Source organism: Lates calcarifer, linkage group LG5, assembly GCF_001640805.2.
Source record: "Lates calcarifer isolate ASB-BC8 linkage group LG5, TLL_Latcal_v3, whole genome shotgun sequence".
Taxonomy (NCBI): domain Eukaryota; kingdom Metazoa; phylum Chordata; class Actinopteri; family Centropomidae; genus Lates; species Lates calcarifer.
The window spans coordinates 10262595-10406773 of record NC_066837.1 but is presented as its reverse complement, the minus strand read 5'-3'; positions in this window follow the sequence as shown (position 1 = coordinate 10406773).

Here is a 144179-nt window from a genome sequence, read left to right as displayed (position 1 = left end):
ATGTCTACTTTGCAGTCAGATCCAACTCTTCCACTGATCCTCCACCTGCTGCAGTGATTTTCTTCTCATAGATCCTCTCCACAGTGACTCTGGCAGCCCTCTCACTAATGTCCACAGTTAGCCACTAGTATCCCTCTTTCAGATGAGGAAGCACATCTGCTCCTAGTCTGGAGTCTCTGAATATTACTCTTGATGATCTCAAGATGCAAGTTTGCTTCAGTAGACTATAACAGTAAACTCAGAGGACACATGACAGCTCAAGGCATCTCAGCTCCCTACATCAAGTGCACTTTCAGTAGTGAACACATCACTGTTCAAGGCACTGCAATTCCTTCCACTTGATCTACTTTATCTTCATTATCACCTCATCAACACTGCAGTCTTAACCAGGTCTCACTGAAAGACCCACAACTATATTGGATTAACTGTTAAATAATAGCAAAACATCTGTTAGGTATAAATTAGTATAAAACTACTACTAACACAATCCATGCTCTGATTTGCTTGTTTGCCTTTTTGGTGTAAACTACAACTATTTAACTATCAACAAATGGCACAGGCAAATTAAAGTTAAACTGGTTCATACTGGTAGCTGTGTTTTGTGTTCTATTGTTGATTGAAGAAATACTAACTTAGCTACAAGTTGTGTTGTTTGAAGATAATATTTGCTTTTGTTCTGTGTTTTTAATGTTTAGTGAGTGTTAGAGTACAAACAAAATGTGTTGTTTTGGCCAGAGAGCCTCTGTTTCAGCCTGTGTTTTGAAAATGTGATCTCAGAGTGGACAAATGTGTTTAATGTGTTATTAATTCTTAATAACAAAAGTTCAGATCAGTCAGGAATAGAAGTATCAATAATCATTCAAGAGTGTGTGGGCTACAGGAGGCCTAGGTAATTCTCCTTTACATTACTTCATTAAATGTCTACAGTCAGGTAGGCAAACCCTTTTAGAATGTGCCACTATTTTAGGACTTTTATGGCCAAATATGGGGGAACTTGTGACCAGACTTCCAGCTGGCTACTTTTTCCCCACTGGCTGGCTATTCCATATCCATGTGAAAAACCCTGGATGGAGTCTCATCATTGAAACTCTCTGTTGCTAACAGTCAGTAAATTTTCTTATTCACTTTCATTTGACCTCCCCTCATCAGTTCTACAAGATCTCTTCCCTCACACTCTGCCTCATTCCTCTGTGGGTTATTATGGGCTATATACTCCTGATCCATTTCTGTCCATCACTTCCACTTTCCCACGCTGTCAGATCCCTCCATTCACAATCCTGATATCACCATATCTGCCCAATCATTTTTCTCCCTGTATTCCTTGAGCCAGTCAGTTACTGGACGTCATTATATCATTGCAAGTCTCAAGCATCAAAGGTTTCCATCAACTCCAGCTGTACTCCAACACCGATGTCTAGACCTATCCTATATCCCATCTTCATATGGCCCTATGGTTCATGAGGATGATGGAGTCTAATCACCAACATATTCTTTTGCTTACGTCATTTAGTTCTTACACTTTCCTTGCATCTCTCCTTACTGAACGCAATTTGATCTCAGATCTCAAATGTGCCACTACAGTAGCTGTAACATTACTCTGAATATTCAGTGACAACCCTGTTAAACCTTGTCCAACATCTCAGCTATTCAAGATGATATTCACCTCTAAATATTTGGTCTTTCTCTTGTTATTGGCTGTCTCACACTGTGGCCTTTACTTAGCTCATCACAATGTGTGTCGACATATCTTTAGACAAACACACTCCTAATAACTCTCTCTCTCTTATTCTCTGTCTGGTTAAGTCTTGGCCTATCTCTCCTACTCTTTTCTCCTTTCTTTGCCGAGAGCTGGCCACAGTGGATTTCTACAGCCCACTGTTCAAACAAAGCACTGAAAGAATCTGAGCACTACAGGGAGGGCTTGATATTAAAACCAGTTTCAAAGGAATACTGATGTGCAAGTGTGCACACACACATAAATACATGCAGATGCTTGAAATCAACACCAAAATATTTCTATATCTCTATACATATCTGTATCAATATCTATCTAAGACAGTCCTCAGATCATTGTCTACTGTCAGATTGCCAGGCCAGTCCAGTCAGTCCCCCTCATCTTGCTTTTGCTAGATTGGTCTAAGGCAGAATACCATTAAGAAGGGCATTGCTCATTTACTAGTGCATGTATATTTTGCTGTGTCTGAAGTTAAACTGTAATGCTAAATGAATACTTCTGGATCTGGTGACTGGGGAGGCCACTGAAGTTCACTGAACCCAGTTTGAGATGACTTTTGCTTTGTGACATGGAGCATTGTCATGCTGCAAGTAGCCATTAGAAGATGGTAAACTGTGGTCATAAAGGGATAAACATGGTCAGCAACAATTCTCAGATAGGCTGTGGCATTCAGACCATGATTGATTGGTATTAAGTGTCCAACGTGTGCCAAGAAAACATTCCCCAGATCATTACACCACCACCAGCAGCCTGGCGGGTTGGGTTGTTGGATTCATGCTGCTGATTCCAAATTCTAACTCTACCATCTGCTGCCTCGGCATAAAGTTATAAAGAGTGGTTATCTGAGTTACTGTAGCCTTTCTGTCAGATCCAACCAGTCTAGCCAATCTTCTCTGACCTCTCTCTCATCAACAAGGTGTTTCCATCCACACAGATGCTGCTGCTCACCAGATGTTTTAGTTTAGTCTAGTAGTTTAGTAGTTAGTTTAGTCTAGAGACTGCTGTTAAAATTAAAATAAATGGAGATCAGCAGCAGAGCAGTGTATCAGAAATACTAAAACCAGCCTGTTTCAGAAAACATTTAAAAAACTCACTGCAGCAGCAGTTTTTCCCCAGGCTGTCTATTAATCACCCTTCTTCTAACTCGACTACAGATTACGTCATGCATTACCCTTAATTTTTATTGGCTAGACAAAGCAGTGTAAGGCTAGCTACAAAATGCTCACTTTTTAGTGAGGTTTAATTTTTCTTTTTAGAGGGAGGAGGATCACATTTCTTATAGCAATTAGATGCAGGTGTATGTGAATACATATGTATTTTAACATTTATATTCTTAGATATGTATAAAGTGATTCTACTTACAGTTTGGCGGTTGGAAAAACAAACACATCAAAAACTGTATGTCAGACTCAGTAATATAACAGTGAAAAGTGTTCGACACAGTTCTGCTTAACAGGCATTTGTGACCTGAGCCAAGGCAAAGGCAAATGCCCTTATTCCTTTGAATACTTCTGGTCTATGGGAATCGCCTGAAGTAAGTGGTGCTTTTGAAAATGAATGAGACAGTTAAAGTGTGGAAAGAATAGAGGGAGAACAAAAAGAACAACAGATTTACAGATTGGTTTCATCTTGCATCTTGTCTGCACTCTCCCGTTGTACATGTGGTTCTCTCTTCTAACTTTCTCTTATCTATCTTTCTCCTATTTCCCCCCATCATTCTCTCGTTTCCTCTTCTCCACATATCAAAACTGACAATTGGTATACCTAAATGTTTGACCCTTAACAATACCATCATGGTTGACATAACAGGCATAATAGTTATGGATGTAGTGGGCAATATGACAGCATTCTTCGATGTAGGTTATGTGAGGCAAAGGTCTTTTGATAATCAAACATGGGTTTTATCATTAATAAATGCTGTATTATCAGCTTTTGTTCACATTACATTTTGTTACATTATTATACGATGAAAAAGCCTCAAGCTTCTTGTGAAAATGAAACATTGTGACTGCATACAGCAATAAAGCAAGACTGAAAAGAATGTCAATAACTGCTAGAATGTTCTTTACAAAACTAACAATTTCCTCCAGAAACACACAAAATACAACAAAGTAGGGACCAAAAATGTTCCCAAACAATTTCATTCACCACAATTAAATGCCTTTAACATTGACTTTTTTCAACATCACAAGCACAATGTGTTTGCAGCTGCAAACTGTGATTGTAGTTATCCCAGCACAAAGAGCAAATTGTGGATATTAATTCCAAAAGGTTGGTGGACAAAATGAATACATTCAGTTTATGCATGAATTTTAGTCGACAAAATAAAACTGGGACTTGAACCACTGACCTTGAAATAAGACAGACATACTAGCAATGAGGCCATTGGACAGTTATAGTGGTTAGGATTTTGGATAGGATTTTCAAACCTATACATCAAATGAAGTTTAGAACTTGTAATATTTAGCTGTGAATGATTGTTTTAAGAATAATTAATAAGAAAAAAGTAATAAAAGTTAATGTAGTACTGTTATGTAAGATTATACATTATTACATTGTGTATAAGTTCATTCAGTCACACACCATACTTCTACTACTGTGGTAAATGTTTCGGCTGCAATCAGTTTATTTTAGAAATTCTGCATTTAATATTTTAGAAAACAGAACTGGGTCAATAGTTTGGAAACACAAAAATTTCTCCATACTCTCTTTTTCCATACTTATCCAGACCTGGAAATCAGATTCATTTACATACTTTTTCATACTGTTTAGGAAGCCTGTAGGCAGAAAAACGACTTTGTTATGTTAAGGCTAAAAGAATACTTATTAAAAAATAAGTATTTTCTAAAGACATTTGTTGTCATGATTACAATAATAAAAATGTGGTTAAGGTTGTGAAATGATCGTGGAAACAACATTGATAGTGATCAGTTTGAAACAGGAAACAAACAACAGTCTTCTCTGTGAAAGTCCTGTGTATTGTCGACCCATCCGTCCACCCAATTTGTCAACTCTCACCTAGCAACAAAACATAACTATGGGTCATAAGGAGCTGCTTTCAGTGATGACCTATGGGGTCAGTCTTCTTTCAGCAGATGAATGTAAAAACCTTCTAATGTCAAACTCTGCACATGTGTAACCCTGCACAGAGTAGCTCAAACGTCCAAGTGAAGTAACAAGAGACAAAACACATTTTTGACTGGAGGGAGAACTTGAATGTTATGATTTCTGACAATTTTACAGATAAATCGTTTGGGGATCTGAGAAAAGAAATCCCATGACAGCTTTTATTACAAATAGGTGTCTTCAGAATTGTTCATGCAATTTAGTATTTTTCAATAATTTTCTGTCTGTTTTCAAAATCAAATTTACCTTGCTTGAAAGGGGTATTTAAAGAGATACACTCTAAACAAGCTCTGAAATATTGGTGATACAATGATGTCATAGTCCGTGTTTGCTTTTTCTGACCATATTTTTGACTATCTGCCTGTTTTGTTTTTTCTTTTCTTTTTTTCAGTTTGTGAAGAAAAAGGTCAGAACAGGAAAGGTGAAAGCCATGGGATGCATGAATGCTTTCTCTTTCCTTTTATTGTCACATCTCACCTTGAAATTGCACTTCAACTGTCCTTGAATGTGGCCTAATTCCTTTTGAAACCTCATATGTCATCTCCAACTGAAGACAAAGCAGGTGTAGCAAAGGTTGGATGGAGTATTTTTCTAAATGGATTCCCGTAGAAATATTTTTTTGATAGGGACACTTTCTCCGAAAACCCAGGTTAATAATGCCACAACACTCTCAGCCTTGAAAAATAACACCTTCACACGAGGTTTCAGGCTTTGAATTGATATTTCCAGCAACATGGCTTGAATTTTAAGCAATCCGTGAAGCTTAATCAGAACATGTACATTTTGAATGGAATGTCTGAATGATGGCTCATTGAAAGGCGTCCAGGGGCTAATTTTTTCACATCAGCAGTGTCTTGCAGAAATCGCCAAGGGTTGACAGGTCAACTTGATCAAATTCCCCACTAATGTAGCTACTTGCATACCATGCATTATCAGCAGCATTTGCCCAAAGGGTCATAAAATATTTTCTACTGGTGAAGGATGGGCATTGAAAGAGGAACAACACACACCACACATCCAAATGAATGAATGAAGGAATGCATGAATGAACGAATAAAATGAAAATAAATAAATAAATAAACTAAAAAAATTAATAGCACTTGGTGACATACATTACATTCTTGGATCCATGTTTATGTTTTCTGGTGTATTCTTTCTCATTACCCTAAATAACCAGCCAGGCATAGACGATGTGACATCATTTCCAGATATTTCCACAATTACACAATCCATATTTAAAGAGCCATAGATGTCACTTTCTCTCCCCATAATTACCTCATTAGTCCATAATGCAATACAACCACAAAAGAGGATGCTAAAGCTAATACTGTCATTATTGTTGTCCTCCTATGAACCATGTAACCCACCTGCCTCCCTATGAGTGACATTATAACAATGATTTCTGTCCTCGCTTTTAAGAGATCACAGACATTAGTCACATGGCCATGAGAGGTTGCTTCTCAGAAAAAATGAGACATAACCTGCTTTAATTCCAGCTGTATCCTTTTTCTGATACTAACAGCCTCAGGTTTTCAGACCCAGCCTGCGGAATGTCTGTCGCCACAATGATTCAATGGAGGCTTGAGGATTGAAAATGACATTTCAAATTCACCTATAACAATAACAATAATTCATAGAAGAGCAGTTTTTCATAGAGACTGTCTCTTCAGTAAAAAAAAAAAGGACCTCCAGTTAATAATGTGGGTGAGTAGTGAAGTATAGATTATTAGATTAGAGTAACAAGGACATAGTTTTGAAAAGACACATTGCAATTGAGCTGAAGCTTTGAGATGCTCTGAGTAACACAAACATACTTCTAGTCTTCTTTGAGGTGTTTTACGAGGTGGAAAATGAAGACAATGTGTTTTGGTGAGAAATAACAAAAATGAACAAAGATTTTCTCATAGCCCAGCTCAGGCCAGAGTGCCATTGTCCCAAAACAATAAATAATTTGGAGGGAGTGCAGTAAACAAGTGAGGTAAAAGATGAAAAATTCAAAAACTGAATAATGTAGATTAAATACTTTAGACAGGAATAAAGCCTGTGAATGCCCAACCACATATTTTCTTTCAACCATGGCCACATAAAAAAATACATGGGATTTGAAACTTTGAAAATAATTTACACAAGTAAGTAAAATAAAGTGCCATAGTAAAGTGAAATAGTGCCGTGGAATATTTTTTTTATGAGCCATTATAGGAAGTCTTAAAAATTTCTACCACTCTACACCAGATGTTGTAGTTAAAAAAGTAGACATGATAACCAGCTAACCCTCAAATCAATCTTCATCTATGCTACATTTTCTCAGCAAATTTGGACATCTGACAGTGAGCACTGTGGCATTTGCATCATGTCAACACTGGTGATTCTGCTTGTATTTACTCATTGTATTTGACAACCACTCCTTTAAACAAGCATAAGTAATAATCAAGCATCATTTTATTTTTCTTTCATGTGATATTGTTTCTCAAACACAAACAACAGCAGGCCTATATCACACTTCGGCCAAAGGAAAAACACAAGATATTTCTTTTTTAATCATGGTGAGCTTTTTTGTTGAGGAAATCTGGTTTGGAAAACAGTGGTAGCTTTATGGGGGTGGACACAGTAACATGGACACCTGTGCAGTATAATACAATCTAATGCAGTAGCCCTGCAATAAATATCACCTCGATATACCAACAATATCTCAAGTTCAATTTTAATGTTGAAGCTAAACTGGGCAAACAGAAGACCAGAGGAAATAATGAATGAAACTGAAGAGAGATAGTGCAAGACTATTCAAGAGTAGGTGACGAGATGCATGACAAACAAAATAGTAAAATAGAGGAGAGGGAAGACTAAAATAGGCAAAAGAAAATATGACAAATAAGTGAGAAGTAAAAGGGGAAGGAGAGATGAAAAGGAGAATGAATAAAAGATGGGGGATGAAAAAATAAGGTGAGGAGGCACAGAAAGGTGGGGTAAGAGAGGAGAAAAGGAGAAAAGAGGTAAGAGTCCGAGCATATATTAAGAAAACAGAATAGGAAATAAGAGGAAAAAAGGTAATGTGAGAGGAGATGAAATAAGACAAAGAGAGGATGAGAAAAAAAAAGACAAGAAATATTAAGGAAAAGACTTTAGGGAGAAGATGGGAAGATAAAAAAAGACAATGTAAGATAATGAAATAAGACAAAAGCAAAGTGAAATGAAGAGTAAGCAAACACAAAGACAGAGAACTGGTTATGAGTGAAGACAAACAGAAGATAGGAAGGAGGGGAAGCAGTGGAGCATGGGTAATGTGTTGGCAGCAGAGAGAGAGAGAGTGAGCAGAAGGCTTGTAAATGTTGGATGAGAGAAGTATACATGGCACTGTGACTCACTGGAGCTGCCCCAGCACTTGTGAGGGCAAGTGCTTTACACACACACACACACACACACACACACACAAATTTCTTTTTACCCCTCTTCTGAGGACTGTACTTGTTTCATTCACTACTCTAACTAATCTAGTGCTCCAATTTTAAACTTTAATTCTACCCCCCACCCTCCTTAATAACATAGTGATTTTATTCTTTTCCCATTTACCATCACTTTTATGGAACTTTTATTTTAACTTTTATGGTACTCAAGCCTCCTCCCACAGTCCAAAGACATGCTGGTTAATGTCACAGCGTCACTTTTCATGACAGTGGTATTGTAATATGAATAGCTGTCCAGTCATTTGTTTACTGTCAAATGCAGTAAACCCATATTAGTCAAATTAGTGTAAACCTTGCAAAAAACCCAATTCACAGGTGACCCCTGCAAAAACAACTTGTTGAATATTAGTCTGAAACAGTCTTCTGGAATCAGACAACACTGTCTATCTATGTCTTTATAGTTTGTTAAAATCAGCTCCTCGTTCTTTAAAAATACAAGCCATTAACATCCATTCATCCATGTTATCCTTTGATCTAAATTAAATGGGTCACATAGTTGTTATTCTTCTAAGTGACAGATGTTTGAAGCTAATTTAGATTAATATCTCTTTAATGAAGCTCTGTGTGAGACAGGTGAGGCTTTTGAACCATTTACACAAAGCACTGTGCAACTGAATGTATAGGGCATCTGGTATTTTTCTATAAATTTCCAAAGCTCAAGAACCTACAGATCACACATTATTTAAAAAACTGCCCATTATTTGGCTCTTAGTGACCATCACCAGTAATATTAGATTGATGATTTTATTTGCCTTCCCTCCAGTTGGTCATTGATTTCAGTTCATATCAGTGCACAATGGAAAAAAAAAATTTCAAAGAGCTGAAATTTGATTTAGTGAAGTAATCGATTAAAGTGAATTATGCATTGCTTAGTTTTTGTATCATATCTTCTTTTTTCCTTATAGTATCTTTTTTTATGTAAATGAATTTCAAAGCATGGACTCATTTAAAACTCTGCTGCTGACTTACAATATAGTGGGTTCATGAGTTAAGAGCGGGACTTAAATCTATGTATTGACTACAATATTGAGAGTTAGCTGTGAACAGTGCTCCACTGATGAGCTCTGCTATGGGAAAATCAAACCCAGAAGACTACATAAATCAACAAAACCGGGGGTGGTGTATGCAGATTGGATTGCTTCATATATTAAACTGTTGTCATACTTTCACAATGCAGCCCCCACCTTACCCATAACAAAAATAATGTATTTTGGTCTGTTCATGTACATACATATACAGAGACAAAAATACAAAGCGCAACCAATAACTGCAATTACATATCATCTTCAGTAAAGGTACAGTATAAATCAAAATGATGCATTTTGGTCATCAAGGCAGCAGGCAGTTCTAACACAGGGTCGATGTAGTAATGTCACTGAAGAAAAAGACTCTTATCCTTGAAGTGATATTACACATTAAATAAACACTGATCAGCCACAACATCAATATCAGGTCATTGTTTTAACATTAAAATCCAGTACTGGTTTTAATACTGTGGCTGAGTACTGTATATATATGGTTTGTACATATGCCTATAAAAAAAGAAAGAAAATAAATTTCTGATAGCCAGCAATGAATAAACCATTGTGTCTACAAAATCCCCTACAATCTCAGTAATTTTTATCACAGTTGCTTAGTATGAGCTACAAATGTATTAATCGAATTACCTCAAAGTGGAGCTCCAAATTTTACACATCAAAGTCAGTTGATGAGACATTCGCCTTACTCTTCACTTTCAGCTCCTAATTTTTATATTTCTGCAGCAGTTCTTTAATCTGTCTATTCACACGTAAGGAGATATTTTCTGCGCATGTAAATATGCAGTGTGACATGCCTCCCTCTTTCTCCCCCACTGCTTCTTGTGAACACAGCACACCAGACAAGTATAGTGCTTTTCTTTCTTCCCCTGGTTGGGCAGGTGAAATATTTATGAGTGTTTTAACCTCTGGCTGACCCCAGTGCAGCATTACAAGGGGCCTCTTAGAAAGTTCCCAGGGAGGTGGAGAGACATTGACTAATATACTGTAGAGAGAGTGGGAGAGTTCATTTTTTACAATGTCTGACATGTCCTCAGGTTTTGAATGATAATGCATTTGAATATGTTGGAGGGGGGAAGTTTGATTCGAAGGTGCAGCACAGGCATGAAATATAAAAGTAAGGTGACTGTGCATGCATTGGGGAAGCCACAAATGCCTGCATCTATGTAGTCAGACGTGTGCGTACCGCCTCTTGCATGCATCCATCCATTTTTATCTGCGTGTGCTCTGCATATATCCCTGCCTTAATTTCAGCCAGCCAAGCATAGCTGTCAGTGCACTAAGTGCCTCTTAGTTTTTGCTGCTATTTTCTGTCTTTGTTTTCACTTTTTTTCTTTTCTCATTCCCTTGTCAGTATCTCTCATGTCTCGCCTGCCAATGTTACTGTTCTATTGACAGGTCATAATTTTACACCCCAGCAGTTGTTTATCTGCTGCTTACATGACTGAATAATAGCTGGGGAAGAGAAAGGTTCCCTAACAGCTTAATTATGTCCTCTGTCACATTGTTTAAGGAAAATAAACCAAACTGTGTCTTCTTCTTCACTTTTTTTTGTGTGTGTCTCTTTTTGTGTGCTCTCTGGTCGTTCTGCTATAAGTTGTTCTCACTGATTGTCTTTATTAACACTGAAATGCATGGAACACTGACATGTATCTGTTGTCTCTAAGAAACAAACTGAAGGTTTTGAGGTAATAAAGGTTTCTCACCAAAATCACCTTTTCAGGATTATCCCCAGCTACTACTGCAGGAACAAAGAAAGATTGTGGATAAGTGGGTATACACTCCTGATTCCCCTGCCATTATCTCTTTTCTTTCTTGTCATGAGGAAAGCATCAGAATGACAACTGAATAGGTTTTTGGACTCAGATCTATTCAAACACAGGACAGCAACTTGAAAACAAGACAGCCTTAGCCAAGGTGGACCTAGAAACAGTATTTTGGTTGGTTGTAACATCACAACTTAATGAGCAGATTTTTTTTTTTATTGTATTCTTAGAATTAAGAATAAGTGCCAGAGACTCGGGAGGGCGGGCATCCAGTTTTAGGTGACATAATAGACTAGTGAATTTTTTTAATTCAGCTTCCTTTGAATTTCAGCAAAGCCTACTATTCTCATCAGGGGTGCAGTGGTCAGCCAGCAAGTGGTGAGTTTAGTCTGGCCTAATGCATTATAAATTATAGTAATGTGTGATAGATGCAGGTTACTTTATAGTCAAGTAATGCAGATTATTGACAGCCAGGTCATGAGAGGTCCTGCACCCTCCGGAGAGTGTTTGAGAAAGAGTGTGACAGAGAGAGGGGAAGCGAAGGTGGAAGGTAGACTGCCATTGCTCACAATGTCATTTTTTTGACCCGACCCATCCGTGATATTTTCTAATAACCTTATAGGAACCCACCCGACCTGGGGGGCTCCTTCTGCTGCTGGAACATCAAGGGTTGTGATTTCTGTGGCTTTTGTGATGTGTGTATTGAGCACAGAGTTGTTAGACCTCAAAAGGCTCAGGAGCATTTCTAACTATGTCTGCAATCTAGCCATGTCCACATGCAAACCTGAAAGTGGGGGGGAAAAAAAGAGCTATATAATTACAGAGAGAGACCCAACAATTCCCACCATGAGCAAACACTAGGCGAGAGTGGCAAAGAAAAACTTCCTTTTAAGAGGCAGAAAACTCGAGCAGAACCAGACTCAGGGTGGGCGGCCATCTGCCTCGACTGGTTGGTCAAGGCTTTATTGCAACAAAACTATCACAACAATCAAAGACTTTATCACAACAAGAAAGTTGTCCATATGTCAGCAAACCACCTGAATGACACAGGAGATCATGTAATGTATGTAACTTGTGAGTGTATGATTGTAATCTTTTTTTTGAAATTTTACAAATGCCACTGTGGAAACTAAACATGCCTTTTGTGTCTGAACAACTGATTTCACCTGACAACTGCCATAAATATTCCAAAAAAGTAACCAGGCCGTATCAGCCACGTCTAATAATCAGCTCTTGCTTGTTAAGATTTCACAGCTCTGAACCTTCTGCTCAGCTGCAGTAAGAGCCTCCAGGCTTGCCTGTAATTGGTCAGAATAGAGTGACCTGTTTGTTCAGACTGAAGAAGCCACATGTCCTGCTCAGTGTCAATTGAGCAACACATATCAGGAAGAAGAGTTGGAGAATGACTGCTGTGGAGTTTTTAGCATTGAGTGGAACTGCAGGGCTTTTCCACAGTGGGCAGACATATGCAAATGCTTCCGCCCTTAGGGCCTACTGCTGAGTGTGTGTGTGTGTTTGTGTGTAGGTGTGTGCACGTGTTGAAAGTGTCAGAGGCGGAGAATGCAGCGTGCAGGCGGACCATTGACGCATGTCCAAACCTCGGCCACTGTCTCTCTCATCTCAGACACACACACACACACACACACACACACACACACGCCAGCACACTGGTCTCTGACACATCCCTGAGGCCGATCAGTCCATTGTACAGGCTCTCCAGTGAGCCATAGCTTTTACATATATTAAAATGAGCCTTGGGTACAGAGCTTCCCCTGAAGACCCGCTACTCTCAGTCACAGTGCACACACACAGAAATGCACTGAGGACACAGTATATACACACAGGCTGAAAAGCCACAGTGTTCTGTGTTTGTGAAGACAGGAATGTAGAGAAAGCAGCAGACCATATCTGAGGCACCACTGGTCTCCATTTTTCACTGAAACTCTCTCTTTTTTAACTTCAAGGGATTTTTTTTAAACTTTATTCATCTCTGGGAGCCCCAATGAAAGAACTTTGACTTTCACTGTGGCCCAGACTCATAGAAAACATAATTATTTTTATCATGTGGGTGAACTAAAACCAGTCCAATCAGTTCTTTACTGGATGTGAAGTGAAAGTCTGACTAACCTTTAAAAGTTAGTTATTGTATAGTTCTTGTAATTAGAGACATGGAAAACTGAACTTAAACAGAAATATACTTTGTCAACAATATATCAGAAGCCTTGGAACAGAATGTCCCTCTGAAAATCAACAACTATTTATAAATTCAACACAGCTAACTTAACTCAAAAAACTCTGAACATTGTCTATAATTTCTGTCTAATTAGTACCAAAATACATGGTTCTGGAAATGCGCAAGTCAATTATAAAGAAAGTATAGTCCAAGTTTAAAAAATTAAAGAGAGAAAAAACACTTTCAAGTTGATAAAACTGAGGTTTAGTATGTTGAGGAAATACAACAAAAGTTGTTTTATTAAGATTAAATACAGAAAAATACGTAAAATATATTTTAAATTGTTTTGTTGAGGACAATGTTTTCTTACTTGCTGTGGCCTCTGTAGTGATCTACACAGAGGCTCAATGATATGTCCACAGAAGAGGGACAGTCTTATCATTTTCTCAGTTGAGGGCTCCAATTGTATCACAAACATTTGTTTAAAAATGTAAAACCCTATGATTTCTGCAGGCCTAACAGCTGTTGACAAACAACAAATGTAACAAACAATTGTAAACATGAATGGGTGTATCATAAACACTGATCCAAGGTACAACTTTGTTGTCAGGGTAGTCACCACGTTGCTTCTCCTGCTACTCTGAAAGTTGTGAAGGTACCATATGCAGTGGTACTCCCAGGGCTGTGGCTGAGGGACTAGTGTAAATGACCCACGACCCATCTAAAACAAACATTTATGCAAGCGCATCCTCAAGTCCAACACACCACCATTTGGCACCACCACACCTGAATCACATTAACCAGGTGTCTTTCAGTCTGACTGGGACAAAATCTAGCAAGATCCTATACCCTGCTCGCTACCATTATTTCAGATAATACAACTGCTGAAGAAAATGTTTTGACAGTACTGTTTTGATAATGTCAGCTCAGTGCTTCAAAAACAGGGAGATGCAGGAAAAAGTATTTATAGATGTGTCAGAACAGTCACTTTACTGCAGCTACTACCACATTTTACTGGAGACTGTACAGCCTTATTATGCTATAGTGAAAACAAAACTGTGTTAAGTCTGTCATTCTTTTCTGTGGAAAACATATTTAGTTTTTCAAATAAAAATACCACAAATGAAAATCATCACACTGATATGAAAGAGGATGTTGGTTAGGAGGTTGAAAATGTCATCGCAACTGAATTGCATTGGCCTTAACTTATGTGAAATGGTCAGCAGTAATAATAATAAGAATAAAAATATAATAAATGATAATACAAAATAAAAGAGAAAGTGGGACAGAAAGAAATGGAAGAGAGCAGTATGTGTGTTTCTTCAGGAATCCAGAAATAACAACTAAAGAACATCAAATGTCAACTGGCCTACCCTTTAATCATTGTTCAGGTAGTTCATTGGTCCTTTTAGAACCGACAAACAAATGAAATTAAATATAAATAAAAATTCAATTCACATCTCAAGATGAAGAGTTTTCAAGCAGAAGGAGCACTTACCAGAAACCGTTTCCTCCAATGGTGGCTTGAACTCCGCTATTTCTTCTGAAGACCTGAAAGTGGAGTAGGAGACACATTATTGTCTATTGATTCAGTGAATGAATATTGAAGAAACGTGCCTCAATTGTACAAAAGTGTAATGAAGAAGGTGTTTGGAAACAAGGAGAAAATTTCAACAGTGCCTCTCACTGAGAGTGAGTCTGCTCAAGCATAAGAATGAAAAACTTACACAAGAGGAAGCACTTAGACAAAACGTATTTCACAATCATTTATCTATTTGCCAGATGCAGAGATTACTCTGTTTTTAACAAAAGGGACACAGGAAGTACAAGTGTGGTACAGAGGACAAGAAAAGTCTCTACTTAAGTACACATGGCACTTGAATATTAACTCTTGATCATGAAGAAAAGAAAATGAAAAAAAAACCCACAAAGATTCCTCAGAGATGCAAAAGAGGAGAGCAGCCGCTTTATATGCAACTACTGAGACAGTAATTACTACGTATCCTCCAAAGAACAATTGTCTTCACTGCTTTATTATCAAAAAAGATTTAATCACCACTGAGCCATGGCATAAACACATTTGGCTTGAAAGTAGATTTACTGTGTTCAAGTGCTTATTTATTTCAGAACCGAAGCAATTATTAAATGAAAGTGTGTTTCTATAGCTATGACAATCACTTGAATCCAGCTGATGAATGGATGAACATTAGTGGTCAAGGACAAACAGAAATGTTGTTTCTTTTTTCTGTTTTATGTGCCTGCGATGTGATTCCACGAACAAATAAGGCTTGACACCAAGAAAGGTGAACATACCTGTTCATTAATAGTCCGTATTATAAATTCAGCATATCAATTCAATCAATACAACAACACAATCCTGTCATAGCCACCCCTATGCTGCCCCCGGTTTCTTTTTTATCACAGAAATATTATTTTCATTCTATAATTCTTTCAAATTGGTTTTACCAAGTAGACAATATATACAATATTTTTAATGTGTTTTAGAGGGAACATAATGCTGAAAGGATAAAATGAATCACAAAAATATCAACATAATAAGTGAACAATTTTACCAAATGCATCTGTAAAAAGATCCTTGCAAACACATTTCATTTGTTTTCCTACAACAGCTGATATAGTGAATTTCCCTGCCAATGAAAACAAGATGGGGAATAAGAATTGCCTTGGCTTTTTTTAATATTTAACCAAAACAATGGTCCGTCATTAATGTTAAGCAGGAGTTTCAGATGCAGGATGTGAACTCCTGACTTCTGGAGTTCAGTACTTAAAAATTGGAGTTGGAGTAAATTACAGTTCCATTTAATTCCTTGCTGCCAAACAAGTCCACACAATGCTGATTAAGCCTATCGGGGCCAGATAAATCTCTCTGAATTGCACATTATGGCGAAATTCTAAGTCGAAATTCTTTATGTCAACCAGCAATGTTGATTTGCCAGAGCTAAGGAGGAGGGCAACCATAGTGACAGGGATGGAGTAGGCTACGGCAACTAGGAGCATGGTGGATGTTCAGAGGAAGGATTACAGTCAAAAAAAGAAAGTGACTGATCACCTGTAGGCGTACGTCATTAGCACACGTCAGCAATGTTTGTGTAATTACTGTCGCTGCCAGAAGGGGGAAACAGAAGTTTCGCACTGCAGCTTTAATAACTGAAATGAAGCCCACTGTGTTGAGGCAGAAAACACCAACAGGCTCTGTCACCGAGTAAACTCATGGATCTGCAGAGGATGACGCATCATTCTTTAGAGTACATGGCTATGGACTTTCACAGGTTACAGGTTTACATACACACCCATACACAACAGTGCAGCCCCACCACGCCCCACCCCCATACATACATGTCTGCACTTTTAAAGTGACTGAGCGAAGATAAAAATCTACCAAGCAGAGTGCTTATTCATAATTCACAATTTAAGGTCACACTATCTACCCTGACACCCCCCACACGCTCACCCCACCCCACCCCATCCAACTTGAACTTGTGAACTCTGCATTCCTTTTCCACAAAGTGAGGGCAATCAAAGTGCACCACAGTTGTTCCTAAGTGTCTCCAACTGGAAACCGTGAAGTATGGAGAGACAAAGACAGACAGAGAGATAGAGAGAGAGAAGTCTACCTGTGTTATGGTGTGATGGAGGTCAAGAGGTTGTCATTGCCAAAAGCTGCTAATGGAACATAGAGTATCTAAACATAGCACCTTGTGGCTCTTGTGAAATCAGGGCAAACTAAACAGAGTTGCAGTATGCATTGACTGTAGGCAGATTGAAAAGGTCAGCGTTAGGGTGGTTAAGAAATGTTCAAAATAAAAGTGAAATGAAAGGTTAGACTAAAAACTGAATACCCTCTGAAGATTGGATTATTGACAAAGTTTATATTTTATTGATTCTTTTGTTTTGTCAAGTGAAGGTGATCCTGCTTACAATTATATTTTCAGAAAGGTAACATATTATATCAATGCAAGACTCAGATCATTTGAAGATAACTATTTATTGTTGTAAATTAGTTTACTAATTTTGAAATGATGAGAAAAACACAAAAAAGTGTTCTCAGGGTCACATGGACACGTAGGAGCAAAATTGTTGTGTTTGCTGGATTAGGTTTAAAAAAGGCAGCTATATACAGTAGGTTGTGTGGGATGTATTCCCTTGTATTGTATAACTATTTGAAGAAAATATGCTGCCTCTGTTACCAAGGGTTTTGTAGCCATGCTAGCCTGACTGGCATAATGGTAAAAGTATTGCTTCCATAAGTGCATCAAAAGTTTCACTGTAGTTGGTCATAAACATCTCACTGACGCTGCATTAGACAAGCTAGGTAAACATGCAAAACACATTATTATATACTACTGTCTACCTCGAACAATCTTCATAGATTGGCACCAGTGACGCAAACAAGAGGTCAGGAAGCAGTAGGCCCCGAAAAGGATCTTCCTCACGTGCATCGAAGTGTGCTAGCCCTAATGTACAGGGAACGAGTCTGGCACATAATTGAGCTGTCTTCACATAGACTTCTTGTAAACACATTACCAAGACAGCTAGTGCATTCAACTTACTGGTTATTTCTATTATACAGTCTAATGGGGGGCAGGGGTCTACTATGGGCAAATCTGGTTTCAGTTTCACTGAATGTAATGTTGTTTAGATGACCAAAATATAAAAGATGATTGAAACAAAAACAGCCAAATTTATTACAGGGCTGTATTGTGTTGCATTGTGTTGCACAGATATTCATATTTTTTTCAGGTATTTCAGTATTTAATGGTTAGTAAAATGTTAAACTTTACTTAACTAAGATTTTAGTGAAGTTTCTTTATGAGTAAGGTTAAGGTTTTAGGCAATACTGAAACATAAACAAATTCCATTATGTTTTAACTTCACCTCAAGAAGGTTAAAGGTCAGCCTATAGAGCAGCCAACCCACAGCTGATAGGTATTCTGTGTCTCAAGGGCCTGTTTCGCCAGGGCGCTTTCACTGGAGCAGTGTAATTTCAGCTTCGGCTCTCACACAGATAAATATTGAAAGTTGAAGTCAGGAACAAAGAAACGACAGATAGCTTAGTTAACCGGCTGTTCCTGGCGCCGAAAGAGTATTAACTCCTAATTTGTCAGTTAGCACTCCTGCTTTCCTGTCAAGGCTCGTTGACTGCAGCCTTGCTATGCTAGTGTGTCTCTAAATGTACAGCTGTTCAGAGTTTATGTGGGAATGACAGCTCTGCCTTTTACACTCACTGTGATCCCAACAATCCCATAGCTGCCCATTTCAAACAGGGATGACATCCTGTTGGAGCAGTTACCTACTACAGCATACAGTCTTACTTTTTTTTTTTTAAGCATACGTGTATTCATTCCTGCACAGCTGTGAGAGGGTGCACACAAGCACAAATCAAGCACAAATTGCAGACTGCAACATTAATCAGAATTCTCCTAGCAACAAGGCAGTCTGCCACTGTGCTTGACTGAAATCCCATGATGGCAACCGCCTAGTCGTTTCTTTATTTAAAACACAGAGTAAGTGAAGACCAAGATTTGGCTTGAGGCTTATTTTGACTGCTTTGCACACTGCAGCAACTCTACAAATCTTTACTGTTAGACTTTCAGGAGTGAGCGGTTGCGTGTCCTCAGAGCAGAACTAGACTGGCCCTGGGCTAAGATCAATGTCAAATCCTTTCAGATGATGTGAAAACTCAATGTAAGCTAAGGCAAGAGTCCTGGACCACCATTAGCCCCAAGCTAAGAACAGGGCCAAAGAGGTTAAAACTGCATTACGCCAGTGTAAATATCAGCCATCAAATAGCCACACAAGGAGTAGAGTATGTTTTGATATATACTGTAAGAACAAATTAACCAATACTCATCTACTAACCAAGAATAAACAACATATACTTAACAGAGAGAAAGGGGTGAAGTAAAAGAAAGAGATATAACAAAAAAGTAGAAGCTTGAAAAGAAGAGACAGTCACCACTCAACCTCTGCTCCACTGTGAATACAGCAGGGAAGCAAAAAAAAGTGTCCCTGCCCTGACCTGGGAGAGACTGACAGCATGTGTGTATCAGAGAGGAAGAGAGAGAGAGAGAGACAGAGAGACAGACAGAAAGAGAGAGAGAGAGAGAGAGGAGAGAGAGAGAGAGAGTGTATGTAAGTGTGACAGAGAGAGTGACAGGGACAGGGAAGCAGCAGCATCCCCAGTGATTGTGGTTTCTTGTCTGATTACATATTCAGTCTTGACAGATGCTGAAGGCTGAATAAGGATTTACTGGACAGTTACAGACAGTAAGACACACATTAGACTTTTGAAATGAACTAAATCTCTTCCAGTGGCTGGCAAACCCGGTAAATTATAAAACAATGAAATACAATAATCCTAATAAAGTTATCAATAATAACAAATCAGGCTTTTTTTTCTTTACAGATTCTGTTAAAAGAGCGCTCAGCTGCAGTTGCTGCATAGCTACTAAAAAGCACTTAATTTATTTATCATTTAACATATTGTCATCATATACTTATTATTATTATCATCATCGTAATACATCAAGGTGATCACACTTGCTACATACATCAGATTTCATGATGGAAGGAAGATCAAGAATGCACTTCATACTTTTCTCCAGTGTTTTTATTCTCATAGTAAGAAAGTTCCCATAGGTATCTCTGTCTTTAACACACAGGTAACTGGAATGATGATGGAAATTTCTCTTTTGTCAGCCATGGTTTTATACAAGAATTGTTGAGAAAACTGTTCCTGAGCGGAGCATGGCATTGTAATTCACATGCAGCAGGTGCGAGAAATCGCTTTTGCAAGTCAGTACTGAGCGTTATGTAGTGTGAGCAACATCTAGAGCTGTGTGACACACATTTTTGTGACCACTTGCAGATGCACACGGTTGATCATAAGCAGCACTATTGGGTGTACAGCTATGACCCTAGCACCAAACAGCATTCACACCACGAAAGAGCCTGCGGTCTCAAAGACCGAAGAAGGCACGTCAGAGGTCAGCAGCACAACCAAAGCATGTTTGCCACTTCTTTGACAATGTGTGTTGTGCAATGTGAACTGTTCCCCAGGGTCAAACTGTCAACACCAAGTTCTACTGCACCGTCCTGAGGCTTCTTAGGGAGAACATTCAGTGTAAATGACCTGAGCTGTGGTGCGATGGCAGTTGGGCACTCCAACATAACAAAGCACAAGTTTTTTTGGCCCCAATTGTCGCTTCCCAACCACTCTGTGACTTCTTCCCCAAAATGAAACTCACTTTGACAACTTTGACACAGTGGAAGAGACCCGATGGGAGTTGCAGATGGTGTTTGATACATTTATAGAATAGGACTTCCAGGGAATGTAGATATATCACTGCACAAGGTGACTACTTCGAAGTGGACGGCAGCCAAATTTAAATCAAATACAGGTTTTGCTTGTAATAGACAAAGTCTCTAACTTTTTGATCACACCTGGTATAAGTGCCTTTTTTAATGGTTTGCACCTTGGTCCCAGAGAAACGATTTTCTTATTTTTCTGCCTTGTACAGACATATGCACCGATCAGATATAACATTATGACCACTGACAGGTGACGTGGATAAAGCAGGGTACACACTACAAGACAGTCGGGCCAATTTCTGGCCCGAATCCCCCATCCCAATCAAAGTCTGCAAAGACCAGGTTATCTGATAGTTCTAGAGATTATCTTGCTTTCCTTTGGTGTGAGGTGTGTTATGAGTGATTTCAGTCTCCGCGATCTGCAGGGAAGTCAATCATGGTCACCCCCATAAATGTGTTCAATATTCACGATCAAGAATCCTGTTGTGCGGGGGATACAGATAGAACAACAGTCAATCAGGAAGAAAGCTGCCTGAAGACAGAAGTCATCCACCATGTTTGTTTACTCTGAAGTCGAATTTGACCACACAAGATTTCATATCACATGCATATCACACACTACAAGAACAAAACTGTGAAATCCTGTCATCATTTGTCGTCTCTCATTTTCTAAATCGGCTCAGATTTTGAAAATCTATTAGTGTGTGCCAGGCTTGATCTTCTTGTTGTAATACGATGTTCTGCTGAAATCTTGGGTTTTGGTGTTCATCTCTACAATAAACTTGATTTAATTTATCAACATCCACAATTTTAATAAAGCACTGAGGCTGATATTACACAAGAACAAGATGTGTCATGCCCATCCTAAGTAAATATATTTCTATAAAAATGTTGTGGGAATTTCCAAATCCACAAATTTCATGGGTTATGCCAGAGTGTAGGGACAAATGATTTATATGGTTGTTCAGTTTGGGTCAACCTGAACAATCTATAGATTTATACATTTATATAAATAGTTAAGCTAGAGTGAAATGCATCATACATGTAATAGGAACACCATCTGGTTTCTGCCTCTCCTCCTCTATCCATCCCTCCATCACTCCAGCCATCCTAAAATCCATCCATACCTCTAAATAAAGAGGTTAACATGACCAGGCTTGACGTCTAAATGTGATTACAGAAGTGATTTTTTAGCCCATCCAACCACTAATGTGACAGGCAGCCATTTTCCGCTAGAGTTACACACACACACACACAGAGTGCCGTCACACAGACATACACACCATGTCCTGCCACACACACACACACACACACACACACACACAAACACATACACAGACAAACTCCCCAGACACTCATAAAATTAGATGGACAGAGATGAGAGGAGGGATGGGTAAAAGGTGGTGGTGGTGGTGGAGGGAGGGGAGGGAGGGTCAAGGACAACTAGGGAGGGAGGAATTTGATTGTTATTGCTTCCTCTAGGTCTGTGCCAGTGTGTGTTGGGGGTGGCAGTGGGGATGGTGAGAGACAGAGACAGAGACAAAGAGAGAGAGAGATAAAGGAGAAATAATACAAAGAGACAAACATAAAAAGAGGAAAGACAAAGACAAAGAGAGACATTCAACCTCTGCTCAACATGTAGTTTACAGCATGTCATGTGGTTACACACCTCTAATGTAACGGTCTCTACCTCTCTAGCCTTACACATGCTGAGTTTCTCCATCGGCTGACAGAAGGTTGATTGTTATTATTATTATTATTATTATGTTATTATGAAATTCAACTCCAATAAAGTTTGATGTGTCAGTGTTTTGAACCTTAATTCAACACCTTCCTTTGAAAGCTCTGTTAATTTATTGGTAGATTTAATTAATAGTTCATTAAGTTCATAAAATCATGGTATTAGGAGGTCAAAATGATGGAGATCATTTGAGGACAAATTATTCTCTTCCTTAAATTCTGATCTTTCTTATCAGCTCGTGGTTTGTGTCATTAAAGGACCAATGATCATTACAGATTTCATTTACCTCCACTGCTCTGGATGCATTTTAGATTTTGGAGCCCTAAATCTACTACATGCAAATCTGGTAGATTTGAATTGATTAAAGTCATTAAAAGTGAAAGTGTGAATTAACAAATATAAAAAATTTTGTACACAACATTGTACACAAACAAATGGCATCAACATTTGGTTGTGTGTACTGGAAAAAGTACTGGGAGTACTGTACTAGATGAGGGGTATAAAATCCTTCATATTGTGCCACTGTGTTGTTTTCTACTGGGCTCTTTGTTCATGTTAAAATCAGTGGTGACTCAATACAAGAGTATTCTACTCAATTATGTGTGTTTACTTGATTTGTTCCATTTTATCACATGTCCATACTTAATTTCAGGGAAATATTTCTTGTTACTGATGACAGTTATAGTATTTCACAAATTAACAATTTCCATTATTAGGAAATAATCCATTATACATTTTTATGGATTACACTACCCAATTGTGAAAAATAGATATTAAGTTAATGGAAAGGTTCACCTTAACAAAACCCAACATTAAAATACTGGCAATACATTCATTTCTAACTAATTTACTTTATTATAATTTACTTCACTGATCCAATATGAAAAAAACAATTGCAACACCCAGAAAAGGGCCATTCTACTTTTACTTTATATTTTAGTACATTTTGCAGATCTTTACCTTTACAGGAAGTTTACTTGAGGAAAGAACTGATGCTTTTTTGTAATAATTCTATAATGTAGCTAAATAGTTATAGGGAGTTCACAGAGGAAGTTTCTTGAAAGAAGTGCTAAAATTTCCATGACACATTACATGAATTTTTATTTTTTGTGTATGCTTTCCTGTAATTTAAAGACAAATATAATGTAAAATCAAAATGCTTCTTCTGTCACTGTTTATAGTATGGTTGTAATAAAACAAAGAATGAAAGAAAGAAAAAAGATGGGAAAATATTTTGGAAATATATTGCTGTAAACCACAGTCCACTGTGCACAGATTTTTGTGTTTTGAACACACTGTGGGTGGTTTTTGTATTTTGTATGGCTTTGGCATCATGATATAGACTTCATTGTGTTTTGTTTGTCTTAACAATAAATGGCAATGGAGCACACATCATGATGCCAAAAAACACAAAGCTGACACACAAAGCACTGAAATCTACTGTGAGGGGAAGGAAAGAAAGAAAGAAAGAGGGAGACTAAGGGAGCATAAGCAGAATCTTTATCTCTTTGTCTCTCTGTTGCTGTCTAGCTCTCTCTCCCTCTCTCTCTCCTCTTCTAGACAAATGTGACACTCGGGACTCCCCCTCTTTCCACTCTCCCTTGATGGATAGCACACACACTCTCTCACTGATGTATTGCCAGAGGGTGGGGGTGTGTGGGTTGGGGGCTAACGATTACGGGAATTGTCATTCGCCGATCATTCGTCTGCATTTGTAAACCATCAACGTCAAGAGCTCACACATACAAATATATACACACACGGATTCTATGAGGGGCGTTAGAGTCAAAAGTGTGTGTGTGTGTGTGTGTGTCTGCGCGTGTGTGTTTCTGGCATTTTCCGTCATCTAATCTCCAAAACTCACATTAAGAACATTAGAGACAGATCATGTATCACTGGTCTCCATGTGTGTGTATGTTTGTGCAGGGACACTTCCACTGCCTCTTGACGCTGATGGGTTGTAAATGCAGATAGATCATTATTAGAAAGAAAGAAAGAAAGGAAAAAAAAAAGAAAAAAATATCTGCTTTGCTTGGATAATACATTATGTATTTCACAACATAACATTTTAACAATTTTTTCAAATTATTTATGCCAACCTGGTCAGTATAAATATTCTTCAAACACGGGAGGATCATTTATGCAGCTTATAATCTGCCTGCGGCACCAACTACTTAACTGTTAGATTTTGAGATAGAAGGTAGAAGATGTGAGAAAGCACCTGCATAATGCTGAGCATCATTGTAGCTTGCTGATGCTGTGAAAAAAACAGACTCTGAAAAAAGAAAGACATGATGTGTCCAGTAGTTTTACGGTGTAAACCACAGACACTAGTGCAAGCATCTTCTGACTCATGATTTGATGCTAAATGAGAATGTCATTTAGCCACATTAAGCCAGTTGTAGATTATTTCTCCCACAACTGTTTGCATGAAATATCAAAATGACATCAAAAGCAATATATGTCAGAGATACTACCTCTTGTGCTTTGTTCAGTACCTTTTCATACAGACCAGTTTAATGTGTTCCTCTCAACCCAGACAACCACAAATAAAGTTTATATGCTGCTATTTTGCAAACAGCAAATATGTTTTATAAGAAAACCAGTGCAGCCAGGATTATATTTTTATTAATATAATGGGGAAACTCTGACGACTATATTCGCAAAGCCAGTGTATTTAATTTTATTTTCTACTCTACAATACAATGTCCTTTTGTCCTTATTATTATTTTACTTTAAACTGAAACTACAGTGTTTTCCTGACCTTAACCAAAGCACTTTTGTTCCCTAAATCTAATCACATGGGAGTCAGGACATGAGACCTGGTCTCTGGTGTTAAAGTCCTTCACATTGTACACACAGCATCCAGTACATAGTTACAGCACATCCTACACTACACCCACACTAACAAATAAACCAATTAGGTTTCCACATAAAATAGCAATTGACAAAACAAATTTGAGTTGAATTGAGAGTTGGTTCTTCTGGAAAAAAATTACTGACAGACTATTAAACCCTGCAATACACACTCCATAAGCAATATATGAACACAAATCAAAATAGTGATACTGATACAATAATAATACAATACTTGTGTTCGGTTTTTTTATTTGATGTAAGAGTCATTGTGTATCTACAATGCAACATTAATTTCACATCACTCCAAAACCATGTCAAAATATATGAACTATTGAATCATATTTTATGAATGTGAAACTTCTCATATATTGCACAATTACACTTTTTATCACAATTGCTTTTAAAACTGTATTTTTGTTTTGTTTTTTTCACTTTTGCTTAGTTTAGTCTTCTCTGCATTTCTTCACAAAGGTTCACTCTGGTTTTTAGTCTCTCAGTCTCTCTCAGACTCTACTATCATATAATTGATTTCTTTCTAAAAAGACTTACTCTAAGCAAAAGTGTTTCCTGTGAAACATTAATCTGGGATTTATACCTCCCCATTCACTAAAGATGAATTCTACCTGAATAATGAGAAGTTTAATAGAGTTTGTTTCCCACTAACAGACCACAAGGCTCTTGATCAGTTAATGATTGCTTCACTGTCACATGCTGAAAAGGAAGCAGCAGCAGAGAACTGTGGTCAAATTTCTGAAAACGAAACTCCGGAATAGACTCTTACTGAAAGACCGACAGATGAATGCCAACATATGTGAAGGCACGGAGGAGTGTGCATGCACACACACACATACAGGCAGACTGTGTAAGGGTAAATGACTCAGTGAGATCCATCTGTCCAACATGACTGGTAAACACCAGGCAATATGGGCTAGAGAACTCTGAATGTGTGTGTGTGTGTGTTTGAGAGAGAGAGAGAGAAAGAGAGGTCATGAGAGGAGTGTGTCTGTATTGCTCTGTGTTCTTTCCAACACCGATACTGTCAGAAGCTCATCCCATAATTCTATTTTATCGGTCTCATGTAGTCAGTAAAATCAGGTTCTATTAAAAGTTAGCTCCAAATTGATTCAATGTATGACAGCAGACAGACAATGAAGTAATATGAAAATGACTGAATAATGGGGAGTCTAGTGGCAGAATGGCTAAATCATGCGCCACATAACTACAGAGTCCACAGTCTGGGAGACCCTCATTGCATCCCCTTCTCTCTTTGCATTTGTTTCCTGTCTCTCTCTAGACTGTCAAGACTGAAACGATAGAAAGAAAATAAAGACATGCAGGTTAAGTGGTGACTCTAAACTGCCTGTAGTGAATGCAAGTGTTACATTTACCGGAATTTAGGGCGCCTGGAGCATGTGAAATCACCTGTCACGATAAAGCCGTATTTGAAAGTTGGACTCCGGGCATTTCCCACAAAATGCAGCTTTGTTTTTCTTTCTTCTCGTCTTATGCTTTTCTGCTGTCTCATTACTGGGCCTTTTTCCCTTTTCAAAGAGGCTCTCCACAGACATTTGTTTTTTTTACTTGTTTTAGCTAGTTAGGTAGCTAGCTTAACTTGTCAGGCATCACAGCCATGACTAAAAGAGGTGTGTGTCAATTGGTATCAGGAGGCACAGACGGATGTGACAGGCAGAGATTCTGCTCGTTTTCAAAATAAAACACCCCGCAGACTCCAATAGTCAATGAACTGAAATAATATAAATAAAGAAATAATAATATATATTATTTATTCCTTCTTGGTGGTTGGAGACCACTGGTCTAAACCATAGACAGACTTTGGATGAGCTCTTACAGCTGAGCATTGTAGTTTTGAGCAGACCTTACTCTAACTGGAGTAAATGGTGCTTTTGGTGGGGGCTCTCTTCAGCTGTGGATACTTGGCAGCAGGACAGCGTATTTCATCAAAATAAACTACAGTGTGAGTGTGCTCATGTTAACGAAGGAACGTGTCACCAAGTGCAACAGTGTGGCTCAGTGATATGTTTTTTTTTTTTATAGTATTTGGACAACAAGTGACCTCTGTGGCTTAGAAGAATAAAATATGTCAATCTTTGGACACATACACAGTACTTTGAAATTGAAATGAAAAATTAATAAATGTAAATCCACACTAATGAAAGTTGTATTGCGTGTGTTTTATGGTTTCAAAGTAAATACAGGTTGTGTGGTTATAAATATCTTTGTAAATCCTTCAATAGGTTTGGACTGAGAATAGAAATTTATAATTTTAAGATATGATTTTTCTCTTTTTTATAAGTCTTCCAAGATTTGCAATGTCAGAGGCCTGATATCCTCTCTGTTATGAATTTTTAAAATCCTGTTATGACAATAAACAGGATCAAAATTCACAACAAAACATTATCACTTCATTGAATTATAGTTTTACTTTGCCTCAATTCTTATGTGGTATTTCTGTTCAAAGTTTGCTTTTCTCTGGACAATTTTAGGACAATAGAACATGCTACAACAACATGAGGACTATAAATGATTTTTCCCCTTCCCCTTTTTCTTAAGAAGAGACAAGTCATCTTAAGAAACCACACCTGGCTTATGAGCAGTGATACATACCCATATTTTCTTTCTTTACCACCAGCATTCCTTGTGTCTCTCTCTGTCTGACTCACTGTTTATTATCCATGAAGCCATTTTGCTCAGATATGCATTTCTAAGTTTGATGTGTCATTCATCAAGGTCACAGTAATAGCACGCTTGATTTATTCCATAGACATCTGGTTGGAATGTATGCATTTATCACTGCAATTGCTTAACAATCACTCTTTCACCACTGAGCTCAACAGTGCAAATCGGGAAATACAGCATGTGTGCATACATGTACACAAACATACTCGAGTCATTTGTTTTTTGTACATGGAGAAATGTTTACACCTCCAGAAAAGTGCAGCTGTGTTGGGGAAACAGTTTTACATCGAGCTCAGTGTGGGAAATTCCAGTTTTGCTCAGCAATATGTAAATATACCTGTCAGTACAATGTTTACATTTATTTTTCAATAAGCACCGCATCTTCTTACAATATCTTGTTCATATTAAGTTAGCATTGTTTATTCTACATTGCCAGTCTTTGTACCTTTACCCTCCCCTTTGCCTCAAATAGACTTTTTATTCATCTTCTGAAACTTGTCATTTACTGTGGGTATATTGCAGGGGCCAAAAGGATGCAGATCTAGATTGTATAGATGTCACTTTTTCAGTTAATACCAAAACAAACCCGTTATAGCTGTCCTGAATGGGCAGAGGCATACAGTGGTCTGACACTGAAGTATGGCCAAAATTATGGTTACTTACAAACATGTACATGCATGTAGATGGACAATGGGCAATATTCATTGCATTAAATGACGCCTGAAGTCATAAGCCTTGTCCCATTCGAAAGACTGATGAAACTCATAATGAGTTCAGAGGTTACCTTAGCTGTCTGGACTGCTTTGAAAAGCTCTGAGAACTTTCAAGCTTTGGTAAAAGCTTTCAAGGTTTTTTTTTTTGTCTCATGTTCTGCCTCTATTCCTCTCTTGGTCAGTTTTTGCAGTTTCTTCCATTGTAATCTTTGTCACTTTCACTATCCTCCATTCGCACTTCTGGCCACACCATATCTGGAAAATGATCTTTCTGGCCACATTCCTCAATCCTCAATCAGTGCTTGGATTTTTTTCTTTAATCATCATTGCATATCTGTCATTCTATCTTTCAGATTTACTATTGCTCAGCCCATGCATAAGACAGCTAGGAGGCCTCCTTCAAAGGGGGCAGTCTACAAAGGAAAATAAAATCATACAAATCAATTGAGAGAAAGGCTTGGGAAGCGTGGTGGTGGGGTGAATATTACTGCAGAAATTTTAATTACTATGCTTTATGTATCTATTCATAATGCATTATCTTGTATATCCAAATTATATATTTGTATTCAGGTACACCCCTAGATTGCGAAGACATATGATCACTATTATGTAGGAGGAAGAATTGGAATTAGAGATTGTACAAGCTAATTCTTGGACGTGATGGTCAACTTTTCATTGTGCATTATGACAGGCAAAACATTTACTCACAAAATTGTCACTTTAGCACAGACTGACTAGCTAGCTAATAAGCTAGCTAAGCTATAGCAGGACTGTTGGAGAAGTTCTTTAGGTTGTTGGGCTGAGCAGAGATAAAGTTGCAAGTTGATGACTGGGTGACGTTAAGGCTTAATGCCCAAGATGTCATTCACCTTAGCTTATTTGCTTTGCTAATATTTGACATTCACACACACATGTGGGAAGCCATCAGAAGACTCTCCCAATACTGTTATGTCTCGTTAGTGGGCAGGTGAGATGATTTTTCCTAAATGAATATCAGATAATTTCCCTGGAACACAGGGTGGAATAAATTCCGTCAATATTACCCTCATAGAAATGGTATGACAGAAGGGGTATGCTGTTACATGTTTGTTTCTCCATGGGCAGATGAAGAAACACACTTGCTTCACTTAGAAGTGCCTGGTAATTCTGTATTGCAAATATAGCAAATGAGAGTGATGCTTTTTGGCATCTGGAAGGTTTAAAAAAGCTAAACAGATCAGGAAACTGGTCATATTGTTACTTACATCATTTTGACACTGTCAGTAAAGAGAAATATGTGACAATCTGTTCTGCAAAAACTAGGTTAAGGCATGATTTGAGAGGTGCTGAGAACAGATGGCCACTCAGGATGAATTTACTGCATTTTTGAAGCTGTAAATCTCTACGATACATAAAATACATTTTATGTAAAAGCTTAGCCCTTATGTTGTTTGTCATTTCCTCTAGCTTCACTTCTTTTGCTTCACTGTATATATGTAGATTTTGTCATTATATTACAGGAGGAATAAGGCTGATAAGATGCACTCCAAGCCAAATGCTTACTTCAATTAAAGAATTTTGTAAGTTGCAGGCAATAACTGAAATTTAAGAACTGGGGAGATGTAATACACCTCTCTGTTGCACCCCCACCCTTGTGTGTGTGCGTGTGTGTGTGTGTGTGCACGCGCATTCGCGTGGGACTGTACTTCCTTGCCAGTTTGTGGATGAATAAAAAAGAATTTATCTGAGTCCAAAAATGTCACTTCTGCTCTGTTCGCCTCCAGCACTTAACAGTCTATTTTACCATGACCTGAGTGTGCATGAGTGATGAGGTCAAGCCAAAAACATTTTATACAGATGTTAATATTTAAACACTCTTTTTTTTGTCTCACCCAAACCATGAATTAAATACTCTCCTTATGAGTCACACCTTGCTCTCTGTTGCTGTGTATCACACAGACTTGTCTTTCTCTTGTCTTACTCTATCCATTCGTCCCTCTGTCTTCTTATTTTCCTATATATATCTCTCACTGTCTCTTTCTACCTCTCTACATCTATCTCTCAATCCCTCTCTTTTTTTTCTGTGGTTCAATAATTGATGTGAGACGTTCTGTCTCCCTTTGGCTGGCTGGGGAGGTTTAAGAGACATGACTCGGCTATGGAGGGCACTTTGTACTACCCCTGATACACACTCACACACATACACACACACACACACAGACACACATTTAACTGCAGAGTTCAAGCAAGGGTCAATTCTGTTGCATTAATGTTTCAGGAGAGAAAGTGCTCAGTGTGCCTGTGTTTAGCAGTTATTCAGATACCTATAAGTTGACACCAAACAGCGTAACTGTGTGTGTGTGAGTCACTGTCAGGGTTAACACCACCACACTGTAAAACTTATAACTTAACACACTTAACACTGTTATAACTTAATGTAAATATGTTTTATTAACTTCAAGTTAATTTAGACTGTCTAGTTTTAATTTCAGGCCACAGGTCAAAAATATGTGTTGTTCTAAGCTGAGGTATTCTTTGTTGAAATGATGAGTTGAATGGATGACCTGCTGAAATGTCACCCAACTATATCCAACTACACTGTAAATCCGAACAGTACTACTAACTTATAAAGACTGGGAGTATTTTAAAATCTGTAGCATAGTTGATCCAACTTACAACTGTTGATAACTTGTTTGAGTTCTGAACAAGTAATATAGTTTTATTTTTTATTTTAGTGCAGCATTAACTTCCTGTGCACAAGAGGAGAGAGGAGGTTAGAATGGAAGATTGGAAAAGCTAAATCAAAGCTAGAGATAAGATTTATCAAAGATGGTAGACGATGATGTGTTCGTTTCTGGCCTTGGTGTTACATTTTTGGTCTTCTTGGTTTGGTCCAAATCAAGATCTGATCACATGGGGCCTTTTTATAGATTATAGAAAGTGCTACATTTTTGTACCACATACAAAATAGTATTTGTTTTGGTAAATACACCATGCCATACTTTAAGATACCATTGGCATTTTCTATATTAAACTAAGACCAAAGTCTTCTCCTAATCTTAAGTTCTGTGACTGCCTAAACATACCCATACACAGTTTGATATAATCAATATAAGTGGATATTGTACTGGAAGATTGGATATTCTGGTGCAAAACAAATGAAAATGTTGTGTGAACATTTTACCCATACATTTAGTATCAGTATATTTACAACTTGCCAAGTACATAAATTCTTTGTTAATAGAAAACATCCAGTCACGGTGACCGTATTTGCTGTTGCAGATCTCAGTCAATCTCTAGGAGACAAGGTTGTTCTGTGAATTGGAGTGTGAACTTTTCATGAACAGAATATACTGTGCAGCACTTTCAATTTATTCTATTCAGTATGAATCGCTATAATTGCAATAAAGTGTGGCTAAAGAATTATTGCTTATTTAAACCTGGTATTTTCCATGTCACCATTTACCTGTGGTCAGCCCCTTTGAATATCAGAGTGAAAAGGAAAGTTGGCAGAGGAAGGCTGTTAGAACTTAAATTGGTCATGTTCTAATTCAATAGAATGTATGGAAAAATGAGTCTGCCTTCACAGAATCATGCGGTAGAATATCTAATGTATCTGTGTGTCAGCATTTGACCCACCTTATTCTAAATCAAAAAGAAAACTCTGCACACATCTACATCAAATTGCTATAAGACAAACACAAAACACTCTTTTATGCTTTTCTCTGTCACAATAAAAACATTTCAGATGGAAAAAAGAAACTTTCTATATTATACTGAACTGCAAAGATAAACTGATGGACAGCTCACAACATAGAGCATGTTTGAATAGGTTAGGTTTTTTTCTGGTACTTAAAAGGATTCTGTCGAAAAGAAGATAAAATGAAAAGGAATATGTCATTTCTATAAGACTTAAAAGGCAGTTCAGTTATTGATTCAGATGTTTTGTTAGCCTGAGTGCATCACATTAAAAATTTGCACTTTTAATTAGAACTAATCTATCACAATCTACTCTGGAAGCTTTTCTATTGTTTCTTACAGTCATTTTCTTTGTTCCCTTTCAGAAACTTTGATTCCCCTCACAAGACTGGAAAATAACAAATATAACATAACAAATATTACAAATATTACTGATTGTCAAGCAACTTTGACTGGAAGAACAACTACCACTGTTAGTATACCAGTCTTTTGAAAGACAACAGTGTGACAAAGACAAGGATGAAATGTATTGTTTTGCTAGAATATTTGGTTCATATTAACTTGACTGTATTTATACCATCAGTGTCATATGACCATTTTTTGCTGCTGAGAGAGAATCCTGCTGAGACCGGTGGACCCAAACCCCAGCAGAGTTCTTACGCCTCAGTTATTCTCACTGAAGGACAAGAAAACCTCACCTTCATTTTCACTTGTGGAACTTTTTAAAGTACATTCTGCCCCGTTTTCACTCCTGCTAATATGCTAACAAGAAACCTCTGTCAGCCCTAACATGCAACACTGGAGAACTTTTTTTTAAACTATGCATGTAACTTCACTTATGGTGCCAAGTATCATCACAATAGCATCTGTAAACTGTCAGAAACACTGCAGAAACAATGCAAAGAACCATGATAGTACTGACATGTGCCAAGTAACAGCTATAATGATTTTAAACACAATTTAACTTATGTCTACAACCACATTGTCTCAAAACGTGATGGGAAGTTCAGTTTCTCCTAGTTAAAGGTGGAGTATTGGTGGGGTTCAAACAATTCACAAAACTTGCAGAAATATATTTCATAATTATTTACATATTTTTTGATGCTTTGAAGGCAGAACAACTGCATTGGCAATGAATTTTAGATTGGAAAATACAACATTCGTCTGATTTCACGCGACTGGTCCTCTATCAGAATACAGAGAACGAGACAATTCTGTTGGTTGGATAAATACAGATACAGATTTCAAATAATGACATCTCTGTACACCTCTCATAGCAACAGAAGCAGTCATTTTGAAGTTTATTTCCAGCTGCTTAGAGACTGACTAAAATAAAGCCTTTGACTTATCAGAGTCAGGACACCTTAAATCAGCTGTGATAATGTTGTTTACAGACTGATGAGTTTGCTGTAAAATGGAATAAAGTATTTGATCAACAAGTTTGACTCCACTACACTGCTCTGTATATAATATATATTCTCATAGAATCATTTCTCTTTCTTTGTCTTTAGTCTCTCCATCCCTCCTTTAATGACTCAGCATGGTCGCAGTGTTAAACTGCGTGCCATCTCCTCCCAGGTGTGTGTGCACTGTTCACAACATCGAATGTATTCATTAATTTGTGCGCACTCACATCTTTGTCTTTGTGGAAGTTGCCACTGCTCTCTGACACTATAGTGGTGACACTGGACAGCTGATACAAAGGATGGCTGTTCTAAACTACAGTCTTCAATCTTTAGAAAAGACTGCATGTTGCCATTGTACAATGTGCATGTTGTTATTTTCTTCTACATTTTTCTTCTCTCTTCTCGACTTAAAAAATACATTCACTGTCTGGTTACAGATAGGTTTTTGAAGGAAGTGATTGACTTGGGGATACTGCAGGGTCCGTGTACATTTTGATTTTGACCTTTTTTTTAAACTGAGACACAGAAATTAAATATAAGTAGAATTCTCCCCATCTTTTTTTAAAGGTACAAAATCAGACAGTGGCAGAAACAAGAAAAATGGAGAAACTGCACTGTATCAAGTGCTCCTGATTGGATACTGCACAGTGCCTTTAAAATAATTTCCCTACTCCCTTCTTTGCCAGCAGGTTGACAGCCTCATCTAATTATGAAAGATATAACCACCTACCTGTCTCCTAAAATTACATTCCCTTACAACTAAACTATTTTTCTGCAGCTCATTGAAAAGTGAGACAATGAAAATAGGAGTCACTTTCTCACTCTGGGTTTAATCCACTAAACAAACTACTAAAATGCACATAGACCACGCTGACCAAATCCAACCATCATCCAAAGAGCTGCTGGTGCAGCTGCAGACTGCGGTGTTTTAGATTTTGAGGATGAGAGTGCGAAGAAGCTGACCTTAAGTCAATAAAAAATGCAAGGTGTCCTAAGATAAAAGTTAAACCTGACTCAGCTTTTGCTGCAACACAATGTTACGTCATTCTACAGCACACTGTCTTGGACTATTAAATACGTGTAAATGTCAATGTCGTCATTTGTTGAGATTGAGGTTCATTGAGAAGTAAAGAAAGATGACGGTTGCTATGATAGCTTTCCTGTGCAGTTTTTAGTGTTTGATTGCCTTTGAAACTAAAAAAATGTATTGGTCACAGAAAGAGAATATTTTTTTAGACATGGAAGTAGTTTAAAAATATTGTCTTGATTAGGACAGAAACAGTAAAAAGCTATTGATTACACCTGGTGTACTTTATCATTTAAAAGTTTGGCACCTCCTTTTCCAGTTGTTGCTGGAATTTACAGTGAAATGTCTCAGTTTGCTTTCAAATTAAAGCATGGAAGAAATCGTGATCGTTTTTTTTTTTTTTTAATGATGCAATCTTAAACCCAAAACTTAATATTTGTTTTGTTTTTCTTTTTTTGTTTTTTCCCCCTTCAACAGCCAAACACACTTGTTGGTCAAGGGCAAAATCCCCACTCAGACTTTGGGGGCTGTGGAGTGAGTGAGTGAGTGAGTGAGAGAGAGAGAGAGAGTGACATGCTGCTGATGTTTAAGTAATGCAGTGTCTTGGTGCTCACCTCAAACCTCTTCTTGTATCTTCATTTGTCAAACTTGATAATTCAATATAAATGCCTAAAGTATTTCAAACAGCCAAACAGTGCTGGATGTAGGATAACCACCTCTTTAGCTCCAATTACAGTAGTAGTGAAATCAAAATACCTGGATGCAAACTTAGAATAAAATCAACAGAAGGAATAGAAAGAAAAAAGGAAACAGGTTGATCATTTTAGCTCTCATTTGCGTCTCATCTATATTTCAGTCCTCCCTTCTCTGTCTCTCTTTCCTGTCTTAATTGAAAGGCCATGGCAGGGGACCCAGGCAGCAAATAGCCTGATCAATACAATGCCTGATGTGTAAATTGATCGTGTTTGTGTGTATGACGGAAACTGTGCTTTCGTGCAAGTGTTTGAGTGACAGAAGGAGCACTTCTCCGTGTTTGTGTGTGTGTGCACAAATGTGTGTGTAGTCTTACTCCCACTTATTGAGGTGTTCAATCAGTTTAATTCATTCTCGCCCAGAGACTGCTGTGTGGTTGCAGGACAATTCATTTACTCTGCAGGCTCCAATCAAAATTATTCCCAGCATTCCCTTCTGTAATAATCACTGCATATGAAATTAGAAGATCCATAATGCCAAACTGCTTTACACTAAGGGGCAAACAGGAATGTGCAGAACTGTGAATGACTGAGTCCTTATGAATCTTTATGGTTTAGATCATAGTGGACATCATATTAGGGAAAATCAAACTTAATAATCTATAATCTGAAAAAACAAAAACAAAACAAAAAATACTAACATTATTTCTAATTGATTAAGATTAAAATCAAGATCAAGACAAAGCTTGAAGTCAAAGATAAAGATATCAAAATATCAATCACTGGAATTAAATCCACAAATTCAGAAGTTTTATCGATGGTATTTATGATACTCACAAGACACGCTATCTGTATGCTGACACACAGGGTTTTCAATTAATTCTAATATTAACCCACCCACCCGCAACAATATTAGACACCCAGAGCGACTGCTGCAGCTGTCTAGTGACACCAGTGTAAACCTGCTTTTTGCAATATCAGACATTTCGAGCACTGACATTCCCATTTGAGAGCTGAGGCCTGACACAGATTTTTTCCCAAATAGTTATTCAGTGGAAGATTTTCGAGTGATTGTCAATTTCAGTGAGGAAGTTAAGTAAATTGGTTAAACTATTATTTACTACAGCATTAATTTGTTTTTGTATAATTTTCCACAGAGTTGGCTGCTAAACCTATCTAACTATAGCACATTACTGCAATTGTGTTACTGTATGGGTAAGTTAGAGCCAGCTGACAAAATCAATTGATTTTAACTCAGCACAGTATGGAGACACAAAGTTTCTGAACAAGTATGAATGTATGAACAAATACATGTGTTGCAGAGTAATTAGTTTTATTCTGGTATGGCTGTTCTCAGATATCTATAATTACAGCAGTGTGTATAGATGCATTAACATCTATAATGGTTACAATAAATGTCATTTGTCTCTATTTATCTTTGATTATAGTTATTAGTTTACTTATTTAGGCCATCCTCTATACATATAGTCACTCTATAAGTCACTCTCTGCTATAAGCTGTGAACATTTGAAAACAGCAATACCCAGGTAAAGATAATTACATGTCAAAATATTTGTTTAAACTTTTTTGTCAGCTGGCTCTAATTGGGCCATACAGTAACATATTAGCTGTAATGTGCCAACAACAGTTAGCTAACATTAGGAGGCTAATTTAATTTGTTTGGCAAGAAAACTGGGGAATATTATGCAAACAACACGAAAACATTGTTCATCATGTTAATGCTATAGCAAACACATAAAAGTTAAACTTGCTTAAAAAGTATCTTCAGACACAGCAGACTGGTAGTGAAATCTCCTGCAGGAAAACAGACATTCACTGCCTCTTTCATTTTTACAGTATTTCACCAGGGCAGAGTGCAGCAGAGTTTGTTCACTCTATTAAATAATCTTTTGAGTAAAACTCATGCTCTGATTTGCTTGTTTGCCTCTTTGGAAGGTTGAACAGGTTCATACTGAGAGCTGTGTCTTGTCTATTTTCCATTGTGTAATGACTGATTGTTGTTGCACAAGTTGTGCTGTTAGAAGATAATAGGCTTTTGTTGTATGTGTTTAATGTTTTGTGAGTATTAGTTTTCTGGCCAAAATAACAAATTTTGTTTGCAAAATGCTCTGTTTCAGTTTGTGCGTTAATTGTTATGAAAATGTGATTTCAGATTGGACAACTGTACTGAAGGAAACATGAAAATCCGTAACATAACATGGAAATGTCGTTAATTTACGTATTTGGCATGTGGCTCAAATCCACAATGACACTATATACACACTGTATATATTGCAGCCAATTATTAGCCATGATAAGGCATCAGTGTAAGGTATAAAATCCAGCAAATATGTTTTAAAATGCATGGATTATATTTACTGGCAAAGGTGCTACATTTTTGTATCTCATACAAATAGTAGGGATGTGGTCAGATTGGATGGTAGGTATACAAAGTGTAGCATTTTTAGACTGCATGTTGTTAAGTTTAGAATTCTTAAACATTGTGGTTAGGTTTAGGGTTTAGTTTAGTTTAAACATTGAAAAAGTTTATAAAGGTTGAAGACAGTATTGTGTTACAAGCAGACATTGTAGGGAAAACAAATTTAAGGCATTCTACATTAAAATTTTGCAGATACCATCAGTTGATCATTTTGGTAGATTTAAAAATATACCCTCATTATATCAGTAAATTATGGAATTTATGTGGTATGTTTCCTTCTAAAATGATTTACTATTGCAAATTAGTCCAATATAAATGTAACACATAGGCAGCATATTCCTTAGTACACAAGACTTATCTCAATCTGTCTGATGTCAAAACTAGAGATAGACACAGTTATCTGCTCCCCAGGTGTGCATTCACTCTGACAGAGAGGTCACATTAAGAAAATCTTGGTATTTATATCCTCCTTCTAATCTCTGTTTTGTGACTGATGTTGGACTCACTATCTTGGTGGTCTTGTCTTTACTCATCTAGGGTGTGTTTTGGGGATGAACGTCTGCTTAGATGAACCTGATTTGGCCTGACTTTATCAGGTGGGAGTAGATTAGAGCATTAAGTCAAAATGGTGGACTGTTTCAAGAAGTCATTCTTTTGCTCCATCTGCAGTAATGATCCCTCCCTGCCTTTAATATCAGTGTGACATTTGCTCAGTCTCACTTTCTTAATAACCAAACCTAGACAGCTTCCTTGTTTATTAACAATAATTCATTTTCTCCACTGAGAAAGCTATTTCCAAAGGTAAACATAATCTCAGGACACTCTTCAAACTCCAGCCTACATCACAATTATTATCATCGGGCTGAGCAGTGCACTTCACTTCCACAGTGGTCTCTAGAGATACATGCTATATATATAGATACATACAGGTGTTTGAATTTGAGTACACAGACTAGGAGGTTGGGAACAACCAAAACAAACAGTGATCATATGCTCTCCAATATGTTTAGGAGTATCTGTAATCTCTCTAAAATGGATAGTAAAATGCATGATGCTCGGTCATGAAGTGACTGAGAGACAGGGTAGAGCACAATATAATTGTTAATGTTGTGTATTTGTTATTGTGAAATTGATACACACACAAGATTGAAATACATGCATACCTATTTTCTACATAGGCTGTCCTGCTGAAAATTATTTAATAATAATAATATACCAAAAATTTTCCTGGGAAAAAAGACGCAATTTGATTTTCATTGTAAATAAAACAGATAATTTTCACTTGGTACATTTCTGAAGCTGCCATAATCTTGCTGTCTTTGCAGGTAAGCTGAACATGTATAAATGAAAAAAACAATGTCTACAGGCAAGAATACAATTCAGGAATAAATCAATATCAAGAATAAAGGAGTAATGGAATGCACATTTGCTTGGGTTTAACTGAAGCTTTACTCTCAAGGAAAACTCTTGGTCTCTCCGTAATTAGTAAAAAAATAAAAATAAATAAAAATAAAGATAAAGATTTCTTTCCAGGAAACTTACCAGGAAAGGATTAGGATATTATGGTTTAGTAAAGTAAAGCATTACAATACAACAAGTGTTATGGCAGAGGAATCTGACAAAAGATTGTTGACGCTGGCTTCATTTCCTCATTGAAATAAATTCAGTGGTGAATGTGAAAAACTCATCATCATTTTTTGTACCTCTGCTTTTTTCTCCTAACTTAATATAAATATGGTTGGTGTCAGTTAGAAACCAGAGTAGTGGAACTCTGTATCAGACTTCTCATGAACTAACTGTTCAAAAGACTAATATTAAATTCTACAACTAAAACTCCTGAATAGATGTTTTCAGATTTGGGAGGGCAGTGCTGAGTAAAAGCCATAACAATGATTAAAGATAGAAAATATCACATATCCACTGTATCTGACATTTTTCTTTACAAAAAAAAAAATTTGATAATTGAATAAAGGTATCATGTTATTTTGTGTTGTGTACGTCTGACACATCATTAATTCAAAATCATGTTAATGTGCAATTATAGGAAAATAAAATTAGGTGTTAAGTTTTATCACAGTGACAAAGCAATGTTATTTATGATTTTTGGGCGATTAAAAAAGGCTAAGGGTCTCCAAGACCCTAAACACAACATTATGATTAAACATGAGAAATATGCTGACAAAAATGGGCTGAGGTTGGACAGTGCAACATTGTTAAGATACAAAATGAAATGGATAACAATTATAAAAGATACTGAAAGCACTGAATGGAAATAGGAGAGGATTTTGCTCTTATAATTGAGAGTCTTAAAACTTTTGTGTGGGTGTTCAGTTTCGCTGTGTTTGAATCAAATGATGTTCATTATGGGTTAGACCCCACTGAGAGTGTCAGGATTATTTAAAGGCGCCAGAAAAGTCCGCAAGTTAAGGACGGGTTGGTGCAGGGGTGAAAACAAAATCTTTTGAGCATGTTCAGTGGATCAGATGTTGGTGGAGAAGATAAAAATTCTCTTTTAGCAATTTTCTATTACACCTGCTTCTTTCTCATTCACTGCTGGTAATCTCCCTCTGTTTTTCTTTCCCGTGTAGGTTCTCAGTCATCCAGGTCATCCATGGAAGTCTTAAATGCTACAGTTTAAGGTAACTGGACTTCTTTTAGCCTAAAACCTAAAAGAACACACTGATTTACTCTTGACTTTCCTGTGTTGTTAATGTATATCCTGCTAAATAGGATTTAGGACAGGAAAATAAGAATTTTAAAAAGTAATTACGGAGTAATAAATAATAACTATAACTCTGGTACAAATTCCCAAGGATTTGTTCAGCACATGCTTCAGTTATGTAGCATTTGATGCAATATCAGAGCAAAATAATACCATATTTCCAGTTCTATGGGTCTGCTACAGAGAGAAATGCTGAAAATTTCATGTTAGTAAGTATTGAGTTAACCAGGTCAATGACACCAAGTATGACATTCTGTAATAATTAAATTATTTTCCAGAAAGAATCTGAAGTCCATAAAGAGAAAAATTAAGTGATTCTATACACCACCACCCATTTTGGGGGCATCCTGTTCTCTGAGCCCCGAAAACCTTGTGCCTTTCAGAACTGTAAATCTACTTAAAGTGTATGTGTGCATGTGCTGTGTGTGTGTGTGTGAGAGTGTGCACCATTGGTATGAGGGGAAGGGTGGGGGGAGGTAAAATGGCGCCTGTCTGGAAATAGGTCCATTATGGGTTTAAAGTACTTTTAGTCTTCTAAACATTCCTGACTCACTCTCTTTCATTTTCTCTCACTTTACAGCATCTTCTCTCTCTCTCTCTCTCTCTCTCTCTCTCTCTCTCTCTCTCTCTCTCTCCCTTTGCCTCTCTCGCTCTACTTCTTTATGCTGTCTCCAAACTTCTCTCTAGCCAATTAGTGCTCAGTCTGTTCCAGCAGAAGACAATATGTCTGCTCCAAATCCAGAGAGGAGGCCTTAAACACTCTCCAGAGAGAGTGAGAGAGAGAGGGAGAGGGAGAGAGGTAAGAAGAGAGAACACACACATGCATTAGGTAAGGAGGATCTTCTGGGTGCATTTGCCTCTTTTGCTCCAAGTACCCAAGGTGCCTTTCTGATTAGATTTACATATGCAACTGGCAAAACCTGACACGCTTTACTTAAAAGCTTTGTGAGGAGTCAAAAAAGTGTTGGTAGTATAAGATGATTAGCAATGTTTTAGATTTTCTTATGAAATGTATGAAATAATAATTACACTGACAAGGCCCGTCTATGTGTGTGTGTGTGTGTGTGTGTGTGTTTGTGTGTGCATGTGCTCTGTGTACGCACTTGTGTGTGCATGTGTGTGTCTAAATAAACATCATGTGAACGATGATGCAATGTCATCAGGGAAAGATATGGTCAACACTGACGCCAGACATCAGACATACCCATTACACACACACACACACTTGCACAGACACACACACATCAGGTTTATAGTTGATACAGTAGAGAAAAGCAAACTAGACATACTGGTGGAAAAGCCTGGATTACACAGAGGAATATACAATATTAGAAGAGGATACATAGGCTGATATAAATAGTTTTTGATTAAAGCTGCCAATAGTTAGTTGTTGCTGACAGTGATGTGTTTGTCAGGGTGGAAAGGCCTCCAACAGATCTCACAGAGCATTACATGACCCTAAAATTCCACTGATATTCCTAATCAAATCATTCCTTAAAATGATAAACACGACATCTGTGGATCTTTAGTATTTGACATAACAATTAATATACCGTTATCCCTAAAGAACTTTAAGAAGAAAATATATGACAAACTACTCAAGGTAACTTTACTTTGTGTCCCATTGGTTGACTCAGGTTTTGATCATCAATTTTTACTTCATCATAATTTTTAGACTGGGCTTATATCATCATTTAGTAATGATAACAATGCAATATATTATTCTTCTTTCTTTTTCAGCATTATATTTACCAAAAATCTCCATCAGAAATCAATTCAGAGAACTATAATCCCTCCCACTCAGTGGTGGAATAAGTATTTTAAGTATTTTGCTTAAGTAAAAAAAAAAAAAAAAAAAAAAAAAAAAACTTTTATTTTAAATAAGAAGTATCAAAAGTATTGATAATGAAGACAAACGACCATCTCATTGGTATATTAACATTAAGCAGCATTTCAATCTGAATGAAGTTCACCTAATTTTAACTACCTCACTGTATCTGGAGTTTAATCACTAATAATGCTACATTTCTTTATCCACATTGTCAAATACGGTACTCTCTTCCCTCAACAAAAAAGAGAATTTAGAAAATTAAATACAATTAAACTGCACACAAATGCATAAAACAAAAATCAGTTTAAATAAAACATGAAAAATATAAACAGTTTAAACTCATAACTAATCTCTTATATCCCAACATACCTGATCACAGCAGTAGTTCTTATTTTTAATAACATGCTGTACTAAATGCATTTGTTACACTTAATGGGACAAATCATTTAAAGCTATAATCTCTATATATTACTTTGCCTAACATATAGAATAGTCATTTGAAAAATAATCAAATTTTGCCACACTGTAACACTGGCAAGTGTAACCTTAATATAATCTCTCAGCAAATATTAAGATGATGCTCAGTTTGTTCTTATTTGACTTCTCTCCCTGTATTTTAGTCTTTGCTGTGAGCTTCTTTTCTGCCAAAGCTGCCAAAAGTTTGAAAAGGCTTAATCCTGACACTATGTACTGTTACCAAATTTGTCAGTCCTCAAAATTTTTATTTTGCTATAGTAGAGTCTTGTGTAGTAGAGTGTTTGACAACTACTTTATCACATTGTTTTTGCAATCACTTCCACTGACAGTGTATAAACACCACAGCCAAGTGGTGTCAATTCTCAGATTGTGGGTAAGAAATATTATAATCTAGGACGTCCAGTATGTGCTGTGTATTGAATACACTTAAGAAAGGTACACTGTAGTAGAAGACTTAAAGCAACCTGTCTCTGCCCAGAAATGATTTTCTGATGATTTCTCAGAGAGAAAATCTTACAGTGGATGACATCCACTCTACCTGTCCTCTGTCAATAATTTGCCAGTGCACCTGGTTATCCATTTTACTCACGCATTCGAGCTCCATGTGAATGTCTCTCTACAGTTAATCTACCTCGCTGCCACAGTGACTCTTTAACAACAGGAGGATGCGCACAGTACAATGGAGCTCAATTGTTCAAAATCAGTTAAAGTTGTGCTACTGTCTCAGGAGCAGAGACAATGAGCTGAAAACAACTGGCCATAGCACACTAGTATGCTGATTGCACAGTGTGGAGGTAGCCTGAGCTGCACTGTGAAACAAAGAAAAAAAGAAGTGAAGAGTAAATGAGAGGCCAAGTTAGCCACTGAGCCATTAAAATATGCTCAGAACAAATTGTTACACAAGACTGTAAAAGCAGAAGTATTTGCTCTTTGTTTTTTGTTGTTTTTTTTTTGTTTTTTTTTTTACATTTTCTGACATGGCAGTAAAATGAGCTGGATGGAGGTTCAACAAAAAAAATCTCTAAAATACTCCATCATTTCTCTCCTTTTTTTTTTCTAGACTGACTTACAGCTGCATTCTGCACTGCAACCAATCAGAGCGTAACATGCAGCTTCAAGACAGTGTATAATTAATCATAATTAATTAATTGTTGAAATGTATAAATGCACATATGAAATCTTTTCCATCTTTTTTAATATTGCATACACTACACTGCATGAAACATGCTGTAATTTATGATTATGTATTCTCCAAAATTGAGAGCAACTAAATATCAACAATGCAGGCTCATTCAGTTATTACTTTATTAGGGCAATGACCTCTAATTGTCGTTGTTTGAAAAACAAAAAAAAAAGGGACAAAAAAAGAAGTCAAAAAGCCTAGAAGAAAGAGTAAGCCGGAAGAAAAGCAAAAAGAGATACACAAGTCTTTATTTGAAAGTGATGTATGCCATTTCTCCACTTTTTCATATCGAAAAAGTGTTTGGTATCTGCCTCCAGTTTTTCACAGCACACTTACTGGGTTTTTTATATCGTGAAGATGTTGATGCATTTGCTTGTTTTCAGTGTCCTTTTTTCCCCATGTGTGTACACATTCTTTCACACAAGGTCTCTCTCCCTCTCTCTCTCTCTCTCACACACACACACACACACACACACACACACACACACACACACACACACAGAGAGAGAGAGAGAGAGAGAGAGAGAGAGAGAGATGACTGAAGTGCTTTTAACTTTCCCCTTCCTCTCATCATTCCTCTCTCCCCCTCTCTGTCTCTTTGTCCCTCTGGAGAGGAAAAGGATGAGAGGGAAAAAGACAAGTGTCTGCAGCAATTGCCCCTCACTCTAAGTGTATGTGCTTGTGCCTGTGTGTGTGTGCATGTGTGTGTGTGATCAAGTGCAGCATGAGTGATCGACAGCAAACCCGGTGAGACCTCTTTGTCTCTCCCTCTTCTTTACCTCACCCCTCTTCTTTGTCTTCCCTTCTTTCTCTTCTGTTTCTACCTCATGCTTTTTTCCTCCCTCCCTTCGCATGCACACACACACACCCCTATACGTCTGAACGACACATCACAACCAGTAGCCTCTGCTGCAGTCACTCTGCGAGGTCAGAGACTGTAAATGTTGTCAAATGCATGTCAGCCTCCTGGGACTCTGCTCCTCTCTCTCCTCCTCCTCCATCTCCTCTTTCTTTGCTGCTTTTAAGACATGAAAACCACAGTCACCACAACTCTAGGCACAATTACTACCTGCTCCCTCATGTATATGTGTGTCTTTATGAGAGCGAGAGAGCAACGATTTTGAGTTGACCACATACCAGAGATGGGCCCTGGCATTGTTTACGCACAGAGAGAATTCCCCTTCTTAACATGGTCGCTATAGTAACCTGGTTTTATGTCGGTGAATGTGACTGCATTAGAGTAACCCGGGTTAGTCATACTGCAATTACAAGCAATTCAATTAAAGCCAATTAACATTCAAATTACACTTAAGTATCTTTTAATTGGGGGGGGGGGGGGCATTGTGTGATATAATGCTAATCTACTTCTTCTATACTTAACGATTACACTTCACATTAGGATGAAGTAATTGTTACTTATATTGTATAAAATATACTCTGACTTGATGGGGCGACTACAGAATATATTGAATATCTCTCAGTAATGTGTAGTAAATGAAACAACTAGTGGGTAGTAGTTAACAGTAACATGTACTGCTGACATGTGGTGCTTTCATGCTTAAGTAAAGGATCTAAATGAGAGCTAACGTTGATGATTTTAACTTGAAGACAAAACAACAGGCAAATGTGGAGGTGATAGGCAACATTTATATGATTTATTACAACTGTTTCATGGACTATTTTTTGTTTTGTCAAATTATAGATAATATTTGGTAAACTTGACTGAGTGGCATGAACAGACCACAGTGGTTCTGTGTGGCCATCATCTCCCCCATGTCTGTCTCCTTCCCCAGCTAATTACATTTGATTCAGTCCTATGGTTTCACACATCTGTTTACCATTAATGCGTTTGAATTATCATTGTTTATCAACCAAGGCCTACTGACTTGCTTTAAAGGATATGTCTGTATCATTTACAGGGATCTATTGGCAGAAAATCATTGTGTTCACTTAGAATGAGCCATTTACAGTATATCTACAGTACATAAAGAGTAGGTCCTCTCTTCCACCATGTCTGTACAGTAGCCCATAATGGACAAACCAAACCAGATGAATGCCAGAACAGTGGCATTCTACATTTTACTCTGACATTGGAGCGTGCATATGTAGGACGAGGATGACGAAGAGAAAGAGAATAGAAAGTACATGTCAGCTGTTACCAACAGTTTTACAGACTAACAACTAAATACAACATCTAAATATAGCTATATAAATGAACTTCTAATTGCAATCTGCATTCTCACTGCTTCATACCACTAAATGCTACACATTGATCCTTTAAGTGAATAAAAAAGTTTTAAAAAAAAAAAACAAACAACAACAACAACAAAACAACTTAAAGGTGTGGCAGAGGATAATAGGAAGCTTGTCTGAGCTTATTTAACAGGACAGTGTTGTATAGTTTCCTGTTCTGGTTTCATCAGATCTTTGAATACATTAATAAGTTGACTAAGTTATATCGATCATTTGTAATAACTTTTTATGTAGTAGATACTACTGTTGTTGTAGCTGTGGTTTGAAATATGAAAAAAAGTTTTTCTCATACACTTTTTCTTCACAAACTAGTCATAAAATCATCATATAATACGTACTTGAAAAATTATTTAAATATAACTCATCATAGATCATTTAATGTACTACATAATTCTTGTAAGGTGTGTTTTGGTGAGCCAGTCCAATGTCAAAAGTCCTGGGTTGATTTAAAATGATAAATGATTGGGATTTACCTCTTGAACAAAGGACGTCTGAAATGGATCTTCCCACTTTGAATACGATGTTTCCATAATGTTATGGGTGTTAATAATACTGTAGTCACTATACATTAATGATGTACTGCGGATATTTTGAAAGAAAACAAATATGGCCTTGGTGAACATTTTACTGATGCATTCGGTATCAACATATCTGCGACTTCCCAGATTCGTAAATTAATAATATATCCTCCTTATGTTCCTCCAAGATGTGTTTGCTGTTGCAGTTTTTGCAGTTAATTTTTTAGAGACAGGGTTGAGTAATTGATAATGAATTGAAGAGAACAGAAGTCAGAAAGAAAACAAGATGAAAAGAAACGTTCAGTTTGAGTGAAAAAAAAATATGAGAAAGAATGTTTGAAGAAGACTGTAAAATGAGAGGAGAAAATATGAGCAAAAAAGAGGGAGGATAAAAGAGTTGGATTTGCCTGCTGCAGTAATCTAAGCTAGTGTACTTCAAGACCTCAGTGGGGGGCTGAGCTATGAAAGAGAGACAAAAAAGGACAAGACAGAGAAAAAAAAGGCAGGGGTAACAAAAGAGAGAGTTGTCAAATAACAACAGGTGGGAATAAAGAAAGGAAGGAAATGGTCGAGCAGCAATTTAAATGGGGGGTAGGGGGTGGCTGATTCACACCTGCTTATAAGTAAAGTATTTTGCTGGGAAAATATACACTCACTGAGCACTTTATCAGGAACATCTGTACACCTACTTGTTCATACAATTATTCAATCAGCCAAACAGGGGCCAGTGCAATGCCTACAGTCCTGAAGATACAGGTCAAGAGCTTGAGTCAATGTGCTCTCTGAGTGCTTTCTAGATTGCATATTGATATATGTAAGATAGGCTCTGTGAGCAGGAAGATGCTCATTTCAATATCAGTCTCTAAACATCAGCTTAAATGGGCCATACAGTCAACCAAGGACTGACCATCCATATATAACAATATTGAAATTTTCCTTTGAGTTATACTAAAGAACACTGAACACTTTTGAAGGACCTATGAAAATAGCATTTTTTGTAGTGTGAGCTTAAATTTGACTTGAAGGAGTGAGTGTTTTATGTAATCTAAAACTGCTGTTTGTTAAGAATACAGGCATAATTCACAACAAATTGGAGCTGTAAGGTTTACAATAACTAAATACAATAAGTTCTGCAAGCTGAAAGGGGAATAGAGTTTGATTGATGTAGTGAACAAGAAAGGAACTAAGGTTGAGAAAAAGGAAAGACATAAGGACAGGAAGAAAAAAAGAAGATAGTGAATGTCCCTGCAACTACAAATTAAAAAAAATGAGTGGGATAAAAGGTAACTGATAAAAAAGGTAGAAAAGGAAAGGCAAGACAGGAACTAAAGAAAAGTTTTACAACAGCAATAATATAAATCTATCCAATTTACTTTGTCTATGTGCATCTGTGTGTGTGTGTGTGTGTAGCGTGGGTCCACTAAAAAGGACCTATGTGGCACATAACCAGGCGTGGACCCACAATATTACCACAGGGATCTGTCTCTGTGTCACACTTGCTCACATACACATGGATACACACACACACACACACATAAAGGGGACAGGGACAGTATAGCAAACCTTTAATGAGAAGTCTGATGTTCTCTTAGAGGCCTATTCCTTGAGTCACAGCTTCATTTAGAGGTGTATGTGTATGTAACATGTATGTGTGTGTGTGTGTGTGTGTGTGCTACAGAGAGACTGCGTGTGAGTCTGTGTGTGTGTGTGTGTGTGTGTGTGTGTGTGTGTGTGTGTTTGAGAAAGAGAGATTTTTATGGTTTATTCCCACAAGGGAGACATGCATGTGGTGGCCAGAGCCAATTGGACATGCCTGAAAGATTTCTTTTGGAGAAGAAAATGTGGAGAAAAGGAAAGAGAGAGAAAGGCAGAAAAAAGAGTTATCTAAAGAGTGGGCAAGAGACAAAGAACAAGGAAGAGAGGGAAAAAGAGAAACCCTGTAATCCCATTCATTATGCATTCTCATGATGAAAAGAGAATGGGATGACCATGGTGGAGAATACATCTTTGTAATAGGGACGCATCATTATTTTAAGAAATAATTATCAAAGCTGTTCCTTCTCTGAAATAATAAAAACCCTTTTCTCTCTCTCTCTAGATGTGAGCAGAAATAGAAGTTAGAGGGCCCACATTTCATAGCTCCAGCAGTGTATTTTTTACCTAGCAAGAAGAAACACAAGCAAATCCCCTAAAGAAAAGAAACAATGAGCTTCCTTCTGCCACATTCCACATAAACCTGGATATAGTGGATAACAGAGGGGCATATCCTTTCCAAAAACCTTGTGTTTTACAGCCTTTGAGGTTTTCCACTTTCTAAAGAATAGAATTAAACTTATTTTATAGTCATTCAATAGTGCAATGATGTATACTTACTCCGTAACTCTACCTGTAATTTGTACTTCAATTCCCCTCTACATTCCAAACACATGATAATAAAGAAGATAGACCTACAACATTCAGTTGTACCAATATTCAGATCCTTTACTTGTAAAAATATTAGTGACATGGATGTGGCATCCAAAAATGAAAAGCCACTGTGATTGTAGAGAACTGATATGCAAGTGAGAATTTATAAGACTTAAGAGCTGTTTAATTTGGTAATCCAAAGTACATGATTAGATGTAAGCAGACAGTGTTCCAAAAGTACATTTCTTGTCAATGCACTGTTTTGAGATTCCATTTAAATCAAATTACCTTTGATTGTAACTACTTACAATTAATTCTGATGGCATATGGTTTTGTTTATCAAAAAATAAGACAATCCCCAGTGAAAACAAAGTATCTGTGTGTTTCCTATATCACTACCTCCTTCACCTACATAATACACACTCATTATCTTAATCTATGGGAAACTGAGATTTCAGGTAGAGTGAATTGCAAATGATTACATTGTGACGTTTTTGGCAACAGACTCTACTGCCATGCTAGTGACTCTGTGAAGATGTATTTTGGCACAGCCTTGCTAAACAGTAAGTGGTTGCAATAGTGTTCACAATGTCAGTTAACCATGCTAACATCAGCTTATTAGTACTAAACACAAATTATAACCATGGTTGTTGAGACACATAAATAATGGACAAAGGCAAAGGTTTTTATGAAGACCTGAAAACAAAAGTTTGCAAACACAGTGGGATTGATGTATAATTTGAAATGCAATGCAGGTGAAGTTATCTTCCTTGTTAGGTGAGCAACAAATCTACAGGCCTGTGTTCACTCACAGCAGTTTCTATAAACTCATCACGTTTTCTGTGTGAAATCTAGTAATTATAGCTGTCAAAGACATGTAATTAAATAAAAAGTAGAATATTACATTACATTAAAATGTAGAGCAGTAGAACTAAACTAATTAAGTATCATTCATGGAAAGAGTTACTACCCTCAACCATACAAAAAAATATATTTTCCACTGGTTTTTTGTTTTTGGTTTTTTTTTTGGTTTTTTTTTTTTTGGTTTGTTTTTTTGTGATTTCTCCCTTTAAATACAAACATGATATGTCAAGAGACGAGAAACATCCCAAGGAAAAGCAGATTGCAAACCTGTGGCCCCTCTGGTTGTTGGACAGTCTGTCTAACACCAGCACCACAGGCATTCACTCAGCTGAGGGACTGTTGCCAAATAAATGGGTTGTACCCCATTAGACTTGGGGAGTTGGCAGGTTTGGACCTGCAGCAGTGTTTTATTTCATGTTTTATTCCAGCTCGTTTTGGTTGGACTTTGTGAGGGGTTTTCTAACCTGCAGTATTTCTCTCTGTTTCACCATGTTCTAGTGATTACTCCCTTAGCAAACTCTTTGATTTTACAAATTTCTGGTATAAGCCTACACAGGTTTGACAAGGGAATAATTTCGCTGGCAGCTGGTGCTAAGTGCAACTTGTGTAAATTTAACAAGAAATACTTGGAATATGAAGAGACAAAACAGCTCATGAATAGCTGCTCCGGAGGAATGTCTATCTCTACCTGTCTTTCTCTCTTCTTGTCCCCTTTCCTCCTCGCGCTCTCCTCTGTTTCCAGTTTTCTTACTCTTCCCTCACTCCCTGCCTCCCTTCATCTCCACATAAATCACTCCCACCACGACCCCCTCCTTTATTTTGAACAAATCAGGAGATGATCTGAGATAGAGATTCCCAAGAAACTCAAATTCTCCCAGCATGCTGTGGTGAGGTAAGCTGAAGCCATGATGCAATGTTGAATGGCAGAGCAGAAATCAGATGGAAAGAGCTCATAATGAAAGATGTATCAAACAATTTCTCTTTCCTTGTACATGTACACACAACCACAGTTCTGCCCGCTTTTCTTAAAGAACCATGCTTTATAATTATAATAAAGTTTAGCTTGCAGGAAGTTAGACATGGGGTTTATTTATATTGTTCTGCCTATTTCATGGCTTTAGTTGAACTAATATGGAGATGTAGTCCAACCATTCGATGCATACAAGAAACAATTAGAAAAGAAATATATTTTAGATCTTTTACTAGAAAGTCATAAAAAAAGAAATTCTAACAACTTTCAAATTCATGCAATTGGTTATTTTTGCTACATTCATTAACAGAGGCAGAATTGCAAGGAGGCAGGTTGAAGTGGATGGCGGGTGTAAAAAGCACATGACTGTAACACAACAGGTTCACACCCAGCGTCGTAGTAGACTTAAGCAACAAAAGGACTTAGGTTAAGATTAGTGGAAGATGGTGGCTTTGGTTAAATTTGAATAAACAGATTGTGTCTGAAGTCACTGTGAACTTTTTTTCTGTATTAAACTAATCTTAAATGTGGTGAGAGTCTAAATATACTGGGCTACATTATTCACACCTCACAATAAGCACTCTCTCAGCCAGTCTCTTGTTGACATTGAAATCACTGTAAATAAAGCAGTCAGTTGTCATATTGGAAGGTTTCAACATGGCAGCATTTTAAGAAAGGGAGGAATATTATAAGTCATAGAAATGAATTTGACATATATAAGGAATGAATTGCAATTTAGTATCATCACTTGCCATCTAACTCTGCAACATCTAAACCATCTTAGCTGAAACATCATATGACAAACTCACATATTTGGGCTGAGTTTCAATAGAAAAAATAATAATTGGGGTGTTTTCCCATAGCTGTGTATGTGTGTGTGTGTGTGTGTGTGTGTTTTGTTTTTTTCCCCAATATGGCACAAGGGTTGATAAACAAACTTCACTTCAAGATTTGTTCCTTCTTTTAGGTTTCTGACATGAGTCTTCTTTATATACTTTATACACAACCCTGCAGAAAGGCCTCTAACAAAAAAAAGAAAAAGAAAAAAAAGAAAAACTATAATTTCAAATCTTGTTATTTGTAACACTTTCTGTAGCACCGCATGGTCCTGCACCCTCATACATTTCTGCTCTGCTTGAAACCAGATCGCCTCCAAAACTGGTCTTTTGTCTGTTCTTGCATTCTGTCATATGTCCACAGAACTCCATCTCCTCTTCTTTTCAGTCCATCAATAACATTGAGCATGATCAAAAACACACTTTTAACGGTCAGCTTTTAAGCATTCCTGCATGACCTCTTGTTTGATTTTTTTAAAAAGCTGGTGGAGTGTGACTGAAGGTGTCTATCATCTATCCTAAACAGCATCACCTGTGTTGTGTTTAAAGCACAACAAGAACGTCAGATAAATGTTGAATGTCTAAGTTTGGGGTAAATTAACAATGTATTTGTATATCACAGAGGAAAAAAAGCTCTTGATTTAGAAAAAAGCAGTATATATCCTCAGTACAACAGAATGAAGAACAACAATCAGTCTTTTCTACCTTTTCTTTTTCTCCACTGCCAAAGCAAAACCTCCCAGTAGACCATTAAAGAACCTGAACATGCGAACAAAATTAAGATCCTAATTTGGGATTAGACGACACAAACTGGCCCCACATTTATCTGGTACATAGTGGTATGTAAATGTGACTACTCTCTGAGAAGTTTTTAAACTTCTTTCAAAGTGTAACAAATAAATTCTCTGTGATCTGTCAACCCTGGCACTCGATAAGACGTTACATTCTTAATTAAAAGAGGAAATACCGGAACAATCTGTGAAATGTTTTCCATTTAAAGCCTGGCAAAATTTTGATTAAGTTCAGGCGATGGTTCCTGATTTTCTAACGGAGCAGTAAATGACATCATGAACAGAGGAATTGTGACCTCACTGAGGAGGAAAAACAGGGCTGAAGCTGTCATATGTCCGCATTTTTGAGACAGGAAGAATTTACACTTACTGAGTGTGACAGTAAATTCCAAATGTAAAATTATTTATGTTGGAAATGAGTTGACACGAGTATGTAACTTTAAGAACAGATTACAAGATTTGTGCAAAACAGATTTGTTCTTATTTGTTATGGTCCAGCACTGCAATGACAGACAGTTCCCCAAAAACAAAGACTGATACTTCTTTCTTTTTGCATTTTACATAACTGCCTAAACAATTTTTTTTAAAGAAAAAAAAAAAGCTGGATGCAAGATAATTTCCTCTAAATGAACACTGACAACTGCCCCAGCCAGCCCTGTCCCCAAAATATCAGCTTCAGAATCATTGTGATGGTTCATTGTCTTGTAACAGGGGAGAATGGTGCCTCTGTTATTCCCACTGAGCCCTAAGGACCTGTTCTTGGTCTATGTAACTATGATGAACCGGTACGATCTCCCTCTAACTGAGTGATAGTCAGTGGCTTAGACTGCTGGAATCAGGCTCAGCAAGTTCGAGAATAATGATGTACTGTAGATAAGTTAAAGACACTCATTAAATACAGGGAATCATGGGTAATAAACACCTTTTGGCCATGCTACAGTTCAGTGAGTGGGACTACACAGTTGGAACTCCAGGCAAGAGGTAGGTCAATAGGTCAGCTTTTTTCATAGCTGAAGCAAAACAACGTCATATAAAACTTCATGAAGGAAAAAAACAATAAAAAACTTCATAAAGGAAAAAACATGCACACAAACAGTATCTGCATTACGATGTAGAAGAAACTACCGCAAGTTAGTGGTTTATGTTGTTTTTACAGAACTACAGTGAGCAAAGACAGACCTGTAGATATGCTGCTCAGCTAAAAAAGAAATTTCACCTGGCATAGCATCAATCCCACTGTGCTAAAAAACTTTTTCAGCTTTTCGTGTCTATAAAAGTCTTACAACACCATATCTGATCTGTAGTGTTGCAACAGAATTTCCATCGTTCTCTCTCCCACTGCCCCTTTTACACCTTCCCACCTCCTGAGCATGAGCACGATCTCATGATTGACTGGAATTGATTGCTCCGATCTACTTCATTTATATCCTAATTCCCATCAAATTCAGAATATAATTAAAGGTTCGCAGTTATAGACCTCAGCATGGTCAGGCACCCACCTACATTAGAGATTTACTGTAACCCTCACTAACAAATCTCTGTCCTCTGATTAGTGTTAGTTCTTCCTCACTCCACACTCTTTTTTCCTCACACACTCTTTCTTTTTCTTCTTCTTTTTTTTTTTTTTAGAGGGGAGCAGGGAGGCATTTTATACCTACATGTCAAAGGTATCCTTAGCAATTTAGGAGATGCTGATTGCACCTACTCATCACTTTAAAATGAGTGATTTACATAAGGTTTGTGCAGGAAATTTGCTGACTTGAAAAATAAATAAGAGAGGTTTGGGATAAGGATATTGTTCTTACATAAGGCTTGCTGTAATATCAGAATTTTCTTTTATACCTGTTATACGTCGTATCACTGATAAAGAGAGTATAAGAATGAGACAGAGAAAGAGAGAGTACACACTAATAAGCATGCAGATGGGGCGAGCTAGTGATTGTTGTGAGACAGAGTGAAAGGAGGGTGAGTGAGTGAAAGTGTGTGTGTCCATTGCTAATGGATGTTTCTTGCTTTGCATGTGGTTGAATGTGTGTTTGCGTCTCTTTGTTTTCTCTCTCTAATTTAGAAGCGCACTAATCCTATTAGACTGCAACTGTTGTGTGTATCTGGGAGTGTGAGTGTGTATGTACTATAATGGGGCTGCTAAACTTTCTCATCCTCCTTATTTTCTTTAGCTGTGTCACTTCTCCTTCCCCTCACTTCTTTTACCTCATTTTATCTTCCTGTCTTTCATCTACCCTTTGAGTATTCGTTTTTCTTTGATTCTTATCTCTGTAACAAATCTTGTTTCCTAAAAATTACATTTCCATGCAACTAAACTGCAACATGTTTCTGTCCAGACTCTCACGACTCTTGGTCAGGTTAGAGAAAGATCCTGATCTGGTTTTAAAAAAGTTCAAGGGGATGAGGGAAAAGATGTTCCACCCCCTCTATTCTCTCTCTTCCCTCTCTCTATTACCTGCTGTCCTTGCTACATCCTGTATTTTCCTTGGAGTCTATCAATTTTTCATTCTTAGCTGTAAAGTAAGCTCTAGACAAAGCCAGAGCCTCTGACTCCCAGCCCAGACCATTTTCATTCCACACGGTGTTACCTGTGCAACTTTGTAGTGGTACCACACTTGAAAGTCTCCATTATTTATTACTGAATTAAGACAAGCATTAACAACATGTCTTTAAAATCATCCTTCTTATCTAAACCAGACTCAAGTATCTTGTGTTAGGAAATGCTGTCGGGTAAACCTGGATTTGTCTGAAGTTGTATGGGATCCTCTTAACAAGGAAAATAATAAACACCAGGCTGATACAAGAGAAACTGCACTGGGAAGCCAGTCGAATCACACTGGCAGAATCCTTGTCTTTGTAAAGAAAATGAGCTTTTAAGGCAAACTGTGAGAATGAGCAAGTTGTTGTTTTCTTAAGTAGTGAGGTTAAGTTGACTTGACTTTTAGAATAAGTTATTTTTGACCAAGCAGTGGCCTAACAGTGACAATGCTATCCTAAATGTAACAAAACATTTCAGCAAATACTGTCATCATTGCTTTGAAATATGCAGTGGATATTCTTGGTTTCCATAAGATGACCTATTACAGTTTTCAACTTACCACAAGTAACAATGGATGGGCAGCCATTCATTTAACTTCATACTCTCCAGAGGTCAAAGCCTTTCCATGTTAGACACTTCATGAGCTCTCCTTTTACACTACCCTCTGGCCAAAATGTTAACTTTGCCAGGAAATTTGCTGAACACATTTTTTTCTTCTTCAAGGAGATAAGCCCTTTTAATTTTTTTACGACCCTATGGCCCTCTATTAATTACGTTTGTACATTACAGTTTTAACCCCACAAGGCTCCAAGAATAGAAAAATTGTCAGTTGTCCAGTCTGTTCAAGACTCTTGTGGGTTGTAATGAGCATTAAACCCTTAAAGACCACTGGCAAGGCTTTTGGGGTTTAGTTTAGTTTTGTAGCAGCAGCGGGGGTGTTTAATTATCTTCACATATACTGTATTACTCAGTATATAACTTTGTGGACTTCTTTGGCATCTGAGGCCTATGGCAGCCCCTTTGCTTAATGGTAACGTGGCTCTGATCTGAATAAGACTACTTCATGAGACAAAAAAAAAAATCTTCTCCAGTCCTTCATCATCATCCTCTCTAACCCAACTCAGCCTCAGCTCCTTCATTACCCTTCACCTCTGTCTGGTAAATAATTGGCCGATTAAGCCGCTCACTGCATTGTTAGTGGGGCATTCAATAACACACAAGGGTCAATGGCACTTGAAAAACATTGCACACTAATAGTAATTATAGTTGTGGAAAAGTGAAAGGGTTTGCGGGTACAGCATGTTTAAATGCCAGCATGGGGTAACAGTTTTTAAATGGACCACTCTCTTTTCTCATCCCTTTCTTTCTCTTCTGTCACCCATTCTCTCCTCTGTGTTGTGGGGCTGCTGATTACATAGGGGTTGCTGGTAATGAGCCATGAGGACTAATTGGGATTGTCAAAAGACAGAGACAGCGGGAGATATGGTGTTTTGGCATTTGCAAGTACAAGAAGTCAAATATGAGAGAGAGGAGATGAAAAGAGGAAGTTAAAGAAATCTCTTAAGATTCAGATGAATTTTAAAAAACTCTTAACAGTCTTATTTTTCTTGAAACGAACAAATAGTATTTTTTCCCCTGTGAGTATTATTATCCCAATGTTTATAATAATAATAATAATGCGTGTCTAAGTGTGTGTGGGCATGTTTAATATTGTAGTGTTTACTTATAATGGACTATTTAAAAAAAAAAAAGCTTTATTTTTATTTGTATTATTTTGGTTTATTCTACCTGAAGGCAACATAAGTCAAAATGCCAGTACTTAATGTTGATTACACTGCAGCTGTTTTATTGTTTGGAGCTATACTTGGAGTCACTTTGGATCCTATATACAGTGGTTTAAGATGCAAAAGCGAGCCAATATCAAGATAAGGTGAACACACTCATAAATTCAAAAAAGAAAAAACAACAACAACAACAAAAAAAATAAAAATAAATAAAATAACACAGACTAAGTAAAGCCAGGATCCCTTGTTGTTTCTCTTTATCCCATTCTGTCCATTTTCTGATTTATTTTTTTAATCACTAATTAACCAGTTGGCACTGATCCAGACACGCTCAGTGAATTAGGGTGTAGGATGTATTTTGTTATTTATTTTTTAATAAATGAATGCAGATACACCCAGTCCTTATTTAACTGTGTTGTGTTTTTTTTTTTAAATCAACGCTGTTCCTTGTCAATGTGTGATCTTAAATTTTCACTTCACATTATTTAGTGCCTCAATTAAACAATCGATTAAAATGCGAGAGTAGCATTTCAAGCTATTCTTTTTAATGTCTTCTCTGTTATCATCTAAATTCAAAAGGAAAACCGACAACAACTATATAATAAATAAGAGAAATTCTGTGCCGTTTAACAAAATATGAGTGAAATGTCATGGCAGTTATCCGGCTGCAACTGGAAGAACTGTTTTGTAGGAATGAGATTTATTGTTTTAATCATTCTTTAGGTTCAGTTGTTGTGTGTGCGTGTGTGTGTATGTTAAACATTAATAGTGTAAGTCGAGGGGCTGAAAATACACCCTTCAGAAACAACCTGCTTTTTGAGGGACTGTGATGTTACTTTTGATTTGTGGTTCAATAACTTCAGATATACCATTGCTGGCAATTACACACATTAAACGCCACCTCCCATATTTGAAAGACCTTTAATTACAATTCATATATTAAAACATTTTTTTCCACCTGTTTTTTGCAAGAAAATGAAAGTATCATCTCATTTTAGTTGTAATTTTACTAGTAAATTTTATTTTAATACAGTTCTATCAAACAACCTTTCAGTGTAAAATATTTTTTCTATTTTATTTATTGTCACAGGTGGAGTGGTCATACCTGTGCACTTGCAGCAGAAAGACCCAGCTGTGATCAGTTAAAATTTTGTTTGTGTTAATACTGTAACTACATGATTTGATAGATATACCTTATGCATAAACCAGAATTCTTGGATTTTTATATTAATACTAAAATCACAACAGACTTCTCACATCCTCTTAGAAAGCTGATGACCTCTGTACGGGCTTCAATGAGTCCTCACTCAAAAATCGTTTGGCCTCTACACTGATTTATGTGTGTGTGCATGTGTGTGAGAGAGAGAGAGAGAGAGAGAGAGGAAATGCCTGTGTGTGGAAGAGTCTCTTTGTCATCCACTTTGCCTTTTAGATTGCATAGCTTCATTACAGACATAAGTGCATTAACAAACAAAATCCTCTCAGTGCGCACATTAAAAACATCTCATTCCCACCTCGATGCACAATCAAGGCCATAAAACAATACGTTACAGCCCTGACTAATTACCAATGTGAAAACTTTCATAATTGAATAGCGCCCCTTAACCAATCCCGCATGGCCAGGGTGTATTAAAAGAGGCTGTTCTCAATTTGAATTTGTCAAAGCAAACAAATGAGATAGTTTGCATGGAGCGATTTGTCTGAAGTCAGGTAATAAGGTGGGAATCACAACCAATTTGTTGTTTGGGTGTTTGCTAAATGAAGCTCATTAGCAGTGGGAAAACTCTGCAGAGAACATCACTAAATTATACTGAACCCCAGTTATGAGCAAATAAATGTACATGAAGACACAGAAACACATGCAAGTACATATAGATCAGGCTTTACAGTTCAATAATTAAGTTAGAGATTGAGGTTTTATTGTTGCTGGGTTGTCATATGTGCTGAGAATCGCTTTAAGTTTAACTATGACATGGCAGTTGGTTTGTTACTGAAATAAAGTGTTCCATACCAAATCATACAAAATATGTCTTGTATGCATATTTTACATGGTTAACAGTTTAAAAGGCTCTATTTTAGTTCAAACCTTGATCTTTTTCTAAAACCAACCAAGTAGTTTTGTTGCCTGAATCAGACTGACATGACATATTCTATTACCATCTTGATGTTTTAGTGTGTTGCCTACTTAAAGAACTAGCAGAACTATGGAAATAACATTTACTTATTTGGAGTAATGTGTCTGTCCATCTGACGGATCTCAGTCTAACGTTCATTCTTTTTTCAGCTCTGGTTTTGGTGTACTTTTTCAGAGGGAAATATGTGACTCTTAACCAACCTACAATACATCTACCATAAAATCAAAACAATATTGGGTGTAGGCTAGTTATCTGCTTCACTGTTAAATCTAAAAATATAGTGACAATATATACATCACACTCTCTATATTGAAATGGTAAAATGTTATTAAAAGATCGGTAAAATATTGTTTGTTGCATTTTATTCATGAATAAATCAACATATTTGCTGTTATTTTACTCAGTGAATGTAATTTGTAATACGGCATACCCCTTTGTTCTTTGAACTCTCTTTTTTAATATCTTTAAACAGTCAAGATATATGTCACTTAACTGAAGTACAGAGAGTGCCAGAAAAGGACATGAAAATACAATTAACGCAAAATAGAATGTGACATTCACTTGACATTTATTATGGATTTATACAATGAACTGCAATTTCATTAGAAAAGCAGCAACAGCTGTCAGTGATCTGAATCGATGTGGTGTTTGTCACTTGTGGGAAAGTGTCTTTTTACAAAAAGTGTTTTATTGATTATGAAACTACTCCTAATGACTACAAAATGCCACTTCTTGTTTTGTCAGCTAATCTTGAGTGTATTTCAGTGAGACAGAGACCAGCATTCAGACAGGCATTTGCCTGCAAATCTGTGGCTTGATTAGAGACTGAAGCAAAGTCAGGCGTCATCGTTATGAAACAGCCTTTAGATTTCACAGGCAACCGCCTTGCAGTCACTTCTACATAGCATGGCGACAACAAATACATATCAGTGCTAATGTCTGACACCCAAAACAAATGCGTAAATGAGTAAAAGTACAATGTCAATTCAGCTGCATAAAAACACAGTGCAGATGACCACAGAGAGAGACAGAATGTAGGTTTGATGACTGTGAACCAATGAGAAGCTTGGAGATAACATTTTGACATTTGAGTTTCGATTACATCACTAAGCTATTTCTCCTTTGTTCAGAAACACACTGGCTGCCACACAAATTTGGGCCAGTGACTCAATGTGAAAAAAAAAAACTAACAGAGGGAAAGGGCCAGAGAGGGAGGGAGCAAGAGAGAGCAGGAGGGCAAGAGATAGATAGCGCTGCGTCGTGGTGATCAGCCTGTTTGTGCAGGCAGTGCGGCCCACTGTGGTAGTATGTGGCAGTCATGTCTGTGTCCCTCACCAGCTAACTATGTTCAGTTCAATCCTGCAGCACTGCCCACCTGCTTACTGTTTGTATCTTGATCATGGTTTAAACACTGAGGTGGCCTGCTGATGACTTGCTTTATATAACAGAGATAAGTTAAAGGTAAAGAAAAAAAGTTACAATCTTAATATTTCAATGACAGGCTGTAGGAAAAATGTAAAAAGCCAAAATGTGTGTGGAGTGCTGCCCAGTCAGTGTCAATAATGTGTGTAAGGTAACTAATCTGGACATGTGCAGGGTGTTATATCTACCATAGTTCACGAGCTGCTTTCATGTGCTGTTTTATAAGCTTATGCATGATAATTGGACTGGTGATAGTACCTCTGGAACTGGCAATACAGGAGCATACCCCGTGGCAGAGCTTTTGGTTCAGAAGCCTTCTGAGTTATTTCTGTCATGTGTTAAAGATATGTATCCCCAAAATATGTCATGAAACTAGAGACAGGCTTAAAATATGCACTATGACAAAGTGGTGAGCTTTTTCATTTTAACTCTCTCTCTCTTTCCCCCTCACTCTCTCAGCCCCTGAAGCTGTCCAGGGTGCTGACAGGTTTTTAAAACAACGGTATGTTTGGCCTCCAAAACAGTGATCTGACAATAACCCTGCACCCCACAGAAGAAGATCCCTCCCAAAAGCCAATATGCAATTTGAGAAACAAAAACTAAAACAATCCAATACCAAAATGAATGCAAATACGTAGTCTTTATCAAGTCTTTCAGTATGTGGTCACATAGCTGTTGTCATTTATTTCTTTAGGATGACTTTGTCTGATGTCAGGATCACAACATAATTTACTGAGGAGATGATTCTGAGAGGCGTAATACATTCTGTCCAGGCAGAGGCCTTCATTTTGTTCTTCTTTTTTTTTTTTCCTTCCTCTAGTAATTCAGTAGGACTACTGCAGTGACTTGAAATGTTGTTCACAAAATTGAATTCACTTCTTATGATTATATAAAGAAATAAAACAGAAAGTAAAGTAGTTATTGGGTTTTTGTGTTCCAATGTCAGCAATTTCAGGAATACACATTCACAAGTTTTGTGTGGACTTGATGTCCCACTGCCTGTGAAGGTCACACTGACGATGACATTCTTTCAGTTTCATGGCTTGGTCACTACTGCTTTTTTTCTGTAAATCTACAAGAAAGGCTGCTCACTGTATGTGTCAAAATGATGCTACCAGGGTCTGTGTGTATGTTTCTTGTGGACTATGAACAGTAGTTACAATAAACTATAGTATTTGTCAAATTGCTTCATTTTAACCAGCCATTTTCTACATTTACAGTAAAAAAAAAAAAAAAAAGACAATAAATGCTCCATGGTATGCAAATACTGACTTTTGCTCTCATTTATATGCCTTTTTATTGTTTTAATCTATTTTTGAATGTTGTATGAATGGTCTTTGTCCATTAATGTGTAACATAACACTGCCTGGGTACATTTGCAGTGTTAAAAAATATAGATTTTGGTGGCATAGATTTTAATCAAAATAGCAATGATTATATCTGTTTATGTGATGTTGCAATAGAAATGTTTTGTTTTTTCCAATATAAAAAAGTATACTACAAGGTTGTAATATTGAAGTACTATTCTAGAAATTTAAAGTAACACTTTATTATTGTTAAAGTGAAATACAATGAGAATAGTGTAGATATGAGTTACAACAGCGGCAACAATGCTACCAGTAAGTTACTGTAAAAACCCTCTGGAATGTGTAGCAGTGTAGAAAAGAAAAAAAGAATGGGGAGAGAAGAGACCAAGAGAGAGGAAAAAGAAACAAAATACATGAAAAAAAGATATAAAAATAGTCACAAAGGAAGGAGCTGAAGGAAGGGTAAAAGAAATTGTTGCAGCGAGGAATGAGCAGGAAAGGTGTGAATGGAGAAAGGAGACATGAACAAAAGAGGAAGTTATTACGGCTCAGCATGAGCCAGATGAAAGAGCTGTGATGGTGGAGGCAGATGGAGCTTCTCTCTCAAATGAACAAGTCAACCTGATGACGAATGCAAAGTGAAATAGACTCTCCTCACAGACTGCTGCTGTACAAATCACACTGTAGCTAGACTTATTCATTCCCCTGAACTACCTTGTCGAGCAAATTTGCTTGGTAAGTCCTGACAAAATAGGTCATTTGTCAGTGTCTTCCAAACACATGACTATTCCCAAAATGATCCATATGGGTGCCACCTCTACGGTTAAAACTATCTGAGTAAGTTTAGGGAGGGGCAAGGAATGGGTTGAAGTTTTGGGTAAAGTGAGTCTAAATTTGGCCTTCATCCTTTAAAGAAATGTCTGGCACAGCACAGTTTCTGGGTTCAAAGTTACTAGCTTATCACATAGTACAAACATACAGTGGGTTATCTTAAGCTTTTGACCAAATGCTGTTGTTAGGTTATGCTTAGCTTTGTGGTGTGTGTGTCCAAATTTTAGCATCCTATGAATATTCAATGATCTCAAAAAGGCAGCATGGGTAGTTTAACCAGGAAGTAGGTTAGTCATTCCTTTTGTTCCTTTACAGACTACAGACCTATTCAAAAAGCTCCCAACATGCCCTAGAGGACATATTTTATTTTTTTACGAACCTTGAAACAGCAGAGAGAGAGAGTGAGAAAAAAAGACTGGTATGAAAAAATAAGAGAAAAGCTGTAGAGATGAAAACAAAGTCCCACATTTCGACAGTTTGGCTTCAAAGCCTCTCACTGTAAGCAACTTGTTTTTCACACAGCACGATTGGACTAATTTATTTTCTCTTTGAACAAAAATTATGGTTATTTATTATGTGATGAGGGTTTTTTCCTTCCTTTTCTTGCAAATGAGGCAGTTTTTGGCTGACTGATGCAGAGGGACAGCCCACTGCATGTGCACAAGTGAGACTAAACAAACTACAATCTTAGAGTTTCTGTGCGGAATGATAAAAGTAAACAGTGACGAGGAAGGGGTTTTAATTGTGTTGAGCAATATTTTTAGTAGAACACAGAACCCTAATGTTTGAGCAGCAGAAGAGCAAGAAGGCTCTCTTTTGCACCAGTGGTTTTATGTCAGTTTTTTTTTCTTTAGTTTATATTTAGAATTCTGTCTTTACCTCTGTCTTAGTGCGATTGTCACAAATACCAGGTTACAGAGTAACCTACTGTCATAATGGTTTGTAATTTGGTAAAGGAAAATACAGTAAATACAGACTGTATAGAGTGAGTGAATGCATCATGGACTACATTTCATGCAGCACAAAAGTTAGTTTTTCCACCACTAAGGAGCTGACTCATCACGTGATTTTCCTCACAACAGTAAAAATGGTTAAAAACTATGAAAATCATTTCATCATTTGACTTTTGTTTATGTTTTGTACAATGTTGTTATGAATTGCAAAATAATGCACTATTTTACACGCTTTTAGCTGAATGTTGAAAAACATGATAGGACTTTAATTTGATTGCCAATGTGTCACTGCTACTAATAATAATAATAATACTAATGACAATCATAATCATGGCCATATTTGATCAAATATAGATCCAAAAACAAATGTGTTCAACCTTGCATGCAATAATTTTTAAATGAGCTTTTACCTTTTTTTTCTCCATGATTTACTCAAAAAAAAAAAAAAAAAAAATGCATTTGTGATCTACTAGCATGTGTAAAGGCTTCTTCACATCTCCACCAGAATGCTACTGTCATATTCATGGGAAACTGAGCAGACCTGAAATACACTGTAGCTGTTTTGACAATTTAGGAAGCGCAAATCAAATTTGCACTCAATGTAACGATGAATTATTTTTCAAACATTTAATATGTAGTGTTTGTATTTATTAAATGTTGGGAAAGCAGAGTTATTAGATTTAAAAAAGGCTGAAAACAACTAGATTGTTTACTTTCTCTTGTTAAGGTCTCCCCCTCATGTTAAGCATTTCAGTAAAATGTTGAATCTTGTTCATTTATACTGTTAATGCGATTACAGACTATATTAGTGAACACTTAGGAGCATTAGCATATGCTGTATGAACAGAATACAATTTTCATACTATACTCAGCTTTTATCTGGTGCTTTTACTTGATTATGATTAGAATTGTAGATGTAAAAAAATGCTACCACTCTTTCAAATCTGCCCTGCTTTGTTGCACGATGGCTACACCTCACCTTATGCATAATAGTTTTTCATCTATTTTCATTTGCGAATAATATTAGTTTTTGTTTGGTTTTTTGTTGTTTATTGTTGCAGATGGGAGGAGATAACAGAGGTACACTGCTAATTTTGCACCACAACAGACAGTGTCCTGTGTACTAAACAACATCCTGCAATAATAGTGATGTGGCACAAACAGAAACATTTCTAATGGTATGGTTCTCGTAAAGACAATCAAGCATGGAAAACCATTTCAAAACAAAAAGGTTATATCAATAAATGCACACTATATGGAGAAATATCTGATTATCTTTAAATTACCTGACTTATCTCATGTATTTAGATGTTTGGTCAATAGAAACAGAGATACAAACATGCATAGATCCACACACAGAGTTATTACAACAGACTTGTATGTAGGATAAGCAGCAATGCTCTGTAGTGCAATGGCAAAAGGAACTACTGGCCCTGTACAAAACTCACGGGAATCTTTCACACAGAGCAAAGATACACAAGATACACAACATTAAATATTAACATTTAAGTCTGTTGTAGCTGATTCAATTTTGTCCATCAACTGAGAGTGAAACTGAAAACCTCAATAGCATATTTTAGTCCTCAGTGACAAGACTATTGCCTTGATTGGAGGTTACAGTCTAGGCCTTACTGTTGTAGTGATGTAGCCAGAAATTCTCAATTTCTATATTTGTAACAGTGACTACTTCAGCTTTTTAGCTTAGCCTCTGAGAGAACATCCTGTTTTTAACTAATAAAGTTAGCAGTCTTGAAAATTATTGATACCTGGAATTTAATAAAAGACATTAGAAGTTCAGCAGAAAAGTGTCCCAAAAAACTAAAAGGCCAGAAAGAAAACAGGAACACTCACCACCTCCAACCTTTCAGTCTTCAAATGCCCGCATGTCTTTTCTTGTTTTTCTGTCAGTTTGTTGGTGACAAACCAGCCTTAAATCTAATTTAATAACATTGTTCCCTCGGCTAAAGTAAATGACAAGATCAAAATTAAAATTACCTCAATGTTTCAGCCAATAAACAAGACAGTTTTCTCGACAGACACCAACAACAAATATTTGACCAAATGTCTGGGCAGTGGGCTTGAAACCCCACATAAGCCTTAACGCCATTACTTATTCAGGAAGTTTATTGGTGTGTTAATAATTGATCACCTAATTAAGGGGGGAAGTTGGGGAGATATGGGGCTGAATGCCTCTTTACCAGTGGGCTTTTGGTAAGTGCATGGTTTGGTGGAGCACGACAGAGAGGCGCCAATGAGAGTAACTTCTGACCAGCGCGTAAAACTCCTTTTCGTATAAATTGACCTGAGCATGGAATACACTAAAGAGGAAAAGATGCACAACAGTACCAACAACTGTTCAGAGTACTCTGAGCACTTTTAGAATCAGTGTAAATCTCAGGTTCATCAAAACTTCTACCTCTGTACTTTTGTCACATGGAGAGGCACCTCTTTTCATATTCACAGCTCACTAAAACTCATGAAAACGCATGATTTGTCAGTTGTCAGTTCCTCAGTTCCTGATCTCACTGGAAAATTTTACATATTTTTCTAATAATGATTTTCATGACTATATGTGTTTTTAACCAGCCTGTTTTCTTAGAAAATAAAACCCGGACAAATAATGTTTTATCTAACTTAGAATAATGAATAAATAATGATCAAAACACAACTTACTACAGTTGACTTTTTTTAATAATAGGTAAATATTATTAGTATCATTATTAGGTAATTAATAGGTAACAAAAGATCATGGGATTTTTTGCAACACAGCACTTATAATGTATAGCAATATTTGGGGGATATATTAATGTATAGAACCTGAGCTAATGGATGAAAAGCTACAATGCTAAAATGGCATCAACATTTATCCAGTTGTATGTCTGCTTTTAAAGGATAAGGCTGGCAATATTCTATATTTTTCTTAGCATGTAGTTTATTGTAACTCATACATACAGCACTCAACTCACTTGAGCACCAAATGTGTAAAAATCCACTGCTGAAAAATATTGTTCCCTCCTGTTTTAGTAACTAAAAACTATAGTGACCAGCTGCTTTAAAAAATCATTGAAACTATGTAATTATGAGCAATTTATACAGCCAGCCATCATCAGTAGAAAGAAGTGAGAAAGCCCCAGTGCTTGAGAGAAAGTACTGACCAAAACATGGTCATGGATAATTATACATTATCAATCATCAGATACAGTGACTGAGCAAGAGAAGTTTGGCCTCTTATCGGCACAAATCATGCTGTGGTTAACAAGTTGTGTTGATAATCTAGATGGTAGACAAATGATTACAGAACGAGGGGTCAATATACACAACTGGTTGGGTTAGTTATTAGTAATAATAGTTATTATTTGATCTTTAAAGTTTCTTTTCATCACATATTATTTCTGGAGATGCAGGGGTTGTCATAAATCACAAAGCTACAAAAATCTTTTATTTGCATACTGAATATAATGAGGAAAACCCTTAAAACTTTGTGTGATTCCAAACACTGATGGTTCTATAAAGCACCATTTCCCACACACTCTCTGCAGGACTCATTTTTTTAGAGTGATGATTTCACTATCAGAGCCGATGGATTCTCCAAGAGAGGCCTTTTAAGAAAGCTGTCTAATGCCAACCATTCATCATCTTGTTGGAAAACACATGCCAAGCCAGCAGATAAAAGTGGCATTCATCATTCCATTTATCGTACATGAACATAAATATCAGCCATCTGGGCCACACTTTTTACCCTGCGAGGCTTACAGTAGAAGCATTTTTAGAATGAGAGGCTCCAGCAAGACTGAGATCAGTGTTTTATATTGTGCTCTACCCAGGAATGTCTTAAAGATTTTTTATTTGTGTGTGTGTGTGTATATTTATTTACTGATTTTAGTAAATACACACCCTCACCCTTAAGCTCAAGATCATCTCTGGAATGGGGTAACTATAGCAGAACTGAATATTTTTATTTGGAAACTGTTGTAGGCCATGAAGCTGGAAGTTAGAAAATAGTAAAAGCTGGGACCACATCACACTCACACTCACACGTGTGTGTGTATGTGAGTCTACATAAATATTTGTTTGCTTATTTATCTATTGTATGTGTGTGTATTCTTTTCATGCTGTCCTCAAATATCCACTTGCACTGAGCTAAAAGAGAAGTAGGCCAACTCCCAGCCAGAGGCAGCTGAATGCAGTGTTTAAAAAAGCGTTACTGTAGAATACAGTACAGTAATGTGCCTGCTGGGACCACTGTGTTCAAGTGTCAAGATCCCAGTGAGAGCCTGAGTGATACATTTCTTTGTTAACAACACAATATGCCAATAAGAATACAAAATGCCTGTCTTGATAATGGCTCATTACACTTGTGTCTTTTAGACTGTCCCACTGTGCATCTATGAATAACACAGCAATAGAAGTGTTCATAAAGGGGGTATGACTTTCAGTGATTTTGATGAGGCCAACTGTCTGTCACCAAAAAAAGGTAAATTTCTGTGATCAGCAATCAATGGTTTTAAAAGATATCCCAACCTCAGATTGGGACAGTTTGAAATATCGACTGTGTAGAGAAAATCAACATACATTTTGACACCGAGAAGAAAAGGAACAGCCTGTTCATCATTCGAATGTGCTTGCACTTATTCAACATATTTTTATATTGTGACATTTCTAACCAAAAACAAAAAGAAACAACAAAAACTCCAATAAACTCCAATAAAACAAGCAGCATTACATACTTAATTATTATCCAAAACTACAAAAAATACAAAAGAATGGAGTTAAGGTAGAAATTTAAAACGTACTGGGCATTTCCATATCTACAAAAACATCTAGTGCATTTTGCATTACCTTATTTTATATATGTTATATATGTTATGCTTGAACATTCAAAGTGCTTGGGTGACTTCATGATAAAATTAATCAAATCTTAAATACAATACAGAAGTAAATAATAGAAATAATAAATTCTATTAGTTTTAACAATTGAAATACAGTACAATTAGTCATCACTTTTTAGTAGTATTAACTGTTTGATTTAACTAGGATTTCTTGTTTCTAATAGAGTTATTGAGTATAAGGTTATCCCAACAAGTCTCTAAAGACTCTGTAGTTGATCCAGAACAGAGATCACATTTCTCCTATGTTTGCTTCTCTACATTGGCTCCCTGTAAAATCCAGAATAGAATTTACAATCCTCGTCCTCACCTACAAAGCCCAAAGGGTCGGGCACTATCATAGTCCTGTACTCCTCTACAGTGGAACCTTCGAGTTTGGGTCCAGGAGGCAGACACCCTCTGCACTTTTAAGAGTAGACTTAAAACGTTCCTCTTTGATAAAGCTTGTAGTTAAGGCTTGGCTCAGGGTTGAACCATCTCCCAGTTACACTGCCATAGGCCTGGAATGTCAGGGGACTTCCTGTGAGGTACTGAGCTCCTCTCTCCTTCTCCATCTGTATTTATATTCATATCCCATAAATGCATGTTCCTACCTCAACGTTGTTTCTCTCATGTAGTTTTGTAGCTCGCTTTTTGACAAGGTATTTCTACCTCTGGAGCTGTAGAGTTTGAATTTGTGGTCACAAGCAACCTACTGCCAACATGATCCTGCTCAATGCACACTGCTGTTATCATTATTATTATTGTTATTCTCTCTCTCTCAACCCAAAAACTGTCAAGGCAGACAGCCGCCCACCATGCTTGAGGTTTCTGCCTCTTAAAAGGAGGTTTTTCCTTGTCATCAAGTGCTGCTCATGGTGGGAATTGTTGGCTTTATATTATAAAGAGTATAATCTAGGCCTGCTCTATATGGAAGGTGTCCTCAGATAACTTCTGTTGTGATTTGGTGCTATAAAATAAATGACTTGACTTATGATCAGTTGCAAACAAATCTCATATGCTGCAGTGACTGGTGAGTCCCATGAATTTTCATTTATACTACTTATTTCTGTCTATATTAAACTCTCCAAAAATTACAGTGATGATAAAATAATGCCTGATTTAAAAAAAAGATACTACATCCATATATCATTTCATAGTCAATGTGTATGTCCTGACATTACTGTTACATAACAAGCCGATGCTGGGCTGATTTATTGGAAAATTGGTGTCAGTGAAGCCCTAACCAATCAGGCATGATAATATACAATATGTATTAATGAAATGAATAAATAAGAACCTTAAACCACAGTGGAAAAAGAACAGCCTATAGTCATCAAAACATACCAAAAAGTGAGACATTCTTAAATGAATTAATCAGTACAAACTGAATAGGTTAATTATCCAATATGCTTGATTAATCATTTTCATTAGAACAGAATGAGCGACGCAGAGGCATGATGAGAAATGTGAGCTTTTCAGGGTGAGCAGCGAGAGATCAATCAATACTCATTGTATAGGTTAACAGTCACAGTAATTGCCCAGTAGTGGCTGATGGATGATGTTAAAAAGCATGACGGCCAAATGAGAACATGACAGGGAAATCTCAGAAATGGATGAAGCGAGACATAATAAATGCACATGTAACAAATCAGGATGTTTAGATATGCACTGTGATACCGATGCTTTAAAAAAATCCCTCAGTAATACTTGCTATGTAAATAGCACCATGTTCATGTTCTACATTCTATATGAACTGTATGATGCTAAAAAGATTGTGTCAGCATATCAAATTCTGAACCTCTTCCATTTATTTTGATAAAACTTATTTTTGCTCTCAAGGAAAATAATCAATAACTTAATGTTTTGGATTTAAATATGCCAGTGGCTTTTAAATTGAGTTTTCATATGACCTACCAAAAACAGATTTTCAGCAAATAACCGCACAATGCACCAATGCTTATCAACTTCTTAATATTGAGTAGGTCAGAATATTATTTTGGCATTAATATCAAAGTACAGCTTAGGCTGACTGGAATTGTGGTGCAAGGGATCATCTTGACTTCATCTAGCCAATCAGTAGGGATTCACTCTCCAGCAAACATGAATGCATGTACCAAATTTTATGACAAACCACCTGACAGCAGCAGGAGAATGACGACCACATTGTACAGGAAACCCAGATCAATATCTATCACTTTCAACTTTAATCACCACTTATAACGTAATCACTGGTGAGAACCCTCCAACACAAAGCAGAACAACGTGTGAGTGAGGAGGAGGATAGAGTAAAGGAGGCTCGGGATGTCTGAGGGACATTTCTGAGCCAAAGGGCAGAAAGAATGGAAAATTAGAATCCTGCACCAACTGAAGAGCAGGACAGGCACTGCTAACTCAGCTGGGACCCCCCATGACCGTCCCTTCTTCAAGTCAAAAGGAGCCATTCCTCATCACAAATCATTCAACATATTAAGACCTCTGCTCTGTTGATATACCCTAAACACGGGACCCTCAAACACACAAAATAGTACTATTATTCATTCCTAGAGTCTAAATGGTGGCTAAAAAGCTCAATCAGAGATTAAAAATCGGTACTTGGATGCTTTTGATTTGCAACATTTCAGGTGTTGACAAACTGAGATGTATAGGGTTGATATGAACAGCAGAACCACATGATACCAGAGAGAACTTCTCTTTCGATTTTTAGTAGCAACACATTCTCTGAAAAAAAAGAAAAGAATAAAAGGCAGGCAGATAAATTGTCCAATGGACTGATTGATAGATGACTGTGAACTTTTTGATACCAAATGAATGCCCTGCTTACTGAGTGAAAGGTCAGGGCAGAGATGAGAGATGATAATGATTTTTTAATGATGGTTCTGAAAGGCACCCCATTTGCTTCTCATGTGAAGTGCTTTGAGGGAGAGTTATGTAGAGATAGAAAGTAAGCCTGAGAAGACACGAGTCTGACAAGCACAATTGGCACACCCCTTGTATTCAGCAGATGAACAGCGTGACCTTACAAGGCATTAACCCTGTGTTCTGTTCACTTAACCATAATATTGTGTGATGTAACGACATGAAAAAAAGGTTATACAACTGTTTGATGGAACATCTTTTACTTAACGATTTAGTTATAAAGTTTGAGTTAAAAGCACAGCAGTGTGCTCAGATATAACAAACATTAAAAAAGGTCAGTTTTCAAAGGGCTGGCTCAGTTTGAGAGACTGTTTCTCAGCAGGTTTCCTGTTCAGCAGTGGCAAAAGGAGAGAAGAAATAAAATGAGGGTATTTACAGAGAGCAAGACAGGAAGGAATCTAAATTAGCAGGAGAGAATTACAGAAAAGAGTGGAGCCTGTAAATGACAGATTAGCAGAGATGGAAAATCAGGATTTCATAGTTAATTAGATGTGTTCACATCATATGTTATTAATAGCTCTAAACATATCCATGCGTTTTATGAAATTATTATTATTATTATTTTACTAATTTTTATTTTCCCAGAGTTTAATTAGTAAGCATAGTGTATACTGTAGGTTGATATTCAACGTACTATGCCTGGATGAAAGTAGAATTACTATTTTGATTGAAGTTTTGCAACCTCAAAGAATATATATCACACAGGATGAGACAAACCATGTTCTATGTTCTGTCCCACGTTTGAACTTATGACTGAACTGAACAGAGACTGTACATACAGTACACCTTGAATTCATAATGTCAGTCATAATGATGGGATGTGTATTGCCAAGATCTTATAATGTATTCTACAGTGAGAAGGCTATAAAGAATTGCGGTGACACAGAAATTATGACAACATTATGTTCCTATGGTAAAAAAGAAAACAAAAGAAAATAATGAATTAACAGTCCATTCATCTGTTGCAAATGCACTGGCATTATGACCTCCCAAAAAATGACATATGGAGGGAGATTGCAGAGCAGGTGAACAGTGTTACATTCTAGCAGACAACCGTGTAAAAAGTTTAAGAAAGTGTTTCAGTTTAAAACCTTTACCAAAAAAGTTTGTCACAGCCTTCCAAACCAACACCAAGGCAGCAGGAGGAGGCCACCAGTGCACTACCCTGAATCGATGAGTGCATCCATGCCAAGGCTAGACATTTGTCATTCTTTGGCATTGTTCCAGACAGGGGTAGTGACATCATAGCCAGCACTGACACTGTTCATTGGTAGACAGATTGTGTGTGGTAGGTAACGGTTTCTGCCATCTACCTGCTTCCCTCTGAATCCAGATTGTTTGGGGCTTTGCATTTTTTAAGCTCTTTAGACAGTCTTTAATTGCAGAACAGAAGATAAGCAGTAACATATCCTGTTAAAGCAGCCTAATTTATATATGGGGTCATCAACAGAATTGATAAGAGGTAAATTACAAACCACTGCAACTTTATCTGATTGAGGAAAGTGTTACAACCTGGTGCAACATCAAATTCATTTAATCAAATATTGTATAAAGTTTCTCTATTAACGTTCTGGATTCATGCAGCTGGTGTCACATGTTCCAATTTTTGGCCATCATTCATTTAAGTCATCATTTTGATTTTAATTAAATTTAAATTTAATCTAATTTTAATTTCTGATAATTCTTTCTGTCTGATATTTTGGTGCACCCACAGCTGATATTGCCTCAAAAAAAAAAAAAAAGTTTCAGATAATATGGCTAATCTAGTTTACAACCTGCCTGACAGCACACTTCTTGCCCCATTGTATTTCTTGTAGCAACGTTACGGCACCATGTTGCATCAATCATGCTATATTTCCACATCTCAGCAAGTGCTTCGGTGAGTATAAACTACAAACATAATACCCAATAATAATAATAATAATGATGTATGATGTATAATTGTGAATAACTGTGTAATTTCCTTTGCGACAGCAAAAGGTAATGTTCATGAAAGTTGATGTTCTGAGAACCATTACATGTGAACATGTGTATGTTTGTGTCTGCAGATGTATACCTTTGTTCTTGTGTCTTTCCGTTAATTCCAGTGGAGCTTCCCAATACCAGGAGTCCTGTGGCTCTGTTTCATCACAGTGGGGGGCAGCACTCCAACTTTGATCAGAGGAATCTGTAAACCAAAACAAAAACAGATCTCAGCTTGACATATTTCTATGAAACTTCACCAAATGATATCAAACTGGGTGCCAACTCAAAGATGGCCTTCATGAACTGAGTTATGGTGCATAGTTTGACTTGAACAAGAAAGGAGAAGACATAATCTTTGACAGGGACATCTACATCTCTGATATCTTTAGGACTTTCTACATTCTTTTGCCAGGTCAAAAAATGATATTGCCTGCAAGCATCCATTACTCATTGAGTAACTTGGAGTTAAACTGAAGAACAGGGCAGCAAGATGGCTGAAGAAAAATGAAGCCATCGTAGGTGAAAGCAGATTTATTCAGTGAGCCTTCTGAATGAGTTACACAGGACAGACTTACAGCATAAAAAGGGGCCTCAACCAAAATAGAAAGAGGGCCCTTTCACTCCACACTGAACAAATACACAAACAAGTCCAGGTTCTATACTGCTGTGCACTAGCCAAGCTACATCGACTGTTGCTGTAATTAAGGTTAAACATGAATATTAGGGTAACTATAGAATCCACCCATGTATGACTTCCAGACATGATGCTCATTACATCTATTAATATAATGTGTAGAGCAGAACAATATGACTATTCTGTCGTCCTTAAAGCCTTACTTGTAGTTAAAATGTAAAGGTTGTAGTTAGCACTAGAGCAAATGTCATAGTGTCATTCAAATGAAAAGGGTTCTGCTCATTACACTCTAATGTCTTGTGTGTTAATGTACACTTAGGTGTGATACTGGCACTAGAAGAATGTTGAGGTCATTAGGATTAATCCTCTAGGGACCATGAATATGCAAGTGAAGTCTTGCCAGAAGCAGACAGACCAAGTGGACAAATCAACAGAAACATTTGGATGACACCTAAAGGCCAAGTATAGAAAAAAGTAGAGTTACAACACGCACAGGGGAAGAAGTATATTTGAAGTCCAAAATACACATTGACATTAGGAAAACACAATGACATACAATCACGTGGGTAGTTCATCTCAGACACAAAGGCTAATAAAAGTTGTCATACCAAAATGCAAATGAAAAATCTGCATAATTATCCCAATATTTGGTATGAACATACACTGATCAGCTACAACATCAAACCACATTCCAGTTTTAATGTTGTGGCTGAACTGTGTATATGACGGCTTTCATTAGCTTGCCTGTGATGAATTGCCCTACATCACGATGTATCATTGTGTATGCTATTTTGAATGTGTAATTTGGACTTCAAAGATACTTCTTCCCTAAAATTTCTTACTATCATTTGTTGTACTATTTTAAAATGCCACATAATTGGCATTAAGTAAGATTAAATGGCATTACAAGGTACCTTAAGACTATTACCAGCATGATGATTATTATAATCACAGCTTACAAGAAATGAACCGTGTGTGCATTAATTGCTGATTATTTAGGATGAAAATGTTCATAATGTGGTATCAAAGTAACAATATTCTAATACTTGCTGGGTGATTGTATTGTAATTAGTTTATGTGAGCTTCTAATTGGCTTATTGTTCTGCTTGGAATGCAACACCTTACGTGTCACGAAAGTTTTACTCTTTCATTTGTTTTGTTTGAATTCCGAATTTGAGTCATTGTGGTTCACATCCTGTTCAAGAAAGTTGCTGCAGCCTGCAGGCATCATTATGCTGTGTTTACATGCAGCTACATGTCTGCAGGATCTAAAAGATCCCCATCTCTGTGATTGGTCAGAACTTATTCTGGTTGTTTTCATGCCACACATACACTCTTTTGAGTTTCCAGGTTGTAGAAAAAGTCTGATGCAGTAGTATAACGACTTCAATAGTCCAAATGAAATCAAAACAAATGTTGTTCCTTTTCATATAAGTTTTGGAGTTTGGATCTTTCCCATGTTTATCCCTGTTTTGCTTCTATGGCTACTACTTCATGTAAATAATCTGTGCTATCTAACGGCAACACAACATGTGACAAATTTTATCATTGCATTATTGACCTTTAACTGTACTCTTTATTTTGATAAGTAAGACATATGCAGTTTGGTTCCAGGTATCAGACATATGTCTAGTTTAGTTCCTTCTATCTTCTGTCTAAATTTAGTTCATTTTCCCCTTGGAAAGCAGGAAAACTGTTAAGGTCAGGGAGTAACTGCAGATGCACCCTCTCTGACAAACTCTATAGTAACTTCTGAACTTAGTGTAACCTTTCTTAGAAGTTATCTGTGTACAGTACAGTGTGGTTGTCTGGCTAGAGCTAGATGACGAATGTAGAAGCAGAAAATAGGAACTGTTCACATTCTGTATAACCTTGAAATTCAAATTGTCTGTGTGTGGGGGGGCAAGGATGCCCTGTATGAGTATTGGTAAAAGATAATAACATTTTACTATAAAAAATGTATCACTCTGTATGCTCAGGGTCAGACCTCTTGAATACACCTTGGGTGTAAGAGCTCTGTCCTTTCAGCTGATTCTCTCTGCAACACGTTTTACTGTTCTTGAATTTCATACACAAAGACAAGTTTCTTTCGTCAGATTATTCACTTCCATTAAGAAAAATACCAAATTTCCATCATACAACAGTCACTAAAAGAGGAGGATGTTACTTCTTCTATCGTCAGCATTATCCTTAAAATCAGAAACTTCTTACCAGTAAAATATTAACATGCCAATGTTGGTCAGTCAGCCTGTTGTTCAGCCTGACTAACAATTTGGTCCATAACAAGGTAGCTAAAAGTTATGCCAATTTGGTATGAATATTCCAATTCAGTCATCTGTCAGTGGCATTATTACAGGTTTATTCTGAAAAACTGCCAATTACATTTGATGACAACTCTTTTTTTCCCCTGTACCAATGCCTTAGAATTCGCACTTTCTACAATATTCAGCCATAGCAACTAACAATGTAGTTGTAGCTTTGTCTAATATGTCGGTTCAAAATCTCCCATAATTGATCAGTTGGGTTGAGATCTGGTGACTGCAGAGGCCATAGCATATGAATCAGATCATAACCATACTCATCAAACCATTAGGTGACTCCTCATACCCCCATGGATAGCAGCATTATCATACTGTTTTTCCACTCATTTTTCACTAAATTTGTTTACCCCCCCTTTCATTCATCCCAGCTTAGTTGCCTACCAGCTGTCACATCTATCATTTCTCTAATTTTTGTGGTCATGCGCATGACTGTGTCTCATTGACAAAGGCTGGGGCTTGTCAGGCAGAAAGGGGAGCAGCATTTTTTGGACATTTGTGTATTGTGAATCTTTGACTGGTGACTAGCTATGCGCTTGTCAAGTTATCCTTGACTCAGCTCCCACCATTTCTATCAGTTGTGATATTTTTTTCAACAGTCTTTTTTTTCTAAGTTTTAAGAGGTAGCAGTAGCAAGTAAATGAGCAAATTACTGCTCATTTATCATGTCAAATTGGTACGTGCTGTCTAAGAAATCACTTGGGTATGACATTTTTTCCTTTCTGTTTATCAAAGTGTAGGGTTCTTATGTGTAAGTTTAATAAATTGCTTGCCCATATGTAAAAGTCACTGCATACATATATTTACAGTGTATTATTAGAGTATTCAGACCCCTTCAGTTTTCCCACCTGAAAATAACAAAACCAAAATAAAATTTTAGAAATGTTTACAATTTTATTAAAAAAGAAAATTTGAAAACTGAAATATCACACTGACATCAGTGTTTGGACCCTTTGCTGTGACACTTGAACTGTGCTGTGACAGGATCGCCCTGCAGATATTTCTATGCTTTGGAGGTCTCACAGGTGACAATGCAAATTAGAGCAAAAACCAAGCCATGATGTAAAAGGAACTATCTACAGAGCTCAGGGACTGAATTGTGTCAAGGGATAGATCTTAGGGCTACTGGGGATACAAAAAACATCTGGTGCATTAAACGTTCCCAAGAGCACAGTGGCCTCTGTAATTGTTAAATGACTGGGATATGACTGTAAATACATCCTTTTTACTTGAGCATGAAGCTGCAACATAACAAAATGTGAAAAAAAAATTGAAGTTGCATGAATACTTTCCAAATGCACTGCACGGCCTAAAATGGGGGCGACATTTTAGTGGTTTAATGGGGAGTGCATTAAGACTGTATTTGTTATTTCTTGAGTACGTGCAGAAACAGGAACAGAAACACACACGGCTCAGTGGTCTAAGTATGTAATTGAAGGTGACACAAATACAGGTGACTGGCACATCAACAACTTTTTACAGCTCCTTAATCAGTAGCAGCTAATGGTAGACACATACATAAATTAAAGAGATCACTTTTCTAGGGCACTATAATACATTGGGAGACGCTTGAATGGCTTAACACATAGGGCTTTTATTTTTAAAAAGGAAAATGAAACGGAAAGTAAGAGAGAGAGCTGTCAGTCCAACCAGGAGAGCAACAATAGCAGTGGGGCAGAAACATTCCAGATGTCACCTCTTTGTGTGTGTGTGTGTGTGTGTGTGTGTGTGTGTGCACGTCCATAGCTTTGAAGTGCACATGTAAGATGTATGCTTGCTTATACAAATGCGGGTGCATGTCTAAAAAAAAAAGAAAAATGGTGTGTGTAGTGTGTGCATGTATGTGTATGTGCGTGTACGTGTGTTGGAGAGGACAGGGAGGAGGGTGGGATCTTGTTTGGCCTCTTCTGTCCTCAAATGCTCTTTTAGGACCTCTCCACCACCACACACCTAGACACACATAGTCTCACACACACCCACACACACACACACACATACACACTTACACGTTTACACACACGCACGCACGCACACAAGCACACACAAAGACGCACACAAGCACACTCTGACAGAGTGCTTCACTTCAATCTTCTGGGTCACTGGCAGGTCTGACACATCAAGCACTCATCAAACTGTAAGTGTGAGTTTGTGTATGTGTCTGTTTTTGTGTGTGCCAATACACCACTGTGAAAAAGCATGGAGGAGTATGTATAATAGCTTCTACACAAGTACTTTACATACATAGATACAGTAACCTACATCAGTGTTGAGGGAGAAATATCCACCCCTCACCTACAACATACACACCACACATTCACACAGACTGAGACTGATTTCCATGTTGGATGGGGACTAGCTCTCTGATCATCACCTGTGGGGACCACTCTTTCTAGAGGTTCTAGAAGGTATGAGAATAATCAGATAAGCTAACACAACTTCAGTGAATTGATGAACTAGTGACTTGACCATGCTAAATGGGCACTTATGAAAAATAAACGTGGCTGACTGGGACTTAATTGAATATTACTTGCATAATTCATACAAATTACCATGTGATTACAGGGCGCCTTGGAACAACAACCAGACCTGCTGCAATAAAAATAAAAATACAGATTGAAAATCTAGGGAAGCGACAGCAGACAGAAGTGAGGGGTATACATGGGTGACTAATTTTGTTGTTATTACTTTTGTTGACTTGAGTTGTGGTTTTGTGGCACTGAACTCAGAACTCTTGTAGACAGAACTTTGCACACATCTTTTAATTTTTAAGTTTTGTTAGCCACTGAGGTATATCTCCAATATCATTAAAATATCTCTGAATATGTGACAGTGTGATGTTCATATCCCAGAGGACCAAAACAGCATACAGCGTATTAAATCTAATAGCAGTAAGTGAGATAGTGAGAGTTTTTAGCAGCAATCAGCACAAAACTTTGGTATGGTTCCACTGTGGATATAGACAAATGCAATGGAATTTGGTAGTAGAAAATGCAGAAATTAATTTTCACTTGTGGCTGGATAAGGCTACAGGTGAACTAGTTAAAAAACAATGTTATTCAAAAAAAGATGTAGTGCTAATATTATCAAAATGCTTGTTTGAGAAGTTGTCTAATTAAAAAAAAAAAAAAATGTCAGGGTTCGGTGTGTGTTTTCATTTGTATGTTTTGTGTTTCCACATGTTGCCTTGACTACTACATAGTCGATGGTGAGACAGACTGTCTTTTTTCCAAGAAAACAATCAATTCATGTTGAAGGTAGTGGATTCTTTTTGGATCTACCAAGTTGTTGCTGAATGCACTGAATAAAAACAAGGTTAGAAATAATTACAGCGATTCGCCTTGTAAAGTCTTTTTGTTGCAATGCAAAGTTGCTTTCTACTACAACAGTATCAGTCTTTTGAAGTTGCCCGAGAATATGCAGAGCAAACATTGATATTATAGGCCCAAAGCTGTACTATACATTTATACATATGTGTACTATACATACATAAATTATTTGCTCTTCTCATGACATAAGTTCTGTTGTCTGTTGCACAGTGAAACAAAGGGTAAAACAGTTTCAGCCACCAACAACAATCACCCAATGACTTGACCAGCAGGAACTTTTAAGACATTAACTGAACTGAACATATTCACAATCTTTAGTCGTTGTCTTATAGGTCTACAGGAAATGTGTGTTCAAAGCTCCTGATTACAATAATCAAAGGTCATGTTCTACCTAAGTATTTTAACGTGTTGCAAAGTTATGCAACATTTTGTACACTGTTTGACATTTGGCATGACTAATTTTTTTATTTTTAGAGATTTTCAGCCTTTATTAGATAGCAGCAGTGGAGAGAGACAGGAAATGTGGGGAAAGAGCAGGGGAAGGACATGCAGCAAGGGAGTCGTGCCTACATATTGCACCTTAGTAAATACTTATTATTTGTACTTTACTGTTTTACCAAAGGGAAAACAAAACAAAAAATATCTGCTCATTAAAAAAAAACAGCAAATAAAAATAAATAAATTTAATGTATGTAATGTATCTATGATAAAGTATCACTGTCCACAGCTGCTGTGCTAGCTCAGAGGAACTGCCTTGTCTGCTCTGCATATAGCTTTGCTGCAGCTAATGTAACACACAATCTTAAGTGCTCTGTGGTTTTTCACTCTGTATTGTGTTATTTGTCCTTCGAATGTTTGCAAAGGCTATTATAGACATAAAGACCTGACAAGAAAAGTTTGTATGCACAGTGGGATTGATGCACAATTTGAAATGCTATGGGTGGAGTTACCTTTTTAGCTAAGCTGCCTGTCCTCTTTGGGAAGCGACCGCCACATTTGAGGAGGCAGGGGATCAACTACTGGGATCCTTTGACCAAGAGCAGCCTCTGACAGCCTGTGTGATGGGATGACTGTATTTGTGGTGCGAAAGCTCAGAAAATGAAAATAGTCAAAAAAAAACAGCTTGAAAAAAATAAACTGATGTGCAGTCCCTCAGTGTGAAAAGGCCTTTACACTGCCTTTAACTTTCAGTGAGCACTTTATTCTCTTATTTATTTCAGTCATATTCCTGTTACTATTTTAACACTGGTGGGTTGGGTAACTTTCAATCAATTAAACTCAATATTTAAAATCTCTGTTGTCCCTCTGACAAGATTACTGCAAACTGTCTTAAAATCACACTCCAACTCTATTTGTTTCTTCCCTCAAGCACACAAGCGTCTGAGCTGTGTGCCTCTTTCTCTGTCCGCTTCTTCATCTTTCTCTCCTGTAGTTTTGTGCTTTTACATCTCTCTCCTCTTCTCCTGTCGCTTTCTGAGTCATGAAGGGTTGTGAAGGATTGCTGAATAAGTTTATGTTGAGAAGAGGTCAAGTTCACAAATAAGAAGCCACTTGCTTGTATGATGATCATGACACTTAAATGGACAGGGGGACTGAAACGGCACCCAGTGTCCTTACAGTCCTCACTGTGTGTGTTTCTTTCTAGAAATGACTGTACTTTATTTTCAAAAGCATAAAAATTATGTTACCAAAGATTAATGATCAGCTGGAAAGTTGCAGAGAGGAACTCAAATAGCAAATTATATTTCACACAGAAACCGAGAGAAACGGTGAAAGACAAAGGGAGACAGAGCAAAACCTATAGACTGATGTCTCACAGAGTTACAGAGAAGACTAAAGGTTGAGATAATGAAAATAGCGTTCACTCATTCTTACACACACTGATGCTTCAGAGTGAGAGAGAAGGAGGTGGAAGATTAATAATCGTTCAGCCTCATTCACAAAACATTCTGATTTGATTTTAAAGTGTGCTCACAAATGTTTCCACAATTATTTCTGCATTCTTAAAAAAAAAGAGTTTACATTACAAACATATATTTTCAATGCATCCATATGTCCACTGGACAATGCTTTTAGAGTAAATTCAAACAACAAAACAACATATTTTGTTGATTATTCAAAGTGATTAATTATGAAATACTGTAAATTTTATGTTAGACTCTGTAAGCAACAACAGTGCTGTTATCTGAGTGGTCTTAAAGACACAGCGTATCCTCAGGGACTGTATCATTATGCTCCTTGGACAAGCAATTCTGCTGGATCTCTGCAACTGCCTGATGCTTGACTGAGCAGGGGAGCAAAGGGGCCCAAGCCCATCCCTCCACATGTCCCAGTGCTCTCTGCTCTGTTCTCCCTGGACACCAGAAAAGTCCAGAGGGAGGCAGGTGACCTGTGCGGCACTCTATATCACAGGCATCTGTCAGCCACATGCTCACAAATGTGCCAGTTGGTACCATTAAATTGGGATAAACTGCAGTTATACACATTTACATAAGAGAATGTGAAAGTCCCTTTAGAGGCTGCAACATTCTTTACTTCCCAGAATGATATGTTGTAATGATATATTGTAGAGTGATGTGACCATTCAACAACATACTGATGAGTTTGCCAATCAAACATTCTCTTTGATAGTGATACTAGAAATGTAAGGTTTCGAGCCCCCGAGGACTCAAGAATATTCATAAGAAATTGCATTGAAATCTATGAAGTGTTTTTTGAGATATTTTGTTATTTCTACTACTTATTCACTTCCAAAGGTAACACCAGTGGTTCATAATTCATCTCTTTCATACTGGACCTCTCTACCAGCTTTTCACTTTCACACAATCATCAATTCAGCATGATGATTATGTTAAGAGTTGTCAGCATTTTTTTCCAGGCTATTCAAGAACATGGGGAAAAAAAGAAGCATTTATCAACAAATATAGCTGCACTGCACAATACTCAGGTCCTTAATTCTACTTTACTCTTTGTCCCAACAGCAAAAGGAAGAACAATGGCCACTGAGAAAAGTGGGATATTGTGATAATAAAGTTAGGGTGTGATTCTTTGGCTGTCCTTGTTTTCTTTTCTCTTTGTACTGCAACTTTATTTTATACCTCTGCCAATTGAACACAGAAAGCTCCTTGATGACTATTTACTATATATTTAAGCATAAAAGATACATTTCATTCTATTCATTTCAGGTGTTTAAAAGGAATAAAATGTCAAGATTCTATATAACCTTAATAGTAAAGAGCATTCTTTGCTGTGAGGCTGAGGAAACACTAGCGTAGGGGAGATAAATGTTCGAAGAAAGGTCAAGGGAAGTAAAGAGAGAGAGAGTGAAAGAAAATTGAACAAGTGGAGGAAATAGTGGGGGATAAAAGGGGGAAATAATGACAAAAGCATGTGGAACAAAGAGAGAGAAAAAACAGAATGACAGAGAGCAGAGGAGGTTAAGTGATGGAGAAAGAGAAGAATAGAAAGCTACAGTAAAAGGTAATGAGGAGGAGTTGAAAGGGTATGGTGAAAGAGGATGGAGTATATGGAGCAAAGTGAAAAGAAAACAGAATAAATAGGTTTGGAGATGAGGGAAGTGAAAAGGCATTGTTTGCCCATTGAAAACTAAAGCAGGAGTGAAAGAAGATGAAAAAACAAATAAATAGGGAAAGGAAGCAGATGATTCAGAAATTGATTTCCAGGTCCACCTTTGGGAATTATCACCCACAAGGGAACAACAGAAGCTGACAGCAACTACAGTTCAACTACTTAAAGTATTCAAATGACCCATTTCCCTGCAAAGGAAAAATAATCACAGAAGCACTGCGTTCCCTAACTTGAAGAAAGTCAATAAACAAGCATGGACACACCATGTGCTTGAATGCAAAACAAACTATGTTTGCTGATAAGTTAGCCAGGTCCACCTACCAGCTGAATATCTAACTTTACTTTTCCTCCTTCCTTTACAAAGTGGCCTCTTTTGACACATTGTCAACCCAAAAATCCCAAACTGAAGACAGAATTTTCCATTTTGAGTCTGTAAAGAACGTATAAGCATGGAAAGATTTTACTCTCAAGTAACAGAGGATATCGTGAAAAATCCAGTCACAGTTTGCTGTGCCTAAAGGCTAGTCAAACAGACAGGATTAAACACTAGATTTAAATGTTGAAAGGATAGAGTGTGCAGCCTAGGGAGCCCTCTACGTTTCTGTCTTTCTTTCTCTCAGTATAATAATTTAATACATATAAAGACAGATGTACACACACACACACACACACAGAGAGAGAGACTAACTCTTATTGTGTGTGGAAGAACCTTTTCTGTATAATGCTTGTGTGTGTGTGCGACAGAGAGAGAGAGAGAGAGAAAGAGAGAGCTGATGTTAGTAATTGATTTGACAGAATCTGGGAGTTAGGTATCTAGGTGTTATAGGTGTTATATACAGACACAGAGACACATACACACACACACACACACACACTCACAATTACAGCCAACTATAATGTAGAAATACATACAGAAAAATGTATTACATTATAAGAAATATTACTATGCATGGAGAAATTTAAGAGATAAGGAGAATTTCTGCCAGCATGTTCTATGTTCTCAAGCTACCAAGGTCACCTTCAACTTCATTCTGTTTTCTTCTCACAATGTATGGAATGTAAGTGGATAAGGAAGAGCACCAAAAATACATAAAAAAAACAAACATCTAAATTATATTCAACAAATGTCTTTTTAGAAATCAACGTTTTCATTAAAACCATATTCATTTAAGTATTTTGTTGCTAAACACAATGCAGAGCCAGAAATAATGGTATAAAAAATGTCTCTGACAAAACAACTTACTGCATAAAACCAAACAACCAAACTACTTCTTAAATTAGTGTGATAATAGTTATTTTAATTTTGTTTTCAGTGGGTGTGTGGGTGTGAAATGTTACTCAGACAGGGGGAAATAGTGCATTTGTTGGAGACTGTTTTTCAGGTGCACATTTGATGCTGTAGTACTTAAAGCAGTACTTACTTACAGCAGCAGGACAGTGTATGCAAGATGCAGAAACATGTTGCCCAGTGCAACAGTGTGGCTCACAGCTTTTTGACAACAACAGCAGAATATGGAGAATAAGATATGTCAAGCTTCACATGCACAGGCACTTCTTGTTAGAACATCAGTTGTTATGGGTTGGGTTTTTATGAGATGTTGGCAATAAAAATAATGTAAAAATAATCACCAGATTTATCCTGTAAAATTTTGATTGCGGTTAAATTGAAAACCTTTTGGGGGAAAATGATGCAGTGTTTGCGTAAAACTGAAGCTGAGTTCTTTTTTACTTACACTTGTTGAAGCAGTAAGCTAAGGGATAATCTACACCAAGTAACCAAATAGTATACAACACAAAGGTCTAAATGTGAAGTAGATTTTTGCACCATAGCATGACCATGTGCCTTGGATCAAAGTATAATTATAAAAATTGCATCATTGTTACTTATTATCATTATTATTATTATTATTATCATTGGCAGAGTACATTCTTTACTGAAGCTGATGATTATTTTAGATGTAGAGAGATTTGTATTAATACAGAGAGGTCCTCACTGTAGAAAGGAAAAAAACAAAAACTGTTAAATAAATGTTAGACGTAGTTTCAATGGGACTGCAAGTGATGGGGCAGAGGCACAAAACAACTTGACTGACAGATCTTTTTGGGGGGTGGCTTTGGTTCAGGAGATAGAGCGGGTTGCCCACTAATCATAAGGTCAGCAGTTTGATCCCCAGCTCCTTCAGTCTATGTGCCAAAGTGTCCTTGACAAGTTACTGAACCCCAAATTGCCTCTGATGTAGCATCAGTGTGTGTGTGTGTTAGAGCAGGGTATATGTAGGACAAGCGCTGTGTGAAAGTGTGTGTGAATGGCTGAATGTGACCTGTAGTGTAGCTTTGGATAGTTAATATGACTAACAAAGTGCTATAAGTGTAGTCCATTTACGATTTAATTTTTTTTCTATATTAAGACATAATGGAATCCTTGATGGTTGGTGGACAAGATGCGTACCATGCAAGTATGAGATCTGATTTCATATCACAAAGAATCACAGTGTTGATTAGAGGTTTAGAGGAAAATGTCAAGAATGTCAAAGGAATTCTTACCTGAATGTCTTTGTTTTTTTTTCTATTACTGATTGCCCTCAAACTCATTTTCATTTTTATTGCAAAATTTTGTAAAGTTGTGACAGTTCCATAGTTATGACGGACTGGTTGTCTGAAAGAATTATAAGAATCGCAAGAAATCATTTTAGAATTTAAAGACCAGATACAATTCAAATACACAGAGGGCAATGTCAGCATTAAAACATGACAAATTTAGCAACACAATAGATATGTTATGGCCACTCATTACACTCTAAATGTTTAAATTTAGTAATTTTACATTGTTTGTTTGCTTTTGGAATGGCAAATAGTAAGAGGAACTGTGAGTCTCATCAGCTGCTATTGGAGAGCCCGTCTTGCCATAACTGAAATCTGATTTCTTGGAAACTGAAAAAACATCATCATCGCAACTAAGAACAAAACCTACAATTTTAATTAACTAGATTTTTTCTGATGCAGTTGCTGATCATTTGTGATAGTGTGAAAGCACTGGAAATTCCAGTGGTCTAAATTATGTTAGAAAATGTAAATTAAACTTAAACTAAATTCAAATTAAACTAAGAAAAATTAATCCATTGGAACTTAATAACACTGGTACCCCTGATCACCTCAACAACATCATCACCTCCTTTGTTACACTATGATATTATGTTCAAATCTTCTACATGCATAGAGGAAGCCTGAAAATAAATAGTCTTCAGCCATGAATTAAAGATGGTGCGATCAGTGGGCTGCAATATTATCAAGAATTACTTCCCCCTCTTTCAACAACTGTGCAAACACTGTCCCAGTCTGCCTCTGAGCCCAGAGGTCTGCTCAGTGACTTGTAGAGCCAGCAGAACGCTGGTTGTACTGGCTGGCTCAATGTGTGAATGCATGGAAGTGTGAGAATGTGAAGCAGGACAGTTCTACAACTGAGCATGGATCTCTGCTCACCTCCCCTTAAGAAATAGAAAATAGAAAAAAAATCCCCTATGTGCGCCACACACACATACACACACACACAGGCAGGCAGATAGAGGCTGCTGTGGCGCTGTCGCTGCCTTCTTCTTTCTCTCTCAGCTCCTCTCTTTCCTCCATGTCCTTTCGTTTGTTCCCTGTAGAGATTTCCATTGGTTATTCTTGTTCTCTCACTTTCTTATACTTCCTAACTTCCTATTCCATGTCTATGTCCCTCATTCCCCTTTTCAGTTTTTCACTCTCTGCGTGTTTGCCTCCATGTCTCTCTCTTGGTGACGGGGTTCAGTAGAGCGTATTCTCACTGGCCACTGTAACACTCCAGTAATCCAGGGAATTCACACACACACACACACACACACAATAAAAGAAGAAAAAAAGAAAGCCTGGATACACAACTGTCAGTTTCACCTCCTTGCCATTGGCCGTGTGCGCGCACACACATGCGAATGGTGTCATCAATTTTTGGGGGGCAGCTCATTTAAAATAGTGTTTTTATCATTATGTAAATGACATCAAGAGAGCAGTCTCATCTGTCCTGATTGGCTGCTCCCACATCTCTGTGTGGGTGTATGTGTGTTTACGTGTGTACGTGAGTGTGGGTTCAAAATGAGCCAATCAACAATAATTGTTTCCTGTGTGTCTGTTTCTCATCTTGTCCATTGAGAGGTGATGTCAAAAAGTCACTGTTAATTTGATGCATCCTCCCTCCCTCCTTCTCTCTCTCTCTCTCTCTCTCTCTCTCTCTCTCTCTCTGTATGTGTGTGTGCGTGCGTACGTTAGCACTATAGTCAGACCCTTATTCTTGAATATAAAACACCACTGACAGTGACAGTCTCTGTCACTTACATTTGGACAACTTGGAAACTTTCAGGGCTCAAATGATCATTGTCTCTTCAAATGTGCACATGTATGAAACCTATCATAAACTAAGTGATGTGTGTCAGTTTAAAGGGTCATTCTGGAAATTACTTTAATCCTGCCTTTATTAGTTCTGATTTTACACATTAATACCAGTGCACTCATCATGAAGGGTACATAATACAGATGCCCAAAGCCTTCTGAGGCTCTGAAAGGAACTTTCCATTATCAGGAAAAAAAACAGTTCAAGTGAAATTAAGCAGGTATCTTGGCTTGGGCTTAAATGCTAAATATATAATATTTCATAATTTAAAAAAAAAAACAATAATTTTAGAGAGTAAAAGACAAATGAAAATAATGCTAATTCCACTGATGAAGACGTTAACATATGGTTAAATGTAGGTAAGAATAAACTGTGCTACTTCATTAACTTTAAGGCCATTGCAGACAAAAGAAATCCTGAAACCTTAAGTGGGTGAAATCATGACAGCCTTTAAGTTTGCATGTCAAGAGAGTCATCTTCATCACAAAGCTCCTGATTCATCTAGTAAGTGGGGGGTTCTGACCCACTGGTTTGGGAACCACTGTGGGTACTATGGGAAATGATTTTCCATGGTTGGCCTCTGCTGCTTCAATTCTGATGCACAGGTCAGCTTGGTTGACCATATTGACAGAAAGGCATAATGACACAAGAGAGCAGATGAACAAGTGTCATTACAATGGTCACACAGTCAACCCCTTGTTGTGACTTTCCAAGTCCAATTGGAAGAGATACTTGCAAAAGTTAACAGAGCACTACCTCTAATACCACAATCAGGAAAACCAATGAAATCCTACACTCAATGGCCACTTTATTAGGTACACTTAATTTACAGGGTGCTGGAAACAAGAGATTTTGGTCCATATTGACATGATAACATCATGCAGTTGTTGTGGATTTGTTGGCTGCACATTCATGATGCGAATCTCCTGTCCCACAACTTGCTAAAGGTGGGCTCTTGGATTGAGATCTGGTGAATGTGGAGGCCATCTGAGTATAGTGAACTCATTGTCGTGTTCAAGAAAGCAGTTTGAGATGATCTGAGCTTTGTGACATGACACGTTATCCTGCTGAAAGCAGGCACCAAAGGATGAATTCATTGTGGTCATAAAGGGACGAACATGGTCAGTAGCAATACTCAGCTAGGCTGTTGTATTTGAATGATACTCAACTGGGCCCAAAATGTGCCAAGAGAATATAACACCAAACCGTTCCACCACCACCAACTGTTGATATAGAGCAGGATGGATCAATGGGTTAATGTATTTTAGGCCAACTTCTGACCTTATCATCTGAATGTTGAAGCAGAAATTGAGACTCAGAAGACCAGGCAATGTTTTTCCAGTCTTCTACTGTCCAACCTGTCTGGCACCAAAAACCATGCCACCTTCAAAGCCCCTTAAATCACCTTTTCTCCCCAGTCTGATGCTTGGTTCGAACTTCAGCAGGTTGTCTTGACCATGTCTACATGCCTAAATGCATTGAGTTGCTGCCATGTGACTGGCTGATTAAATATTTGTGCTAACAAGCAGTAACTAATAAAGTGGTCAATGAGTGTATATGCCACTGCAACAGTAATTCTGGAGTTACTTGGGTATAAGATCAAGAATGCAACAAGAAGAGGTACAGAAGGGTGCCATGGGGGACAGATCCTGGATGGAAAAGCAGTTGTCAAGATGTCCATACCCTCATTTATGGACATCTCTGCTTCTAGTGACTCCCAAACAAAATCTATATTCAGAAGTGGAGTGACCATCAGTCACCTCCTATACATGGATGACATCAAGTATGCCAGGACTAAACAAGACTTTTAATCATTGACTAACCTCATCGGGATCCCCAGCAATGACACTGAGATATTATTCAGACTGGATAAGTATGACTGCATGGTGACGGGGAAGTTGAAAATGAGTTGAGGATAAACCAGGTCACACTCATTACTTGTATTCTGACTGCTAATACCCAAACTTTTGTTAAATAACGGTCTTTGGACAAGTCCAAATAAGATATACACCCTTTAAATTAAATCAAATTTCTGAAAATCTGTTTCAGTTGAAATGCTTGAGAATTAGCCTACTAACACCATGACCACTTGCGGGTGTCTTTCTTCATATTTTGCTTGCGTTCATTAATATTTTTAGGCATTCACAATGAAAGCTTTTAGCAAGCAATATCTCTCTTTCCCTGCCAACACCTGGAAATGAAACACACTCACTCCAATGCATTAATTAACATGCAATGGAATTATTATCTCACCGCTCCAGCACAGACCAAACTGGCACTGGAAAAGAATTGCCCATTCCAAAACATTTATAAGCCACCACATCAAGGTTACACTAATAATGTTGTGCTGTGTTGCCATCCTGTGGAATTCAGAGGAGAAAAAAAACACACCATATTGCATTTGTTCATGCTGACTGAGTAGAAACTGCTCAAAAGTAATTCTTCCAAAAAACAGGTCCCTTATTTTGGTATAGCACATTTGATACCGGTATACTTTTCCGAAATTTTAAAGCTGCCTGTTCATGGCCACTTCATAATTAGGTACCATTGTGGACAAGAGTCAGACCACACTGTAAACGGAAGAGTATAACAGCAAGACTGTGTTTTACTTACAAAATACTAACATCAACATGGCAACACACTCACAATAAAAACATTATCATACTGATTTTATTTTGTTAGGGGATCACCAAATGTATTATCATGTTCCATCCAATAATCTGAATGCAAAAACTTCAAGTTGCTGGTGGAACAAGAGAAAAAGATCATTAGGAACCATGAATATCTATGTTATTTTTTCTGTTACGTAGATCTGGAGATATATTGACCTCTTGGAGGTGCTTCAAGAAAAATCAATGGATCACTAAAGCCAACAGGATTCATCCTGTGCGAACCATGAATATCTGTTCTAGGTGAGCTACACCATCAGCCACATTCTGATTGTATGCCACATGCATTTACACCTTACATTAAAATGTGTAATTTTTTTTATCCAAAGGAAACATCCAGACACAGATGGCACTTAAATGCCATGTATTCAATGGAGTCTTATTTATCCAAATGCATCTTTTTAACATGAACTTGACCTCCCTCTTCCTCTCAGTCATACACACAAGGTTAAAATTAGAAAACTTTGTATCAAGTGTTTTTAATTGCACTTAAGATTATGTATTACCATATTACCAATGTTTTTATTGAGCCTGGCAGTTGAGAGTAGCTGGTGTTCTACTTACAACCTTTAAAAGTCAAGAGACATCAACATCATTCATTTTACTCCCCTCTTGTCCTCTTCTAAAGTGTGTAATTGAGACAAATATTAAAGAAATTAGATTCATGTCTTTTCATAATGAACAAGTGCCATTAGCACACCATGGGAATAATAATTAGAGAGTTGACCGGTGACACCCAAGTGTGTGTTTTGATTAAAAGATGACTTATAAGAGCTGAATTTTCCTTATTTAATTTTCACATGGAATTGGCCATTTTTCACTTTGATAACAAAGACAACTGCAGTCATTTCACCACATTCCTGCTGTTTTCTGTCACTTTGAAGACCAGAGTTACAAACAATTTGACAGCATTTCCAGATAACATTAAGGGCAGATATAGCATCTTCTGTACCCACATGAGCCCAGACTTTCATTTCTGTCACTATTTCCACTCAGTCACCTGTTCTTCATTTGAAATCACCTGAGTTTCTCCTACCCAGTTTCCTCATCACCCTAGCTACTATTTATACTTGCCATTGCTACAAGCTCATTGTCAGTTGATCTACGTATGTAAGTATTCCTGAGTGCTTCCTGTGGCCTGTATTTATTTTCCTGCTTGCCTGCCAGCCTGAACCCATCTGCATATGAGCCAGTTTTTGTTCATATATTAAATTTACTCTACTGCATCAGTCTGCCTGTGTGTTTGTGTTTGCCTGTGCTGCTTCCGTGACTGCCATGACATATTCTCTTGTACTGACAGTGCCATGCCAGTGTGGTATCTCTATGTATGTTCCAAAAAACAGTTCATATCTCCTTGCTGATATTTGTGGAGATTTTTCTTGCATCTTGAGCGAAGACATCAAGGTTATCTGCCTATTTTTAAGAATGGCAGTGTTATTTAGCGAGTCAGTTGGTCAGTTAGTCCACCACTTTGGTTCAGACATTATTGGCTTTTTTGAATTTTGGTGATCACCTGGCATTTTATCTAGTGGTCAAAATTTCAATTTATCAAACATTTTGGTTTATCCATGTAATAGTTTGGTTTTCCTTAAATGAGCATAGGTGGCTATGGATTCCTGGCCATATTTTGCTTTGCTAATGGTGATCTGTCAATTTGCCTAATACTTGTGCCAAAAGCTAAAAATCTTGATATATTCTGGGCATGGAATTTGATGGGGATATTTATAGTCACCACAGGATGATTCTAAATGCTGTTGGTGACACACAAGACTAAAAACACAATCTAATGCACATATTCCCAAGAAAGTTGCTGAATTATATACATGCTTCCAGCTCAACAAAACCTTCCTTATAGTGGACACTATTGCTGTGTCCCAGTTCCTTGGCTGCCTTCTTTGAACTCTGCATTTCAAAAGGGAATATGTCAGAATGGTTTGACAGGGCTGCATCATTACAAAGGCTCCACCATACGTGGCCTTCGTCTTCCTGAATTTGGAGGACACAACTGGTGTATCCTCCATTGTATGCTGCTGTAATGCATTCAGGGAGTCCTCACCAACTCAGAAAGCTAGAGAATATCATGTCACTGGTCACTGGCCAATAATTACATGAACTGGCCCAAAAAAAGAACCAACTCAGGAGAGAATTAATGGAAGCCATGTATCAACTCTACTGTTCAGTTCATGTTAGCAGTTGGGATGGGCTATTTACATTGTTACACACACACCGTGAAAGAAAAACAGACTTTTTCTTCATAGTTGTTCCTTTTGCATTCTCACTTTTTCACTTCTCTCTCTTTCTCTTCCTTTGTGACTTCCCCTAGCTTTATATGAGAGAATATAGTCAAAACCCATTAATCTGAAACAAACTGAGTTTCCTGCTGGTTTCTGCAAACACATTAATGATGTTTTGAGGTAAAGGCCAATATATCTACCATATATCTATCCTTGGGTCACTTTGAGTTGTGTTTGGCTTAGACTTCCGTTACTGTTTTCAACTGTTATCAAAGTCAAATCTTGCCCAAATAATGCTTTGTCTAAGACTTAATTGCATTTTACATCTGTGTGGTTCAGGGCCACCCTTCAACTGCACTTATTATCCTGGCACCTTAGTGGCCTATTGTGTCTGTGAATCACACACTTCTCTTTGAATCAGCATCAAAGAACACATTCTCCTCTAAAAATCAAGCCGTTTCAAAGAGATCTGCCTCTCCATGTGCCATATGGAATGGTACTGGGCTTTTGTGGAGATGTTGGCAGGAAATATTGTCAAAGAAAGCAGGGCTTGTATTAACAATGGCTTACCATTTGAGCCACATCAAAACCATATCTGTGTTTTCAATCATCTCTGTGTTGCCAATCTGGCACTTCAGGACAGCATTGTATGTCCATATATCTGAAAAAGTCTGTTTTTTGTGACCTACATCAAAGCAGTCCCCTTCTTGTTCTCCAAAAACCGAGGAGTTTTAATGACAACTTTCTTAGCTGTGTGGCGCAGTGCCACGTTGAGACTCTCTGTAATTACTAATAGCAGATACAGAGTTCCAGGGGCATGATTCTCTGCCAATCTCAGAGGCACCTCTCTGGGCACTGTGCGCAATATCACACAGACTTCTCATTTCAGATTCACATCAAAGTCACCAATCCCTGCCTCTTTCACTGTGGTTAGTTTTGAATTAGCTATGGCTTGAATGAACACATTTATCAACACCAGTTTAACCACTGAGTAGACATTTGAACCAGATCAAAAAAGCTCAGTGTTTGGCATTGCCCATCAAAAGTGAACTGGTGCCTTGGTAGCCATTATGTGAGCTGTATCACACGGTTATACTCTCCCGACTGAAATCAAAGCTACTTGTCTTTACTCCAACATGCACCCAATATGAACAAGAAGCACACACTTCCAGAGTTTTTTTTTTTTTTTTTTTTTTGTGTGTGTGTGTGTGTGTGCGCACTTGTCTGCTTATACAGTGTGGCTAATTCTGACACTGGCACAACATTTTGGAGACATTCTTATAAAACCTGCAATCTGTAGAAGTTAGAGCTTTTCAAAAATGAACCAAAGCATATAAAGAGATGATTTTCTGACTGATCATTCTATTTAATAAAACTGTTAAACTGGTGTTGAATGTTGAAATGGGTAACTGAGGTTACTTTGCATTTAATAATCACTGGAAAACCCGTGGATTCTGGCAAGAATGGCAGCGGAAGAGGACAAAGGAATGGGAAGAGCGAATATAAATGACATGGCTAAGTTTTTCTTCCTCTCCCTCACTTTCTGTCTTCCTTTGGGTTATAATCTCTTTTCCTCTTTCACTCTCATCCAGCACTCACAAACAGTTTTCCTATTTTCTCGTGCCATGTTTTAACACTGTCATACCCTTGAAGCAAATAATATTCTAATAGATGCTCAATACTTGGAAAACAATTGCTGATTGTTGGAAACTAATCAGAGGAAAACGAGCCAATGAAAACTTTTTAAATCTGTGTGTGTGTGTGTGTGTGTGTGTTTGTTATGTCTTTGGGACTCTTTCCAGTTTAAACACTGACTTTATCAGGACCAGCAGTCCTAATGAGTTAAAACATTACTTTTGAGGTCCTGGGTAAGCTTAAGAATAGGTTTAAGGTCAAAACTGATATGCCTGAATCTAATGGAAAGTGGTACTAAAAAATGCTAAAAAAACATTCTTTGTTAATAAGAAAAATATACAACGCACCATTATATAATTATGAATAATAAAAAAGTGGATGTGCTCCTGAATGTTGATGATAAAGTTATCACATGAAGTACCATTACACTGGAATTTGAAATAGGTCTTAACCCCCTATCTATGATGAGTGGTTTTATAATGTGGGTCCCTCACTGATTTAATTTTTTACTTCCAAAGTTTAAAAGTGAAAAAAACATGCTCCAAAATATGTGAGTGCATGTTTGTGTTATTGTATGTGGTATATCCTGAACCAATGAAGATGCTGTTACACTGTTTGGAAAAGAAGAGTTAGAAGAGTTAAAAAAAAAAAAAAAAAAGACAGTCAGTGCAGTTGGTGCTTGATAGAGTTGTTTGATGAAGGGTGCTTCACCTTATTAAAACCCCTTCAAATCATACTTTCCTCTCTGCTAGAGACTACTTAGCCTGGAGAGAATCTCAGAAGCACGGTGGTGTTTTCTGAAGAGGGTTTTTCCGATTACACAGGAGAGAGAATTTAAAGATGGGGGTGTTGGAGGAAAAAAAAAAAAAAAAAAAAAAAACTAGGTCATCGTTTTTACTACAATCTCTCTTTTTTCCCTTCATTGTTGCTGAGCAGCTTTACACCCCCTGCTGTGACGTAGAAACGGGTGATTCCTATTGGCCGACAGCTGGAGGTGACCTGCAGGCGTAGGGGATGTTGGTATTGGATGAGTCAGGAAAACAGGATGTGATTGGAGGGGAAGCAGGAAGAGGATGGGGGTGTGGTTGCATAGAGGAGTAAGGCAGGGGTGACGCTCCCCTCCCACTGAGTTACTATGGCACCCTGGGGAGAGCGCTGGGGGTTTAGGAGCGGGTATGTGTATTTGTGTAACTGTGGAAGCAGGAATAGAATTGAGGGGGGGGGGGTCTTGAATTGTGCTGACAGGAGAGACAAAGAGAATGGATGAGAGAAAAACAGAAAGAGAGGGAGAATGATTGGAGAAAGAAAGAAAAATGGGGGTGAGTGGGCTAATCCTGTCTTTGCTAACAGTTGGAGCTGTGTGTGTGCGTGCATGAAATTGTGTGGAGAATGTATGATTCCTTCTGCAGGCCCTGATGGCAACTGCTCAGCATTCATATTTTGCCAAAAACATGCCCCCAAAGCCTTGCACTTTTGTCTCCAAACCCAGCTCAACACAGAGTCCACAGCTCAACAGTGTGATCCACAACAAAAAGGACAATTTTCGCACGACAGCAAAGTGCTGAATGAATCCCCAAGTACACACACTGCAATAGGCTTGTGTGATCCTAAAACATTGGATTTTGTTTGAATTATCCATCATTGACCAAGGAGCGACAGTTGTCCTCTGGAGTGCTGTTATTTTAGAGCTTTCAAAATCAGCCTAAGGAATCCAGCACTGTGTTTTTATTGTACAGATCTGAACCACACATCCAGCGCCAGTGTTCAGTCTCAGTGCAGCAGTGTGCTCTGTCTGTAGCATGGTAGAATGTGCAGGTCCAGGTGGTGGATGAGTGCGTGGTGTATCAAACATTTGTATAGGATATCAGAGTTAGAACCAATCACTGACCTGCAACTGATGTTTGCTTATTTTAAAAACCATACCCAAAACCTGACGCAAACCATATGCTGCCAAGATTTAGGAGTCAGTATGCCTGACATAATGAGGTGATGTGATGAGGTGCTCGCCAAATAGGCAAAGTGTCAGAAACCCCTTCCTCCACACTTTTCCTACACTGGAAACATCCCTGATGATGTTTTATTGTAACTTTATTGTAACTGAGTCTGGCCTTGCTGGATTGCTATGAACACCTTTACCTTGAGCTATATTTGGACAACATGCCATACATAACAAATTTATTTGCCATGACTATGTTTCCCCAACCTTTGGTATTTGTTAGGTTGTAACAAACCTATTATCAAAATTCTTCTAGTTTGTCCTACTTTATTCTGGAGGAGCTGTCTCACTACAAAGTGTGATCTTTTGTTGGAGTGCTCAGCAGCCCGAGTGGATGCATTTGATGATGAGTATTTAAATCATCAGTCACAACCACAGTTTTTTGTTGTTTTCTTTGAGGATTATTCCATCAAATCAGTGCCATCAAAAATCCATGTCTTTCTTTAAGTGACCCACGAGACCAGTGGAGTGGTGAGCCAACACTGGGCTTAATCCTTGCTTTTCTGGCATCACAATGGTGACTTTTCAACAAAGCAGATAACCATGTTAACTTAAACTGCATGCCTAACCTACTTTGATACAGGATATGTTCAGGTTTTTTCTGCTACAATTCTTTAAAATTCCTAATTAATTAAAAACTAAGGTGATAGAAGAAACAAAATATAGGACTGTTATTGAATAACGATACAACAACAGTGGCTGTTTACAAAATAAGTGTTTCAGAGACCAGAAGGAACACTTTATTTACCTTGATTTATTGTGTCAGAGATATAATAAATATCTGTAGCATTTCCAGGGCGTTTGCCCACTCTTTCTACAAACTGTACTTCTTTTAAATAGCACAAAGCTTACACGATTTGACAATGGTTATTAATAATGGATGAAATTTCCGTTGGATATTAAGTGTGATTCTTACATGATTCATAGAACTTATTTGTGCAATAGATTACTCCTGTATTCTATCACCGCAGACTCATTCTGCCAAGTAAATATCTTTTTACAGCCTCAGTGAGGTGACCAGTAAGAACTACGCACACTTAGTGAACTCCGTGATAAGCATCTTATTTACACATTCACCCTTTCTGCATGTGCAGTAATCCTTTCCCACAAACTGGGAAATTATTCAACCTGCCAGAAGTCATGCTTATTTTAGCCAACAAATATGAATACAACGGATACTTCTGTAATGATGTTCATCATGAATGATGTGAATTTTGCAGTCCTCTGCCTGCTTTAAATATCTTAAAATACAGTTTCCTCTTAAGGAAAAAAAGAAATTGTATTATTAATAATTCCTGACAATCATTTTACTAAAGTATGTCAGAAATTCAGACAAACCAGCAATTAAGCTAGATTAGCAACCATTTTATTTAAAGATACAGAAGAAACTCAGGTCACTTGAGGTGTCTCTAACTCCTAATTGAGTGCACACAACTACAGGAATTGCAGTAAAGGAAAATGAACCAGAATGTTAGTGTGTAAACTGTAGGGGATATTTACACCAATTTTGATAATATTTCTTCTGTTTACATTCATTTTCTCTCTCATATACCTTTGGCTAACCTGAGTTTTCTTTTTCATAACCTGTCTAGTCATCAGATGGTGCATGTTTCTTGCCAGGTCTGACTTCTTTGGTAATGACACTGTAATCCCATATCTTAGAAATTAACTTTGTAAGTACAGTGCTATTATTACTGATAAAACCAAAAAAAATTGTAATGAAGCATAGTTTCCCATAAAGTAGTTTTAATGTTGGGAAAAACATGTTATTATTTAACAGGGTTAGAAGTATGTTATATGCCAGTAAATTGTTTGTTTTTTTCCCCTCGAAAGAACATTTAAAATCAAGAAAATATTCCATTATTCATTTTTTTAGTAAAACTATCTGCTGCATGCTAAAGACTCTCAAGGTTACACTCACAATTCATCTGCATTAATTATCTGTATGTTTACCAATTTCACACATTATCAATTTTCCAGTTAATTAGTACTAACTGAAATAGGCCTCTCCAAGAAATTTACATGAAATTTGGAAATTACAGTGCAGTATGTTATCCTTCTTAAGAAAGCTATGATGTTTTCACTGAGTGAAATATTTAACCCCAAGATTCCAGGACTTTTATGGGTGCACATACATAAGGTATACAAAAAAAAGCTGTGTGGATCTGTAATGACTGGTGCATGGGAAAAGTTCGACATGTTTAACTTGCAAAACTGCAAACAAAAGTGTGCACATAATATCATATTGTGACAGAACACATCCACCACCTTCCTCTGCTCAGAGGAGGCTTGTGTCGATTGGAGATCAGATTGTCTATTGATGATTTAAGACACAAGCCTTTTTTGGTCGGCACAAGTGACTCTGCTCCCTAGTGTAAAGCAGCCCATTTGTGCTCCCTTTTCCATCTGCCAATCCTGACGGCGCCCTATATCTCCATTCTCCAGATATCTGCTGCCGCTGCTTGTTTTCAGCCGGTGTGTGCGTACATGCATCGTGCATGAAAAACTCATGACTTCTTTTCTCTGCTCCACTATCTTTACATGTGGGTCTATTTCTACCAGGCTTGTATCTCTAGCTTAAGGCTGACATTCACTTGTGGATGCATGTAATGTATTCCATTTGTCAGTGACTTCATCTTAACACAGACACGCCCACAGCAGAACTACTTCTTCATGAGAGTCATTAGAGAGAGGGACACACAAGTCAGAGAGAAGGAGAAATATCTCCTGAGGAGAACCAAGCTACTGCTGCAGACAAACTTATTTTGTGATCACTACATGAAAACCAAAATGCAGCTGTGCTTTGAGATCATCTATACTGACAAAAAATTAATGAAAATAATGAGCAAGGAGAGACAGCTTTCCTCATCCTGCCCACCCTCACTCAAATCATCTATCTGTAATCACTGGTAACGACAAGATGACAATATGAAAGCAACAACAATAACAAACAACAATTGCCCAACATTACTATAGATGTAAAGTTTATTTACTGAGAGTGATCTAAACCAGGGGATGAAGTCATGCTTAATGAAGCTTGACTTTCACTTCTGGAGCACCCCTCTGCATTATGACACAGACTCCAGATTCACACCTCTTTGCTTTCCACACACACACACACACACATCCATTTTTTTCTCCACGTTCGCTCAGCAAATCATGACAGCCTAATGTAGGTCAGTAGAATAAGTGCCTATCATTAATGCTGTTATTATGGGTAAAGTATCTAAATAGGATCTGCTTAACAACCCTGACAAAAGCAAAACTGTGAGAGATGTAGAAGTTGCGGCAGCATTAACCTCATTAACCAGTGTGACAAATACACTCCAGCCATAAGTCTGTGACAGTAGCGCCTCGCCGCTGTCTCACTCACCCAGTGTGCAGTGTGTCACTGTAGCAGTGTGCTGGTCGTGTGCTCTCTGACAGACATGCCACTACCATGCTAATCCTGTTAGCCCCATAGCCTGCTGCCTGCACACGCACACACACACTTGCAAACACACACACATATGCACGCACACACATGCATTCTAAAGCTGTTTGTGGAATGTGAGCTCACTAAGCCTCTGTACAGGCTGACAAACACAACGCAGGAAAGGCTCATTTTTTGCAGTCTTACACGCAGACTGACAGAAACTTGCTCCATTAAGCCCATTTTTACTCAAAAACTTTTCTCTGTAATTTTCACAGTGGTAATGATGACACCATGATGATGACATACAGTTTCAACAGCAGAGATTCATTTTTCAAGTTAGCTTTTACTTTTTTTCAAAAAAATGAACTACAACAAATCAATGAAAAGTGGGCACACATTTAACGGACAGAAGTTTAAAAAAAGCCATGTGTCAGATTTAGCCTTAGGGACTACTGCATATTTTACTATAGACGCGTAATACAAAAAGGAAAGCAAAGGAGGCATGTTGAGAGGAAAAGGAAAAAAAAAGTGTAGAGAGAAGGAAAGGAGAGAAGGTAAGGTCAGAGGACTAGAAGGAAACAGAGAGTAGGCACAAGAGAAGCTAAAAGGGGAGAGAATGGATGAAGAAGTGCATTGCTTTCTTTTGGTAAATACTCCCTGACTGCGCTGTGTCCTGATTCACCAATAAAACCTCATTTGGACAGAAAACACAACATGCAGCCAGTTAAAAGAGAAAAGAAAGCAAAAAAAATCTACATGAAAGCTTTTATTGTAAACATGTCAGTGTAACCCAGGAACACAACAAACCAGTTTTATTTAGCCTCAGATAAAAAAAAAATGTTTTCTTACTTTTCAAATGCTTTCCATTACTGTGCCTGCCAGAGGAACCACAGGAAATACTTCCTTTAAATACTACACAGTAATGAAGTCCTTTATAGCTCCAAACATTTTCTGTTTATGAGTCTAAAATGACTCCTGCATGTCAGGGGAGTTTACCACAACTATAGATCCATGTGTTTGTTTATCCTGTTTAATACCTTAACTATTCTCCCTGACTGTCCTGAACACAAGACAATTTCTTTTGCAGTTTAATTGCTGTTTATGCATTTACCTGACAATTATCTGGAAAGACAGAGTCACACTTGTAAAGAATGTATATTTCTTGTTAAGTGTTTGTAGCTTTGTAGCAACTCATGATCTTTCGAATTTTACATTTGCTTATGCAACGGCAATGATTGACTGATCACTGTAGGTTCATCAGTTTGGTTTTTGCTGTCAGCCATGTTTCCTTCAACTAAAACACTAAGAAAACCAGGAATATCAATTTTGACTTTTTGGCTGTTTCGATGCAAAGCTGAGTCCTGCCATCTCAAAATGCCACCTCTTCTTTTAGACTTCACCGAAAACCAGGCTAGAAACTTTAATACCATCTGCTGTGTTGAAAACAAGTGTATCTGTCAGGAATAATTTATAACAGGCATATTCAGGGAACATGATTAATTAAAAACTGGTCTTAATTAACAGCCTCAATCAATAGAGCTCATCACCAACTCTGCTGGAGGTGTCACTGGTAGGTCTTCAGCCCGCCCGCGCACGCATGCACACACACACTCGCAAACACAAATTCAAGTTCATATTTGCACATATACACACACAGATATACACACACAAGCAAGCAAAAGCAAACACACACACGCTCGCAAACACAAATGCAAGTTCATATTTGCACATAGACACACAGATATACACACACAAGCAAGGAAAAGTAAACACACACACACAAACGCACACACACAGCAGGATGTCCCAGAAGTGAGGACTTATTTTTGGTGGATTTCAAAAGAAGTATCTTGCCCAGGGAAATACAAATTCCCCCACACACACACACACATACACAAGCACAGTGGAGTGTCTCAAAAAAAAATCATGACAAATTTTAAAACATGAAAATTAAAATGAAATTATCTTATAATCAAAGTGAAATGAAGTGAATTTAATTAAATAAAATTAAATGCAGTATTTCTCTTAATTAATTTAGTGCAGCAGCAGTAGGTCACACTGCAAGACACTCCCCCAGAGCTAAACCAGAGAAGACACTCCATGTTTGATTACCAAAAAAAAAAAAAAACAAGTAAAGGGACAAATCTGAAGAGTTCCAGCAGCGTTAAGTCATTCAACAGAACCAGGACTGACAGATGAGATGACAGAAATACCCAGACCACAACAGACTGCAACTACTACTGTATTCACATTCACAGCTCATGAGGGTAAACCTTAGAAATATCAGGAGTATGTCCAGGAGTTTGCTCCAACCCATGGCACTCCTGCTCCGCCTGGTGAAATTAGCAGCACCACTGTCTGGGCAACCATCCAGTAGACTAATTCATAATTGATCACAACACATGAACATCTGCAGAAGTACGTTTTTACACCTCAAAATAAATATATCATCTTGATTGTCGTGAAAAGCTCTCCAGTGCCGCCGTGTTAAGCTTTATGGCAGACAAGGAAAAAAAATTCCCATTGTAACTCCTTAACTTATGAGTGAACATAATCATTAATTCCTGAAATGACTGACAAAAAAATCCAAATTTGTGTGACCACTTTACAAAGGTCTAAGAAAAAACATTGCCTGAAAGACCTGACTCAGGGCAAGCCATTCCACAGTTTCATTAAAAATTTGGCATGCACACAGTGAACATCAATTTTGTGAAAGCAGATCACATTCTCTAAGTATGGGATTTTAAAAATTGCGGTGCACGTCCCCCTCATTTCCAGAGGTAATGACATCACTGGGTGGGATGTAGACACCAATTCTAATCCAAATTCAACACAACTTGAAATTAAATTAAATTCATCTCTATAATTTTTCTGATGCAATTGTGTGATTTATGTTTGTTTTACAACAGCAGGTAGGACAAGTAGTTGGATAAGCATCCCTCTCTCTCTCTCTCTGTCTCTCTCTCTCTCTCTTTCTCTCTCTCTCTCTCTCTCACTCACACACACACACACACACACACACACACACCAGCAAAGACGGCTGTGTTTTACTCAGTTACAACTCAATTTGGTGACGTCACTGTAGCTGATAACCAATCACGTTATGGCGCTTGTTGTGTAAGCATGGAGGAGCTCATACATGGTGAACCGGGGAGAAAGGGGGAGAGTGGGGGAGCAAGCATGAGTGCGTATGCGTGCTCATCTCGGGGGAATTTTAGCCAGATGTCAAACTGAAGTTACGGCCACAACTCAGCTCAGCTGCTGGGTGCCACTTCAAACATTCTCTTTCTGTATGAGTGTGTGTGTACGTGTTTGTGTGTGTGTGTGTATGTGTGTATATGCACACTTACTAGCAGTGCTTTCATCTACACACCTACGGTGAAACGCTGTGGGGGGGCTTGGACTACTGAGCGCTCTCGCTCTCACTCTCTCTCTCTCTCTCTCACACACACACACACAAGACTGGGGCTGCATGTTGAGCAGCCCTGCCTTCACCCTGGTGCACTGCAAGGTGTTAGCAGAGCAGAATGCTCAGGAATGACTTTGAAAACACACTTGCCCATTACAATGTGTTTAAGTTTAAAGGTGTAATCCACCAAAAAAATAAAAAAAAAAAAGCTGCCCTCCAAAACTTTGTTTGAACACTTGAAATGTCCTTAAGCTGTGTAATCTTTCATGAAGTCTGAATTCATTTTTTTCAAAGTTACATTATTTTTGGATAACAGGGCAAACCTTTCAAATTGTTATGCATTTAAAAGTCTAATCCATCAGATTTCAGTTGTGGTTGTTTTGGCGACACCTGTGACTGAAGAGTCTCAAGATATCCAATTGAAACGACACATGTATCAAACATGCTTTGAGCTACACTGTCAACCTACTTAAAATTTTGGGAAACGGTCATACTGACAAAAATTCAACCAGTGTCCAAACTTCAATGCATTTAAGACCATGTTTAGTATCTGGATACCTTGAAATGTAAGTCAAATTGAAAGAATATTAAAAAAAAAAAAAAAAAAAAAAAAAAAAACAGGATGTGGCACTTGCACTTTGTCCATTTTATTTGCTTTTCTCATCATTCATTGCTCTGTCAAAACAAAGTCACATGTGTCTCTGTCTCTGAGAAAGCAATGCGAAAGCCACATGGCGCAATGTTTTTGTCTCTGAGACAACCGGAACTGCCCCAAAGCTTGAACCCTCGGCATGCTAGGAAGAGAAGAACGTCTAGCACATATTTCTTCTAATGAGGAAGCGCAAACTCAGACAGGAGAGCATACATCTAGTTACGTGTCTAGTTACTAAAAAGCCACGCCCACTTCCCATTGCCATCAGTATCCTGGATGTTTGGCATTACAAAACACAGGTTCAAAGCGTATACCAGTCGCTGCCAAACAATGACACTGCCACTTTGTGGATAAACTGCATAAGTAATTAAGGAAGGTCAAAAACAACATTTCCAAGTCTATACAAAATATCTATATAAAACATCTTTATAAGTTAGAATAGATATTTGTGATGTGTGTGAGAAGTAAGGAAGCAAAAAATATACATTTAGAGATGAGTAAAATCTTCTTTTGGATTTCAGTGCTAATGAGAAAACTACAAAAACATGGCAGTTTTAAACAGCAAAGGCTCTCTGAAGGATTACAGGACTGACTTATACACAGGTAACAAATGAAAACCATCTCTTTGCAAAGAAAACAGTGAAATTTACATCACATGGTTAGCACTGTGTCTACTAAGGCATTAGGCAAGTTAAGGTATGATTCTTTCTACAGCACCTTTCAACAGCATGGTTATTCCAATACATGCTGTGTCCACCAATTCCTCAACAACATTCATCATTCGCAAACATCAGTAAAAACATACCGAAGATCGAAATATTACAAAATAATTCTTGTGTATATTTAGCATCACAGTCTTCCACTTCCATTACTCTATTTATTAGCGTTCCATACACCAACATATCAAACAGATTTAGTCAGTGGGACCAAATGAAAACATATGATATATCCAGGTAATGATATGAGCGACAGGTGAAAAATTCTGTATTAATTAATATACTTCAACGGGCTCATATAAGAGGAAATGTAATGACAAGAGTAATAATGACGGTAATAGAATAATCAAACTAGAGAGACACAGAAGTAGTGAAAAACAGATAAAAATGGAGGCGTTTGAGAGAAGGAGTAAGCAAACTGTTAAAGAGTTTGACAGCTAATTAAGTCAAAACTATAGAAAGAGCCCAGGAAGAAGAAAGAGAATTATATAGGAAAATAATTTAATTAAAAATTGAGAAAATAGAGAGATTTGAAGGAAAGAAAGGCAGGCAGATGGAAAGGAAAGAAAAAAAGGAGAGAAACAACAGAGGGGAGAAAGATTTGGTTTATATTCGTCACAGTGGCAGATCCCTCACTGGTCTTGCCATCTTGTAATTCAGACTCTTCTGTTCCTCTCCTTCCCTGACTCTCCTTATGGGTGACAGTCGGGTGTCTCTATTTGGTGCCAATTACAGATTGTTCCGCGTTGGCGTGGTGCTGAGACTCAAGGCTGTGGAGTCTCCGGCCCCCACAGCTCCCAATTTACCCATCAAACACTCCCATCCACAATCCGACCACTTAGGAAAGTTACACTGCTCCTTAATAACTCCCTCACTGGTCGTTATTGCTGGAGGGGAGTGAAGTGAAAGAACAACCTTTTGTTTGGTGAGGCAAGCATGAATGAAAATGAACAATGGTACTACTCAAATTTGGGCTGTTATGAAGAGAAAGATTTTTTTTTTTTTTTATTATTCCAAGCACTCCAGACTAATTTTGAAAGGATTTTTCTTAAACTTCACAAGGGGTGGACAAAATTAACACCTGATGGAAAAAGGACTTTGAAGGAACCCAATCACAAGCTCTGCTACAATGGCATTTTATTTTAGGATGAATGATAATTAGCAGCCTTTGTCAGCAGTAAAAATCTGGCAATTGGCAGTTTGATACAAGCAGTTTCAAAGCCATGTGAAGTGACTAAGTATTCTACAGAGGCCAAATGATCTGTGCTGAAATTCATGCATTGGTCATTTTGATTTAAAACCTGAAGGAGAACATTTGGAAAATGAAGACAGCACAAAGTTAGCAAAGTGGGTAAAATTCATACATGTCAAGACTGTCATGGGAGCATATTAGCAAGTTAGCATTTAACTCAAAGCATCCAGACCAATGTATCAGCAACTCAGTGGTAACCCTTAATTAAAACTGGTGAGGAAGATGGAGTTTTCTACATATTTTAATGACCATGGACTTTTGACATGGACAATTTCATTCCCATTCTTAGTTTGGGACTAGATATGATGCACTACCAAGGATCATTAAAACAAATTATAACATTCAAGCACAGACTGAAAACTAGCTGTGATTAACCTTCATAACAGGGCCTCATCATTTTAGTTTCTGTTGTGCTAGTGATGCATATTACCAAATATATTTTAAACGTTTAAAAAAAACAAAAAACAAAGTTTTCAGAACACAGACCAACTGTGGCTGTTGAAGTTCCTGAGGGGTTGCAGCTGAGCAGGAACAAGTTTTGGGACCAAAGTCATCATTATCTGGAGACTATGAATGCCCATGTAAAATGACATGGCAATTCATCTGTTTCAACTGTCACAATGTTTCAATCTGGACCAAAGTAGTGGCCCGACCAACTGATTGACTGATCATCCCACTGCTTTTTTAAAAACAAAAAATCGAGGACACTGGTATAACAGCTCTACTGACTGACGACAAATTTTACACCTGTAAAGTTGGAGTGACAACTACATATCAGTTTATATTTATTTATGTTCTAGTGAAGTTACATTGTGGTTGTGGCTGTTTTAATTGATGTTTCGAGCTGCTGAGGGTAACTTGCTAACATAATTGGGGTAACATCTAATGGTGCTAGCACATTGTGAAATGTTGATCCATTCACCAGTCATTAACATACCACATATAGTGTACCATACCAACCTATGGAGAGATTATGAGACAACTAATTATTTCTACTTTTTACAGACCAACAGACTAACACTCACTATTAAATGATAAAAAAAAATGCCACTTAAGAGTTTATTCAGTGCTGGGTCTAAGAGTAAATGATAAACAACCTTAAAAAGAGGAGCATAAAGAGAAGAGGAGAAGGAGAGAAGTATTGAACTACCGTCACGAAGGACATGGGAGGGTGTGCCGGTGCGATACCCAGCATGATGTCTACTTCTGTGAAGAAATTGGTTCAAGGATGCAACAACATTAATAAATGATGCCACACACACACACACACTCACATGTACACATTAAAACCACAGTATTGCTTGGCAAAGAGGTTGAAAAACAGTGGGAACTCTTCCTTGGCAACACACACAGCAACTACAGTATGGAACTTTTATCTGGGTCAAGTAACCTTTGGTTTTAATGACCAAATCCTTGCATGCCTCATACCTAGTCTAATATTAAAACTATTAGCCTTTGGTTGTGTGGGGAAAGCAGTCAGATAAGGAAAAAAAAGAGAATCTAAAAGTGAGGATTATGGATGCTAATAGTTTCTCCTTCTCTGTGTTCCTTCCTGGCATTTCATGTTGTGTGGTTCACGCACACAAGCCCGCGCACACAAACACACACACACACCAGAACGACTCCCCTTGAGGGTCACACTACAGGGGGTTTGTCCCAATTAGCACAGAGTCAAGGTGTTGAAGGAGACATACTGAGCTAGCAGGTTATGGTAACTGGGAACACACTGAGCCAGTATGCTGACTAACTGCTAACTAGCCTACTTCACAGGCACAGCATGCCTTTTATCAAAAAAAAAACACTTTAATCCAGTGGCACTTTACAGCACAGGCTGCAGCATTAACATGACTTCTGAAACATCTCTATGCCAAGGACTCCAAATAGACAGGCATTTAGCCAAAGATGCCAAAATACACAAACAGGCATTGTGATGTGTTAATGATGGTTCTTAAGATCAGCATTTTGTTCTTGTTAGATGCCCTCCATCTTGCATAAATATTGCAGGTGTGCAACTATGGGAGATCCCTAGTGGGCCCATCACCTCTAGGAATCACAGATCACACTATCACACAAGACATAAGAGGTGGTTATAACATGTTCTATGTATTCTTTGAGCAAGGAGGAGACATTCATATATATTATATATAATATTCATTCATATTCTTGTGCCCTAGATAAGTGCAAATATGATTTTACATAGAAGAAATTTGGCATGGCCTTTTCTCCTCTGTATATGCACCAAATTCTTCTGACTTAACCTTATGTGATAATATAAAATCAATCATGTTAAATTTTACCAATACTGCCTTAACTGTGCCTAGAAATTGTAGTGCTGTGGTTGAGCCATCTATAAATTAAGGTAACCCTCTGGCCTCATCTACAGTAATCATAGTCTTTCATCTACATACAGCAAGACATTCTTACACGCATTTAACATTATTGACAGTTTGCACCTCATGAAACCCAACTATTAAAGACCACTTTCTTCTCCAAAAGCCACCTATTATATTTCATATTGATTTCCTTATTTCCCATGTAACAGTTAAAGGTCTATCTCCAGTTCTCCTCTCCCTGTGTGATAACCCTGGTCCTCTATGTCATGAACACTGCTTTCTCATTACTTTTCTTCTACAAGACAAAGATCTTAGATTTTTAAAAATTCATTTTAATTTACATTGAAGATGTTAATCTGCAAAATTGTGGGGGAAAGCGAAGTGCTATATACACTATGTGACATTTCCAGCGTTTCTCACTCCTTATATCTGAAGAGAAAACGTAACCAAAGACTGCAGCTGCTTGCAGAAAAAGCAGGTAAACATGAAGCTTGTCAAACGATGCAGTTCATCTATAACAAAAAGAGAAATCTAAATAAGAAATGATCAGGATATAAAGATTTCACTGATGTTCACGCTGATTTTTGTCAGTGGACTAGGCAAAAAAAAACAAAAAAAAAAAACCTGCAAGCAACTACACACTGCTGAGTCTCATGGTACTGTATAGTTAATACAGTTTCATAGTCCTTTACTATTTCTCCCATATGAGCAGGGAGAACAATTAGACACCCCTTTATTTCTCCTACAGAGATAAAGGATGCTCTTGATCTCATGCCCAAGAGCATGTTCCCCAGGCTTAATGTTATCCCTCCTGAACTGCTGCCGGCATTCTGATTTAACAGTCCCTATAGTTCCCAACTAAATCTATTTATTCTCAGTGACTTGTTCTTTCTACAGAGAGAAAAAATATAGCTAATTAATTCCCTTCTAATAAAAATGAAAGCTCTAATGCTGCTCCATCTTAACCTTTATCAATCCTCATTGATGAGGGTCTAACCTAAGTGCTACCAATTAGATCAGACTAGTGCTTATATTCCTTAGTTCACCCAGATCATGCAGGTTTTATTGAAGATCATCAAGCTATTAGTAACATTAAGTGTTTACAGCATATAATTGATTCTACTTCAGGTGCAATCATGTGCTTTTTTTTTTTTGAAGCACAAAAAATCTTTGAGGTTGAGGTTGATAAACATGGTCAAAATGCTTTTTTCCTCTCATTCTGCATATGTCCATTCTGGTCCTGTTCTCTCATTATGTTTTATCTTGTACTATCTTGTACAATTAATCTTGATATAGTTTATTATTAAGCATTTACATCTATTTGATTCTATTAAAATCATCATATTTTCATAATGTGTTTATTCAAAATTCCTTAAACCTTAGATTGAAAAAAATCTGACAACTGACAATTGAATTTAACCAATTAAAACACATCAAGTCAAATTTTATCTATATAGCACCAATTCACAACATTAGTTATCTCTAGGCATTGTATATAGGTCTAGACAATATTTTTTATCTTATAAAAATGTACAGAGAGAAACCCAACAGATCCCACCATGAGCAGGCACTAGGTGACTGTGGCAAGGAAAAACCTCCTTTTAAGAGGCAGAGCAGAACCAGACTCAGCCATCTGCCTCGACCGGTTGGGTTTAGACATATGAACATTGCTTAAATAAGACTGGTTGTGGAACAACTAAAATTCAATTAGTTAAAATGTATGAGATTGTTTTACATATAAATTTCAGGAAAACAAGTTTAGACATGGAAGTGATGCCAAAGTTCCCTCTCCTATCTTGCCTAGTTAGGGATTACCTCTAGTGTGCTTTAATATTTTCCAGGCTTCATACACACTCCAAAAGTTCAGGTCAGAAAGACCTCCACAGTGTTACAGCGGCCTACTTTTTATCTCAAACTATGATTATGATGATGATGATGATGATGATGTTTGCATTCTTTGCAAACAGATGCCATGAGCTGGGGCCAGTGGTTTCCAGGACCAAATATTATCTGAGGGGATGTCTTGGACACTGTGCTTTAAAGGAGGTTGGGTGGTCTTCCTCTTGTTTGTGTTTGGTTGGAACAGCGCATTTATTAGTCCACAAGCTACAGATGCCTTCTTTTCAAATCCAGACATTCTGCAGAGGTGTAAAGCTTTGATGTCCAAAAAGTAAAAGAACAACCACTGTTGTTTTTGTGTCCAAGGGGATACTTTGAGACACACTGATCCATGAGATCTACTCCTCCCATATGCTGATTGTACAGCTTCACAAAAAATGGTCTGTGGATGTTGAGCATCTTTTTTTCTTTCCTGCTCCATCTCTGGGCTAAATCTGGTGGGGACTGGCCAATGCAGGAAGAGGCCATGTGGATTACTGAACTATCTAACCAACGTGGGACAGTGATGTTTTCAGCATTGCTGACAACAGAGCTAGCTCCTCTTCCTTCTTCTTTGAGTTGATTTTCACTCTTCAGCTAAAGTTGTGCTTCCTAGAGTCTGTTAATTCTGTGCTAGTGGCACAGATACCCTGTTGTTGCAATGCCTGAATGAGAGGAATGGTGCAAAATAAATTGTCAAAAACACTGAGTGATTCTTCTGCTGTATGTCATCATGGGCACATAACTACATCTGCAGAATTTCCCAATTGACTGACCTGACCACAGCCAGCTGTGATAGACTTAATAATCAACTGAAATTCTTCAGGATCAACTGCTGAATGGCTGAATTTCTCAAGTGCCTCTGACATTGTTCTGACTTTGAACAGCTTAATAGCATTTCCTGGCTCCTGTGAGTAATAATCAACAAAAGTGAATGTACCTCAGAATCTGCTCAAATCTGTTCACTAGCATGGCATTTCAGCGGTACATAAGGATGTTTAACTTTGCCATAACAAATGGTGCGCCTGGTGAGAAAGGATTCAAACTGAGAAAGCGTTTTGCCGTAGATGCACATATCTCAGGAAACACAGCAGGATGCACTGGTTCACCATATCAGAAGCTGCTAATAGGTCTAGCAATATAAGAACCAAGAACTGAGTTGCAGCTCTAGCTACCCTTATGGCTTCTTTCAGAGACTACAGAGACATTTCAGTCAAGTGGCTGCTTGTAAAGCCACACTAATTTGGATCAAGGTGGGCGTTCTGTGAGAGAAATTCTGAGACTTGTTTGGCCTCAGAATGGAGGTAAAAAAAAAACAAAAAAAAAAACAGTTGATTATCCAGTTATCCAGTCAGTTAACCAGTTATCAACTTGAGCAGGGTCTAGTAAAGGTTTTTTGAGTAGTGGTGTTCCCTGAGCCTGTCTGAATTTTTGTTGGGGATATTAGAGAAGCCAGTGAAATATTTATCATGTGATTGCCGGTACAATGGTGTGAGGTATGGCCTGGTGGAAGTTGGCAGGAATGGAGGGTCCAGCACACATGAAGTAAGACAACTACCAGCTGGACTTAACCACTGTCAAAGATTTCAGAGAGAATGACACTGGGCAAACTGCTGTCAATCATGGACAATGACAGTCACCCTATGAGTATGTTCCATGGCAAGTTATTGGCACAGAGCTGTTTATTGGGCAGACTCAGGAGAACTTTTATCCCCAGAGCCACTAGGCTCTTCCACTCTTCCCAACAGCAGCAGGGGGAAGTTGAGTGCTAGAGCGGATGCTCTGCTCTATGTTTTTGCTGTATTTCACTGGCTATATTAGCCCTGCTTATTATGCACATCTATCTATCTATCTAGTCTGTTGTCTGTTTATGCTTGACATTTTGGTCCTATGCTGTCAATTTAACCAAGGCTTTAATGTCATTCTGTTTGGAGCTCTGTTCCATGCAACACTGACGTTATAACACATAACGTCAGTGTTGCATGGAAGGTTATAACATGGAAGGTTATAACACATAATTCTAATTAATTAATTAATTAATTACGTGTGCAGCCCCGATACCACCCTCATCTTTCACTATAGATGTGCTTCACCATTATACTATAATTTTATTTATTTATTTTATTTCAATTCCAATCTTTCTATCATTGTTCATATGGAAAGAAAAACAAAAAATTCTAGATAAACTTATCAAGGAAATACAAAAAAAACAAGTGTATGAGTATACTCAAGTATACTCTATATTTCTCTAAAAAGGGTACCTAAGGTGATTAGAGGAATAAAGGTTATTCTATTTGATCTTCCTGCAACCCATTTTGGCACCCTGACCCCCCAGTCTGCTCTACAGAAGGACTGTGTCTGTGGGAGTGACAAAACCATTCTGACAATGACTTTCAAATACAGCCCATGTACAAAAACAAATGTATTTCAGGTTGTATTTGTCTTTATCCTTAAAATCACTCTGTTGGGCTCGAGTCACTGAGGAGCTACCTTTGTGTTTAGACCTGCAGGAAAACACAGAGAAGCCTGTTCAATCATGTTTTTCATGTGGCAACACACTGGTTAGTCTGTTTATAGCCTTCTAATGTACCTTAAAAGTATTGGTCAGAGAGCCATTATGAGTACAGTCTCAGACCATAATGATGGTTTTCAGTCTGGAACTCACAGTATGTGTGTGTGTGTGTGCATGTGTGTGTGTGATTGTTCAGGGGTGGTTGGCATTGTGCAGCCTGAAGAGGTTCCATTACCTGAGTCTGAAAAGCAGATGGAGTGGGGGACTATTAACAGCAAGAGCCTGATCCCCAGGGAAGACTTTAGCAGGTGTACCACACTGCTACAGAAACAGAATGTATGGAGAGCACCAAGATGCTAGGACTATGTTTGTGTGTGTGTTCACTACATTGACGACACACCAAAGCAAGCTGCCAAAAGAATTGAAAACCAAAGAGGGGATGGCATTGCATTCTCTTAAGTAGACCATTGACATGGCTGATTTTTCAGTGGAAGAAAAAAATTATAAAACCTTCACTGTGAATTCATTTAATGCCAAGGATACAAAACCGCTCAACTGAAAGCATGAACTTCACTGAGACAGACCTTGTGGCATTTAAATTCCAACAAAATCTGTTTTTTTGTGTGTGTGTTCAATGAGCCCTTTTTTCCATTAAAAGAAAAAGTCTGTTAGGCTTTTCATAGAAATTAAAATTAGCATAAGAGATTATTATTACATTGTAGTTATGCCTGCCATTGTATATAATAACATTACAAGCAACAATTTTCAGAAATGATCATTTAAAAGATAGATCAAATGCTTCGAATAGTGAAAGTGTTTGTCTGGAAATGTACAAACCTTAAATCTGTACGTGCCAAGTAGCGGAATCAGCAGGGAGTCTAGCACTTATTTTCCTGCCTATTAGACACTTTGCCATCAGACCTATCCGATACCACCTGACAGACTGACTGAGATCTATATCTCACAACTGCTCAGTGGAGGACATTATCTTGGTACTGACACCTTAGATCACTGAATCCCATGACCATGTCAATAAATGTGAAGTGACCTCACTTGTTGCTCTGCGATGATGACACAAAAGCACTGACAAAAAAGCTGAGGAACCAAGGAAACCAAAAAGAGATGGGAGCTCAAAGGAAGTACTGAGACCAGCATATACATTCAAGCTGCTGTCCTAGACCCGACTGGACAGTGTTGGGTCTGAATGAGAGTTTATCTAAAGCAGAAGATGCTCAGAGAGAGGATAAATTAATAAAAGGACAGTCTCCTTGCTGGTTTTTTCATCATATTCAGAAACCTTCCCGCTTTTGCTGGTGTTAATAACAGGCATCCCACTTTGTGCATGCCCTTGTAAAATCTAAATGTATATTTTAAAGGCTCCTTGTTATGGTTTTGTATCTCTGTCATGTAGCAGCACAATGTTAACAATGTTACTTCTAGCAGTCTTTGTCAGCTTTGTCAAACCATTTTCTGATGTCCCCCCATAATACATATTTAAATAGTTAAAATAATATCATAAACACATAATGACGAGTTGATAAATGGCTTAAAACTGATGATGAGTAGTTGATTAGGAAAATCTTATGTTAGGGCCCGCCCTACTTATGTCCATAACAGAGGAGGGCAGGTGATGGTCTACGTAGCTATGTATGGAGGAGAGGACGAGGGCTAACCCCTTAACATGGCTGTCTGTCACATAGGGACAATGACACAATTTGATTAACCACCGGGTCAGATTCAGGAGTTGTGAAAATAATCGCAGTCTTTGTGGTTTGCTAATCACATTAGTTCACATTGCGATATCAGTTAAAATTCAATAAATCGTTCAGCCCTACATTATAGCACACACCTAGATCTAATTAGATGAAGTGCCTGTGGCGTAAGTATGAGGTTTCCACTATGTGTCATCTTGAGTTATTGTATTCTTATGAATGTGTCACCAGAGTCACAGATAGCAGCATAGTAATGACAACATAATACCCCATTTCCTATGTATGACGGCATCAGGCCAGAAAACATTCCATTTGAAAAACAATTGGCAACAAGAGAAGTAAAATGTACTGAAATTTTTATAAAGCCCGTTTGTGCTCCCCGGTGCTTATGAGTTTTTTCTTTCACCAAAAGTTATCTCAGGTCTGAGCTACCGTCTTTGTTGTGGATATGACTCGTCCCTAGAGGACAGAGCCCAGTAATTTGGTGATGTTGACTTCTCCAATTGTTCCACCTTTACCCAGGAATTACCACTTCCACAGTTAATTGTACCACGTGATGGGCAACGCTGTAGCTGCTCATTTGTGGGCAGTTTTTATGGATAAAAGCAATTTTGTAAATAATATTTTAACTGTCACTGTGGATATCGAGTTATAGGATCAACAGTAATAAGCAAATCAAGTGACGCACAATAGTATGAATATCTGAGTCTCCTGTTTAAATATGCATCTCCAGGGATGCCATCAACATCACAGGAAGCTATAGGAGGTAACATCAGTATATGTGAGTAACAGAAGACATTAGTTTATTTCATTGACACTGTAATTACAGGAATAAGAAGAAGAACAGGAATATGCAGCATGACAGAGAAGGTTTGACTTGCATTAATTCGCCTGATTATCATCAGCAATGCAATGAATCATGCACAAAATGCATGGGGAATCAAACCTGACTCATATCTGTTGCTGTGTGGACTGTCAGCTAATGCCGTTTCACAGATAAAAATAGCATTCAACTTATATTCTTTGGCATAAATAACAATTAGGAGTTGTTAAGCCTCTGAAACTGCCAACAAATGTTCACATGAAACATAAGTGACTTTTACCGTGGCTTGATTGTTGGTGCAGATGGGACTGGCACCAACAAGTAATGGTTTGAGTAATTCTGACTGTTGATCTTTGCAATTTTCACACACAACAGTCTCTAGAGTTTTTAATAGAGGTTAGAAGAAAATGGTCAAATAACTCAGATAACCACTGTTGACAACTGTGGTGAGCAGAAAAGCATCAGAATGACCAGAGAGTTGAGAATTGAGAATTGTTTGCTGACCATGTTCATCCCTTTGTGGCCACAGTTTACCATCTTCTAATGGCTACTTCCAGCATGATAATGTTCCATGTCATGAAACAAAAGTTGTCTCAGACAGGTTTCTGGCAATCATGTCAACAAGAGCTAGAATATCAATGCAGTGTTTCCAACATGAAAAGCGAGTAGAGTTTGGTGACAGTTCCACAGAAATTCTGGGTCTCCAACATTCCCTGTATTCTACCCTGACCGGTGCTGTGTCTGTGTTTATACACAACAATTTGGATGTGCTAGCCTTGCTGAGGATATAAATATTGTTTTTACAATAGCTCTTTTTAAATTATACTAAATAATAATAGTAGTAGTAATAGAAATACTTTCATTAGGCTTAAAAATTATGAAGACAGACAAAAAAAAATGTTAATCCAGGTTCAAATAAATATACTGTACTAAACATTTCAGACAAACAACAAAACACTTCGATCTCAGCTCTGGATGCCTCTCCAAAACCAAAAACTCCTCTCTTTATCTCTCTCTCTCTCTCTCTCTCTCTCTCTCTCTGGGTGTGTGTGTGTGTGTGTGGAGTGTCACCTCTTATTATCGGTATAAAAATTACCATGACAGGAATCTGCACAAACAAGCAAACTAGGAGGGTTACAGGTTGCCTGGTTTTAACAAGCACTCTTCTTGCTGTTCTTCTTAGAGTGTCTGTGTGTGTGTGTGTGTGTGTGTGTGTGTGTGTACTGATTGTGTGTTCATTATACCATTTGCTGGGATTGTCATTATTTATTGATAGCGCCTCTGTTTAAAATGCAGCATCACAGCAGTAGGTGGCACAACGCTGTCATAAACACACACACAGAAGCACATATTACATACATTTGTTCTTTCCAGAGTTGGGCTAAAGGAAATCAGCAAGTGACCATGCTTTCAGCCTCTCTTTTTACTTATTCTCGCTCTCTCTCTCTCTCTCTCTTTCTCTATCTTTCTCTCGCCAAACCCCCTACCACTTCTTCTACAGTTTCCAAGAATTTGCATGATTCAATGAAAAAGACCAAGCTCTGGCATGCCCAATACACTGCATACAGCAGGAGCAAAGTGCTTTTATATTTGTGTTTCCACTGCTTCTCAAGATCTATAGTATCTATAAGATTAAAGTTGGCCTGACATTTACATAAATGAACGTCTGTTACATTGCAGCCTTTGTTGCTAAACAAGTCCACACAATATTGAATAAGCATCTGTGACATCTGTGGCAACATGGCAGAGGCTATGGCAGGAAAAAATAGGAAGAGTCCAAGAAAAGTTCCTAATGCTAAAAAAGAAACTTGGCGTTCAGAGGACAGATTGCAGTCCAAAAAGAAAGCAATGGATGGTGTGTACAAACACAAATTGCAATTAACCTCACTGCCAGAAGGGGGAGACAAAAGTTTCACATCGCAGATTTAAACAATCTACACCAATGATACATTAGAAACTGACAGTATTGTTAAGATATAATTTTCACAGAACATCATAAAAATTGTTTGTTATGTAATGTAGCACCATAAATATATTACTGTAATTGACAGACTAGGACTTTTTTCTTTTTTGTTTTTTTCAAACAAAGGCATATCAATTAAAAAGCATTTCATTTAAATACCCTGCGGGATCCCTCTTTAGTTTGTATTGCACAGTTTAAGGGCATAAAGAGACTGCAAACAACCCTTTAAAAGATACTTACACATACCAGTATATGCCCCTTAATATAAGACCAGCTTAAAATTCATTTGGACCTGTTGTGTAGCAACAAGTCCTTTAAAGACCAATGGAACCAGAACATATGACATTTAATTTGCAAAACAAAAGAAAATGTCATTTGATTTGCTTGATAACATTTTATATACAAAACCTATTAAGTAATTAACAAAGCAGGCTTTTAATTATTACTGAAAAGTCTCTTGTCTGTTGTCATAAAATTACCACGAGGGAGAACCAAAGGCACCCAACATCACTTTTAGTCTTACCACAATCACTGGTAATATCTAATAAATGTAGAGGGGGAAAAAAACCCAAGAAAAAGAAACCTTCACAGCTTCTACACATGACTAACTATGGAACATAGTCAACTAGACTTCACATAAAGATGTTAAGTAACCTTGATAAATGTACTGAAAGTTGCCAGTGATTGTCAGCTGCCACTGTTTGCAAAATGACAAATCTCTGAAAAGATACTCACACTCCACATCAGTGTCTCATTTATAAATGCAGTCCATTAACCTTGAACTTCAAAAACCTCCAAGCTCCGCAATATACCTCACATACTGGCACACAAAGTATGAACACATGCTGGAGAATACAATAAAACCAATTCAAAACCATGCCAATGAGAAGGCAGCATGCAGCAACATACAGTTTTTTAAGGTCCTCGGGCTTTATACTCTCCCTTCAAGACACACAAACCGGAAGTTTTGATTTTTAAATTCTGTCATGGGGTTTCGTGAACTCAATTTAGATAAATATGAAACACAATTTCACCTAAAGGAAATAATAAATTGTTGAAGTCTTGACATTTTTTAAAATTGGGAGTGACTCAAAAGCAAATACAAGTGCAATTAATTTCTTCTGACAAATCTACAACAGACAGAGACAGACACGGACAGACCTCAACCTCTGCTAGTTTTACTTATGCTAGTTCGGGCAACTTTTCCTCTATTTTGAGCGCTCTGACGAATCGATAATTAAACAACAACCACAGAGTTTAATCCGAATGGCAGAGTTACACAAATGAATGATAAATAAAATGTGCCGTTTTTAATTACACAATACGACCAACTAATACAACATTGCTTACTATTATGTTACTTACTTTTCGTCTTCCCACGTACCAACGCGTAGCCTGGTCGTACTCCTCATCCGTGTACCTGCTGTCAGGGTCTGAGTCACCGCTGTTTCCATTTTCTTGGTCTTCATCGTCGTCAAATAAAATGTCCAAAAACTGCTGCTTCACCTTCTCTGTTACTCCCGTAACCGCCGCGCGCTCCTGTCAAACCGGGGACTGACTACTCGAAAATTCCCACTCCAGTCAGCCCGCAGGCTTTGGTTAACATCCCACGTAATTGCAATCACCGTAAATTGGCCTTGGCGGTCGTAAATGCGTCATTCAGGTTGCATCGGAAAGCGGAGAATCTTACGCTTCAGACACAATTTAAAGCTCGTCTCTACCACAAACAGTTCAAACGTTGTTTAAAGTTTTGTAAAACGTGTGTGCGTATCATCGACGCTACGCTTCTGTAGATTCTATGAACTGTGCTAATGAAGAGCTTCTTACAGTGTAGATGGAGGTTCTAATATATTGGCCACCCATAAAATATGGAGAACCAAAAATAAGATTACTGGAGTATGAGATCCTGAATTCTACTATGAACTTTGACCTGCTCAGCTCACTTTACTCTCAGAGGTTCTTAATAATTTTGTACAAGCACAACCTTAGTGTTATTGTATGACAGCAATCCACCTGCAAGATCAATGCAGTCACCTTCCAATAAACCCTTTATAGTCCTTTCAATGCACTACCAGGCAATGGATATAGGGTGCTGAAAGCCTGGTGGATGTAACGACATTTCGACTGGAATGAGGTGGTGGAATTCTTATCAAATCAATAAATATTGGCTATGGGAAAAAAAGAAGATATGAACTGAGCAAGTAATGTGCAGTTCTGAACTTGTGCATCATTATTTCCACATAAATAATACCAAAAGCACACCACATTATGCTGCCTACGTGTGCTCTGCATACTGCATAACTTAATGATGTTAAATCACTTCTGTACTTTTACATCCTTTGGATATGTTTCTACTGCACTGTGGTTTTGTGGCAGTTGTAGTTTTCTGTAATATAAATGAAATGGGTCCTTGTCTGTGGTACAGCTTTGATTTCTGTTTGCTCTTTGTATGTATAAATGTTATTGCACTCTTGTGCAAAGGCTGAAGTGATTATTTCTTTCTGTCCTAGAACTGCTGCTGTTATTGTTGTTTGCACACAGCATATTTTGTATTAAGGGATGAGTGGCTGAGTGGAATCAGCCCTATAATCTTAACATAGTACTGTTATTTCTTGTCAGTACAGAAGCCTCAGTATCTGCGCTGAATTTGAAATGTTGATCTACAAAGTGAACTTATATTTCTGTGTTAAGATGGGTTAAATGACAAAGTATCAGTTATTGGTTGTTGTTTACAACCAGTTTGCATTTTCAAAATGGAAATTGTCAAAACATAGGATTTTTTTCTAAGTCATACGTCCAGAGCGCACTAGACCATGTTTTCATCAAGGATATATCTGTACTTTGGTCCTTCTGAGATGATTTCCCACTGGTTTAGGGCAAGGAAAACTTCAGAGAAGGGTCCAGAATGAGTTGAACTACAAGAACATAAGCCAGGTGGACTGGAGCGTCTGTGACCATGTGTCACCACTTTGGCCCAGGTCGATTGCTGGTAAGGTGTCGAGCAGCAGGAGAGCCCACAAAACAGTTATCCATCTGGACTGCCCCGAGGCTACATCCATGTGGCAAGCCAGAAGAGGCTCCTTAAGCCGTTGTCCTCCTTTAAGTCAGTGATTTTATTTATTTATTTGCTTTCTGGAGTAGCTCACAGTCTACACAGGCCAAAATCCTTAAGTAAGATACCTTATAAACTTTAGTAAAAGTGACCAGCTGGCCTAACCACCTTCCAGGTCCAACATCAAATGACTAAAACGTTTTACCCAGGTTAATACATGTAGTTAAAACAACAAGGACCTAAATAAAAACTAGACAGAATGAAAAATTTAAACAGAGCCTCTGGAGGGCAGAACACTATGCATGATTACACTTGTAGTTAATAAATACTGTTCATAAATGAATAAAGATTCTAGTGATAAAAAGGACTAAATGGCTTATCTAGAAAACACATCTTTGCAGCTGCTGTGTTCATGTTACACAGATGATGAAATGTTGACCATCCCTCCTAGTGGGAATCCAGATGGCCATCATGATGTATTGTCTGTTTTTACATTACACTCTCTCCAGGTAAGCTTCTGATTTGCACTGTAATCCTCTACTTGGCATGGCAGGCAGGCAGGCTACCTGTCTTCATGCTTTGTGTGTGTGTGTGTGTGTGTGTCTGCTGAAGACGTTTTGTTTCTATGGTTGTATGTATGAGAGTGTGTCAGTGTGCATTATGCATGTGTGCATACAAGGAGGACCCTCTGCGTGATGATCTGTGTATGCGTGTATATAGACATGCTAGGCTGCATTTCATCTCAGGGCTTAGGACTCATCTTGGAATGGCAGGGACCCAGGTGCTGTTTAGAATTAAGGCAGATTCTCTCTCTCTCTCTCTCTCTCTCTCTCTCTCTCTCTCTCTCTTTCACACACACACACACACACACAAACACACATTAGTGAACAATGATTATACATCATTCTGTCTGTACATAGACAAACACTCACATGAACACACATATACACACACTTGTGGTACAGTAGTTTCTGGTGTCTTTTGTTAATAGAATATCAAGTAAAGCCAGAAGCATGCCAGGGGACAGCCAGTCTTCTGCATCTCTCTCTTTCTCTGTCTCTCTTTCTCTCAGCAGCAGGTCCAATGCATATAGCAAAAAAACTGCTTCACCAATTCCTCTTTTTTTTCCTCTTTCTTTATCCACTATCGTGAATATCTTTAGTCTGACAAAGTTATAGCATTGTTAGTAAATTTATCTGACTGTAGGTCCAACATTTTGAGGCTGTTGTTGAGCCTGATTCATTGATAGCTATTGGTCAGATAACCATGAATGTTTTAATTAATTTAACTGAACACATGGTAGGAGATTATTTGTATTTGTCTTAGATTTCCATGAAATTTCCATTTCCATTCAAGGTCCCCAGAAGATAAACACAAATTCTTTTCATCACCACCTGGCTTTTTCTTTTATACAACCATAGGAATGAACTGTCAACTTGTGCACAAATACTAATAACATTTACTGAGCACACTGATACTCCCCAGATGATGAAACATTTGAATTTCGAATACTCAGGTGCTCCTTCTCCAGCACTACTGTCTGGTTTAACCTCAAGCTAATCTCAGCTGACTTATAAATGGGCTTGGTGTGCTGACCTACAGCATTTAACTCTCATCCTTGTGATTATGATGCTGATGACAACACAGTGGAAATTGCAGAGTATAGCACTTCTATTGTTATTCAAAGGCATTACTTGTTATTAAAAGGGTGATCATTAATTTACTACTTTTCATGAGGAAGGCTCAGTTATATCAGAGCAGTAGGAATGATTCCAAAAGTCTTGAGGAATTCAGTGTCACCTTGATGATTGGAGGAGACCATATGCAATGTACAAATTTAGTATTGGGAGTGTCAGTTGCTTTGTTATCATGTGTGCTGGTGATCAAAGGTTCCCTATGGAGTTTATGAATGACATTTATATCTATGGTACATGATGGAACGAAGAATAAGATAGTAACCAAAAAGGGGATATAGAAAAACAGACAAAAAACAAAAGAGAGAGGGAAAATACTGGGATGGATGTGTAAAAACAGAGTTTAAAAAGAGGGAGAGGAAGGAAGAGACAGAAAGAGATGGGAACTCAGAAAGATACTTGAGACAACAAGTGGTGAGAGAAAACAAAACAAGAGGACAGGGTTAAAGAAAAAGAATGATGAACCAAGAAGAGGAAAATATGAAGTTGAAAGAAAAAAGAAAATGAGGGGAAAAGGCAAGAGGATTAGAATCAGGAAAGAGGGAATGGTGTCTAGGAGGGGCTGGACTCTGTAACCAAGGATACTTTGCTTTCCTACAGATGGCTGCTCAGTGCCAAATGACAAAAGCACTCATAGATGGACCAACATCCCATCCATGCAGTTGACTGAAACAAATCATCTGGGATGAGACTGTTCGTTTTTTACAGCATCCTTGACAAGAGGCTCTTTAATGAGATCTGCACACACAAACACACACAGCCACATAGACACACATACAAAATCTTGTTTCAGAGCCTACATTGGAGTGCGATGTGGTTGTCAAGTCTGGCCCTTTGAGGTTTGTTTTTATTTTTCATTTTTGGAGTTGCCATGTTTTGCACAAAGAAATCAAACATGTATCACAATCAATCACAGAAAATCACAGACTAGCAGTTTCTCAGGCCTTTTAACCTCCTAGATTTAAACAGTTGACGATGATATGAGAAACTACTCTATGTCTGACTTAACTGATACACCCACAGAAACTTCAACAACATCTTACAAAAAGAAGTCACAGTACATTTGTTGTGGTTGAGAATCATTGAGATTTGATTCAGTTTTGATTCTTACTGACATGATGCACTACATCGCTTAAATTATTTATTTATTTATTTTCATTTAAAAAACATCCATTATTGGCTGCTTCTCTGAATCACAGTGGCAGCAAGGTAAGAAAATTGTCCAGATACCATGAGCTGCTCCTGGGGGATTCCAAGACATTCTCAGGTCAGGTGGGATATCCAGTATAATCCTGAGACCTCCAGACCCAGACCTAAGTCTTTATCAGATGTCCGATCCACCTCAACAGATTTCTTTCAATGCATGGGGACGGCAAATAACTCAGGGATCCTCATGGATGCCCGAGCTTCTCACCCATCTCTAAGAGTCTGCATCCTTATCTATAAGACCTTGGCTACCCTAGCAACCACCAGGAAAAGTGTCTCCAGACATCCTATTGGAGTGTGTATGAGGCCTAGAAAATATTAATGCACACAAGAAGTTCAAAAAAACAACAAAAAAAGTGAGAGATTTTAAAATTGAAACATGCTCAATGCTTGACTGTATTCTATGCCTACTATACACCAACCAGAAATCATAACATTATTAATGTGGTACCAAAAAAAAAAAAAACAAAACAAAACACACACACACAAATTGTCTATTGTTATCATTCTGTTTGAGCTGTTTGATTTGCTTGTCAATTGATGTTGGATAGATTATGTTTATGAGTACATGGGGTTACTGGTTAAAATTATTAATTTCATTTTTTTCTTATATATAGTACAGATCAAACATGTTATGCTGCACCTGACACCTCAGCTGACACCTCTGGCTGCACACCCAAAGCCTAGCCCAAACTCCAGGTCTCTTTTTCCAGCCTTATCCCTGCAGATGGGGATCTGAGTGCACTCATACAGTCAGTTATGCTTTTCACTAAGTTGATTCAACTGTGTATGTTATTGAACTGTAACTGGGTGAAAACAAGCAAACAAAAAAGTCTGATGCAGTAGTTGTCACGTCTATAAATTGCCAACACTGCTTACATTTTGATTTGTACTACCTGCATGAGTCTGTGGTTGTCGGAAGTGTGATTCATTTTTATAGAGTTAATTGGGTAATTACAATTATTACATCTCCTGTTCCTCAACTTTCATCTTGAAAGGAGAGACCTGTGTTATTAATTTGTTTTTCAGCAGCATCAAAGGTGATTTCATATTACTGCTGCTTTCTGAGGAGAAATCATCTTTACAAATGTTTTGAGTGCAAGTTACACAGTCTGACTGAAAGTGAATCACACGTTTCCTTCTCTTCTAAACCTGCTGAGGGACATGTGTTGGCTTGGCTTATGCTTTGTGATTTGGAAAATCCATCTCTCCCAGCATTGCCTGCTTACCTGCTTCCATGCACCTCGTTAGGGGTTGAAGTTGTGCTAAATTAACTTTTTAAGCAGTAAATGAGATGATGCTCAGTTCCTTCGATGGTGCAGTGTTTTATTTTGTTGCCCTTTCTGATGCCATGTTGAACTTTCAAGCACTGTTTAGCATTGGTAAGAACTGATTTACATTCAGGAACAGTTGACCAAACCACCCATCATCTCACCTTCACCTATAGTTTGGCCTTGGTTGAAAACTACCAGCAGTCAAGTCACAGAATATGGCAGATATTTTATTGCCCTTGTCACTGTGTACTTTCACGTCTGATTGCCAGCGATCAAAACCCTCCTCAGTCTGACAATGTTAGTTACAATAGATTGTTTTGAAATGAACTATGTACCACCATCAAGCAGAATTTTCCACCTGACCAACACGTCTTGAAGGTGCTGTGAGGATGACCCATTGACTTTTCTAGAGGTGCCATTTTCAGGCTAAAAGTTCAATTTAAATAAAAAATCTAACAAGGGAGTGTGACATGAAATTGTTCCACTGAATTACATCAAATTAGAATACAGTATTAAATCTGCTTATCAAATTCAAAGCTTTCAATATTTGCAAGAAGCTGTGTCTCAAAATTCAATTAAAATCCACTGAGGTCAAGACTCGCAAGTGTGTTGATATTTTTATTTCATGCCTAATAGCTTTAATTATCAAGTTGAGTAACTAAGTGGATACCCTTAAGTCTCTACTCTTTTGGTCTTGCTGAACTGCAAAAACATGCAGGAATCTACACTTGGAATTGTGGAGTGTTTTTACAAAGTGATGATTCTTTTGCTAATTAATGATCTTTGCCTGATGAGCGTGAAGTTAGTACAGACATTAGCCAGAGAACAGCCTGAGGTTATATTCTTTGGTCAAGTTACTCAATGTTAAATGGCTGAAACTGAGATAATCTGCAGCCAGTGAAATCTGTCATTGCAACCGGTCAATATAACACTCAGCAGAAAAAACTGAGAGTCTGTTAACGCTACATGAATGTTGTTCTTTGCTGATAAAAAAAAGCAAGGTTTAATTAGAGATCTGGATAGCACTGAGGCAGTCTGAGTATTTTGCCAACTTGGAAATGCACCCAAAATGAAACTGGCTATTTCAACCCAACTCTACTCTCAATCAGGTTCCCTCTAGATCCTGTCTAAGGGCCAAATATGAATTTTGGACACTCAATTCCTCATGTTTGAATTGATGACATTTACCAAAGAATAACTGACAGCAAGCAACTTAAGATGAATGATCAGTATGACCACTATCACTATAACCACTTTGTGTGTCTTCCTCCCACCTCCATTTAACTTCAGTCTGCCAAATTGGAATGAATGATAAAGCGGCAGAAATTAAAACAACAAATCTTGTAAATTTGTGTGTGTGTGTGAGAGAGAGAGAGAGAGTGAGAGAGCATGTGTGTGTGTGTGTGTGTGCACGCACATATGTGCGTATATCTGAGAGTCCATATTGCTGATGCAACAGTTGGTTGAGCTGATATATGACTGATCCTCCTAAAGGCTCTAATTGCTGATTAGTGTAGCACATATAGGGGGGCTGTGTGTGTAATATCGTGTGTATTTCTGCACTTGCCATACTATTCATGTCTCCTTTGTCCTTTATGTTCACACTGTTCCTCACAAAATGTGCCTGTGCAAGAGAGCTCACATTGTACTCAGTGTGTGTGCAGCAGTGTGAGTAGTGAGAGTTATTGCTGGTATAAATCAAGCCCTCTAATTGGTCAGGAGCTATAACCCCAGCAGGAGGTCCCGCCTCAGGCTGCTGTTAATTGGCCACCTGCTGCGTAGAGCGACGCGCCGTTGGTCCAAACTAGGAGTCACTCAACACCTGCGTGTCAACAGGTGTGCATGTGTGTTTATGTTTGCATGTTAAAAAAGTGTGTATTACTCGCTTTGTCTCTTTATGTGGGATGTGTTTGCATGTGGTGCATGTGTTTGTGAGTTTTTAACACAGAATAATTAAAAGTTATTTACAACATACTGTGTGTGTGTGTGTGTGTGTGTGTGTGTGTGTGTGTGTATTCTCAGATAAAGCAAAATAATGATAACCCTCTCTAAATGTCAGATTTCAAAGGGCTTTTAAAATGGTCTTCCTTTGGAGAAACATAAGGAATAATTATGAGGTGAGACAGAAGTTACCAATTGTCAGCTTTAACTACATATTACAGGAGCAGATTAAACTACTTAACATTCATTTGTGGACAGCATTTAGAGTTTTAATTTAATGTCCTAGAAAGTAAGTTTAGAGTAGTCATGTAAAGACCACAAAACAGCACTGGGACAGGCTCTGGATACACAGTTTGCCTAAGGAGGACCTGTAGTCAGTAGACATGGTAGTGAAATTAAATGGAGCTGTGATTTCAGTGTGCAGATGCTCATAGGATTGCATAGATAATTACCTGCTCATTCTCATCCAATGACAATGTATGAGCCCCTGCTCATTGGTAGTTAGTGGCTAGTCATTGTTATGCTGTTCCTGTGAGGAAATTGAATAATTTTAAGTTTGATTCTTACTATGGGCATTGATCAATCTGTTGATTATTCTTTTTGGTTAATCATGCAATCATTTAGTCAACAAAATGTCACAAATAGTGATAAGTGTGCATGACAGTTACCCTGAGCCAAACATGAAGTCTTCAGATAGACTGTTTTGTCTGACCAACAGTCAAAAAGATCTTTATATTAACTGATATAGATCAGGGAAAAACAGCATATCTTCACATTTGAGAGGATGGATCCAGAGACACTTTTGCTTCATAAATTACTTAAACGATGACTTGAGTAACAAAACAAAACTTGGTTAAAATATGCAACTTGTGAAAAAGGAAAAGGCAATTATCACTGACCTTTCATATGGCTTCTTTAAACTAATGTCATCAGGACTGCTTTTTAGATTGCATATTTATAAAGGAAACTGAAGTTTTTTTGTTTTTTTTCTCCAGATGCTGTATAGTACTTGCGAACAGTCAACTGTGGACTGGCTTTTATCTTTCCCTTTTTTGATCTTTGCTTTTACTTTACTTTACTGACCAGTATGTTTGGTTTATTTTTTAGCTAATTGTTTCAGTTCAAATCAATCTGTCATGGTGCCATGTAAATATTGGGGTGCAGACCTCCACAAAAGTCACGTTTGATATTGTAAATAAAATTATAGTAGTAAGAACTACATTAGCAAGTGTACAACAAAGTTGGGTATGAATATTCTGCCAGTGAACTGCTGTCTGATTTGTACACTGAATAATACCCTGTCTAAATGCATGGAGCAGTGTGGACAAAGTTTAAGGAAGACAAAGTGAAAACTGTGATGACGCAGCCATGACAAGAGCAACAGAATTTCTGAGGCTGGATCCCTTTAAGAGAAATTCTATTTAATCAGTTTCAAATCCTGGGCTGAGGAAGTTGTCTATACCCCCTGATCCAATTACTTATTTATTGCAATCTAATCAGTTAACAAAAGGCCATTCTCACCTTCCCACAGAGCAGCTAATAAAATCTAATCAATCATTTTCATCATTTTCACTGCTTTCATTAAGCATTAATGAATGTTTAAACTGTGGCTCCAGTGTGTGCTTTTCACATCCATATGATTGACCTGTGTGTGTGTGTGTGTGTGTGTGTGTGTGTGTGTGTGTGACCAAAAAAAAAAAAGGAAAAAAGGGTAAAAGAAAGGAAGGAAGACATGAATGATGGACAGAAACACATTTTTTTTTTTACAAAGCAGGAAAAATAGCTTCTATCCTGTCTGTGCTGTGTTTAAAGGTGTGTTGAGCTCAGATCAATGTTTTCAGTCAATTAGTGGTGTAATGATTTAATCAATATGCTCTCCGTTAGGACCATCATTACTCCTTGGGAAATTTATGATATCACCATTTGTGTGTGTGTGTGTGTGTGTGTGTGTGTGTGTCCATGTGTGTTTGGGTTTGTCAACAGTCACTCATATAGATGGTGTGAGTATAAGGTGTGTACTAAGTGTGCACACAGAGTGTATGATGAAGTGAAGCAGATCAATGACATTGATCTGACATTAACCAGCAAAGGAATAAAGACCCTGTGTGTGTGTGTGTGTGTGTGTGTGTGTGTGTGTGTGTGTGATTTTCATGATTGGCTTCTGGAGGTTAGTCCAAATATTCCTCTAAAAGGAGATAAAATTTTGATAAATCTTTAAGGACAAACCTTCTTTTTCTCTTTTCTTTTTTATTGTATGGGATAAAGGGGATAAAAAAAACTCTTGTATCCAAGCTTGTAACTTTGAAGTCTTACTGAACTCATAATATAGCATTACCATAGTTTTGAGAAAAAAGCTCATCCCTTTAGATGAGAAGATTGTTACTATTCTCCTATCCATCTGCAAAATACAGTGGCTTCAAAAAAGTGAAACGCCTTCACATTTTCATACTCATTGTAGATTTAACTGGGATGGATAAAACATCCACTTTTGCAATCACACTCAAATTTATTTCAAATCAAAAACCAAACTCTCTCATTTATAAAAATATTCATACCCATATGGCACTCCAAATTGTGGTCAGGTGCTTGCTTTAATTATCCCTGAGATGTGTGTAGGACTTGACTGGAGTTGACCTGTGGCAAACTGATTGGATGGGTGTTGAACAGGTGTTGGACAGGTGTGTGCTTTTCTAAAGGGATATAAAGTCCCACAATTCAAGTTGAATGTCAGGACTAAAACCAAGCCATGAAGTCCATGGAACTCTCTGTAGACTCAGGAGCACAGTGGTCTCAGTAATTGTGAAACTGAAGAAGTATGGAACCAGGACTCTTCTGTCTGGCCAAACTGAGCAACAGGGCAAGAAGAGACTTTGCCAGGGAGGTGACCAAGACCCAATGGTCACTCTAGTAGAGCTTCAGAGGTCCTCTGCAGATATGAGAGAACCATCTCACTCTGTTAATTGTGCCTTGATAGTAGACTGGCTAACTGGCTGACTCTTTAATACAAGAAAATATATTCACATATAGGTGAACATGGGGGGTGTTGGACTAGTTCAAGTACACTTTTTTCCTTCAGACAGGGCTGACTTGCAACTTTCAATTACCTGAAACACAAAATACTACAACAGCAATTATCTTCAAAATGTATGCATAATTATTCAAAATGCTGACATGCACATGCATGTAACAAGAGCTCTTTAACTAATCTCCTTCCACCTGTTGTCCTGTTTACAATTCTGTATTTGTCCCTTATTGCTGTTGGTGTGTTTCTCTTTGTGATTTAAAAAACAAAACATTTTACTTTATATTTTAATGTCCTTTTGCCTTTTTGTACTTTGGTCAGCTTAAGTTGCATTTAAATGTTCTTTAAAAATAAACTTTACTTACTATTTATTATTAATTAATTATTAATTGTATATCTATGTTTGCACTGTCTTCAAAGCTGAGAAAGTTTTGCACCTACCTCTGGGGAACTTGGAGGTAGAACACCACTGTGATCCCAAGGGGTCTCAGCAAATCAACAGCCTCCTGGAGGGACAGCTAGCCAATGACAAAGCACCTATGGACACAGCAAGCCAATGAGAAGCCACCTAGTGAGCCACACAAGAACAATGTTCTCACGCAGCGTTTGTTTTCACTGCTGGTGGGACATTTGAGCACCAAGAGACCAAATACAGACAGAGGGGCTGCACAAATAATGCACTGCAGTATCTACCCTTGCAGACAAACCCTAATATTATTTTGTATCACACACTTAGGTTTGCTAAAAGATACCTCTAGGAATACTGTGGTGACCTATTCTTAGGGTATGCATGTATAAACAAATGGCCTTGCCTTGATTTGAATTGACCATTAACATTCAAAACATCAGATGAGACTGAATACCACTTCACTAGCCATGTCACAGTTCCTAACTTTCACACATCTGTGCACTCATACAGTACACACACTTTCAAGAGGCATTATAGCCTTGAACATATGCTTGAGCAGAGAGCAATGGCCTTCTTTAAGCCAAAGGAACACGCCTCCTGCTCGGTCTCTCCTCTCCTTGACATTCTTCAACTCCATTGAACACGGGCCTGATTTTCTACTTTAATTTGGTCCAGAAACATTACAAATCTACAGTTAATAATCTAAGTACTGTTTTGAGGGTTTCTCCATCATCACAGGGGTACAATTCAAGGAATAGCACTGAATAGTTATCTCTGGCATGAAAATTGTTAAAAGTGTTCAAATTTATATGAAGAGTTTAAAAGCTCATATTTATGGAATTTATAAAGTTCTTTGTTAGTTTCCTCTTAGCACTTTTCGCTGACCTCTGTGATCTTAGCAAGTCTTTGATGATAACATCTCTACACTTCATGTTCACCCAGACTTGATTACATCCATTAGCTTCCTGACCTCCAGCTATTGTATCTCTTGTTTCTCAGTACTGATCTTTCCTCCATTATCCACGAAGACAGGCTTGCCCAAAGTGATGTTTGAACATGCTTCAGCTCCATTAATTTTCCTTGTTTGTTTGTGAACAGTGACCAAACACCATTATGCATGATAGAAATTTTGGTTTAATGGTATAAATTGTACAGCATCAAATTAACCTTTTGAGGATGCTCAACCTATACATGTAAGGTTACTTTTGCCTGGCCCCTGCCTCGCTTGAAAGTCTAAAAAGGTTTAGATGCTTAAGGACATTTACGTGCTTTTCACTATTAACATCTAAGTGTTGCCATGAAATGAAAGTTCTAGAGTTAAAGCCTCTGAGTGAAACCCGCCTATCACTGAGCAACACAACTTTCCATAAACTATAATTCTGCAGTTTCAAGCTCATAAATCTCTCTCCTGGAGGGGATGGGACTGATTGCCAATGCCCTACAACAGGTGTTCTTTGCTGTTTACAGTGTGCTGTCACAGATAGTGATGATTAAACATTCCAACAGCTTGTGGGAAAGATCATTCATTTACATCCCCAAATTTAGCAAATGCAATATTTTGTTCATATTTGCTAGTTTGCTATAGCAGTAGTATTGCTGGGAGGGGACATATGGAACCCTATGCAAACAATGTTGAAGTGAATGAAAGGTAAGAAAACGTAATTGCCATGTTAATAATCATTATTAAATAAACCACTATCTCCAAGACAAATGTTCAGAAAACCATAGTATTAACTATGTCTATTTTATGTAACTGTGACAATAAATGAAAACTATAGAGTGTTGGCAAACAGTTGGCAAACAGGGGCCTGCAGACCCAGAGAATCAACAAAAGAGCAAAAGAAACAAATTAATCATGGCTATTTGTTTGCTTTGGTTTTCATAAGCCTGGAAACAAGCACCTGAACTTACAGACGACAATATCGGGATTTAGTTAAATCTGTTAAACCTGTCTCTCTTTTCTCTTTCTTTTTCTCCTCTTCCTCTCTCTCTCTCTCACTCTCACCTCAACCAGGTCTCACCACTGTCTCCACTTCATATAACCATCATTTCAAATTAAATGCCCCTGCTGAGTCGTGTAATTACGACACCAGAGCTGAGAGTATTGGAGTGGCAAACAGAAACTAGTCTCCACTGCCCTGCCTCACATTGCCTCTCTGCACTTTCCAGCATGTCTCTACCTCCATCACAATTACTTTTGGGGTTCGATCATTTCAAGACCATACTTGGTTGTTAAGTTTTCAGCCTGACACACTTTTTTTTTGCTCTGTGAAAGAGAAAAAACAAAAACAAAAACATGAAACCAGTTGTTGTCTGACATTTTGTGAGTCAAATCAGGGTGAGATGCATTGAATTACAGATTTTTGTTTTGTTAGTCCATTTTAAAAGTTTTTTAAATATAGATTTTTTTATATTTTAAAATTATTTAAATTCAGTTTTGTATACTCTAACACACCATAAGGTGAATATTACATAGCAGGATATCTGGACTTAAGTTATAACCACACTTGGATGGGTTATTTCAGGTGTGGTAGATGGAGGGAAAATCACGACCCTAGTCATTCCCCATGGGGTCAGATTGTTTGCTTGAATAATAATTACCATTAGTAGACCCGCTAGTGACGTTAGTGAGAGGTATGTCCTTTGGAGGAACAATCATGCTATGGTTTCATTTTAGCTCTAAAAAAAACATTTGAACACAGCAGAGCATAATCATACATAATGGATGTTTGACAACTTCTACCATGTGTCTGAGGAGCTACTTCTGTATTCAGGCGCTTTTGGAAATATTAAAGAGATGTTTTTTGAGTGGCCCTCCTTACTCTGTATTAGGGTTCCAACACCTGGAGGTTGCTAAAGAGAAGAAAGAAATATTTTGTAATTGATTTCAGACACCCAATCTATTTTTAAATGTCTGTCACTGACAGACCTACAAGATGCAATATCTTGAACACTATATCCCAACCTTCAGCTACATCCAGATTAAGGGGAGAACTTCTCTGCACAGCTGCCAGGCTGTTCAATGAGTCTGGCTCACAGAAGCCTATACCAGCTCCTCTCCACATTAAGATATATTTTAGAGCATAATTCATCTACAAACATTTTTAACAAGTTATATACTGTTGCTTTACTGATCCTCAGTGGATATATATCCCTGATGTAGAGGCATTAGAGACACTCCTGCACTGATGAACAGTAACCTGGGTTAGAGCCATGCGGCAATATGAATAATCACGTTGTGTTGAGTATGATCAAAACCAGGATAAAATGATAAGATGATGCTGATCCCATGATGCAGAACAGAAGTTGGGTGAGGTTGAATTATGTTGAATTTGACCTCAGGGTCGCCAATGGAATGTCTTTCCTACCAAAATTAGAAAATAAAATAAAACATTAAAAGTAGCTATTGTCAGTCTGAACACAGCCTGATAATTACGGAGTCAATAAACTCTGTCATCATTATAAGGAAATTCTCACCATTATCATCAGTGCTAATGTAAAAAGCAGCTTCACGCATGCTAACAGCAAGCAGAATCAACTGTGACCCTGAAGGTCTTTGAGTGGTCCATTAGTGATTTGAAAGAAACTCACATGGTTCATCTGAGACTGCACTGTGTGTAATATGGGTCCTCTTTCAGCTACATTATTTTTTTCTTCTTCAGATACCAAAGTTTACCAAAAGGAATACTTTCTGTTATTTTGAAAAGTTGCACTCAAGAGATGCAGAAACAGAGGCATGCTATCAGGACAAGCTAGGCAAGCAATGCTTTACCAGTTAAAGTAAAAAATTGACATCAATTAGAATGATACCAAAATGGAAGCATGATCTCTCCTTACATCTCAGAAAACAGTTCTGTGCCATAGAAGATCTGATATCACCTGTTTGCATTCATCTTGTAATTTAATGCCCTCTTATGGCTGCAGTAGGCTATTGTCTCTGGGAGCTACGTTGCCTACTCGCATCTATTTTCTTCCTTTCATTTGGTCCCCGTTTGTGAGGACAATATGAAGAAAGAGAAAGACCTCAGGATAAGCAAAGCAAGCAGTGCTTGAGTTAAAGACATCAATTAGAATGATAGTGATTAATCTTGTAATTTACTGCCCACTTGTGGCTACAGCTAGGTTGCTTAACAGCCATTGCATGTATCATTTATTTAATTTTCATGGACATGACCATGTGCTGTTGACAAAGGCTGAGGCTTGTCAAGCAGAGGGAGGAGCAACATTTTTTGGACACCTGCACAGGCAAGTGTAAACTTTTCTTCCCAAGTATTAATAGGTTGAAGTAGCAAGCAAACAAGCAAATTACATTGGGATTTATAATCTCAAATCCTATAAATTGTTTTACCTGGATTGGGGATGGAAAACGACTGGCAAGACCGATAAAAACATTATTGATTTTTTGACAGTTCACTTACCAAGCCATGTGGCAGACAGATGGCCAGTCTGAATTTGTGTCTTATTAATCACCTTGTTAAACACGTGTGAAGACAAGGAGTTATGGTGTATTGTGGAGCAGCTTTTGTTAAAGGTAGGGTTAGCTATTAGAATCTAACGCACTTTTATTCAAATTCAGGGAATATCTCCTTATAGTCAACTAACTGTCCCTCCTATGTGTGTGCTGAAAAAAATCTGGTGTTTCTACACAGCCAAGAAAGAAAGAAAATGAATGAAATGTTTAAAGAGTAAAGTAAATGGAACGACAAAACATCATGAACTGAAAATTAAAAATAATAGAATGGAATAGCTTACATAAAAAAAAAAAAAATAAAAAAAATCACTCCCTTTCCATTTGCTTTTTGCCTTGAGGTGGGTGGGACTTTAATAGATTGTGGTGCAGACAGCACTGCTAATATTTTGGAACAGTAATTCTGTCAAGACAACAGCACATTTAAAAAGAAAATTTTTAAATGAGTTTTCATGAAATAGATTTTTTGCTCTGAATCAAAATGAATGAAATTGATAACTTAATTTCCTGTTTTCCTTCTTAAAAGCAGCATTGCCTGAAGATGAAAAAAAAAAATGAAGGAGTCTTTGAAGGAGAACTGGATTTCTTGTGACTTGGTGCAATGCCACGGTGGAGACATGGTGAGCATCAAATGGTTGTAATGCCAGTCTGACTGTGAGTCAGATGAATTAAAAAAAAAAAAAAAGCCCTTGCACAGCATCAGAAATCTCCAAAGTCAGACTGTAAATGTCAAGTGGACTTTCAATACGCTGTTCCATTTCTAATTTATTTCCATGTCATTAACTTAAATGCCAGACTGTAACATGTATGTGTGTATATTTGTGTGTGCTTGTGTGCATGTCATCAGTTCAAAGACTTGACTGACGGTCTGTTTCCATCATTCACTCCCATCATGTCAGGTACTTCTTCTCTACTGATCTGAACTTTTACAAGAAGGATCAAAGGATGTCCTTATTGTCAAGGAATGTCTAAGAATGCCAAGGATTACTTCAGGATCTGTATCAATCACCATATTCTCATATACACCACTGGAGATGTCTCAGGCGGGCTGTGAGCTGCTAACGTTTGCTCAGCTTGTCTCTCTGATAATCCAGACAAGGTTTTTTACTGGGAACGGAATCATCCACAGAGGTCTCCTCCTCTCCAAATCAAATGGACAGGGTGATTAAATGTGGTTAAAACTCTGAATAAAGCAGTTATACATCAAAAATCAGGGTTCCTCTGATACTGTTCAGCAGAGCTGAGCTGCCGCTAACATTTGCTCAGCCTGGTTCTCTGGTAACCAACTAACCAAATGCCCAATGACTTAAATCCTTCGTCCTTTTAAAATATATATAGTTATAGCCATAGTACAGTGAGATGCTTTTTAGCAGAGCTTACATCCCAGTATTCAAGAATTAAAAACAACTGACAACTGCCTAAATCATTTTTGCTTATCTGTCACTACAGCAGCTAGCTACCCAATTAAACTGTACATCTAAACTGACAATCATTGTTAAAGTACCCATAGCTCTCTCCTTCTTTTGTAATTTCCTTACTAATGTTTAGTTCTGCTAGTAATTTTGGTAAGTGTAGCTCCTGTTAGCCTTCCCCTGGCACCTCCTAAGCAGCCAGGAAGCCAATATGGCTGGGTGACTATTCAAAATGAGAGGTGTAGACAAAGGCAAAAACCCACTGCTTTCCAACAGCCAGCTCACGTTTCAAAAAACCCTCTCTAGTAGTTGGCAGTTCTATTTTAGGAAAAAATGAAGTTAGCGACTCTAGCGACCACAGTTCAATGTATTTCTGGGGTCAGAGTGGGTGACTTTGACCCATATTAATACAGTAAAATTGTTATTCACGTTGGCGGTAATGACACCCAATTACACTGACTGTCAAGGTGGTGTCCAGCAAATGATCTGGGCTTTCTAGAAAATTGGAAGGCTTTCTGGGGAAGACCTGGTCTGATTAGGAGAGATGGCACTCATTCCACTTTGGATGGAGCTGCTCTCATCACTAGAAATATGACTGAGTTTATTAGTAAGCCAAAACCATGACAACCTAAAGTTGAGACCAGGAGACAGAGATGCAGACCCACATGCTTCTCTGTGCCTCCATTAGAGCAGTGACCCCCCTGAAATCCCATAGAGACTCTATCTACTCTCCAACCATTTAAATTAATTAAATTAGAAAGTGAACAGAAAAGGAGTTGGTCACAACAACTTAATACAAATTAACACCACCAGTACAAAAGTACAACAAAATAAGAGAATGAAATGTGGATTAAACAGATCTGTGTCATCCACAACTGTATTAGTAAATTATTATCAGATTATGAAAATGATTTATCTTATCTTACTGAAACCTGTCAGGATGAGTATGTCAGCCTTTTAACCACACCCTCGACCTTAATCTGACTTATGGCATTTATATTGAACATCTCATAGCTTTCCCTCAAAATCCTCCTTTATCAGACCACTATTTAATTACTTTTGAATTCTTATTGTTGAAAATGTTCTTATTAATGTCTGTCTGATAATAATATAGCTAAATTTAAGAGAGGTGATTCCATCAGCACTTAATTCAACTTCTTGTTTCAATATAACAGAGGCCTTAACTCAGTTGCCCCTCTAAAAAAAAAAGATTATATAACAAAAGAGGTTAGCTCCAACTCAAAAACCTGCATATCAAAGCAAACAACACAAAAACTGGAAAAGATATGGTGTTCCTTCAAACTGGAAGAATCCCATTTATCCTGGCAAGATAGTCTACATAGTAGTAAACATATGTGATGACTCTGTGTAATGCCAGAGCTGCCTATTACTCATCATTAACAGAGGAAAATAAAAACAGCCCTAGGTTTCTCCTCAGCACTGTAACCAGGCTGACAGAGTCACAGCTATATTGACAGATGCATTCCTATAGTAGAAACAATTTCAAAATTTCTTCATCTAATTAATTTTATTGGCATTAAAGGAATAACTAGTACACTAGTTTGACGTCTATATATCAGGATGGCTTCAGTTTGTACATGACAAATCCTCCATGTACATTAAACTTAGACACAGAGTTCCACAAGGGTCTGTGCTTGGACCAGTTCTGTCCATCTTGCATATCCTTCTTTTAGGGCAAAGTTGTCAGGAAATGCTCCATAAACTTCCACTGTTATGCAGATGATACTCAACTATACTTGTTAATAAAGCCTGATGAAACCAATCAGTAAGGCAAACTTCAAGTGTGCCTTAAGGGCATTAAAACCTTGATGACAAGCAGTTTTCTGCCATTAAGCTCAGGTAAAACTGTTACTGTAATTCACGCCTCACAAACACATTTTCTAATGATACTGTACAAGATAGCTTTGCCCTGGCCTTCAGCTCCACCATAAGGAATCTCAAAATTATCTTTGATCACAATAGGTCCTTTAACTCCAACATAAAACAGTCTCTAAAGACTCTCCAGTTGATCCAATGATTGCTGATGGAACTAGGAATAGAGATCATATTTCCCTTCTGTTGGCTTCTCTACATTGGCTCCCTGTAAAATCTAGAAGTTAAAATCCTTCTCCTCACCTACAAAGCCCTTAATGGTCAGCCACCACCGTATTATCCCATTAGAACACTGCACTCTCAGAATTCTGGTGTACTGGTGGTTCCTAGAGTTTCCAAGTGGAGAATGGGAGGCAGAGCTCCTTCAGCTCCTCTACTGTAGAGCCGCCTTCAAGTTTGGGTACAGGAGGAAGACACCCTCTGCACTTTTAACAGTAGACTTAAAATTGTCCCCTTTGATGAAGCTCATAGTTAGGGCTGGCTCAGGTCTGAACCATCCCCTAGTTATCGGCTGAGGCAGATGGCCACCCACCAGTTTCATTCTGCCCAAGGTTTCTCTTAAAACAGTAGTATTTTCTCTCCACTATCGCCTTGTGCTGCTCATGGTGGGCTCTTGTAATTAATATTGATTAATTATAAAGAGTATGGTCTAGACCTGCTCTATGTGAAAAGTGCCCTGAGATAACTTCTGTTGTGAATAAATAAAATAGAAAGTACAAATAGAATTTAATATAAATATGTAAGTGAAATAGACTTGACTCTGGAGTCCACAGAGTACAGTGATGAAATAATAGTCTTTATTCTTTTGTATAAGTAGTTGTGAACAACTATTTCCTGATAGACAAAAACAAAAGAGTTCCCTAAGCATCAAATGAAGCAGTGGCATCACTTAGACCCTTGTGTCACATTCTCTGTCATTTGATTGACACATAGGTCTGTAGGTGTGAAGGACAACTAAGATTAACAACCCCCCACCCCCACCCCCATCTCTCACTTTTCACTGGTTTACTAAGATTGACTGTCTATATTTTCTCTCCTGTCCCATCCCTTTCTGTCTGTACTTCTTGTCTGCACGTCATTTTATTCTTGTCTTTCTTTTCCCTCATCTTTCTACATCCAGCTCAGGTGGATTAAGCCACCAAGGCCCGGACGGTTTAATTTCTTTTTTCCTTTCTATTCTCATCTTTCTTTTAATAATTTCCTGTTTCTTTCTGTCTGTATCCAGGCAGACTCATCCTTAAACCTCTGGCTGGTAGAGGGGAATTACCAGTCTTGTTCTCTTCACATTCATCATCCCAGAACAACACAGGATTACACTGGTCATTCATATGGACATGAAGGACTTTGTATATATCAAAGCCAAAACATATAATTCTCCTTCAAATATATGGCATAAATTTAACTGTCTGTGGAAGACTAAAGCCTACTGTCCGTCTTTGTGGAGGTTTTTCTTTCTTGCTACTTGTCTCCTGTCTGGGTTAAACCAGGTGATTGAAGGTCAGCTGACAGACTTTCGCTCCTTAGCATGATAAAGACAGAGAAAAGCCTCTCAAGTCAGAAAAATCACAGTTTCTGGCAAAGAGCTATGTAATTTGGTACAGGGTTGGAAATTACTTAGTCTACAGAAAACTGAGTGTTTCAAATTTTGCAGTATAATTTTGCAGTTGGTGTTTTAATGCTATCAGAACTCCTGAAAACTTGATTTCATATCCTCTATAGCATTAAATATCCATGACAAAATAAATCAAATTTTAGGTTTAGGGGAATTAACATCTTTACATCAGTTGAACAAAAACTCAACTAATTTGCTTGGTCGGGACTGTGTGGGTGTGGTTTTTATCAGCAACTAAACATTCCATCCATCCATCCATTATCTATACTGCTTATCTGTTAAGGGTCGCAGGGGGCTATCCCAGCTGTCATTGGGTGAGAGGCAGGGTACACCCTGTACAGATCGCCAGTCCATCGCAGGGCCAACACATATAGACAAACAACCATTCACACTCACACTCACACCTATGGGCAATTTAGAGTAACCGATTAACCTAAAGTGCATGTCTTTGGACTGTGGGAGTAAGCCGTACCCGATGTACCTGGAGAGAACTGGAACCACAGGGAGAACATACAAACTCCACACAGAAAAGCCCTGGGCTTAAACCAGGGTTCAAATCCAGAACCTTCTTGTTGTGAACATTGTTTGACAGAAACAAAGAGAGTCTTTGGCTGGAATAGCTATGTCAGAGAGCAGGAGAGACCAAGCCTGCAGATGGGAGCAGGAATAGGCTAGCTGCCCTGGAGATGAGAGGGAGGGGGACACAGTGCCTGCCCCAGAGTCAGAGCAGCAGGTGGTTGATGTGAGCACAAGAAAAATAGCATCAGACTAATTTACAGGCAGATAAAATTACTGACTCTGACAGAGTGACCCTAATACAGTACATGTTACTGCCAAGAGAGCACCTTTCACAGAGAATGCAAAAGAAATACCAAAAGATACAGGCAACAAGGCATTTCCAAGTTACCTGATGTTACTGTATATCTTTAGCATGATTAAATTTAGGTAGTTCAGCTAACCTTTTAGTTAGCCTATATTTGGATTAAATAGTGTGTGGAAGAGGAGAGCTCTTCAGACATATGCAAATGAAACATGCATTATGTGTGCTTTATGGCCAGTCAGATATTATTCATACAGTCAGCACTGAGGCCTGTGTAACCTGCTTTGCTGAACTTGCAAAACTATAAATATGAGTGTAATAGTGTTCCCTATAGTACTACCACTAAAGTAGTCATGATTAGCTCATCGCAATTCAGAAATGCCATCACACATTTATCCTTTGTTTCTGTATAGTTGTGCATCAATATAGGGAATCTCATGAATAAAAACATAGGAGAAAAAGGCATCAGTCCTGTATGTGTTTGCCATGTACAATGTGTGTGTTTATGTGTAAAACCACAGAGAGCGAGACAGAGCACAAGAGCGCAAGAATGGGAGAGAGAAAGAAACAGAGATCACAAGTATTGATTTTCTTACTTTTAGTGTAGGTGAGAAGGCAGGCAGGGATTTACCTGGTGGGGAGAGAGCGAGAGAGAAAATGTTGTTAAAAAACAATGAACACACACATACATCCCGTGATAGGGCTTGCTGTGGGGTACAGCAGTGACAGTTGAATTATGGATTTCTGTATTGTGGAGGACAAAGAGAAAGGGCGAGAGTCAGCTGGGCTTAGCTTTACAACTGCATTGTCAAACTGACATACTACACACACATGCACTCACACACACACACACTATAAAGACTTCAAAGAGAACAGTGATGGCTGTGTGTGTGTGTGTGTGTGTGTGTGTGTGTGTGTATCAGACACAGAGGGCCAGAGAGAGACCAGGGGCTTCTGCATGTTTTCACTATCCCAGCTAAAATGTGATGTATATGCAGGTGCTTCTTGTCGAGCTGTTAACCTTTCGGTGTCATGGTGGATGACAGACTGGAGTTATATGGTGCGATCAAACAGTCATTATTTATTGGGAAGATTCCTAACTGAGTGAACTGACCTGAAAGTGTCAGAGGTGTAGCCATGATAGGAGTTGATGGAATCCTCTGAATGCTAGGGGAAAAAAAGCTTTATCCATCCTTCCATTTTCTAAAATGTTCATCCTTGCTGGGGTTCCAGGGGGCTGGATCCTATCCCAGCATGCACTGTGTGAGAGGTAGGGTACCAGCTGAACATGTACAGTGTACTTAACAGACTAACAAATTTACTGTTGCATTCATATTTATGTCTTTGGTGGAAACTCCATACAGAAAGAATCCAGCCAGTCAGTGGGTTTATACTCTGGAGCAGGACATAACCTCTGAGCCTTTTCCTATCTCCTTCTCTTCTTTAAAAGAAACTGAAATACTGCAGTTCTGTGCTCCAGCAATCCAAAATGAGTGAGTTGACAAAATGGTGAAAACATAACAAAAACCCATCTAAGAATTTTAATGTGAAAGTTGAATAAAACATTCTTGAAACAGTTTTGCGTATAAATTGTGCTATGTAGAAAATTTTGAAAGTCATGCCAGTAATGGCACATGCTGTTGTTACTAGGTCACATCTAGTAACATTGTAACGCTACATATCTTAACAGTGTCAGATTAATTCAGACAACAGCAATACAACATTAAATACGCAGCAAGATTAAATGCACATTTTGTCCTGTCTCAATAAAGTTCTGCAAAAAACATATAACTCAATCATTTCTTATGCAGAAAGAAAATAAAATCAGGGAACACTGTCAATGAGCCAATTCTAATTTGTTGAGGAGATTATATGCGTTAAATTAGTGTATAAAAACCCCCCCCTTGCAGTGCAGTGGTAAAAGGTACAAAATAAAACAAAATCATCAGACCCACAGTCCCGTCCTTATATGCTAGCTACAATTCTTCCTTGATATTGCTTTCTAGTTCACTGTTCACCACTGTTGTACCACATCTCAAAATATATGACTTTAGCAATCAAGGTTAAGTGAAGATTATTTATCTATGTTCCATTCACACAAAAGTGTTTCAAACATGAGCTTAACATTTAAACTTCAAACATGAGCTTAACATTTTCCCCTTAAACAACCAAACAGAGTAGCCCTAAAGAAAGATATAGTGACTAATTGTCAGATATATCAGCATCTATACAGTTTTCTTTCCTTCTGTCTGTCACCAGGTGTATAAAATAGAAACAGACATAACAACTGCAAGGACATCTAACTATGTCTCTTGTCATGAGAGCTAAACATTAAACTTAAACTGTGTTCCTTTAACAACTGAACACCTTCTTACATGAGGAATAAAGATTAGCTTTTCAGAGATGTGTCTGCACCTAGGACTATATATACAGCTCTGTCATAGAGCTCCTTCAGACTGAAATAGGGGAAGTCTGTTGCATAGCAAATATCATGTCAGCACAGGTTCTGACACAGCTATATACATGCTTATGTGTGATCATTACAATGGCAACAAAAAGCAACAACAATAAACAGGTTATTTCTCACATTTCTTACTCTGTGCCAGTCTGTTCATTCATAAACTAATGGCCACCTTGCAGCTGCAGCTGTCACTCTGGTCAAAATATAGCACTGACTGCTTTCTTTTAATAACATCAATGTTCTGATGTAGTGTAACCTCACTGTTTTATACTCTTTGTGTTTGTGGATTAAATTCAGAACAAGACTATGATGCTGCTGTTATTTCAAGGAAACATTTCACAGGGAACTCTTGACACTTTATGATGCCATCATGTGCACAAACCATACGTGTCTGTGTTTTATCCTGTTTTTAATTTGTTTTTGTCCATTTCCTCTGTTGCTAATAATTTCTAATATAGTCTTGAATCCACTGTTGCATCTGGAAGAAAGGTGTGAGTGAGTGTGTGTGTGTGTACACCTGTGTGTGTAAGTGTGTGCGCTTGTGTGAGTGTAGAGCAGCAGGATAGCAGTCTAAGTAGCCTAGGGATAAAGTGTGTGAGAGAAGATAAGGATAACACACAAACACTCTGTTGGATAAGATACATCATTCTGTTACCTTTAAACACACACATGCACGCACACAAACACACAGTGAGAGAGTGAGAAATACAGAGCTCCTGCACACCATGCAATTTGGCAAAGCACACAGTAAAACACAGAAGTATATGTGCACACTTTTCAACTCCCCATTCAATTACCTTCAAACACTTGCATGTGCACAAACAAACACTAAAAAAATAGCAAAATCATCTACCAACACTCAGCTTGATACTCTATAGAGCTGTGTGTGTGCGCGCACATGTGTGTAAGAGAAAGTACACGTGTATGAGAGTGCCAATGCGAGATTAATTTGGTGTATCTGCATATTAACAGGTGTGTGCTTTTCTGTGTTTTTATTCTATCTCTCACCAACCCCCTGCAGGTGGACCAGGCAAGAATCAGACATAGTTGAGAATCAGCCACATTTCAAAAACAAAACGAAACAAACTGAATTCAAATACAATAAAAAAGTGAAATTCAAAGTCCTTACAGATGAATCGTGATTAGCTGAGTACACAGACAGGCATGTTGTGAGGTATTCAGGGTAACTAACAAGGTTAAGTTTCAGTTTTGATCACACTGAGAAGATAATGAAGTGCAGTGTGCAGGTTGTGTTTACAAAGTGAATGAACTCTTTCAGTAACTTCAAATGAGCGTTTCAGTAGTTAAGATTATTTAAAGGAGGAACATCTTACTACATATTAGATTTATTTTTTTTAAATCACAAATTCTTCAGACATTCGTCTGATTTCTAATTCAAAACTTCACAGTTGACAAAAGTTTTTTTTTTGATGATTATTACAGCAAACTAATGAAAACACTTGTAATTTTAGATTGGAGCTCATTAGAAACAGAATGCAGGAAGCACATAAATAAAATGATTTGTGCTTCACAATCATTTTCAGGCTTTGTGTGACTGATTACCTGTATAAAGAAAGAGTTTTCTACATTTATTTATAATGCTAGCAGCTGCAGCTGAAAAGTGTGTGTTGGTTATTGGAGACCCTGTGCACATTCTTATTTCACATTATTATTTATTCATGACAGCTCCAACAGACACAACTACATTCAGTAGAGCATTTTTTTTTCAAATATATTTTTGGGTCACCAAGTCAAGTCTCCAATGGAATTTTTCCTTCAGCTCTCAAGTCTACAGCTAGATATCGTCAACTATCCAGGTGAACGCAATGCATTCCAGCACTTAGAATTCACCTGTATGTGTCTTCTTATTTAGTCATTTCCCACCTTATGGCATAAATGTGTTAGAGTCTAGACTGTATGTTAATCAATAGAATACCGATTTTGCCCTCAAACATAATATACACTTCCCATACATGACCCATAGG